This window comes from Telopea speciosissima, chromosome 8 (genome assembly GCF_018873765.1).
Source record: "Telopea speciosissima isolate NSW1024214 ecotype Mountain lineage chromosome 8, Tspe_v1, whole genome shotgun sequence".
Taxonomy (NCBI): Eukaryota; Viridiplantae; Streptophyta; class Magnoliopsida; order Proteales; family Proteaceae; genus Telopea; species Telopea speciosissima.
In genome coordinates, this window is record NC_057923.1 from 42567643 (window position 1) to 42711821 (window position 144179).

The following is a 144179-nucleotide window of genomic DNA, read 5'->3' on the forward strand; positions in this document are numbered from 1 at the left end:
ATAATTAATCAAGTACACCTAGCAACACAACTAAGTCACTAGGTATATGCTACTTGCAATGACTCGGGCAACAACCTCTTCGGCTTCACTTTCTCCCTTTGGTTGCAGCCTCAATCATTGTGAATGGAACCCGAGCTGGGATTAGGAGCACCAACTCCCTCCCTTGGCAGACCCCAAGATAATAATGACAACCTATCCCGGATTCTATAACTCCTCGACTTTCAGGAGGCCATGATCACCCAACACATGCACCCCTATTGGTAAGGGCTGTAGCATAAGGATATGTTCAACCTAACCATATGATCTACAATAAAGAACCACAAGCTACATTGGTCGAGTACAGCTCATTAGCCAACAATTCTCTGGGTTACATTCATGACATTATCTATGCTTTACATCAGAGTTATAAAGTAAACAAAAGATGAATCTATAAGCTTTACAAAAAGAAATGCCATCAGGCTATCCACAAAAAGAATGCTTCAAGGAACATCAAAATAAGGACAACCCTCCATCAGATCTCCACTCCCAGCTCAACTCTATGCACCCGCATCAGAGGGATCACCCTTGTTAAGGTCCAGACCAAGAAGGTCACAACCACCATCACCATCTTGTCCAAAATAATTCTCCCATTCAGGGAGACATCCACCTACAAAATCATCTAAAATAAAATATTTCCCGAGGGATGAGCTCCACCGAGCCTAGCAAGTAAATAATAAATCATGCATGCAGATGCAACACAACATCATGAATTTATATGCTTGGATTCAATTTTATTACTCTAGTCCACCCAGCAACACAACTAAGTCACTAGTTATATGCTACTTGCAATGACTCGGGCAACAACCACTGCGGCTTCACTTTCTCACTTTTGTTGTGGCCTCAATCATTGTGAATGAAACCAGCACTGAGATTAGGAGCACCGACTCCCTTCCTTGGTAGACCCCACGATAACCATGACAACCTATCCCGGATTCTATAACTCATCGGTTTCAAGAGACCATGATCACCGAACACATGCACCCCTATTGGTAAGGGTTGTAGCATAAAGGTATGTTCAACCTAACCATATGATCTACATGGTAAGTATGACTTTAGTGTTGTCAACCGTATCCCATTCTATGGGCTACCACACTCCCCATTGCCAAGTATGAAGTGTATAGTGCTCCTGTAGCCTATACTACGGCTCACCATACCATTCATTTCCAAGCCGACTACGGCATCGAGTCTAGCAATTAAACATCATACAATTCATCGTAATACAGCATTTCATGCATAACATAATCATTTCCATATTTACAACATTGATTTCATAATTTCAAAGCAATCTAAAATGATGAAAAGCATTTAATCATCTTTACAGTGTTTAGCTGCATTACACCTACAAGAATGATTCATATCCACTCACCTTGGCTATAATCCACCTGCTCGAAGGACTGTCGGTCCTCAAAAGCACTTCGATACGCATCATCGGAAAATTTGTTATAGCCTAAGGAAATAGTTATGGAGTCTAGGGATACCCTGGGTTTAGGTTTTAAACCAAGGCCAGACTCAATTCTAGAAAGACAGTAGCAGTGGTCGATTCCAAGTGGTCGATCCAATCGACCAGTAGGGCTGGCTACAGTAAAACTGAAAAGGATTTGTGGAATTGAGCATGGCTTCACACCATAGGGTCCTCAGGTGATAGGCCAATGGTTCCTAAAAGGTTTGGGTTAAGATCTTATCCACAATTTGTATTGGTTGATGTAAACACCTCCCGGGAGTCAAACTGTCACCAAGAGGTAGCAACAAGGCAAAAATTGGTATGGGTTCCTGTTTGGTTCATCCAAAAGGCCACACACATGATGTCTCAAGCCATGGGGATGATCAGGTTTAAATCTGGTTTAAGTTTCTGGTAGTGGTCGATTGGTACTGGTCTGTCCAATCGACCAGTAACTGTACTACTCAAGAATTTCAAAAGATTTCACTGTTTAGGCTTAGTTCTATTGATCGATGGCTAATAAAAATGATCAGGGAGCACAAGTACGTTACTTCTATGGTAAACATCATACTTCAAAGGAAAAATCAAACATGCATGGGGGTTTTGGGATCTATGGCCCACATGGCCAACATGCTTAGGGTTAAACACATGAATCTGTAAAAATCAGTTAGAGAGGAGTTTGATTAACTCAAAAATAGTACTGTTATGTACATGAGGCCATGGAATTGTCATGTAATCAAGGAAAGGACATGTCCTACACTATAAAATACATTCAAAGCTTACTATGGGCATGAGGATCGATCATTAACGGTTGGAAATATTAGTTACAGAATATATATACCAAGAGGAAGGTAGATGAAGGATAAAAAATGATAGATCTCAGCATGTATTCATGGATCCTAGTCTCCTACACCAAGAACTCATAGCATAATCGCAAGCCAACATGATAGATCATAGGCATATATATCATAGGAATTGGAAGATGATCAGGTTTAGAGCCTAGGAGTAGCTAAGAACAAAGGTAAATGGGGTTGGGGAGTGGTTACCTGAACAGTTCTAGTACAAGGAGTAAGCCCCAAGCTTCCTCCACTTCTTCTCTTCACTTTCTCTCCTTGTTTCTCTTCTCCTTCTCTCTTTCTCCTCTCAACGAAATGAACAGGGGTGTATTTTGATATAGGATGGGCTTTATATAGGGACTGACTTAGGTCACGTTTGGCTAGGGGCCACTTGGGCTAGAAACACATTCTAAAATCTATTATAATTGCACATAGGCTTATAGGTGGGTCCCACATGGTCACATTGTCAAAAAAAGATTCCCACAAGCCAATTTAGGTGCGGGGAGATGATTTGGGGTGTGAGACACTGGGCCCCACACACCAGGAGTGGAATTTACATATGACAGCAGCACTGGTCGATTGAAGTGGTCGATCCAATTGACCAGTGGGAATGGACCAGTAGGTGAATTCCTGCTGTTTTTGCACTTAGACACAACAGAGGCTTATATCCTTGTTTGGACACTTTCCAAACATGATTATCAGGCTACTAATAGTGTTCAATCATTTAGAATCCTAATTCAATTAAAGTAAAGGATTTACCTTACATTAACTGATGCACAGAACCGCTACATGGGGTTGGTGTTTGCCTCTGGATTGGTAAGTAAGATGTTACCACTGGACTTCCTTCCTCTTAAATGATTGCCCGATCAATGCACCACGGTTTGCTAGTGGGCATGACCTTGAATTCTCTGAGGTTCGGACCTACATTCAAAGTTCGGGTTAGGGTTCGGGTACAGATATAACAATAAGAGCCTTAAGTACTTCTTCACGTAGAAGGAGCTTAACATGAGATACCAGCGATGGTTGGAATTGATGAAAGACTATAACTACACCATCCATTACCACCCTAGTAAAGCTAACATCGTGGTAGACACATTGAGTTAGAAGTCACAGACATTGTCACTTGCATCACTAGCCGTCAGTGAACAACTTATTGAAGAAGCAAGAAGAATGGACCTAGAGTTGCTGATAGAGGGTACTACTTTATCATTGGTAGCCCCGTCAATGCAACCATCTCTGGTGGGAAAAATCCAGTTAGCTCAGGCTTTCGATAAAGTATTCCAAAAGATCATGGAAGCATTTTGGGAGGACACATAGGGAGAGTTAGACTTCACTCTGATGGACGGCAGTGTCCTCATGTTTAGAGATCGATTATGTGTTCCTAACTATACACAGTTGAGAAAGGAAATGTTGACAGAAGCCCACGACTCCCCTTATTAAATCCATCTTGGCAGTACAAAGATGTATAAAGATTTGAAAAGGCACTACTGGTGGAGTGGAATGAAGAGGGACGTGGTTGAACATGTGGCAAGGTGCCTTACTTGCCAACAAGTGAAAGCAGATAAGCAACAACCACACAGCCTACGATAATCACTATCGATTCATGAGTGGAAGTGGGAACACGTCACCATGGACTTTATCACTGGTTTGCCTCGTACACTGAGGAGTGTCGATGTTATACGGGTTATTGTGGATCAGTTGACAAAAATAGGTCACTTCATTCCTATGAAGATCACGTATCCGATGGGCAAACTGGCCCGTTTATACATTGATAGCATGGTTCACTTGCACAGAGTCCCTACTAGCATCATCTCCGACAGAGATCCCAGATTTACTTCAAAGTTCTAAAGTGGCTTCTAGAAGGCCATGACCACATTGTTGAGTTTTAATACAGCCTTCCCTCCTCAAACGGACGGACAATCGGAGAAGACCATATAGACATTGGAAGATATGCTCTGGTATTATGCCATTGACATGAAAGGTAGCTGAGATGAGCATTTCTTGCTCATCGAGTTTGCATACAACAACAGTTACCAAGCCGCCATTAGCATGGCACCGTTCGAGGCTCAATATGGGAAAAAATGTAGAATGTCGTTGTACTTGGATGAAGTTGGTGAGCGTCGTCTTCTGGGACATGAGCTAATCTAGGCGACTTATGAGAAGGCGGATCTAATTAGAGAGCAGATCAAGGTGGCCCAGTCTAGATAGAAGGGTTATGCAGACATGAGACGAAAGGACTTAGAATTTTCTATCGGGGACAAAGTGTTTCTCAAAGTATCACCAGCCAAAGGGGTGATGCGATTCAACAAGAAAAGGAAACTGAACCCGAGGTTCATCGGACCATATGAGATTCTTGCTAGAATTGGATCGGTAGTGTATCGGTAGGCACTTCCTCCTTCCTGGGCAGGTGTGCATAATGTATTCTATGTATCCATGTTACGAAAATACCTTCATGATCTGGGCCATATCTTATCATAAGTACCACCGGAACTCGCAACCAATATGACTTACCAAGAATAGCTGGAGAGGACACTTGATCGTAAGAAACTTCAGCTCCATAATAGTCCTATCTCTTATGTGAAGGTGAAGTGGTACAATCACCCGGAAGAAGAGGCGTCTTAGGAGTCTAAAGTTGAGATGCGGGCAGATCATCCTTCCCTTTTTTATTTACAAGCTCGGTACGTCAAATTTCGAGGATGAAATTTCTTGTAAGGTTGGGGGAATGTTACACCTACACCCGAGAGCCTAATATTTTAATCTATTTCATGTTGTGTAGACGAGGCAGCAAACTACGCCCATGAGCTGTTTGCGATGGTTGTCAAGCCAACTGATAAGATCATCGATCGGCAACCAGGACTAGTGGTCGAGGATAGATTTCTCAATCGGGATTGGGTAAAGTTCGTCGATGGTGATTTTGTGAACTACCCTCCTAGCACCAGCTCTCAAAGTGAAGAATGCCGAAAGGAGAACCCGGTGTCTTGTAACATCAACAAATGGTGCCTTTGTGAAGTATGCATTGAGAAGAGGCTATTGTTTGGGGTTCAAGAGCTAAGCCTTGTCAAGGACTAAGACCAAAATTTTGGTAAGGTTCTAGCCCTGATTTCTATGTGTACATGTTCCCTTATAAGACCTTGATATGCGGGCCAAAGCCCGAAGCCAAACGTAGACTGAAAATCTATTTCTCAAAGGGTGGTTGAAAGGGTGGATGCAAGATTGTTGTTACATCTGGCCTTGCATCTGCCAGTACTGTTCAACCTTATAATGGATGGATTTTGTGTGGAGCCTACTTGCCCCATGTCTTGGATACTGCTGGTAACCCCGTGCATGATTGAATCCTATCCTAACCTCCCCTTAACTTTGTAGCCTAATGAGTGGGCCCTTAAAGCCCAGTCTAAAGTCTAAAATGGGTTAAATGGTTGTGGACACTAGGGGACCCTAGCCAAACAAGCCTTAAGTGGGACCTTATTATAAATAGAGTGGGTGGGAATATTCATTAGCCATTACCCCACTCACCTACCAAAATCGTGGAAAGGAGCAGAGAATCAAGAAGAGAGAGAAGGAGCAAGGGAGAAGAAGGGAGAGAAAGAAGGGGATTGGAGGAGAGCTTGGACCCACAAGGAACGGCATCCTTTGGGCAAGGTAGGCCCTTGAGCACTCCCTCCTCATCTCCTCTCTTTTCCTTTCTTGTTTTTGGGTTTGGGTTTCCTCTTGGGGGGCAGTTTTGACCTAGGGTTCCACTTGGAACCCAAGGTATGAGCTTGGTTGTGTGTTGAACCTCATTAATGAGGCCTTGCCCTCTAAATACAACCTTAAGACCCTTCCTTGCAACCTTTGTTACTGGCCTAGGGTTTCATTTACCCAAAACCCTAGAACTTTGTCTTTGGGGATTCAATCCTTTGAGTCCCCTAAAACCATTGGATTGAATATGGTAATCAAGCCCTAGTGGACCCTAGGACACCCTCCCCTAGCCCTTGAGGCTTGAAGACCCAAGTGGAATGGGTTAGGGAGGTAAAACCCTTCAAATTTTGGGTTTTACCTCGATTAGATGCAAGGGCGGATGCAAGGTTGCAGATGGAACTGCCCTTGAAACTGCACCCACCCAGAAAGGCATAATTCAGTGGATGCAAGGGCAGATGCAAGTCCTGCTTGAAACCACCTGCGTATCCATTCCTGTTTTGAAGGCCTGTTAGGTAACCTAAGGGGCTTTCCTTGGGATTTTCCCTACTACTTCTAACACTCATGTATACCTCCCTAGGCATCAGCACGCATACGGGAAAGTGACCTAAACAGGAATCAAACCGCGAATACAAATCTGGATAAACAATCAATCGGTGAGTGGGTTTGGGTTGATTTTTAGGAATGTATATATATATTATTACATGAATATACATCATTAATCAAGCATGTTGCATTCTTGCATTTATAAACTATGATTGGTTGAATTGTTGATGATTATGAATGTGGGTAAGTTTTATTGCTTATGTCAGGTTATAGTGTCGGGGAGTGCCAGCACCAGAACCCTATGAGGTAAATTTCTATTGCATGTCATATTGGCCTGTATGTGCCGTGTTGTGTTGGTACCCGGGTGCTAGATGGAATGGGACATTGATGCACTTGGAATACCTCTCTACAAGATAGTATCATATAGTATAATTGCAGTTAGGATTACATTCCCTATGCTATGACCCTTGCCAACAGGGGTTTTGGTATTGGGTAATCAAGGCTCCCTGTATACTTGAGGAGTGATACAAGGCCAAGTCAGGGATGATCACTGGTTAGCAGGGTTTACCTCTGGGTGGCCTGGGGCTTCTACCGGCAGGGCCCCAAGGTAACAATTGGGGTTTCACTGTGGGGATAAGAGAAGAGAACCAAAGTGTCTCCCAAGTTGTTACAGTAGCGTATGCCTAGTGACCTAGATTGTGTGTTAGGTGGGCATTGATTAATAATTACATGCATCATAGATTATTTAAAATTATTGTATGTGCATCCCCATCCCCTCATTGGGCTCAGTGGAGCTTATCCCCTTGTGTACACTCTTTATAGATGTTATTGCAGATGACGGTCTCGTGGCGAACCTCGAGGTTCGTCCCTCAGACTATGATTCTATTGGTGCTAAGGACGGGTGTGCTTGCGATGATTACCTCTTGGGGCGTACTAATGGGGATTTGATCCTCTTTTGATTATTTTAGGGATTCTACCCATTGTATAAATATTTACTGTTATACACATGTTTTGAGTTGTTATGTCACGGTCAGTCGAGGTAAACTGTTATTACCCTATTATGTATCACATAGTCAATTGAACGTGTTGTAACTGCTATTTATATGCTTCTGCAACTCTTGAGCTTAAATTTGAAATGTAAAGTTACTTTTGCTTCCGCACTCTGATATTGTGATGATTATATTAGTTTAACTGTGATTTGGACCACTACATTCAAGATCCTAGAGGTGATGTGGGATGACACGTGTCATCCTAGTCATACCCCGGTTAATGTATTATTTTATCCCTATATTGGGATGGGAGTATGACACCCAAACTTAGATTGGATTGTTAGGTGGAAAATCAATTAAGACATTCATGCATCATATGTAGTGAGCATCATATATATACTTGTACTTTCTTGTGTGATCTAATTGTTCATTGGACTTAGTGAAGCTCATCCCTTGAGGGTCTTCTCTTTTTAGATGTGGATGCAGACTTGGTGGATTCAGTTGAGGCTGACCCAGCGTATCAGTATGGCGATGGTTTGGATGTTTGGGGTGTTCCTAGCGAGGAGGAGCACGAACCTGATTGTACTTGTGAGGCTTATGCCTATGGGGCACAGTAGTGTTGGGGCTTAAGGCCTATTTACATTTTGAATTTTATTTCGATGAACGGTTGTAATTAAGGATAATTTTGTTCCTTGATTATGATATGCTTGTATATACTTAGTATGGTTTTGATAAACAATGTGATGATGGGATAAGATGCAACCTACTTATATGATATTATCTATTTTGTTTCCGCACTCTGATAATTTGTATATGTTATATAGCTTCTGCACACACTCTCATAGTAATTGTTAAATGGAGTCAGTTATCATGGTTCTGCAATAGTAGATCCTGGTGTTGGTGTGGGATACAGAGGCGTATCCTAGTCACTCTGCCTAGTCTTAGGGAGTGGGGTGTGATAGAGTAGTATCAGTGACATTTTTGCTCTACCATTTACATCGACTGATCCGACTCACAATTGATTTACTCAAGGTTAGAAAATGCCTAATAAAAGCATTTACAACACACAATAAATAAGTGAAGACATTTAATTAATAAGTATTAAATCCATTAATTTAGAACTATCCTTACATAATAGGCCCCCGTCCAAGGGCGACATAACTCAATAAAAGAAAATTAGATCTTAATTCCTCCATATTCCTTGATATCCTATCAAATAGAAATGAACCTAATGCTTGACAAAAAGTATTAGAACATAAACTACTAAGAACTAAAAAATAGAATCCTAGATTTACCCCTTTTCTTTTCTCTTTCCCTTGCCCTTCTCTAATGTCTGAGGTGGTGACCTTTGAATCCTCTCTATGTTTAGACGACCCTCTATGCCATCCAACCTCTCCCCAACCTCATCAAATTTAGTACCAATGACGTTCTATAGGTTTAAGAAGTTCTCATCCATCTATTGCTCCATGGCTATGAAGCGCTACATCATTAAACCCCAACCTGGTGGGCCAGACTAAGGATCCTCTCGTGGTAGTGGTAGAGGAGGAATATCTGGCCATGGTTAGGAAGTCTCGGCTGCATGTGAGGAGGAAGCCCTGGATGCCTATGAAGTCAATGAGGGCAAAGGTCCTCTGTGTAGGGACAACAATACGTGGACAATAGTGGAACCTACTAGGATACCTCCACCATCTCTCCCATCTCCATAAGCACTGTCATCGTCCGAGCCATCATGACCACCATCACCAGATCCACCTCTCATTTGTTCTTTTGTCTCCTCCTCTGCAGCATCTCTGGCTACTTGCACTCTGTCGAGTGGGAGCTCTGTACTACCCTCTCGCCCAGTCAACCTCATCTTTCTCAATGTGGTTCTGTCGAAGAGAGTATCACGTGGCCCTCTCTACTCCTCATCAAAAGGAACCCTAAACTACGTAAGGATCCTTGTGATCAGTTTGGCATAGGGCAGATTCCCCTCCTCAAGGTGATACACCCGGTGTGCCAAAGATCCTCATGTTCCGCGAAATGAAGCCAATGTGCATCAAAGACCCGCACTTGTGATTGGTTCCTAGCACCTCTTCTTGGGAGCATGGTTCAATCTAAGCACATGTAAGATCCAAGTAAACACACGAGGCATGAGCACATAAACAAAACAATCAATATGGTGTCGTGTGGTGGTGTTTTGCAAAGGTGTTAAGCATTCAAAGGTGAAGATACAACAAAATAGGGGAATTGTAGGTTTTCAAGCCTTGGATGAATGGGTCTTCCCAAAATCAGGATGGATATGTGGATTCATGGTTGGGGCAACCTACCAAACTCCATTGGAACCCTAAAATCCAACCAAATTGCAGAAACATCAAATTTGGGGCAAAACTCATAAAAGCCCTAATTTTCTAGTTGGAAAAATCCAAAATTTAAGCAATGAGGTTATGGAGATGCAATTTTGCATGAATAATTGATGCACCACCCTGCATTCGATGTTAAAGCACTCAAACCATCATCACATCGAATCAATTTTCCCTAACACCTACCTACATTGTGAATTTGGGAAAATCCCTAAAATCCTAATTGGAATTGGGAAAATGGGATTGAGCATCAATGGAACATAAAACTAGTTCTATATGCTTACACACATCATATCTTCATGGAGTGATTGAGCAATAGTGCAAGAAGAAGACAAGGCATTACAAAAACAAATCACGATTTTAATCTAAGGTGAAGAATTTGGAGAAGAAATCACCAAAAGAGGTTTTAAATGGATAGAACTCACCTTTGATGTCGATTTCACGATGAATAATCAATGGAGAAGTTTGAGTTTGAGTCGTTTTGAGTAGGGAGACCTCTCTTTGAGTGCTTGAATTCCTCCTCTAGCGGCAAGGGCAAAAAGAAAATTCCCAAATGTGGTTGCAGACTGTTTTAAAAATAGAATTTACAACTTGCAGTCGATGTTTTCGAGCCCAGGCATCGTCCGCAAACAACATCCGCAGACACAATCTGCAGGAAAATTGAATTTAGGAAAAATTTTGCATGCATCGTCGGCTGACCTGTGGACGATGTAAAACATGATCCATAAGCATTGTTCGCTTAGTGCAACTTTTGCCTTATAATGGAATCCTTTAAGATTTTGAATTCCATGCACATATTTATACATTGTGACTCACCTAAACATGATCCTACCCCACTCATGCATACTTTTAAAAATTTTAATGATAAAATTCATGGAGTTTAAATGTGAGTTTCACTTGGTTCCTCCTCCTAGGAATCAATTATGGTCCACAACCACAACCAGGCCACTAGAGAACCAACTTCTCCGGGTCAAGAATCTACCGAAGCATCTGATCCAGTAGTTCCTGTCGCGCTACCCGTGTTTTCAACACAGGACGTTACTACTACCTTGGGAGATATAATGCAATAATTTCTAGAGCACCAGCAACTGTTCCAGGACAATGCATTTGCTACAATGCGGCAATAGCAGTAGCAGTTCATAGCTGACGTGAATGCTCGGTTCCAATTTGCACATCAAGTGCAAGCCATGCCAAAAATTTCTTCAGTAACTACTGCACCATCTGCACCCAACACACCTAAACTAAGCCTTGGATGCTACAACTGCAACAAGTGCAGATACAAGTTCAGAACTTGCACATATCATAGGCGTAGGCTCAAGTACGTACCATATCTACAGGCCATCAGTCCCATGCAACCACAATAGGACAGCAAACCCCACGGGAGAATATCCACCATGACTACTGAAAATGCTAGGTCATCTTCGGGCATAGTGACAGGTACCTCTCCTAACTCACCAATGCTTGTGCAAGCTTTGTTTTCCCTACATAACTAGCATGACATCAACTTCATTCCCTATGTATTGGATACCTTGGGTATACACCGACCAGCCGTGCATGCATTTTCAACCCTTGAGTTTAACACTCAATTAAGTCGCCCACCGCTGTTAGTATGAATTTTTATTTTATGTAATCTTGTCGTCAGTGTGAGACTCTCTATTTTGTTTGACCTCGATAGTTGTCTCAGGCTTTCCTCGAGAGCCATCTGGAGATTCTGTGGAGTAGTCCTAAGTACTCTTGAGTGAGCCTATGGCCCCACACGTCACTCGGGAGTACCATCCTTGGAACTCATTCGTAACCTTAGCGGAAGTACTGGGAGTGGTCCCAAGTACCCTTAGGTGAGCCTATGGTCCCACGCATCTCTGGGGAGTGCCATTCTTGGAACTCGTAGTAACCATGTCAAAAGTGCTGAGAGTAGTCCCGAGTACCCTTGGGAGAGCCTATGGCCCCACATGTCTCACGGGATAGCTATTCTTAGAACTTGTTGGTAACCCTACCGAAAATGTTAGGATTAATTTGGTGTATAGGTCAGCCCATGGACCGTGTCATGTAGAGAGTCCCAGTTTTGTATCAGATTTTGGGAGTTGGTTAAAGGCTATTAAGCATGTAGTTGAATCCTGGTATGGCAATGCACTACAGATGGTTGAATAGTTGGTATTGAGTAGAGGATATGGAGACTTATTTGGGTACTGTTTATATCGGGTATTAATGTAGCCAAGTTCAGCCGAAAATAAGGTGTAACTGAAACTGAAGGATTTGATAAAACTTTGCTCAACAATAGGTATGAATGGAGTAATGGGTCACCGAATGTACCCTATGTCATTGGAAGTGAACAATAGGGATTCCATAAATATTCCAATTCATTCTAAAGTTGAGCTGGGCAGTGGATAACCGGATGTAGAGGTTATCATTGAACAACCACGTAAGCTAAATGTAATACATACTCATGGTGTGCAACCCAAGACTCATGGGTACAAGTACTGGTCCATGCACGCAGAAATGTCTAGACTTTTTGAATCCTTACGGTGAACATTCGTAGCTTGAACTTCCCCGGGTCCGTATATATATCGAACTTCAGACTAATTTGGGGCCAGAATTGATTCAGGCTGTTTGTATAAGTGTGGATACCATTGAGGATGATTCAAGCCAGTTCAGCCCAAATTGAGGAGAAATACAGACTTGTAAGGATTGCAAATCTTCACAACCGCACTATTTTCCCTTAAGGTACTACGAAAGAAAATTCTTTGGAGGCAAGAAACATCTTGGGATTGCATATGCGGGATACTGTTAAAGGACCCGCAACTAATCTGACTATCAGGAACGTCAAATTTCGAGGATGAAGTTCTTATAAAGTGGGGGGAATGTTACACCCATGCCCAAATTCTGGGTCTAATTTAAACTTTGTATGTAGAACCGGCATCAAAGTAACGGGACATGGTACCGAAGCTATTTTTGGAAGTCTAAGGAGTAAATCTGCCCATGGCCTATTTGAATGAAGTATACTTTAAAACACATGTATTTAGGTCATATTAATGTACGGACACCCCGGAGAAAACCCAATGCCATTCGAAGCCACATTCGACAAGTTATGGCCTTTGCGGATCATGCATGATGACCTTGCGGATGATCGAATACATCATCCACAAAGGATAATTTTCCCCATAAAATGAATCTTGTATGTGAACCTCACATGCTCGGACCTGGGGCTTAACCCTTCTATTCCTAAGTAGCTTTTGACCTAATTGACTTATCCTAACCCTTAGGACATTTAGACTAATGATCAAATAAACCTTAGTGGAGTCTTAACCCATTTAAGGCATTTTAAGCAACCCAACCAAACATCCCTTAGTGCTCCCATCCTTATATTGGTAAATCCCTTTCATTTCGCTCATTTCCCAACCCTAGAGAAGAGAGAGAACGTGGAGAGCAAGAAAGGATGGAAGAAGAAGGAAGGAGACTCACCTTGCTGTCCCATTCCCATTTCTACACATTCCTTGAGCTCTACCACCATTACTGCACTCTTGGAAGCTTAGCCCAAACTTGAAGAATGTGGGAAGGAAGAGGATAGAGCTGATCCAAGCTCAGGAACCCTCCCCCTTGCTGACTCAATCAATTCCCTTTATGAGCTCTCTCAATCCCTCTCTATCTCCATTGTTATCTCTTAGGTTTAAATGGTAGATTTGTTAATCTGATCTAGGACCATAGGGCTTTTCAATTCTAATGATTGGATATCTCAAATTGTTGCTGGAGGCAGCTATTGTCATCCCCAATTGATTAATTCTCAGCCCCATGACCAAAAACCACCATTGTTTCACCCAAAATTTGAGGATTTTTGGGTTTGAAACCCAATGTAGGTGAAGGACCATGTTTGGGATTGATTCCCAAGGTTCTAAGTGACCATAAGAGTGTAGGAAAACCTCCCATACAACCCCCCTTGAGTCCCTCTGAGGTTGGACCACCAACAGCTCAAGCCAGTAATTCAAAGAAAAAAGCATGGAGACAACTTGGTCTGCACCAAGATTAATATTTCATGATCAATATGTTGTGGTAAATTAATTGGGAATAGAGAGAGAGAGATGGGAATGCTAGTGTAGGACACATTCTCGGATAGAAAATTGCTTCTATATATATATATATATATATATATATATATATATATATATATATATATATATATATATATATATATATATATATATATATCATAATATTATATAAAAGCACGAATGAATGCTTTGTGGCAAAACTTTTCCTTGACTATTTTACCCTTCTTGTTTATGTAAGTACCCTTTCTCTCTTACTATACATTTTCTCTTTCCAGCTTTCTATTTTTTAGTGATTCTTGGTACCCTTACTCTTAACTTTTTATAGTAAGTTTTCCTTTCAATTTAAGGAAGCTCTACACTTTTTCTTCCCATTCCACATCTCTCTCCTAAAGATCTCTCTTCTCTTCCCATTTAATGGGTGATGTGTCGGATTGTTCTCTCTCTCCCTCTACTCCACTTTCCTTTTGCCTCAAAAAATCTTTCCCTCCCCTATCTCTCACAAAAAAATTAGTTCCTTATACCTCTAGGTCTGTTCTTCCACTCTCTACCCCACTTTCCTTTTTTTTCTCCAGAAAATCTTTCCTACGCCTTTCTCTCACGTTCCTCCCCTACCAATAGGAAACCTCATTCGATTCTTTCCTATCTACCCTCCCCCTCTCTCCTTCTAAATAGATTCCTCACTCTCTCTAATACATCCCTATCTTCCTTACCATTTGGAAACCTACTCTCTCTTTCCATCTCCTCATATCTATCCAATAGGAAATCTTCCTTCTTGTTGAGAATAATTGTCATCCTTGATTATCTCTCTACAAGGTGTAGAGTTATATACGTACAAGCAACATCACATGTGAGATCTTTACAACTTGTGAGATGCTTTATGGATCCACTTAGAAATGGAAACTATCCTATGTGATCTTTGGTTAAGATGGAAGGTTACATCATATCACATGTGATAATAATCAAATTAGGAAATGGTTAAGCCATATCACATGTGATCATAACAGAATGGGAAATTGTTAGAATAGGTAACTGCAATGTAATCCTCAAGATCCTGTAGAGTACTGATATGGTAGATTTGATCTATGATCCTTCACGATTCCATCTTGGTTGCATGGCTAGCTCATGCTTGGGAGAAAAGATATGATTTTTTATATTCTCTTGGTTGATACACCCCCTCAAGATGGGGATTTTGGCCCGCAAATCTGCAGCTTTTCTCTAAGAAAGTTGAATCGAGCTGTGCTGAGACCTTTTGTGAGAATATTAGTAATTTGATCCTTAGTTGAAATAAATTGAACTTGGAGCTCATGAGAGGCCACCTTGTCACACACAAAGTGGAAGTCGATTTCTACATGCTTTGTGCGTGCATGGAAGACAGGGTTGGTAGATAGATAGGTAGCTCTAATATTGTCATACCATAGAACCGGTAGAGCCTGATTTGGAATCTTGAGTTCACCAAACAAAGATCGAAGCTAGGTCAGTTCAGCGTAGGCATCAGCAACAGCCTTGTACTCAGATTCAGTGGAGGATCTCACAATAGCTTTCTATTTCTTGGAGGCCCATGAGATAAGATTGGGACCCATATAGATTGCATAGCCCCTGGTAGATTTGTGATCAAGACTGTTGCCAGCCCAATCCGCATCCGAAAAGGCCTGAAGTTGAAGAGAGTCGGATTTGGAGAAAAAAAGGCCAAGATTGCTGGTGGCCTTTAGATAATGAAGAATGCGTTTGACTATAGACCAGTGATCTTCTGTTGGTGCATGCATAAACTAGCAGGCACGGTTGACTGAGTAAGCAACATCCGGTATGGTGAGAGTAATGTATTGTAAGGCACCAACAATCGAATGATACTTGGTGGGGTCAGTGAGTGGCACACCCCTGCAGGTGATGATGAGATCGTGGTGGCAATGGGTGTTGTAACTGGTTTACAATTAGTCATGCCGGCCCGTAGCAGGAGATCAGAGATATATCTGGACTGAGATAGAAGAATTCCAGATGACTTATATATGGCCTCAATGCCAAGAAAGAAATTGAGTGGGCCAAGATCCTTTATTGAAAATTCAGTTGCAAGTTGCTAAAGAAGAGCAGTAATGTAAGACCCTTGATTGCCTATCACCAAAATATCATCAACATAGACCAGAACATAAGTAGTAATTGTGTCCTTAACAAAAATGAATAATGATGAGTCAGTTTGGGAGGACCAAAAACTGGAGCAAACCAAAAATTCAGAGAGGCGATGAAACCAGGCCCGTGGGGCCTGCTTGAAGCCATAGAGGGACTTATGAAGTCGACAAACATGATTAGGATATTGTGGGTCAGTGAAACCCTGTGGTTGGGCCATATAAACCTCTTCATTTAGGATCCAAGAAGGAATGCATTGTGGACATCTAGTTGTCTGATGGACCAACCATTGGAGATGGCTAGGGATAGTACGGTCTTGATTGTGGCTGGTTTAATGACAGGGCTGAAGGTTTCATTATAATCTAGGACTTATTGTTGATGAAAGCCTTTTGCAACAAGGCAAGCTTTATACCGCTCGATAGAGCCATCTATCTTTCTCTTGATTCTGTGCATCCATTTACAACCCACAATATTCATAGCAGCACTATGGGGAACAAGGGACCAAGTCCCATTGGGTAGCAAGGCATTAAATTCATCGGCCATGGCGGAACGCCATAGGACATCCTTATTAGCTTGAGAGAAGCAAGTGGGTTCATCAGAGAGATGTTCGGGTATGGGGGTAGGCTGAACAGAGTGGGCTTGGGGAAGGGAGTTAGGGTCCGCATGGATGGCGGTGATGGATTTGGTGCGAGGTGGTGGAGGTGCGGAAGATGGTGGGGTGGGTAAGGCCAAATGGGTGGGTAAAGGCACGGGTGAGGGAGGCGGGGTTTCCACAAGGGGTTGAGGCTGGGGTGTGTTTGGGACGGCCACGAGTGGTGGAGGTGGCAGGTTTGGAGGTGGTAAAGGGGCTGGGGGCGCCACATTGGATTGTGCATATGGGGTTGGGCATAATGGAGGAGGGGGGGGAGGGAGAGTTACCCTTTGAAAGGGAAAGACTGATTCGTCGAAGCGAATGTGTCTAGATATGTAAATGCGGTGAGTTGTGAGATCCATACACCGATAACTAGAATGGGTTGGACTATATCCCAAGAAGACATAAGGGGAGGACTGGGGATCGGTTTTATGGGAGTTATATGGACGAAGCGAAGGGAAACATAAACACCCAAAATTTTTTAGAAAATAGTAGTCAGGGGCTTGTTGTGTCACTAGTTGGTACGGTGAAACATTCCCAGTAACAGAGGACAGCATTCTATTGATAAGAAACACCGCCGTTTCAAAAGCATAGTCCCAATAGAACGAAGGAACAGAGCTATGGGATAAAAGAGTGATTCCCATTTCAGCAATATGTCGATTACGACGTTCAACCATCCCTTGTTGCTCATGAGTGTGAGGATAAGAGAAACGGTGTTGAATCCCAATATTTGCAAAAAAGGAGGACAAGGACCAAAATTCACCCCCCAGTTAGTTTGCACAGATTTTATTTGATGGGAAAATTGCCGTTCTACAAAGGATTGAAAGCACTTAAAAACGGAAAACACATCAGATTTTTATTTGAGGGGATAAAACCAAATGTACCTACTAAAATCATCAACAAAAATTACAAAGTACCTACTGCCTTCAGAAGAGGCAGTGGGGTAAGGACCCCAAACATAACTAAAAATTAGATCTGAAGGAAAAGAACTTCTAGAAGACGACTCATGAAGGGACAGACGATGCGCTTTGCCCATCTGGCAAGCAAGGCAGAGATGAGATGACGGCGAAACTTGTGTGTAGGAAGCATCAGGCGAAGAACTCGATTATGTGGATGTCCTAGGCGACTGTGCTAATGATCATAAGAAATTTGGGCAACATGGTTGGCACTTATTAATGATGATGATGGCAAGGAGTAGAGGCCATTTTTACGCGGTCCGGAAAGTAGTATTTGGTTGGTCACCAGATCCTTCACAAAAAAATGAGAGGAATGAAATTCGAAATAAACATTATTTTCAGAACAAAACTTTTGAACGAATAAAAGAGAGTTGGTAAGGGATGGAACATGTAGGACATTGCTTAAATTAAATGAACGGGAATGAGAAGGGATGGATACAGTATCGGTATTAGAGATAGAGAGTCCCATACCGTTTCCAACTTGCAACTGGTTGTTTCCTGAATATGGATCATAAGTGGAGAAAGCTTGGAGATCTAGAGTGGCATGGTGTGTGCCGCCCATGTTAGGTATCCAATGGGGGACGGTGGTGGGTAGGTGGTTGTTGAGTGGATGGATTATAAGGTGGTGGATTGGATGGATGGTAATAGGGTTGGGGATTGGCAGTAAAATAGGCGATGGGAGGGTTTGAGGGGCGAGGGAATGGGTGAGCAGGTGGGGTGGGTAAAAGTGGCGGTTTGGGGTTATTGGTGGTACCCGGTGCCTGATGACGATAATAGCAAGAAGCCGCCTAATGATTCATTCTGCCACAAACAGTACAAGGGTTGTGAGCAAAGGCATTCGAACGACCAAAGCCACGGCCACTCCCACGGCCACGGCTCCAAATGGTGCCACGAGCAAGGTTGGAAGAACCAGAACCCCGACCATGAGTGAAGTTGGCAAGAGGAGTGGCAGAAGTGTCAATAGTGGCACGACGAGACTGCATAAGTGATTCATGGCTCATCAGAAGGCCATGGAGTTCGGTGATAGAGAGTCCTTGAGGCCCAATAGGGGAGAGACCATTGGCTGAAAATCTTCACGGAGAGATCTAAATATATGTATGTTAAAGTCCTCAGATGGGAGAGGTTTCCCGGCAGCAGCAAGTTCGTCGGCAAGAGACTTGGCACGGTGGAGGAACTGGGTGACCGTCTCATCATGCTTATGAACAAGGTTCTGAAGCGCAACATTGAGAGAGAGAATGCGCGTAGTATTGGGAGAGCTATACTCAGCATGGATATCCCAAATTTCCTTTCTGGTTTCATAACTAACGGCGATTGTAAGAGTATCATCGGAGAAAGAGGCAATCAATAAGCTCATAATAAATGCATCCTGTTCACGCCAACTAGAAGAGGCAGTTGGATCTTGAGGGCGAGGTTCGTCTCCAGTGACATAGTCATAAAGGCGATGACCAATGAGATACGGCTGAATCTGAGACTTCCAATACACAAAGTTTGTGGAAGATAGCTTGATGGAAAGAAAGTGATGAGCTCCACTAGGGAGGGATGGGGTAGGAGTGGTGATGGTGGATCCCACGGCTGAATCTGGTCCAACCATAATGGAGGGGAGAATAAGGAAACAAAAAAAAAAAAAAGAAGGAATAGTGCTCGTTGGAGCTATGGGCTCTGAGATACCATGTTGAAAATAATTATCATCCTTGATTATCTCTCTACAAGGTGTAGAGTTATATACATACAAACAATATCACATGTGAGATCTTTACAACTTGTGAGATCCTTTATGGATCCACTTAGAAATGGAAACTATCCTATGTGATCTTTGGTTAAGATGGAAGGTTACATCATATCACATGTGATGATAATCAAATTAGGAAATGGTTAAGCCATATCACAGGTGATCATAACAGAATGGGAAATTGTTAGAATAGATAACTGCAATGTAATCCTCAAGATCCTGTAGAGCACTGCTATGGTAGATTTGATCTATGATCCTTCACGATTCCATCTTGGATGTATGGCCAGCTCATGCTTGGGAGTAAAGATATGATCTCTAATATTCTCTTGGTTGATACTTCTAAATAGATTCCCTCTCTCTAATGCATCTCTCCCTCTTTCCCTCCAATATCTCATCCTCTACAATTTGGTTGGAAGAAGATACACAACCAAATCACATTATTCTTCAACGTGATTCTCTCCCTCATTATTCTTTATAGATAGCTTTATGGCTTTCCAATTACGTGTTGGAGGAGATCACCATCTTTTCTCTCCGGCCAGAACCTTCTTACCTACTTCTTCTCCGCACCATGTAATTTAACCCTCACAGACACTCACCATGGCCTTGCCACGAATGAAGAGCAGAACACTCAAATGACAGACGTCAAAGATGATGACAAGGAATTGATAAATTTTATTGTTGTTGATGCTCATGCATTGAAGCTGCAGCTGCTCTGAAATCCCCAAGGCACTTGTTGTAGAGGTTCAAAGTTTCCGGCGTCCCAAAGAAACCATACTCTTTTATCCACGGTAGGTGACTTTCAATAGCAAAGGTTCTTCTTTGGGTAGACTGAAAGGTTGACATAAAGTCGGCATTACCATTGGTGTCATCACCTGCGCCTCTCTCAGTCATATAAGTGAAGTTTAATGCTAAAAAGTAGCGATATTATTCCTTTTGATTTTGAATTCTTTTTCTTTTTTTTTAGATTCCACAAGTTATTTCTTTTAATATTCTCAAGGAAATTATCAATTACTTTGTGGATGATTTGATAATGGAGGATAGTGTTGAAACTTCCATCTCAGTAAATCCATTCTCTCCCAACTTCCATTATGTGAGGTCTTTGTACCAACCTGATCGATGCCCACATCAATAAAGTCTTATGTACAAACCTCCGTAATGGAGGTAGTCTCTCCTCAACCATTGTTTATTAGTGAGGTCTATTTTAGATTCTATTATGCCTCTTACATAATCATTAGTTTCTCTTTGCATTTTGGTTAAATGTATCAAATTCATGTCAAATACAAGGCTTGCTTTTAATCTGGTGGTGATAGCTAGATATATTGTGTGCACTTTGAAAATGTCTTAATTTGGTCCAACTTTTTATATTCTGTTAAAGAAGCCTACAAAATTTAATTAGGAAAAAGGGAACAAAGGGAGTACTTGGATTTTGGCTCTATACCATGAGTGATAAATCCCCAACCTCCTATTATCTTCATCAATTCATCTACGGAGTCATGCTTCTCGCAATCAGTCAGTCTTCATCAGATTTCATCCTATGACCTCCTTCTTTGTCCACCTCTGTGATAGAGACGTAGAGGGATAAATCCCCAACTCCCATCCCCACTCCCACCAACAAAATACCTTCATAATATCATCAAAAATCAATTCGATTATGATATATGTCACATAGTGCACAGGTGAAGCGATTGAAGATCTCTGCTATGGCCAACACAAGACCTCACTGACTAAGCTACCCGGTAACTTCTCTTCCTCTCTCAAGTTCCTAAGGTTTATGTTTCATGGATGCCATCCTATAGAGCATGGAAGTTTAGATTTGCTCATCTTTGTTGATTTTTTTTTTAAATATTCTTAAACGGTGTGCCATATTAGATACACAATTCTTCTCTTTTTATCTTTCCCTCACACCTTCAAAAGAAAAATTCTGGAATCATCATGTTTCTTCTGCTGATCTGCAGCCAAATGTTCCTTTGGGATATTGCATCATGCCTCTGCACCTATATTTTCTATGATCATATATTAAAATGAAAATTTCTTGGTAAAATTTGCATTAATTTAATCAACTCAACTCAACTCTACTAAGCCTTATACCAACTAAATGGGCTCAACTTCACAAATCATGTTTCGATATTCAACTCTATTCCGAGATATTGATAAAATCTGCCTAGAAATGGTTTATCTGAAATTTTTCAATTTGTCATTTTACTTGGAAACAAATGGAGCCTAAAAGGCAAAATACAAACCGGTTAATTGGTTTAGAGGAAGTAAAGGATAGGATAAGCAAAATAAGGATTAAATTCTCAATATACAAAATAGCTGGGTAAGTTGCTTGACTGCTAATTCTGAGGTGGTACTTAGATTCTTTTGATGGCTTTGACTGGCATGGATCAAAGTCTTGGTTCTCTTCCCTATTTGCTAAGATGGTCATCTTTTGATTGTATTTTGGCTTTTTGTTGTGCAGGTCGGAGTATATTGTAATTCTATCCACATGATGGAGATTTACTTACTCCTAAAAAAAATTTAGCTAAAGATGCTTAGACTCCTCTTTTTATGTGGATTTCAGTTCTTACATGCATGTAAACCTTTTAGGTGCAAGGAGTGAAAGAGAGGCTGCATGAAAAATGGATTGAGATGGACAGGTCAATCAATCTAAAGATTGTTGGTATTCACAGTCTAAGTTCTTCATTGGGTTTGGGAACTGGGAACTGACAATGGTAGAGTCAAGTCTATTGGAACAGAAGATGCTCTATTCTTGCTTGGAGAAAGTGAAACAGATTTGATAATTTTTGTTCAACATTTGATACTTGGTTGGTCAAGCATGACACTATGCTTGTATAAATTTTTCTTGGCAATGGGCTTTGATTAACAAATCACTTTAGTTGCCATTTCTTCATCTCACTGATTGCCCCTAATTGGTTCTACTGGTAAATTTCAGTGGAAGCATTACTTTACTTTTTTATTCTCCTTTTCAGTTTGCTATTCATCCTTTACAATATCTATATTTCAGCTAAGTTCATGTTATAACTTATCCCTATTTTATGCTTCTTAAATGCAACACTGGGCAAACAAAGGCCACGGCCCACGGGGACATAACTTGTTGAAGCCAATAGAGAAAGAAAGCGATCAGACTTACAAGCTTGTTTCTCTTACTGGCTCTATATATCAATCTTTTATTTGATAACAAAGAAACTACCTGACATATCCAAACAGATCTGTGTGGCAGTTGGTAAATTGTTTCATTGACATACCCAACGAGGATGCAACAAAACTTATTGATGAATAGTAATATAAATATTCCTTTAATAAATTTCAAGATTTCCTTATTAAGTACTCCTCACTTCCCTCTTACTCTCTTGCCTTTTGATTAATAACTTGAATTTGTAGTTTTTTTGGAATTATGATTACATTGGTATGCATCTATGCTGTTGTAAACACATAGGTAACTCTTCTTCTTTTTTTGTTTTTTTTTTTTTGTTAACCTCCGAATATTATCTGGGACCCGGGGAAACCCCTAAAATTTTATTACTGATGAAAGAAAATCAAAGTACAATTGGTGGAACATAACCCGCCTTACTCCAGCCCAAGGAACATAGAACACTCACAAACCAACCGAAACAAAAGGCAAAACCCACCATACAAAGAAAGAAATAATTATAATCTGATAACTGGTGAGCCAGCTGAATCTTCTTGCAAAATCCGCCCCCAATATTGCTACTCCATCATTTTGTTGTTTAGGTTTCATGCCCAACTACAATAATTTTTTCTATCGAATAGGCCAAAAATAAAAATAATTTGTCAACTCCACAAGCTCCAAGCTTCCCTCCCTATCTAATCCCTCTCTCCCCTATCCTCATCCTCTTCCCCTTCACCCACCCACTCTCTCTCTCTCTCTCTCTCTCTCTCTCTATATATATATATATATATATATATATCAATCAGAATTGGCCAAGACTGATCCCGATCCGGATCCCAATTCCAAATTTTTAAACCTTGGTCAGAAAGGAGGGATTTTGTCTTCTCCATCATAGAGTTCGCCAACAGTTGCAACTGCAGGGTTTGGTGGAAAAAGAAAACAAGTTGCATTTTTTAAATTTGAGGGTCCATATAAGAGTACTAAGGGTGCAAATCGCTTAAGTTTCGGTTCAGTCAACAATTCGTCTCTATTAGGGCTACAACAGAGTTGGGTTGGGCTACGCTTTTCAAAACCCCAGCCCAACCCTGAGTTCCCTTAGCTGGGTCTAAGCACAGCCCGGCCTTGCCCGGCTGTGACTCAGAGCCTAAAAAATCCAACCCTGACACACCCTCAAGCCAGGCCGGGCTGACCTGATTGACCCTAACCATGGGGAAGGGGGAAGGGAGATGCATGGTTTGGATTCTTTTTTTATTCCATTATTCCCCTCTTCCACGTTTTTATTCTTACCCAGTTTTTTGTTTTTTTTTGTTTTTTTTTTTATAGAAATGATTAAGAAATATATTAAAGCAAGGATAAGTCTGAAACATACATCCTAGATCTATTACATCTGGCTTTTATAGCCGTATCATTTGCATACTGAACAAAAGTCCTATCTTTTTTACAAATACAAAAATGCAATCTAGAGTCCAAAATAGATTTAATGTCCCATAGATCTGTGAAGAGAGCCCAAGAGACCAGTGTTTGGTGGGTTGAGTGAACCAGGTAACCAGATCAAGAGAGTCAATCCAAATGTTTAGAAACACGCCTTGCAAGGAACCTATTTGTTGCAGTCCGAGTAGATGCCCTTTTGGTTCTGCTTCCTGCGCGGTTCCTATATAACCAAAATCCGAATGTTATAATGTTCTTTTCTAATTTCTTTAATACTGTTGATAATTCCCAATGTGGCATCACCATTCCAATTAGCTAAGATACACCCAATAATAATTGGATAACCATCAAACTTTGATGATCATGGTTATTCTTTTACTAGGAGAACAATTAGCTATGACCAATTGATGTTGATATTTTCTGAAGTGTTATACATATAAGGCAAAATGGGTATAAAAACTAAATTCTTTAGTGAACGCAACTGCGTTTTGTCATGTCTTGATTGATTGAAGTAATCTAGTAATGAAATCTTGAAAGAAGAAGAAAGGTCCGGCTCAGCCCAAGCCTCAACATTTGCTTGGCCTGGCCTTGACTTAGGACCAAAAATTCCCAGCCCTAACCGTCTAGACCAAGGTATCTCATCCCAGGTCCTGTTCGGATTCAAGGCAGGCTCGGTCCAACAAGAACCAAAACCAAAACGATTATTAAGGCTTCCAAATTCCGAAGCCATAATCAGTTTGTTTTCAATTAATCAGTAATCAATTATTCGATTTAGGGAAAAGGCTGGGCATGCCACCAGGGTGCCCAGCATATGTCTTCCTCTCTCCTCCCCTGATGGAAAAGACCCCTTTGCTCTCTTGTGTCCAGGCCTATGATTCATGTAAACTGCTAACTTACCAAAAACTGACAACATACCCAGCACACACCCTTCTGTTATCGCCTTATCGGTTTATTGTTCAAAAACTAAATTGAAGTGACAAAAAATTTCTACACTAGCCTAACAAACCAAATCCGAATATAATTACTAATCAGTTAGATTCAGTCTAGTTTCATTGGCCTGTTCTCAGTTCGCTTTTCATTTTTGGTTCAAAATCGACACCCTTGGGTACAAATGGGTAGCCTATGAATACTACCACTGTAAGAGTTTTTTGGGTAGAATTCCAACTCGGAGAAGTTCCAAGGGACGTTTCATTTCGTACATGGTAATCCTCTTCCTCTTTTCTTTTTTATTACTTCGGCAAGAAAGAAAGACATAAAAACAGTGGGGAACGGGGCAGGAGATTTTTCAAAAATAACATTACAGCAGTGTTCCCCAAGGCTAATAATAATTATATATGAAATCACAAAATTACAAGGTGACTGCATCAGCATTCACCAAGAACTGCAGCCGACTCCTGCACGTTTACCGGATCAACCACAGAGAGTAGAACAGAAGAAACAACCTATGGCATTTTACCCAAATTTCATCTTTCTAAGAACCTGTTCAGTACTGTTTTACTCGATTCTTCCTCTCCAGCATCTTTCTCTGGCATAACTACTGTCTTCAGAGCACAGCGGATCACAGAGTTGACCTGTTTCCTTAACCTGGCATTGTCAATGAAGATATCTGTCAGCATCTTCTTCACCTGATCATCTGTTGTTAAATCATTCCCAATCATAGTGTGATCTATACTTGCAGAAGAGACAGCATTTTCATCGTCTTGTGCTAGAAGTTGTGCCTGATTAAATTTTGTATAAACAAGTTAGAGGCAGAAAAAAACAATGAAAATATTAGAGGCCACAAATGGAGAAAGGAAAAAAAAAAACCTCTTAAACATACCTAAGAGGGAATGATGTTAAACCAAAATGAGAGCTAAGATATGATTGATATGAATGATACCTCTGCAACTAAGAGGCCAATTCTGTTGTCGGATGTTGCCAAGAGATCCAAAGCATCTGACAGTGAAGAGGAATCCACAGTGAATTTATCTTCCTCTTCCACAAGGAAGTTAACACTGCATTCTTGAAGCCGATTACGAAGAATTCCACATTCATTTAGCAGCTTTGCACTAGCGGTTTGCGCATTTTCCTTCCTTTGTTTTTCCCTTCCAAGAACTTTCTGATAATATCAATAACAAAACACAGTCAGGATTATCCAGTTCAAGGACACACCCATTCTTGAAGAAACCAAGCGTATACACAGAAATGGAACAAAATGCAGCTTATTATTTCTTTCTTTCTGTTTGCACAAATAATATAAAAATACAATCAAAGATTTTTTGGTTGGATTTCAATTTCACATTCAGGGGATGATTTCAAAATTTTTTGGGTATTTGATATGATTTTTACACACTATTTATTGGAAATAGAAATCGTCAGAATCTGAAATTTGGAATTAGCTGGAAAGCTATTCCAAATCTCTCTCTCTCTCTCTTATTTTCATCCACCCCAACCCTACTCCTGCTCCCTCCCCAACCCCACCCCTAGCTCCCGGTGCAACACCCCCTCCCCCTCCCTGCCCTGCCCTCTCCCCCACCTCCAACCCTGCCCCTGCTCAACCCCCTCTCCCCCACCCCCACTCTGTGATACGAAGAGAGAACTGGGAAGGAAAAGGGCTAATGCCACTTCGAGGGGGCAGCCTCCTAGAATGGGGGATTGAGAGAGGAGAGAGCTATTAACTAATTTCTTCATTCATACCCAACGAATACAGTGAAACTCCCTTTTATAGGGCAATACAACCCAACCCTAGCTAACTACTTAACAAACTACTTAATTAATTACCCAACAATCTAGCTAATCTAATCCCAATCTCTAACTACTATTCTTCTAATTATACTGATCATAACATTGCCAACCCCTTCAGAGAACCTTGTCCTCAAGGTTCAGCTGCATACAACTGGCACACCAAGCAATCCATAACCGAGAAGAGCCACCCAAATTAAGCCGAGTTGACACCAAAAAGTTGCGCCATCCGCAACTGAAAGAACGGCATGAGGGTCCAGACCCAACTCAGCCCTGTGCCAGCGGCTGATAAAACTGATTCAAGGCTCGAGGGCTTAAAACCCCAGCAATACTGGTTATGGATTGTTTGGTGTGCCGGTTGTATGCAGCAGAACCTTGAGGACAAGGTTCTCTGAAGGGGTTGGCAATGTTATGATCAGTATAATTAGAAGAATAGTAGTTAGAGATTGGGATTAGATGAGCTAGATTGTTTGGTAATTAATTAAGTGGTTCGTTAAGTAGTTGGCTAGGGTTGGGTTGTATTGCCCTATAAAAGGGAGTTTCACTGTATTCGTTGGGTATGAATGAAGAAATTAGTTAATACCTCCCTCCTCTCTCTTACTTTCCTCTCTTTCTTTTCTCTCCACTCTTCCTTAATTTTCTCTCTTACTTTCCTCTCCCCATCAATGCTGCAATCGTTGATGGCCAGAACGGTGGAGTCGAGAACGGCAATTCCCCCCTCCCCACCAATGCTGCAACTCGGCCCAACCTTCGCTTCTCTCAAACCTTCCACGAACTCCTGTGTCTCCCGCACTGATACATCTTATCTGTTTCTCCGGTGCCGGAATCGTACTGTGAGACATCCGTCGCTTTCCTCTGGTTTGGCAGGAACGAAATCGAATCATCGACCCTGTCTTGGAATGCAATCGAACTCGATCCACGGTATCAGCGTCGGTGAGTCCGGCTGAGGTAATGGAGCAGTCACCCGTGAAAATGAACACTTAAGGTTATGACGATTGTTGATGTCGATTTAGGGGATCGAAGTCCCAACCAAATCCCTTGGTTTCATCAGGATCCTCATCGAGGACCCACTTTTTGGTATAGGGCTTCGAGGGCTTCTTGTCTCGGGAAGACACAACTGCATCGCCCAGAACCCGATGGCGCTTAGGTAGAAGCCCAAAGGTGGTGCCGGCTCTGGTGGTGGCCGAGGGTTCCATTCTCCAGCGCTCCCAGTCGCACGCGTATGGTGGTGGAGAGTGCCAATAAGGGATGCTAAGTGGGAAAGCCGTTGTGAGACGGTGTTGCAAACGATTCCTAGAGCCGTCGGCAATGGCCATGGTGGATTGGAAAGAAAACCCAAGAAGCCTGCAACATCACCCATTGAAATCAACACGCCTTTAAGCGTGATGCGATTGGGTTCTGCAACAGCAACCGTTGAAACATCTGTTGCTCCAACGAAGCTTGAAATGATTGAATGTTGCAGCATGAAATCTTGCAACGAAGCTGAGACCTCGGGTATCGGCGGCGGGGAAGCGACTGCCAGCGGTGATGGTAGAACAGAGGACGAAGAAGGAAGCTCCATTGTTGCATCTGGAAAATCGTTTCCAGATTCCTGCTGATCTGGAATCTGGTCCATGACGGTAGGGATCGTAGTTGTTGAGTCATCCATTTCAACCAACACAGTGATGGAATCATCGCCTTGCTCCATGGAAAATTCGTCAAGCACCGAAGGACCAGAACGGAGCTCCAATGCCCTTGTGAACGCCGGCCAAGTGCTGAACTGGCTGGTGCGGTGCATTGACTGGAACCATTGGAAGGCCCTGCCATGCATGTGAACAGAAGAAACCAGCAGGCGCAGATCGTCCAGAGTGTTGTGGCACTCAAAGAATTGTTCTGCTGTAAAAATTCATTCCAATGGATCTATGCTATCAAATCTGGGAAAATCGAAGAGGACGGTCCCAGGTTGAGTGGTATTGATTGGAAAAACGTTTGCAGAACGAAAGATAATACCCATGCGCCTTTCTGGTGATTGAGAAGGGCAGGGAAGAACAGTGGTTTGAGGTGGAGAAGATGCAAGGATGCGTAGCGCTTGTTCCGGTGGTGGTGGAGGAATGGGCGTGAAACGAAGAAGAAGATTGGATATCGCTTGTTGCACAATGGATGGAGGTGGTGAAACAGAGGTGGAGGATGGGGTGAGGCGGAGTCCGTCGGCCATGGGGGTTGCCGAGTCTCTCAGTGAAAGCATAAATGATACAAAGAGAGAACTGGGAAAGAAATTAAGTTGAAGAAAGAGAAGGGATAATGCCACTTCGAGGGGGCAGCCTCCTAGAATGGGGGATTGAGAAAGGAGAGAGCTATTTACTAATTTCTTCATTCATACCCAACTAATACAGTGAAGCTCCCTTTTATAGGGCAATACAACCCAACCCTAGCTAACTACTTAACAAACCACTTAAGTAATTACCCAACAATCTAGCTAATCTAATCCCAATCTCTAACTACTATTCTTCTAATTATACTGATCATAACACTCTGCCCCTACACAATGCCCTCTCCCCCGCCCTGCCGGCCTGCCCTAAGGCTCGAGTTGTTCGAAATTTGGTACAACCTCACCCTATCAGTCTGTAACCAGTACCTTCTCTCTTGACTCCGATTTTTTGAAGAAGATAAAAAATCTAACGGGCTTAATTTATTGGAAATAAGCTTTGGGTTGGGTTATGCATGTATTAGGCCTTTGATCCCATGTGTTTTCATTATAATGGAACTAAAATATGGGTAGCAAGTAGGCGTATGGGATTAGGGTTAGTTAGTTCTTTTTAATTATAAGTTGTTTAATAGGCTTTGAACTCCTTCACCTTTCGTGAGAAGGATTCCTTTCATTAGTATGCTTCTTATTTTTGTTGGTTAGCAATAGGATTTGCTTTTTCTAGTTAGATTATGATTCTGTTTTAGTTGGCTATATAAAGCTTGTAAAAGCCAAGGCTCAGAGACAATTTATGATTAATGAAGTTTGAAGTTTCTTCACGAATGCTGTGCGATTCAGTCACGGTGAGATGCTGATCTTGTTTGGTCTGAAGCCTTGGACAGTGGGATTCTAACCCAATTGGTGGGAAGTTATTGTTATTGTTATTCTTTTTCTCTGTACTCTGTTTTACTGCAACAAGGTACTGATTTGGATCTTCCATCAGTTGAGCCTGCTGTGTTTTGTTTGATCCTCTAGTTTCGGTCTTAATATTCATCTGTTATTCCTGGGTATACTGTTCTGGTTGGATTTCATCCGAAAGTACTTGATTTTATGACTTGCAGTTCCCCTGTTTTACCCTTACTTTCAGTCAGATTTATTTAATCACCTGAAACAGATTACTCATCAAATTAAGGTGAGATTTGGGGGCATTCAAGGCAACCCTAGGACTCATCTTCAACCAGCGTATCTCCCTGATTTGAGCTTTGGTTTTGCTGATTTTAGAAATCTCCTATTTTTCTGTTTTATGTTTTATTTCGATCTGAATTTTCAAATTACTTTTAATCCGGCTGTTGGATTTACTTAATATTTCCAGGAGGGAAACTCAATCTGAGTTCAGGGGTTTTCTGATTCTCAGATTTGATTTTATTTAAAATCTCTGGTTTGCTGAAATTCAACTTCAGATTTGTCTCTTCTAATTACTCTTAATCCGACCATAAGATTATTGTCATCTTTTGAAGAGTGTCTATTCTATTTCTATGTGATTGACTGTCAGAGTTTGACCTTCATTTGAGAAGGTTGACTTTTCTAGTTTGGGTTACTTGGTATCCTGTCTGAGGGGTGTTTAGCCTGAACCTAGGGTTCATCCTACCTACCCTCCACCAAATTGTTATCAGAGCTATGGCTACTCCAACTACTAACCCTAGAGGAGATCAAGGATCAATGCAACAACTGATTGATATGATCCAAAGCTTTATCTGTTGAGGTAGTATTTATGAACAATGATCTGAACCAGGTGTTGACAACTTGTCACCACAACAGCCCACTCCAGAGGATCAAAGAGGTGAGTATTACCCTACACCAGCTACATCTCAGAACACCAATCGACACCAGGGAAGGCTGCCACAAAGAAATTTTACACCACAGGCACCTCAGGGTACATTTGAGGATCACATGAGGACATACTTCGGCCACAACTAGGTTTTCCATCTAGGTGGCATGATTATTCATAGAAGGTAAAGCTGGAGTGGGAGTATAATGGAATGCTCAATACACAGGTATTCCTTGACCGGGTCAATACGATTGATGATTACTTTGACTTGTACGACATTGCAGAAGCTAGAAAATCAAGTTAGTCAAGACTAAACTTGTTGGACCAACCAGACAGTGGTGGAGAATACAGGGCAGGGACATTCGGAGAGGGGCACACTTATCGCAACTTGGGGAGACGTGAAAGCTGATATCAAGAGCAAGTACCTTCCACAGTCTTTTGTGCTTTGTCTACATGATCAGCTGAACACACTCTGGCAGAGTGCATTGCATGTGTCTGAATACACAAATAAATTGATAGTATGTGTTGTCATGGCTAGGAGTGGAAGAAGATATGCATCTGATAGTTTGGTACAAACTTGGGCTGTGACCAGAAGTAAGAAAGGCAATGGGAACAGCTGTTGTTTATGATCTTCACGACTGTTAGGACAGGGCATTAGAGGCAGAAGATATGCTGAAGATTTCCATCATATGGAAATCAAGCCGGGGAGTACAGGAGACCACCAGCTACCACTCGACCACCTCCATTCACGGGTAGACCGAACAACACTCCCTTATATTTTGATAAAAAGAAGGCTCCAATGAATGTAAACAGCCACACAAAGTGCTACCACTATAAGTATGGACACTTCGCCAAATTCTGTCCAGAGAAAGAACAGACTACAAATGCTGTTGTTGCTGCCCGACATATTGGGGAAGATGTTGAAATCAATGATGGACTTCATCCTGAAGACCAACTATCGGATGAGTATGACAGTGGGATGCCAATTTATAAGGTTAATGTGGTTGCTAGTATTTTGGGTGCTGAATCAAAGAAGAAAATAAAGGAAGCAGTCAAAGAAAATGAAGTTGAAGACAAAGCTGGAGTGATCAAAATTAACTGTGATGATCACGAAGAGGTAGAGTTTGTGCCTCAATTCTTCAATGAGAAGGCTCCCAAAGTTGAGGACTTTATGGATATGACATTCAAGATTGATGCTGATTCAGAGATTGAGCACGTAGAGTTTGTCATGGCACCAGAGTTCTTTGAGGAGAAAGCTCCACGCCTTGAAGACTTTATTCGTAACATCCACGAGCTGCGAGAGTACTGTTATGGTTTGAAGATGTTCACCATACAAAGTTGATTCCTCCATTTTGCAAAACTCAAGATCAAGTTTTTTTTCAACCATAGGAGAATTGATGCAGAGAAGCCATCTCTTATTTTATTGGACATAAGCTTTGGGTTGGGTTACATATGTATTGGGCCTTTGATCCCATGTGTTTTCATTGTAATGGACCACTTTAATGGGCCTAAAATATGGATAGAAGGTAACCATATGGGATTAGGCTTAGTTAATTAGTTCTTTTTAATTCTATGTTGTTTAATTGGCTTTGAATTCCCTCACCTTGCGTCAGAAGTAATTGGTGGAGGGCCGGATAGGAGAAGAGAATAGTTGCAGGGGAAGGGGAAAGAGGTCACACAATCACACACTCTCAAAGAGTAAACTCAACAAACTTCTATTCAATTCACTATCCCCATTGTAGGGTTATGTGCAAGTATTTAAAGAAAGAAATAACAAGACTCCTAGTTAGACTATGAAACTAAAATAACTTGCAAACTCAAACTCTAACTCTATCTAACTCCTATGTAGTCAACCCAAAACAAATAAAAGACTTAAATAAATAACCTACTAAATAACTAATTCCAACCCTTGTCGGACCAAAACCCATTGGACCTATATTCTGTTTGGGTTTCGTTCTCCAAATCCTATCATGATGGTCCAACTAGCCAAATGATACTACATCAATTCTCCTCCTCTAAAAAGAACTCGACTCCGTCGAGTTTGGAAAAGGAACAAGGAGGCCGTCTAAAGCAACACACTGGAGGAGGAACGATCCCGCTACTTTCTGGAGTTTAATGTCAGGGAGATCCTTAACGGGGAGAAACTTCATGGTTTTGTTGTCGTGCTTGAAGGAGTAGGTATTCGCATACCCGCAATGTTGTTCCTTCTTATCAAACAACCACGGTCGACCAAGAAGAATATGACAAACCTTCATAGATAGGAAGTCACACTGTACTGTATCCACGGATTCTCCAATAGAGTAGGTGAGTAAACACGTATCTGTAACCTTGAAATTAGTGTTGTTCACCCATGCAACTTTGTAAGGAGTTGGATGTGGCTCTGTCTGCAATCCCAACTTACAAACAACTTTTTCAAAGAAGACATTAGTTCAACTACCTCCATCAATCACCAGACTACATAAATGGCCATTGCACTTTACACAGGTCTGAAAGATACTACAACGGCGCCAATATTCATCCTCAGTGACTTTGTGGGTGGTCAGAATATGATGAAGAACATAACAAGGATGTAGCTCCTCATCATTGTCAATTGACTTCACCTGGGCCAAGCTCCGACAATAAATCAACTTTCTCAACACCAAGGTGCTCTTTTGGAACAATAGGGATAAAAGAATCCTTATCAATATAGGCCACCAAACGGTTGAGACACTGAGTAGTTACATGTCTATATCCTTTGCATGCAAAACACTAAATGGACTCAGTTTGGAATCATAAAAGATTTATCGAAACCACGCCAAGGTAGAGAATACGGTTTGCTAGGGCGTGAAGATACCATGTCAAAATCATGACGAGGTGGAGGATATGGTCGGATAGGCTGTGAGGATGCCATAGATGAACTAGTAGCTTGTGGCTTGCTGAATGACTTTTCTTGGGGGGGAAGATTGCTGCTAACGGTAACTGTTACTCCTAGGAAAAGTGTCTAGAAAATTCCTTCGAATATAAGTCCGTTTCAGACATTCTTCAACCTAATATGCAACCTGTACTGCAGCTTCCATTGTAGGCAGTCGACTGGATGCTAGAGCAGCACTAATTTGAGGGTGCAAACCATTGCGGAATTGTGCCACTAATACTTCTTCATCCCACTCAAAATCAGATCGAATGGCATAATAACGCCCATTCTCTCCCTACGGTCGAGCTGCTTGTAGACCACTCTCTCCCAGTGATCGAGCTGATCATAGAGCACCGTTTTGCGTTAGCATACTTTGACGGCCACAAGCTCCTCAACTGTTAGGTTGTGCTGTTTCAACTGTCCAAACCTAAGGTGCATGCGCTGCTTGTAGTCGGTAAGCAAGAATCTCTTATTCAGGACTTCATGCATTTCAACCCAAGTAGTAACTAAACCAATGACTCGGGTTCGATTTCGTTGTTGTTGCTTGATTCACCAGACTCGAGCTGTGCCTTTCAATTTAGCTTTTGCAAATAATACTTTTTTGACCTCAATCAAACCATACCATCGAAAAAAATCTCTAAACTGTGAATCCAGTCAGGGTACTGCTCTAGATTCTTATCCCCATAAAAATCAAGGACGTCCAGCTTTGCTGCTTTTTCAGCTCCATAATCATCATAACGGCCAACTCCATAACGTGGGGGTGGTGGTGTGCCATGAGGAGGGAAGAATCACCTACTAGCATGGGACTATACCATTATTTGAAGTTACTAGTCGGTCAATAGAAGCTTGCGTAGATTCCATCATTGCCTGAATGGAATTGATGGTTGCGGTAAGGGTATTGATACGTCCAATGAGGGTGTCAGATTTTGTATCAGTTTCACCTTTGTATGAGTTAAGCTGTTGAACAATCTCACTGTTGGCTACCATGGTTGATAAGCAAGAGAACACTCAAAGGATAATGGCAAAACAGTAAATAAGTAGAAATTTATACGGTGATGACATAGTTGTAAAATAATGGAAGTTCAAACTAAAAGGAAAAGAACACAAGAGTGTACTGTGGAGTATATCATGTATTAAGGAAAAGGGAAAAAGTTGGAAAAAAGTGAAAGTATGGGGTGAATCAAAATTAGACTAAAAGGGGAGGGCAGTTTAGGGAATTAAAAAAAAGGAAAAGACACAAATAAAAAGAGGAATCATGGGGTTTTAAAAGAGAAGTTGTGGGCTTTTGGGTGTTACCGAGTGTAGTCTCCTAATTGGGTTCTGCTACTCCAAAACAGTCAAGGCTTTGACGTGGGGAAGACAACGTGAAGAAAATGGAAGACTTTTGTGACTTCGATGGAGGTTTTGACACAAGGAAGGGAGGCTTCCACTCCAGAAAGCCGATTCGTGGCGGAAAGGCGAAAACCAGGTATGACTTCTTGTATCTTTCTACTCTAAAATCTTCTAGTCTCTCGATTCTCCTTTTTTTTTTTTTTTTTTTCTGTTTTCCTGCTCTCTCTCTCTCTGGTTGCTGCTGGCAGAACCCTAAGGGCTGGGAATCGAAACGATGGGGTTAGGGAGATGGATTTTTACGGGAGGAGGACGGTCGGGGAGATATTGAAGGGATGAGGTTTTCTTATTTTCTTTTCATTTTTTGGTTCGCTGTTACAGAGAGGTTGAAAGGAGACAATGGTTAACACTGGAGTCGGAAGAATGGCTGTCACAGGGGTTCTGTGTTTTTTTTTTCCCCCACTGCTGGTAGCGCACAACAGAAAGGTAACAGAGAAAAGAGATCAGGGAAGAGGGGGAATGAAATGAAAGAGATTGACAGGGAAGGATAATGGATCCTTCGGCTCTGATACCAAATTGGAGGAGGGCCCGATAGGAGAAGAGAATAGTTGCAAGGGAAGGGGAAAGAGATCACATAATCACACACTCTCAAAAAGTAAACTCAACAAACTTCTATTCAATTCCCTATCCCATTGTTGGGTTACATGCAAGTATTTAAAGAAAGAAATAACAAGACTCCTAGTTAGACTATGAAACTAAATTAACTTGCACTCAAACTCTAACTCTATCTAACTCCTACATAGTCAACCCAAAACAAATAAAAGACTTCAATAAATAACCTACTAAATAACTAATTCCTACCCTCGTTGGACCAAAAACCATTAGACCGGCTTTGTTTGGGTTTGGGTCTCCAAATCCTATCATGCTAGTCCAACCAGCCAAGTGATACTGCATCTGGATTCCTTGCATTAGTGTGCTTCTTATTTTTGTGTGTTAGCAACAGGATATGCTTTTCCTAGTTAGATTATGATTTTGTTTTAGTTGGCTATATGAAACTTGTAAGAGCCAAGGCTTAAAAACAATTTATGATTAATGAAGTTTGAATTTTCTTCAAGAATGCTATGTGATTTAGTCATGGTGAGATGCTGATCCAGTTTGGTGTGATGCATTGGACAGTGGGATTCTGATCCAATCGGTGGGAAGGCATTGTTATACTTATTCTCTTCTCTATACTCTGTTTTACTGCAACAAGGTACTGATTTGAATCTTCCATCGGTTGAGCCTGCTGTGTTTTGTTTTGATCCTCTGATCCAAGTGGTTTTCATCTCAGTATTCATCTGATATTCCTGGGTATAATGTTCTGGTTGAATTTTGTCAGAAAGTATTTGATTTTATGACCTGTGGTTCCCCTGTTTTAGCCTTACTTTCAGTCAGATTTATTTAATCACCTGAAACAGATTAACTCATCAGTTTAAGGTGAGACTTGGGGGCATTCAAGGCCACCCTAGGACTGACCTATGACCAGGGTATCTCCCTGATCTGAGCTTTGGATCTGCTGATTTCAGAAATCTCCTATTTTTCTTCTTTATGTTCTATTTCAGATCTGAATTTTCAAATTACTTTTAGGACCAAGTTTCCCTCCACCCACGGTGAATGGGATCCCATTCACTGAGGGGCAGGATAGGGCGGGAATGGGTATCAGGAGGGTATTTTTGGAACATACAAAAACCTTAGGAGGGGTTTGTGAACCCTAGGATGGTGGGTGATCCATCCTCTATGGGTGAAGAGAAACTTAGTCCTTACTTTTAATCCTGCCCATAGTTATCAAGGCGTTGCCTTGGCGACGCCATGGCGTCCAGGCGGAAATTGTGGAGTCAAGGCAATCGGCGCCTTGGTGTCAAGGCGTTGTATTATTTTTTATTATTATTTTAAATCTTTTATTCTATTTGTTATGTTCCTATTGGGTTGTGTACGTTATTAGTGTACACTGCTTCACACCGAATCACCTAAAAGGCAAACATAAGTCAAATTAACCCTCGATGATGCCTTGGCTCACAGGAAGATGAAACCATTGATTCCTGCTCCAACTCTCGCCTCCAGTGACCATGAACTTGGCTCCGATTATCCGGTAATTTCTCCTTTTCTCTTCTTCTTCTTCCCCTCCTCCAACCTCAGCTCTTCTTTTTTTTTTTTTTTTCTTTTCATTATTCTGATTGTTTCAGTTATTTTTCTGCTCAAGCTCCAACTCCTGCGACTCTGGCGAAGATGAAGTCGAAGAGAAAGAAGTACTTGAAGGGGGAACTCGATGGAGCTCGACGCTGCTCCAACTGACGAAGATAACGCAGATGCCGCTGTCGAGTAGATTCTTTGTATGTTTCTTCCTCCACCTCCTTTTTTTTTTCCTTCTTCATCTGCTTCTCCTTCTCCTCCTCTGTTTCTAGCTTCTATTTTTTTGTTTCTTTTTTTCTTCTTCTTCTTCCGGCCTCCTCCTTGTATTTAGTTGTTCCCTTTTTTTCTTCTTCCGGTGTCCTCTTCTTCTCCTTCTAGTTCCTGGTTTCTTTTTTTCCTTCTAATGCTTCTTCGGATACTTGAGTGGGTCCATCTGATGGCACCGTGGCATTCCTCCTTGAAACCCTCTCTTCGTCTTTTCTTTTTCTTCGGACAAGAAAACCCTCTCTTTGTTTGAAACCCTCTTTCTGCCTGAACGTCTGAAGCTTCTTCTCCTCTATCTTCTTCTTCTAGCTTTGGCTGCTGCTGTAATTTCTGTGATTCAATGTAAATTGTGCATTTCTAAGTATAATTTATGAAATGCATCTGTTATTATAAGTTACGCACTCTGTGAATCTGTGATTAAGTAAATATTTATTCTGTGATTATGTGAGTCTGTAATTCTGTCATTATGTAAGTAATTATGTGATTCATTGATTTTGTAATTATGTGATTCACTGATTTTGTAATTCTGTGATTATGCTATTTTGCAATTCCTTGATTATGTACTTCAATTTTTTCATATTTATTAAGTATATAAGTAGCATTATATAAAAATTAATATGCTATTTGTGCCTAATAAAATGGTTATATAAAAAAAATAACACTAGAACGCCTTGTTCGCCAAGGCAACGCCTTGCGGCCGCCCTATCGCCAAGGCTCTTAGGAAGACCCTCAAACACCATGGTCGCCTTGCCGCCTTGATAACTATGATCCTGCCGATGGGTTTACTTTATATTTTGAGATTTGATTGAACCTACCTAGAGGGAAACTCTATCAGAGTTTGGGGGTTTTCTGATTCTCGTACTTGATTTAATTTGAAATCCCTGGTTTGCTGAAAATCAACTTCAGATTTGTGTCTTTTCTAATTACTCTAAATCCGACTGTTAGATCATTGCCATCTTCTGACGAGCGTTATTCTATTTATTTGTGATAAATTGTCAGAGTATGACCTTCATCTAAGAAGGTTGACTTTTATTGACTTTTATAGTTTGGGTTACTTAGATCCTGTCCAAGGGGGGTGTTTAGCCTGCACCTAGGGTTCATCCTACCTACCCCCAACCAAATCTTGCAGGGAAGGTGTTTAGCCTGAACCCAGGGTTCATCTTAAACCCCCCCTCCCAACCCAACCATTTTTCTTACCAGTAACTTAGTTTAGTGGGAGCGGTACTTATCCATGTCGGGCAAGCCTTCAATGGAAATCTCTAAACTCTGAAACCCACAGTTTCAGACTTTTTCTTCGAGCTCCATGCTTTTTCCTCTATAGTTTTTGTTCAATGAGAGCTCTATATTTAAGCCCTTACCCGAATGTCTATTCCGCCTTGTTTAGTTATTTATTGGTTTCAGTACTCATACTTGTCGCAGAGAATCTTCTGGTGCAATTGAAGGATGGAATTGCAGAATTCGAACTTGTTTCTTCATTTGTCACTCTGATTTCGAGTACAAAATTGGTTAGATCTTCTTCAGGTTCCTTGGAGGTGGCAATCATTAGTTCTTCACTAGAATAGAATCAATTTCTTGAACGAACCGCACTCCTTCGTATACATCAAGAGTCCATTGATGAGAAGGGGCTGGGAAAAGCTTGAACCCAATTCCTACACATCTCTGTAAGTTTTTCCTTGGGCTGCTCTGATTTTCATCTTTCTCCCTCTGCATCTTGATTCCGGAAAAAACTACAAAAATGGATTTCTTATGCAACCAAACAATTTCTATTTCTTGACCAAAAACTATTTGTTGACTTATTTTAAGAAATCAATCTGAAATGGAAAATCGAAATCCAGCCAAACATAGCCCAAGTACAGGAAAGAAAAGTAAAATGGAAAACCAAAAAATGAAAACTATTAACATCATCTATTAAAAGAAAACTAGTTAAACACAAAACTGCGAGGACTTGCATACAAATTTCAAGATAATTGAAGTATATTACGACAAAGAAATGCCTCTTAGAATGCTTCTCCAATGCAGTCTTTTGTTAATCCCTTTCTCATGTGTGAAAACAGGTGAGAACAGAGGCTAGGAATGCATGCTTTTCTCATAGGAAAACTGATTTTCCACATCTATGTTAAGCTTTACAATTTTATAAGAGCCGTAAATAATCTTATGGCCCAAAAAAATAGATGTGAAAAAAATAGAAAATTGAAGCATATTACAACAAAGAAATGCCTCTTTTAATTGCTCTGGCAGTAGTGGTGTCCAAGAGCATTAGCATGATAGCTTGCAAGGAGGTAGCTCACATTCAAGTAAATAACCATGCATGGGCATAGCATAAATACAAGCAAGAGCAGAGTCATGTATATTTTCAGTCATGTTACCCTTCCTCATCATGATCTAACTCAAGCACCTATATTTGGCACATTATGATACTGTTCACTTTTATTCAAAGGTGTCAGTTATAAACTACATTCAAAGAGGCATAAATTGAAGAAGAGAAACTGAATAAACTAATAAAAACCTTGACCTTCCTAGACATGAAAAGTTTTGAGAAGCATGAAGTTACCTCTAACTCGGATTTTTCCTTCAGCGATTGACTAAGCTCCTGCTTTAGATCTGATTGAGAACTTCTAAGAGATTTAACCTCTTTAGCGAGAACTTTAACATCTGCTTTTGATTTCAGCTCTAGCTCTTCATGACGTTTTTGCAAATTTCGAACCAGTTCTCTAGTTAAGTCCAACTCCTGCATCAACAATTCCTTCTCCTGAACAGCAGATACTTTTGTTGACTCTGCATGAACCTTTTCATCCTGCAATATTCTCATTGTCATTTATAGAATCACCAGTCATCAATTCAAGTGATTAGCAATGAATGGGTTGCCAAGAGCATAAAAAGAACCTGTTCAGACTTCAATTTTGACTCCATCTCCAGACACTTCCTCCGAAGTTCTACCATATCCCACTGCATTTGGGTAAATCTTTCCCTTTCAATTAAAATGGCTTGCTGCAGATTTTCTTTACCTTTCTCTTTTGTGCTTTCAAGTTCCACATCCAAGTCCTTGACCTGAGAAGGTGCAATCACAATAAAACTGGTCAGGCCCACGATATTAAAATCAAAATGAGAATATCACATGGCAATTACAAGTATTCTACATTTTTCAAGCTCAATGGACTTGGTTATAATAGAAACATAACTAACAGAAAAGTCCATGGTTAGGTCAGAAGGAAACTGCAGAGGTTTGAGCCCTTAATCAATTCAGTCAGCAACCTCTTCTCACATTTCTGACCAAATATTTCACAGGTCCGGAAAAATATAATATTAGCTCTCTGCTAGCAAATTGAAGTGTAAAAATATCAAACATATCTAATGTTGCAAATCAGAATTAAACTAATCACATCAGGGTTGAAGGAAGAAAGATGACAGAAGAAGAAAGAGAGGGAGAAGAAGTTGCTGCAAGAGAGAAGGAGAGCAGCCTGCAATAGGTAATTAGAATACCTTCATGCAGGCAGTCTCTCAAAATATAATTAATTTAGACAAAATAGAAAGTAAGGTAGTCAGGGACAGGGATATATGAAATTACCCCTAACCCCTTATTTATTACAACCTTACAAACTAAGGACAGAACTGATGTAAAATAACAGAAAACCCCAAAAATCCAAAATATAAGACTAAAATACCCCTAGTTTTCAACACTCCCCCTCAAGCTGGAGCATAGAGGTCTCCCATGCTCAGCTTGTTACAATAGGTGCGAAACTAGGAGCAAAAAGTGACTTGGTGAACATATCTGCTAGCTGATTTGAGGATGAAACAAATGGGGTCTCAGCAAGTTTTTTTAATACAGCATCTCGAACAAAGTGACAGTCCACTTCAATACATTTGGTCCGTTCATGATAGACCGGATTGCTCGCAATGTATATGGCTGTCTGGTTATCACAATACATCTTCATAGGCATCGACACAGATAAACCTATCTCAAGAAGAAGAGACCTGAGCCACATCAACTCTGCAATAGTATGAGCCATAGCTCTGTATTCCGCTTCAGCACTTGACCTAACAATTGTAGTTTGTTTTTTACTACGCCACATAACCAGATTACCCCCCAACAAAAGTACAATACCCTGTAGTCAAACGACGATCAGTGGCAGAACCAGCCCAGTCAACATCTGAAAAACAACAAGATCCATATGCCTATGAGGACGATAAATCAACCCTTTACTAGGAGCACCCTTCAAATAGTGAAGAACACGAACAACTCCATCCCAATGAGCCTTCCGAGGAGACTGCATAAACTGTCTAAGGACACCCACTGCAAAGGAAATGTTTGGTCTGTTAATTGTAAGATAGATTAGCTTCCCAACCAAACTTCTGTACTGGTGCACGTCTTTAAGGAGATCACCATAATCTACCCCAAACTTCAAATGAAGATCCATGGGACATCCACTGGCTTTGAAGCAAGCACGCCAGTGTCAGACAAAAGGTCCAACACATATTTCCTTTACGATAAACTGACACCTTTCCTACTTCTCACAACTTCAATGCCAAGAAAATAGTAAAGATCACCTAGATCCTTGGTCTGTAAATGCTACTGTAAATATGTTTCTACCTCTGCAATACCAGCCTCATCATCACCAGAAATAATAATATCGTCTACATAGACGACCAAGACAACCACCTTACCATCTCGACAGCGGACAAACATCGAGTGGTAGGAATACTGTGAAAAGCCACAAGACATCACCGTAGCATTGAATTTCTCAAACCACGAAGCGATTGTTTGAGACCATAGATAGCCTTCCGTAGCTTACAAACCCGTGTATAATCCTCCCCCTGAGCAACATATCCTGGAGGTTGCCCTATATAAACTTCCTCTTGCAAGACACCATACAAAAAAGGCATTTTTAATGTCAAACTGATATAATGGCCAATCAAAATTCACCGCCAAAGAAAGAAGTAAACGCACCGAATTCAGCTGGGCAACAAGAGAGGACGTCTCAAAATAATCAACTCCATAAGTCTGGGTATATCCCTTGGCAACCAGACAGGCTTTGAGCCGCTCAACAGAACCATCAGGAAGATACTTAATAGTGTAAACCCAGTGACACTTGATAAGGTCCTTAGCAGGTGGCAAATCAACAAGAGTCCAGGTGTTATGGGTCAAGAGGGCATCCATTTCAGCATCCATGGCATCCTTCCAGCCAGGAAGACGAAGGGCCTCAGTGTGACTTTTAGGCATAGTAGAAGCGGATAACGACAAGGCAAAATGATGGACCAAAGGCAGCAGATGAGATAAGGACACAAACTTGCCAATGGGGTACACAACATTAGACTTCTGTGTACAGGAACGTGTACCTTTTCACAAAGCAACTCGTCAGTTATCAGATGAGGAAGTAGACGGAGCTTCACCAGAGGAGGACGCAAGTGGAGGGGGTGAAACCACTTGAACAATAGGAATCTCATGCAGGGCTGCTGTCTTGTTCGACGCTGATACACCTACAAAGGAGGGGAAAACGATACTAAGGTAGGAATAGGAGGTGGCATCAGCACTCACAAAATATCTGGAAGAGATAGGGTCATAACACTTGTACCCTTTCTGGGTACGAGAGTAACCTAGGAAAATATACTTGGTAGACCTAGGAGCAAATTTGTCGGTGGAGACATGTAAGTTATGCACAAAGCACACACATCCAAAAACAAATGGGGGTAAAGCAAAAGCGGGAGTACCAGGAAAAATAATGGAAAAAGGGGACCTATCAGCAAGAATAGAAGAGGGCATGCGATTAATCAAATAACAAGCAATCAACACACTTTCACACCAAAAAAGCTTTGGAAATGCATATGGACCATGATAGCACGAGCTACCTCAAGAAGATGCCTATTTTTACGTTCAGCCACTCCATTTTGTTGTGGAGTGTAGGAACAACTAGTCTGATGAATCATGCCACGGGCCACACAAAAATTAGAAATTTCATTTTGTACATAGTCCAATGCATTATCAGAACGAAAAACTTTATGACACACCAAACTGAGTATTTATTTCATTATAAAATTCTTGAAATACAGATAAAAACTCGGAACGATCCTTCAGGAGATACAACCAGGTAAGACGGGAATGATCGTCCATGAATGTGACAAAATACATAAAACCACGTTTATTCTTGACACAACAAGGACCCCAGATGTCTGAATGGACTAAAGAAAATAAAGACAAACTACGAGCCACACCACCAACAGACGCAGTAGCAATGGAGGAAGTAGTAGCACCAAAAGTACGATAGTACAGGCCATCCTTTTCATGCCCTCCACCAATCGTTTTCCTAGTGTGAAGATCCTGAAAAAAAAATGAGTTGGAAAAAATGTCATAGAACATTGTAAAGCTTTAGTAAGCTGACTAACAGAAAGAAGACTCAATGGAAACTGAGGAACATGCAACACGAAGGAAAGACTAATGGAAGAGGTGGGAGTGACTGTACCAGATCTAGTAACAGGAGCAACAGATCCATTTGTTAATATGACAGATGAAGAATCCGAGTTATTCAAAAAGGCTGTAAACAAGGTAGACTCACTAGTCATATAAGCAGAAGTCCCAGAGTCAATAATCCAGGGAGAAGTAGTGGAGAAGAAGGCAGATGTACTTGCATGAGCAACGGTAGCAGAGAAAGAGAAAGGTATGGAGGATCCGCTACTGGATGCCTCCAGAGTTTGCGACCTCCACAGTATCTGAGATAGCTCATCACAATGAGTAGTGCTAGACGAACTGCCACCTCTAGTGGAATCCGATCGAGAATCACCAGTGGTCACAATATCAGCATTCCCATCAGATACTGCATGATTGGCTGATTGGGTTGCCCAATCCGGTTTGCCATGCTTATCTCAACAATAGTCAGCAGTATGACCAGATTTACCACAATGACTGCACCGTCGATTAGAGCGATCACCTGACGGACCACCAGTACTACGACCACCACCACCACGACCTCCCCCTGTGCCACGGCCTCTTCCACGATCATGACCACAACCAGCAGTAAAAGCAGAGTTATCCTTGGGGGAGGAATCAGCTTTAGTAGGAGGAGCAATACGCTGGAGACGAGAGAAGGTATCAGCCAGTGGAGGGACTGTCTCACTAACCAATAAATGGCCCTTCACAACCTTCAGATCAGAATTTAACCCAGCCAGAAATTTGGAGACAAAGAACTCATTACGTTGGGCTTTTAACTTGTCAATATCAGTAGTAAGAGGCTGAAATACATTCAACTCCTCAACCAGGCCCTTAAGAACAATAGTACTCTTGAAGAGACTTACAAGATTGCTGGAGCTGGAACAGTTTTTTATACAAATCGTATACACGGTTCATACTTTTCTCTTGAGAATAGGTATCTTGCAAATCATCCCAAACACCTATGGCTGTAGTGTGAAACATAACGTTGACAGCTATATCTGATTCCATGCTATTCCATACCCAGATGAGAGTGATGGCATTCTCCTTTTGCCATTCACTGTACTTGCTGTTACTGAATAAAGGTGGATCAAATGTAATATATTGAAGCTTGTCCTTGGCCATGATATACACTTTCACGGCCTGTGCCCATAACAAATAATTCGAGCTCCCCTTGAGCTTGATGGAGGTAATTGTCACATTCACATTATCAGAAGGTGGAACAACAGAGGTAGTAGTAGCAGACTTAGAGTCACCCATAACACACAAATAAGATGGACAGAAGCAGGAACCAACAGCAACAATAATAAATCAAGTGCAAAAAAAAAACGCAGGAATGATGATCCAGCAGTAGGTGAGCATCAACCACACAAATAATATGGACAGGAGCAATGAAGATTGCAGCAAAAGTCAAATAATAACCATACAGAGCAAGCCAGCAAGTGCAGTAAATAACTAAACAGAGTTGGGGAAGAACATCACCAAGAGAGCAGGTCCTAGAAGAACAACAGAAGGAGGTCACTAGATCAGAAGAGTGGCAACCACAGTAGAAGAATCCTCCAGTCACACAGCCAGCAGCAACCATTGATTCTCACAAAAAAAAAACAAAATCGATATGGAGAGCAGAAAACCAGTTGAGATCGATTTCTCGAATATGAAGAACTGAGAGAGAAGTTGATAAAATCTTCAAACCAGCATGAAAACCACCTCAAAGAAGATCATTAAGAACCAGATTGGCATAGGAACCACACGCCATTAGCACCCAGTGATAATAGGAACCATCACCATCGAGAGAAAAAAAAAAATGTAGCAGGAATGATATCTGATCGATTCTTCAAGGTTGTCTTCCATCAGCAACCAAACTCCATCGAGAGAGATCAAAAACAGCCCTCCATTCATTAATAAGGAGGCTTTAATCCATAGCAAACCAGAACAGCAATCGGTGGCTGCACAACCAAAAAAAAAGTGAAAAAAAAAACTGGAAACCGAAGGAGAAACCAGAAGAAAGGGATTGAAGAACCCTTGATTGATTAGCATAGCTCTGATACCATGTTGCAAATCAGAATTAAACTAATCACATCAGGGGTGAAGGAAGAAAGATGAAAGAAGAAGAAGAAAGAGAGGGAGAAGAAGTTGCCGCAAGAGAGAAGGAGAGCAGCCTGCGATAGGTAATTAGAATACCTTCACGCAGGCAGTCTCTCAATATATAATTAATTTAGACAAAATAGAAAGTAAAGTAGTTAGGGATATATGAAATCACCCCTAACCCCTTATTACAACCTTACAAACTAAGGACAGAACTGATGTAAAATAACAGAAAACCCCAAAAACCCAAAATATAAGACTAAAATACCCCTAGTTTTCAACATCAAACTCTGCAAAGTCCCCCCACCAAAGAAAAAGTACATATAGTAAAAATACAGTGGTTAAGTTGTGCTATTGCAACCTGTTGGTTGCAGGTTCAAAACTTGGAAACAGCCTCTCCTGCGAATCAGGGGGTAAGGCTGCGTACATTTGCCCCTCCCAGACCCTGCAGTAGTGGGAGTCTCGTGCACTGAGATACTCTTTTTAGTAAAATACATTCAGGCTTTTGTCTAAACATCATAGGCTATCAACTGATGGGGCCCCACCTATGCATTAGGAGTTCCCCTTTCTATTGTAATTTCCCCTCTATTATAAATAGAGGGGCTTACCTATCAATTAAATAATTCAAGCATTACAATCAATTCTTCAAAAAAAAAAAACTCCATAATAATGCTAACAACATCCTAGATCCATATGCTTGGCAAATAGTGATAGGACAGGAGCACGCACTTAAAACGTCGGTATCCTGGGGAAACAAAAACATCATAAAGTGCCTACTTAACCCTTCACAAATCAACATGTATAGCTGAAAAGTGAAATAAAAAAAAAAATTGGAATACTATGAAGAGAGATCTAAAAGAAAGTGAGGAACACTTTCAGATACTCCCAAAGTGTGATTCTAGAGACAGTTCAAAAGGTAAGCTTTTTATCATTTTCATTAGTATAACTCGAAACTCCCCTCCCCCCACACACACAAAAAAAAACACACATACAAAATCCCAAAATAAAGGGAAAATGGAAAAAATAAAACAAAGAAGAATATTGAAAAAACTCAATATCAACCACAGAAAATAATTAGAGAAATATAACACCAGATGAAACGGGAAGACTTGACTAAAACTCATGGTCCAAACAAGTTAAAAATATAAATAATGCCACAGAATGCATGGGATGTTCTGGCATTCACCTTTGTTGTAAGGTAATCTTTCACAGCCATTTCTTGATTTAGTCTTGCAATAAGATCCTCCATGTCTGTTTTTACTGTAGCTAGTCTCTGCTGCATGGTCATAAGGACTCTATTCATTTTATTGCGCTGATTCAATGGAAGAACTATCTGTACATCGTCTGGATACTGTCGATCTGTGGTTCCAAGAATTTCAGAAGAAGTTCGATCTTCAGCACCTCCAGGAAAGTCAAGGGATCCATCACCATATGAAGTAGCAGCACCAGAATTTGATATTTCGCTACCTCTTACAGAACTTATGTCACTTCCAACACTCTCAGCTGAGAGCTTCCGAGTATGACTGGCTACTTTACCATGGTACGGTTCAGATAAGAGCTCCATTCCTTCTCTGGAAAGAAATACACCCTTTGAAGCATCTCCATTAAATGTATCCCGATTCTTAACACTTTTTTCTCTTCTGGTATGAATTTTGTGCCTAGGAAATCCTTCTGGCTGCTGTAGAATGGAATCAACCGCAGAAAGACCATTATCACCAGGTATGCCAAAATTTACTAATTCTCTGACAGAATTGGCCACTTCTTGATCCAATGGTAGATCTTCAGGACCAATTTCAGAGCTATTATCCCTTCCTTGCCTTGGTGTTCCAATCTCAGATGTCTCATAAGCATTATCACTACCATAATCTGATGCAATTGATGAACTACCAGCGAGAAACGGAACACCTGAACTGGGTTGAGCTTGGAGTGAAGAAATCATGGTGTTCCCAGACGCATTTGCTTCTACACTCTGCTGATTTGCATCATAAAATGCTGAAAAGAAAAATAATATTTGACCAAATATTAAAACATTTATACAGGAAAAAATGCTATATTATAAAAAACTTTCCAAGCCATTCTAAATTTTGTCAACTGAGAAGCCTCTAAAGTTTGAAAACATAAGATAATGCAAGTTAATGCATTAAAAAACACATCTAAAATCCTAGGTGGGGAATAAAAAGGAGCCACCTACAAGACCTAGCAGCCGCTTCTAGCTCAAGAAAGGATGCCACTGGAACACTTCTAGATATATCAATGTCAGACAGAAGCTTTCCCATCCACTCCTCCAATGAACACCTTCGCTGTGACAAAACTAACCATGTTGAGAATATTAATCAATCATATAGTCAGTAGATAGCTGGTTTCCAATTTCAGGGTAAGTTAGGTTTGTTCACGTTCCCTTAATGTAAGAAAGTACTTCACCATGTACATATGTACAGTATTTTAAGGGAAAATGAATAACAAAATAAAGTTTCAACTAGATTGGAATTTAATATCAGATAAGTACTTTATGACTCTGTCAAAACAAATGACCAGAATCGGAGAATACCCCATGCAAGCCCTCTCAGAACAAAATTTAGATCTCTCAATCCCAAGTAAACCAATTGGATCTCTATGAGCGATGTAAATCATCAAACCCATTGGAGCTGAGTTTCTTAATTCCAGAAGAATGGATAAGACTGACCAAGCACCTACCATCATAGAGTTATATATATATATATATATATATATATATATATGTGTGTGTGTGTGTGTGTGTGTAGGATAGGTGGGCAGGTGGTGACACACAATAAACAAAAAATCATATGAGGGAACCAAGAGAACAATGGGAACTAAACCATATGAGGAAACCAAGAGAAAAATGGGAACCCAGATATATTAGCATAGGGATGGGGGTAATAAATCATAAGTACTCCTCAAGTTTCTCATCTTTGAAAAAGCATTCCCTTCCATCTTGCAGTTCCAAGGGTTTGGGGATTTGAACTTACTAGTTGATGATGAATAAACCTTGAGATTAGATAGCTTGACTGTAGAACAGTAATATGTTCAATTTAAGGGTATTTTGCCTTTCTAAGATTTTCGGTTCTATTGTCCAGCCTTATGTAGAGTTATGGGGTACAGGGGTAGTATTGTCTTTTGTACCTTGTTTATTTCATGATTCATTAATATATATATGAGGGAGCAGTCCTGCGGTAAGGTATTCTATTCTTGCCACAGGCTGTCCTCTCCTCTTTGGACAGACCTGTTTCTTCTTCTTCTTCTCTCTTTCTTTTCTCTTCTCTCTCTCTCTCTAATCTGGCTACAAGGTTTTGATATTGTAACATGGTATCAGAGCACATTTGTAATCAGATTTGAGAATTTTCCAATCATTCTCTGCTGGTTTCTCTTGTTCGATTCTCAACCTGTGGTGTGCAGCCACTTAATGCTGTATCTCTTATGAATTAATCACTCCTTCATTCATATAAGGACTGTATTGTACCTGGTATTACTCGAAGATACTGCTGCTGACTGCAACCTACATCGAACTCTGCTCTAACCTTGATGGATCGATTTCTAGCAAAACCCTGATAAAGTCGATCTCTCCTTTGGCTGCTGGTTTTGGTAATTTTTATGAAGCTGATGGATTCATGGCTCCTTGTTGCTGATTGTTGCTGACTCTACTCTGGTCTTCTTGGCTCTGCAATTTTATCTCATCGTTTTTGGCTACTTCATCAAAACCCTGACAAGTCAATTTCTTCTTGGTTGGTTTTCTGGCATTCCTTTATAGTGGTGAAGCCTTTCCTATTGCTGGTTTTGTCTTCCAGCCTACTTTTTTGGTGTGTTTGGACTGCTCCTATTGCCCCTTTTAATCCAAATCGATTTTTTGGATTTGTCATCACACTATTAGCTATCGATTTTTTGGAGTTGCCATTTTTTTGACATGGCTGAGAACAAGAATACTACGGACAATGTTAATGTCCAGATTACTTCTATCAAGCTCCGTTATATTACTTCAAGTCCTCCTGCATCTGATTCTAAATATTATAATGAATGGGTCAAGGACAATTCGATTATTCTTATTTGGTTATGGAATAGTATGGAGCCCGATATTGCTACCAATGTAATGTTTCACACTACTGCAAACTGTAAAGGGAGTGTGGGATGATTTGAAAGAGACATATTCACACGAGAAGAGTATGACTCGAATCTATGACTTGTATGAGAAGTTGTTCCAGTTTCAACAATCTAACAAGTCTCTACAGGAATACTACAGTACTTTCAAAGGTATGGTTGAAGAGTTGAATGTGTTTCAGCCACTTACAATAGACATTAAGAAGCTTAAAGCTCAACGGAATGAGTATTTTGTGTCAAAATTTCTTGCTGGTCTGAATTCTAATCTAAAGGCCATAAAGGGTCACTTCCTTGCCGGTGAATCAGTTCCTACTCTCAATGACACCTATTCCAGACTTCAGGGCATTGCTTCCCCTTCCAAGTTTGATTCCAACACAAGAGAAAATTCTGCATTCAGTGCTGGTCAAGACCTTGGCTCAGGGGGTGGTCGTAGTTCTTGTGGGCTGCATATCGATCATGCTAATAGACAGTGCTCTTATTGTGGGAAACCTAATCATACTGTTGAAACTTGCTGGGCCAATGATGAAAAGCCAGAATGGGCCCAACACATGGCCAATCATACAGCTCCTAATGATGGTTCTGATGTTGTAACCTCAAGTGACACTAAATCTGGTCCCTCTTCAGGAGATATTTCCTCCATCCTTCATGATGAGGTTCATCAATTGATGTGCCGAATACAGAGTCTTGAGACATCTACTTCTACATCCTTGGGGGTTTCCACTTCCGTTGCTACTTAAGCTCATGCAGGTACACCTGCTTTCTTTACAACCACTTCTACACCCTAAATTATTGATTCAGAGGCTTACGTCCATATGACTAGTAAGTCATCTTTTTTTAATTCATTTTCTTCTAGTTCACATTCACCACCTGTAATTCTTGCGAATGGTACTTGTACACCAATTACTGGTCCTGGTACAGTTTCTCTTAGTCCTGACATCTCTCTCTCCTTCGTGTTGCATGTTCCTAAATTACCATTAAGTCTTCTTTTTGTTAGTCAGTTAACTAAAGCTCTTAATTGCTCAGTAACCTTTTTTTTCTTCTCATTGTGATGTTCAAGATCTTCACACGAGGTAGACAATTGGTGGAAAGTGTGAGAAAGATGGAATGTACTACCTCTACTATGTTGGCCCTTCTGCTTTTGCTACTGCTACCACTGTTAGTGGAGTTTCTCATTTCCAATGGCATTGTCGGTTAGGACATTTGTCCTTGTCTAGGCTCAAAATTTTGTATCACCAGTTTAAGTCTTTAGACAGGTTAGAGTGTGAGGGCTGCGAGTTGGGAAAGCATCACTGTGCTTCTTTTCCCTCTCGACCCGTGGCCGGTAGTCAGTCTTTATTTTCTTTAGTTCATTCAGATATTCAGGGTCCTTGTCGGGCAAGTAATAGACATGGTTTTCGGTATTTGTTACTTTTGTACACGGCCACTCTCGTCTTACTTGGTTGTACCTCTTGAAGGACCGTTCAGAGTTTTTATCTGTAATTCAAAATTTTTATAATGAAATAAAGACTCAATTTGGTGTGCTTATCAAAATTTTTCATCCTGATAATGCTTTGAAATTTGATCAAAATGAGATCTCTTCTTTTTGTGCTACTCATGGGTTGATTCATTAAACTAGTTGTTCCTATACTCCACAAAAAAATGGAGTAGCAGAACAGAAAAATAGACATTTACTTGAGGTAGCTTGTGCAATTATGTTTCATATGCAAGTTCCTAAGCATGTTAGGTGTGATGCAATCCTCACTGCTTGTTTCTTGATTAATTGTATGCCATCCTCTATGCTTGCCGATAAATCTCCTTTTTCAGTTTTGTTTCCTGGTTTGACACCTTTCCACTTACCTCCTCGGGTTTTTGGTTGTGTTTATTTTGTTCACAATCTTCATCCCCCGGGTGGTAAGTTGGAACCTCGGTTTACTAAGTGTGTTTTTCTAGGTTACTCTTGTACTCAGAAAGGGTACCGGTGTTATGATCCAATTACCCAGAAACAGTTTGTCAGTACTGAGGTGACCATCTTTGAGCGCACCACCTATTTTTATACTCCGCCCATCTTGTCTGGGGGCATGTGGGCTGATCCTGAACCTCCACCCATTCCTTCCATTGTTCCTAACCCTATACCACCATTGCAAGTTTATCGACGCAAGAAGACATTGGGGCAGCCTAGTACAAATGTCACTGCTCCATCTCCATCACTACATGTACCATCGTCCACCTCTTGTCACACCCCACTCCCAAACATCGGGAAGTGTGACGGATGGGACACCTACATCCCTACACCAACCAGGATCGCAGATGCAGTGGCTAACTCTCACAATCCAATAATCAAATTAATATCAAATCAGAGCAGCGAAAGACATAATAAATATAGAATCAACAAGAAGGGAATCTACTGTTATAAATTATAAATAACTGTGTGTTGCTTATCTCCAGAGTTACACCCAAGTGTAAACCAAGACATATACAGTAATCCCTCAAAAAAATGTATATATACGTCAATGGCAAAAGATTACATATAAATACCAATGTATTAAAAGAATAGGGCCTCGCCCTCGATCAATCATGCCCCGTAGGCACAATCCTCGCACGTACAACCCGGACCATGCTCCTCCTCCACACGAGCACTCCAAACATCACTACCATTAAGATAAGGGTAAGGGGGATCTGAGCTCTCCGGCTGCTATACACCTGCATCACCATCTAAAAGGGGGGAACCACGTGGTATGAACTTCACAAAGCCTAATGAGCGGTTAGAACAAGGAAGCACACGCATATGTATATGAATGCAATCACATGTATGCATGGTTTCATTTTATTAATATCCACCAATCAACAATGCCTAAGTCTAGGTGAAGTTCTACTGCAACACCCTAAGTAGCATCCCTAGTCCCGATAACGGCGGAGCCCAACGATGGTAACCCAAGTTGCGGTTAGAAGCCTACAGTACCGGACTCGCCATGAGATTGTCCGCAAACCCCCGATATAACCCTAGCTCTCCCTCAGTACCGGAGCTCTCCCATAGCATTTTCTGAGTTCGAGAATGGTATTCCAGTACGTCGGACATAACCATCGGTTATTCAACACCTTACCCCCTGTTGGCAAAGGGTGTAGCACTGGGGAAGGTATTAACCTAACCATATGCATCTAAATGACTGAAGGTGCATGCGTATGCATATACCAAAGGCCGGGGCCATAATACCGGATTTCCATTCGGCCACACTATCCACCTGTCTCCTCTAACATACACACCCATATACTAAATAGTACGGCGATACATTACCGGCTTTCCCTTCGGTTAAACTGCACTCCGTTTCCCATCCTAGTACAACCATCATAGTAGTGCAACAGTTATAATCCAATAAAAATACAGCAACTAATACGGCGATCAAACAATGTAACCCCGGCCACTCCGCACCCCGTTTCCAACACCTACTCTATATGCATGAGTACAACAAAATAAACGGATGGCGATCCCGAGTCCAGTATCCCCTTCGGTACTCAGATCCCATAATCACAATCTCATCTCATTCACCTCAATACACATGAATCAAGAAAGACCTAATCATCTAACAATCATATAACATAATTACAATCAAACCTAATTAATATAACTAACCAAGGCTATCAAGCATAGTGAGGGTTATGGAAAGATAAATATACCAATCACATTCAAACATAAATGCTTCGATGAGTATGCATGAATGCTCATTCGTAATACAAGACCAAACACTCATAAATTAAGTCGAGGATCAAACCCACTCACCTTCGGCACGTAGGTGATTTGATGCACTCGAATGTACATCTCCAATACGGCCTCACCGGGACTTTGTCCTTAACCTATTTGGCATGCGGAATATAGTTTAATTAGGGTTTAGCAAATTGGTCTAAGATCCCACAATTATATTGAGAAGCACAGCAAAGTTGCACTCACAGGTCGATTGGGAGGTTGATGGATTCTGATCATCCGCTCGATCGAGCTCAAACATTAAAGGAGCCGCCTTAGGGCCTCAGGTCGATGGGGCGGTTGATGGTGTCTGACCGACCGCCCGACCAACCGTCAAGCATCCGAAGCTGTGCTTCATCAGCCCATGGTCAATCTTGGGTCTTAGTTGATGGGGCCTTCAAGAGGGCTTGTGTACAGAACAAATACATGATTTTGATCATGGAAATGTCAAGGGTTCACCCCAATTCATGGGGAATGGTCTCAACTTGTTTCCATACATAGAAACCCTAGTTTAGGTCTCAAATCCCAAATGGGGTTAATGGGACGATGGACAGCATGTACACTGCCATAGGGAGACCTTAATTACACTAAAGATAACCCCCAAATGCATGGGAGCATGAGGAGATCTCGGGTAGAGCATGTACACATAGGTTTGAGGTTATTCTCACCCACGGTTGGCGAAAAACATAGGGTTTGGGAATGGGGAAGATGCATAATAGCATACGTAATAAGGGGGATGTTTGGGGAAGGTCATGACATCGACCCTAGGTCTTAAATCCCCAAATATTAATAAGTAAAACTCAAAACCCTAAGTTACAAGTGAGAGGAAATGGAAGGAATTACACTAGGCATGAAGGGCTTACCTTGTTTGGAGCTTGGACTCAAGGTAGGACTGTAGGAGGTAACCCTAGCCTTCTTCTTTCTCCTTTTCTCTTCTTTTCCCTCTCCCACATTTTGGTTGGAGGGAAATGAAATGAGCCAATGGGAGCTCATGTGGTTTTATAACTTAAGTGGCCCTTAGGGCTTGTTTGGCTGGCAACCCTAAACCCCTACTTTAAATCACATTAAACCCCAAGGTTGGGCAAGGGGACCCATAACAAAGCACACAAAGTGTCACACCCCCATCCCGACAAGTGATAAAGTACAATAAAAGGGTATGACTGGGATGACACGCGTCATCCCACATCACCGCCAGGATCACAAATGCAATGTCCCGAATCACAGTCACAACTAATAGAATCAGCATAATAATATCAGAGTGCGGAAGCAAGGGAATATTACCTTTTCCAAAGGATCAATTGTAGCGGAAGCGTATACAATAACATAAGTGTTCGAAGTCTAAGTGATAGATAATTAAATACGTTACATTCTATCCCAAAAGTTTAACTGAAAGCTAAAACAATAGTAGTGATGCCAGGTTTATACAATGCAAATGATAAACAAAATAACAAAAGATACAAATTGAGCTCCAATGGCACAATCCATGAGTGTACACCATCATCTGGGTTCTAAGTCATCGGCTCCACTCGGTTCACATCAAAAGGAGGAACACGATCGAAACATTACCTGTATACAACTAAAAAGGGTTGCCCAACGGGGGTAAGCTCCAGTGAGCCAGTGAGGGTATGGGGAATGCACATACAAACAATTTACACATAGTCCATGATGCATGTAAATGTTAATATATTTTTGCACCTAATACACAAACTAAGTCAAGGTATATGCTACTACAATAACTCGGGAAAACACTGTGGATCCTTCCATGTTCACCACAATGCAACCTCAATTATTACCATAGAGCCTGCGCCGGCCGTAGTCATCACCACCCAGAGGCAGACCCCGATAACCATTACTATCCTTGACCTAGCCTATTTAACTCTCCACAGATGGCAGGTGCTCTGGTTACCCAACACCTAAACCCCTGTTAGTAAGGGTCGTAGCATAAGGAACTGAATCCTAACCACAGATATAATATATGCAATTTCCTATCGTCTCGAGAGGTATTCCGGGTGTATCAACGTCCCATTCCATCTAACACCCAGATACCAGCACGACACAATGCATACAGGCCAATATAACAAGAAAATAGCAATTTATATCATAGGGCCCCGATGCCGGTATAACCCGACACCGAACCCAACATACATAATTATCTTCAAGATCACATCACGTAGTCATCAACAATTTCACAAGTAACAGCTATAAGATGCAAGGTGCAATATGCTTCGTAGATGGTGCAACTAAGATAAATGTCATATATGTATATATACAAACCCAAACAATCACCCAAACCCACTCACCAATAGTTCGAATATCGTTCGATGTGTTTGGTATGGATTGCCTTGATACACGCTCTCCCTCACAAGTTAGGTAACGTAGGGATACTTGAAACATAGTGTTAGAAGGTGAGGACGGGTCCCAAAAGGAGCCCCAAGCATTAATGTTGAGCTTGGCAAAATACAACATGAACAAACGCATGGATGGAAGCACCAACCTGGTTCCGTTCCTAGTTCCGTTCAGGCACGGACGGAACCTACTCAATGGATCTGTTCGTGCATCCGATCGATACCCTGAGAAATACCGAAGGGTTCAGAACTACGGATGGAAGCAATCAAGGTGGTTCCGTTTGTGGTTCTGCCTGGGCCTGAACATGAAATCCTTAAGTCAGTCTGATTCCCAGCCTTCTTCCTTGAGGTCCAACAACCTCAAGGGCTAGGGGAGGGTGTCCTAAACCTTCCTAAGGGCATAATGTCACATAGCATTCATTGGTCTTGGGAGATTCCATGGATTGGTCTCACCTTAGGGTTTTCAGTTTCTTGGTTGAGGTCATAAGTCCCTTAGGACAGCAAGGGGGGTTGTAATAAAGGCCTTTCAAGGGTTGTAGGTAGGAGGTAGAACCCTTTTTGTGACGCTTATTACATAGCTAGGCTCAAACCTTGGGTCCCAAGTAGAACCCTAGGTCAATGTCAAATTTCCAAGATTCCCAACTCAAACCAATAAGGAGAAGGGGGGTTTAAGGGCATCAAGGGTAGACCTTGACACCACAAGAAGTCACTTAATTAGTGTACTTAAGGGGGCACTTTAGGTGGTAATTAACCCCCATTAAAATTTGGCAAGCCCAACACAAACAGCCACGACGAGGGCTAGGTCAACGGATTAAAATTATGTTCTAGAGTTGCTGCTGTCAAAACATAACCTCAGTGTTTGGGCCCACTTTATAGGGTCTTACATTCGGATTGGGTCTAAGGTTCCTTCATAAAAATTATAGCCCTTTGAGTCTAGTTTACAACGCAACTTGAATCGTGTCGATACTATATGTATAGACAAAGTTATGGCCAAAATACTGAGCAGCGGTCAAGCTGTCAGTACGGACGGAGGCACCTATGTGAATCCATTCGTGGTTCCGTTCTCAATGACCAAAAACCCGAGAGGAACGGATTAACGGACGGAGACAATAGGGTGAGTCCGTTCCTTAGTCCGTTGGGTTATAATGCTCTGAAAGTAGGGAAAGGAACTACGAACGGAGGCACGATGGTGGTTCCGTTTGTTAGTCCGTTCGCAGCAGAACACGGCTTTTCAACCCAAAACTCCTCCAATTTGATTCCCAAGGCCATTAATGGCTTCAAGGTCTTGTAGGGATGGTTCCTAAAGTTCATTAGGGTCCTAATAACCCTAATGGCACAATGAATCAAGGCATCTATGGTCCATACCCAATTACTCAACCCAAACTTGGGTTTTTTTGGGTGAAAACCCTAGGTTTTCATGGCTTGGGTTGTATGGTACATCATTGGGAGGATTAAGGGTGTGCAATGGCACCCAAAGGGACTAAGACCATGCCCCAACACAAGAGCATTAAGTCCCAAGTGGAACCCAAGCAATTCTCAACCCCAAAAACCAAAACCCTAAACTACCAAATAAAGAAATGGAGAGGGAAAATTGGAAAGATTACTTACCACCATTGGAGGAAGCAAGAACAAGGCTAGGTGAGCCCTCTTTACTCTTTCCTTCTCCTCCTTCCCTTTTCTTCTTCTCCTTCTTCCTTCTTTCCTTCCTTTTCTTCTTTCCTTGTCCAGACAGCAAGAGGGGAGAGAGAGTGTATGGGTGAGGGAGTTGTTTTCCCCTTCCCCCTCTCTTCTTCTTCTTCTTCTTCTTCTTCTTCTTTCCCCTCCTCACGATTTGGCTTTTGGAGAAATGAGGAAGGGCTTAAGAGCTCCCTCCTTTTATGATTAAAATGGACTTTAGGGTCCGTTTGCCTAAGTCCTTAAACCCCAAGATCTATTTTAACTCAAGTTGGGCCTTAGGGCCTGTTTGGCTAAGGTTCCCAAATGTCCAAAATGCTTTAAATTTTAATTTAAACATGGTTTGGGTCTTGGTTCATTTAAAGATCAAGCGGGCCTTGTGGGCTATGGCCTTTAAGTCATAAAACACATTTTAACTCGTTAAGCTTTGTGGGTCCATTAACATGGTTCAACAATGTGAGGAAAGGACAGAAGTAGGGGTGGGGTCCACCATGTCTGGGGACGTAGCCACGGTGTCTGAAACCCGGTTACGTGGATCCCACGCAAGAAAACACACAAAAGACATAAAACAGCACGAAAGGATTATCGAACGGATTCACCAACAGTGGATCCGTTCGTGAATCCGTTCTAGCTGAATTGGCTGAAAACAGAAATAAAGGTTGTCGGGCTTTGGTTCGCACTTCAAGGACTTTGAGGAGGGTATGTATACCTAACATCTAGGGTTAAAAGCTTACCCATTGTGTGGTCCAATCGCCCATTAAGGTGTGAATCCCATCCTTGTGTTCGAGCTTTCCCTTTGACTGTTACGGTCCAAGGTCACAGGTGTTGACCGTTGGCAGCGTCGTGACACTCGTCAGTAAAAATTCAATTTGGCCCGAGAAATTAGGGTGTATTTTGGGCACGGGTGTAACACAAATGGTATAGCTGGAATGGTGGACATACCTATATTGCAATGCCATGAGGGATTGGGATATACCCCAAGGCCTAGTGGGGCCCACAGCATACAAAATGCATTATTTAGCACCTGCAGTCGATGGGGCTGTTGATGATGCTTGCCCGACCACTTGATTGGCCGCAACAACTTAGACAGCAATTTTGAAGGTCTAAGTGTTGTTGTCCAGGGCCAACCGTAAGGGAACTTGTACGGGGGCCTAGGTATGGTGTTGGCGTCATATATAAATGCTAGGAAGGTATGTGCATGATAGTTTGGGAAATGTACCTTCAATCATCTAAAAAAGGAGGTTTTGGGTATTTTCTATGATGTGCTTCACTTCTTTCACTTGTATCCGGAGGGAGGTCACATATTCTCCAACCATCAACGAATCTTCCTCGATCTATATCAAGGAACCTCTCTTCCACAGGTTTACCCATTGATCGGAGTTCACCAGCATACTCAGCCTCCACACCTACACACAAGTTCAAATTAGTACTGGTTTGGGCATGGTTGTAACACCTCTGGTGCGGATCCTAGTCCTCTTGTTCTTGTTGACTTACCTGTTGTTATTGATACCTGTTGCACTTTGTAAAGGTATACGCTCTTGCACTAAAAAATCATTAGTTGTATACTCTATTGACAAATTTGTCTCTTTGTCCCATCTTCCATCTTTGTATCATCGTTTTGCTCTATCCTTGTCCTCTTATACTATTCCTCGGAGTCATACTGAGGCTCTTACTATTCCTAAGTGGAAACGTGCCATGGATGTGGAAATGGATGCTCTTTTGACCTATAATACTTGGAGTTTGGTGGATTTACCTCCTAATAAGGACCCAGTGAAGTATAGGTGGGTTTACACTATTAAGTACCACTCTGATGGTTCTGTTGAGCGGCTGAAAGCCTGTCTGGTTGCCAAAAGGGTAATACCCAGACCTATGGAGTTGATTACTTTGAGATCTTTTCTCTGATTGCCCAATTGAATTTCATACGTCTTCCTATCTCCTTGGTTGAGGAGGTTTACATGGAGCAACCTCCAGGTATGTTGATCAAGGGGAGAATGTTGAACGTATATGTAGGTTGCGTAAGGTAATTTATAGGCTGAAACAGTCCCTCGGGCCTGGTTCAAGAAGTTTAATGCAACTGTGACCAAATATGGCTTCTCTCAGTGTTTTTCAGATCATTTAGTGTTTGTTTGTTGAAAGGACAGAAGTTAGTTGTCTTTGTTGTTTACGTAGATGATATTATTCTCTTGTAATGATGAGAATGGTACAGCTGAGGTGAAAAGGTATTTCCAACAGCATTTTCAAACCAGAGATATAGGTCAACTCCATTAGTGGGATTGAAGTTATTAGAAGTAAAAGGGAATCAGTCTATCTCAAAGGAAATATGTTTTGGATCTTTCGTCTGACACTGACATGCTTGCATCAAAGCCAGTAGATATTCCTATGTACCCTCGTCAAAAGTTTGAGGTTAATGATGGTGAACTTCTCAAAGATGTGCATTCTTACAGAAGTTTGGTTGGGAAGTTGATATATCTGATTGTCACAATACCGGACATATCCTTTGTTGTTAGTGTTCTTAGTCAATTCATGCAGTCCTCTTGTAAGGCTCATTGGGATGTTGCTATTCGGATCCTTTAATACTTGAAGAGTGCTCCTGATAAAGGACTTGTTTATCGTCCCAATAGGCATATGGAGTTGGTGGCATACTCTGATGCAAATTAAGCAGGTTCGGCTAGTGACCATCGCTCTACTACGGGGTATTGTACCTTTGTTGGAGGTAACCTGGTTACATGGCATAGCAAGAAACAAACCACAATTGCCAGGACCAACGCTGAGACAGAGTACAGAGCCATGGCTCATACCACTGCTGAATTGATGTGGATTTGGTCTTTACTTCTTGAGATGGGTTTTCCTGTGCCAACCATGGTTCAAAATTTCGCGATCTATCGCCAAAATTTCGGTAATTTCGATACTACCGAGACGAGATGGGCTTCCGAAATGAAAAAAGTTCAAATTTCATAGAAATTTCGGTATATTTCGTAGAAATACTTGTGTATTGAGTAGTATATTTCGGTAAATTTCGTAGAAATACTTTGTGTATTGAGTATTGAACTATTGACTATTATGGAGTTTATGAGTTATGACTTATAAACTTATGCACTTATGACTTTATTTAAGTTTAAACTAAAGGCTACATTTGACTTTATTTTTGTTTCATTACTTTTTTTAAATTTCTTATTATGTCTTTTAGTACTAAAACCGTATACTATTTATACATCAAGGTCCGACCGTATACTGTCAATCAAGGGTGCAAACCCAAAACACCACTTTGAGTTCATTTTTTTTGCAATATGAAGGTTTAAATGTGTTTATTTAGCTTAACTAAGGGTGTACATGAAGTATCAGGCCTTAATATAACCAAAACCCCATCGAGATGAAATGCCGAAATATAGCAGAAAAAATACCATATTTCGGCAAAATTTTGGAATATTTTGGATATTTCGGAAATCCCGACCAGCTCGAAATGGTGAGACGAGACGAGATTTCGAACTATGGTGCCAACACCTATTAAGATGTATTGTGACAACCAAGCAGCCGTCTACATAGCTAGTAACACTGTCTTTCACGAGAGGACCAAGCATATTGAAGTGGATTGTCACTTTGTTCGAAGTGCAGTATTGAAGAAATTGATCGAGATTCCCTTTGATTCTTCATCATATCAGCTCGTTGATGTGTTCACTAAGTCCTTGTTTGCTTCTAATTTTCGTCAGCGTTGTAACAAGTTGAGCATGGGTGATATATATGCTCCAGCTTGAGGGGGAGGGTTGAATTTAAGGGTATTTTTGTCTTTCTACAATTTTTGGATCTATTGTCCAGCCTTAATGTATAGTCATGGGGTACAGGGGTATTATTGTCTTTTGTATCTTGTTTATTTCATGATTCATTAATATATATATGAGGGAGCAGTCCTACGGCAAGGTATTCTATTCTTGCCACAGGCTGTCCTCTCCTCTTTGGACAGATCTGTTTCTTCTTCTCTTCTTTTTTTTTAGATAAGTAAATTATATTAAAAAAAAAAAAAAAGGAAAAAATAAATATACAAAAAAAAAAAGGAAGCCACCTAGAACCTCTTTAAAATATGCTTAAAGAGGGAAATGGGAGGCCCCTAACTAAAACAGGACAGGCCCCGTATCAACCAAAGTGCCAAAAACAAGGAAGTTACAACCGATATTAGATACAGAAATCAGCATCCCCTTAACCAATTTACAAAGTTCCTCCGGGAAGTCAACCTGTTGGAGAATAGTCTCCACATCACCCCGTAGGTAAGGAGGCAATGTAATTTGCTGGTTGATTCACCTCCCTCCACACATGCTTATATTCCACTGAAGAAAGAGAGGCACTCAAATGGTGGATTTTGCTCTTCAACCACTGTAATGCCCAAGGACCTTTAATCTTTCCATTTAGCAAGTCCACAGCCAATTTGGAATCTGACCGAATGGACATGCCATAGAAACCTTTTTCAATACATAAAGTCATACCCCGGAAAATAGCGTACAACTCCATAGAAAGGACTGATCTATCTACACCCACACCTGCAAAAGCAATAATGGGGAGACCCATAGCATCACGAATCAGCCCTCCATAAGTTGCCCTCTTCTTCTCTTCTTCTCTTCTTCTCTTCTTTTCTTCTTCTTTCTCTTTCTCTTCTCTCTCTCTCTAATCTGGTTACAAGGTTTTGATATTGTAACAGAGAAAACTCCTAAAAATCACTTAAATTGAATCATTGGTTGAACCGGTTCAATTTAAGAACAAAAACACCAAAATAAAATTAAGTATGGAACTAAAACAGCTAATCTCATATACAACCAAATTACCCATATTTTAGGCCCATAAAAGTGGCATATTACATAGAAAACCCATGGGATCAAAGGCCCAACATGTATATAACCCAACCTAGACTTATTCCTAAGCAAAGAAGCCCATTTTGGTGATAAATCTACATCAAGAAGACTCTAAATAACATAAACTACTAACAAGACAAAATATTTAACGAAAAAAGGACTCTTTCTAGACTAAACTAACTGATTTAACAACACATGGGACCCATACAATATATACTTAATCCCGTATATAGAACTAAACCCTAAATACAGGATAATTGAAGAGGCACAATATATCAATAAATCCAAAATAAGAAGCTCAAGGCCCATGAAACCCATCCATGGGCCAAAATAAAGTCTTTACAGGCCCATTGTACAATCTTAACTGCATCAGTGGGCCATCTAGCAGTCCTAAGAGAGTGTTGATTATAATGAGCATGATGCAGCATCAAGTAGGAAGAAGAAGAAGAAGAAGAAGTAGTCCTGACATTAAGGCTTAATTAGGGAGCCATAGTTTAGGTTTACATTCTAGTATTTCTATTCTATACATAGTTTATTTTCTGCTATTTAAATTGAACTGATTTAAAATTGGTTGCATCCAATTGGTTCAATTGGATCAATTTAAGTTATTTAGCTAAGTGTTTTTTAACTTAAGTTAATAGGGGTAGTTAGGAGATTTTACTGCTTTAAGTTAATAGCTTTAGATTATAACCACACCCTTCCACGATTTGTGAGGGAGGAGTGATTAGATTGTACTAGGATTTGGCATTAGCCTCTATTATAAAATTAGAAATTGTGGGAGGCTCCCCGACAGATTATTTGATAAAATTTCGTGTGTTGGCTGTCATTGCTGCTGCTCCATTGCTCCTTTGTGAGTGTGTGCATCCTTGTGGACATCAAGGTGGAAAGGGACTGGTGGAATCCGGTTGACTCCTTACGCCGTGACGGCTAGGAGGACTTCCTTCAGCTGGGAGGTGGTTTTATCCTCCTATCACATAGCTACTGCCTCCATTGAAGATCACCTTCAACAAGTAATTTAATTAATTTCATTCATTCCATTCTTCTTCTCCTCCTCCAACCCTAGCCTCCATTATCCCATCAATCCCTTTAAACCCTAGATCATCTAAGTTACATTAAACCTTCATCCATTATCAGAATTCAATCAGATTCAGACCACAGCCCCTTCATACCACTACCTATACTCGACCCCAAGCTGCTGCCTTATTTGTCTCTCAAACCCTAAAATCCCCCAACTCCATTAAACCCCAAAAACCCTAAAATTCTAGAATCAGTACTTCCAACCATCAAAAACCTCTCATACTTGGATCGAACCTTCCCCTCCCTACTTGGAAAATTTGATCCTAACCCTAGCCCTAAACTCCCATTAAAACCCTAATTTCAACCTAAGTTCTAAATCCCAAAACCCGAAACTCTAACCCTAGAATTTCAGAATTTTAATTTTTTGTTTAAACCTATTCAAATCCTATACCATTAGCTTCCTTTAAACCTGCCCATCATTATCATATATCACATTCACTCATTCCTCTTACCTAACCCTAATTTTGAGTCAAATCAGCCTACTTTGTCCCAATCGGCTGATCAATTTCAGAATCATTGTTCACCTGGCCTCTAATAGGAGTGCCTCCTATTTAGAGCTACATTAGAGCATGTTCCAATCTAATATCTCTTAGGTTCTTGGTTCAGAATTGGATGGTAGTCCATATACCTATTAGAAACCTCCCATAGTTCCCACTTGTTATTAGTTTAAAATCTCAAGCTTAATAAATTTGTTTTCAAGTTACTTTTCAGTTTTAATTAGTATGTGTTTTTTTTTTGGTAAAGGGTTTTAATTAGTATTAGAGCATTAACAGGAGTCCCTTGAATTTTCATTATTTGCCAAATCAAAATCCAGCAGGCGCGTTCTTGTCCAACCATCAGAAAATTGTATGAGGATAAAACTTTATAATTGAGATGGCTAAAAATATAGTGACTTCCTGTTTAACTTCTGGCTTTTCTTTGATAAGTATATAACTTCTGGCTTTATTTGTGCAGGTGTACACAAGACATTATTTGGTATAGGTTATGTATGTATTGGGCCTTTGATTCTCAGTGTTTATTTTGTAATTGGCCAATTTAATAAGCCTAAAATATGGGTAGAAAATAGGAAAACGGGATTTACTTAATCAGTTTAGTTAGAGTCCTATTTGAACCTGTTTTCTTTATTATTTCACTTTCCCAGTCAATTTAGGATACCTTATTAGTTAAGGATTGAGTTAGGCCTTTCCATTTTAGTGTTTGAGTCTTCTATGTAAGTTTATAAGGGGCTACAGTCTTATACACGAATTTGGTTAATGAGATTGTGAAAAAAAAAAAAAGCATAGCTTTGTGCTTTGCTCTGTGAGAGAGTATTGTGAGATGCCATTAGTGAGAGACCAAAATACGGTGAGAGACCCAGGAGAGAGTGGGATACTCGATCCAATCCAATCCAATCCTTCTTTTCTATTTTCTATTTTCTTCTTTGTTTCTATTTCAGTGTGTGATCTGCTACAAGTTCTTCAATTATTGCCTAGTATTTTGAAGATCCAATCAGCATTCAACTTTATTCAAGAAGATTCTGGTCCTTTGTGATCCAGCCTTACATTACTCATGCTATACAATTGGACCCAACATACATATACTTGGTGTTTTATCGGATGTCTCCGAAGAGACTACATATACTTAGTGTTGACACTCCATTAAAGCCATTCTCAAAGATTTGCTGGATCTAGTGAAGAAGAGAGAAGTAAAGCTTCAATGGGTAAGTTCGTTGATTTTCTTTTGTTATCTCTGGTTCTTGCACTGACTTCTGTCTCTATTTATGAATCTGTATTTTTAGTCACAAATCCTAGTTCTTGATCTCAGTTCAAATTTCATGACATTTTCACTTCCGGAGTTACGCTGATTCCCACTACCTGTACCCTATTCAGCCAAACCTGCAAGATTTCCAAAAGCACAATTCCCAACCAGACCTAATCAACCTACGATGATGCTATCAATCCCAAACCTGAATGCATAACCCCAAGGAACCCAAAATAGCCCAAGTGAAATCTCCGTTTTCCCTAAGTCCCAAGGTCATGAATTTTCTGAAACAATAAGGCTCCAGTTGGTCGCATGTAAAGGGAAGTGAAGGGAAGTGAAATCACTTTTGAAAAGAAAAAGGAAAGTTTTTGTGATCATGATTGTGAAACCTACCTAAACTCTTACCATATTTGGAAACGTACTTTTTAATGTAAAATTTATTTTACTTTTCAAACCAAAGGAATTTGATTGCAAAGTAGAGTGAAATTTTATACCAAATTTGGTATGTTTAAGAGTTAGTTACACCATTGAGTGAGGTAATAATTACAAAAACTTCCACTTTAGCATTGATTTGATATCACTTCCCTTTCTTTTATTTTCCTTGCAACCAAACGGAGCTTAAGACTGTGTATGGCGACGTTTCTGTTTCAAATTAGTATTTCTGAGTCGGAAATAGTTTTTTGTGTTTCTGTTAACTTGGAATACTCCTGTACCAACAAATGTTGTATGGTAAAGTAGAAAAAAAGTATTTATGCCACTAGAAAAGAATAGAAACACGTATGGAATGCATATTAACAGAAGTATATCTTCTGTTCTGTGGTAGTGGTGGCAGTGGTGGTGGTGGTGACGGTGGTGAAGGTGGCGGCGACAGTGGTGGTGGTGGGAGTGGTAGAGGTGGTGGGGTGGTGGTGATGGTGATGGCGGTCGATAGTCGAGATTCGTATAAGTTGGGTCTTTTTTGTTGCACAATTTTGTTTACGTTTTTTGGTCATTCCAAAATAGCAAAAAAATAGACCAGACGTCACATGCATGTTCTATTCCAAATATATTCCAACAAAGCACAAAAACACCAGATTTTTTTTTTTTTTATCATTGCCTTACACACCCTAACTGTCCATGTTAGAACAAAATTATCAAAAACCTACACTTCATTGTGAAATGCTCTTTTCTTTGGTTGCCCAATATCATTAACTTATGCTTGCTTCCGCTTAATGCAAATATTAATTATCAAGTGAAGGCAGGGTAGAACCATAGTTCAAAACCTCGACGAGGTGAAATTTCAAATATTTCGGTAATTTTGAACCTCCCGCCCCCGAGATGAAAATTCATATGAAACGTCGAAACCCAAAACAGACAATGTTTCTTAAATTTCGGAAATTTCGTTTCAAAATCTTGTTCATTTCGGTCTAAAAAAAATGGCATTGTTTCGTCAAAATTTCGGTTATTTCAGTAATTTCGGCCTTTTGCACCCCAAAATGGCCAAGCAAAACTCATAGAAAAAAATAAAATGTTTCAGGGCGAAATTCGAGTTTTTCACCAAAACAAGACGCGTTTTCGAACTATGGGTAGAACTAGTTTTAGATGGTAGAAGAATGACCTGAAGCAGGAATTGTTTTTCAGTTCTAGAAATGACACCCATTGAGCATATCATCTCAAAGACTTATAAATCATAAGCATAGCAAATAAGAAATACAAACACAAGTTTCCTACCTCTTCCAAAAGTGTCCGGCTTTTTAGTCTCAGAAGACCCTTTGGAGGAGCTGAGGGAAGATTTTTCTTGGGGAACTCCTTTTTAAGCTACAAAAAGAAAGCCATTCGTGTAAAAAACCCTGAAAATACTTGAATATAAATAAAAGTAAAAACAATATTTTCCTGAACAAGCCAGGGCCAAACCAAATGCCCACAATGAAGCCAATTTTGCTATAAGGGATCACAAAAAAGGAGATATCTTTACACTAAAATCTCAAAGAAAATTATTAGACTTACTCCAGTAAATAGCTTTAGGAAATCATTGAATCTACGCAATATTGCTTGGGTAGTAGTAATCCCTTCTGGTGATTGTATACCAACTTGAACCCTGTAAAACTGTAACCTAGGGAAGTCAAAACAGAAAATGCCTCAAGCAGGAAGGAAATTAAAAATATTGTTTGAAATTTATACACATAAAACAAATGTACAAATTGGATAAACCATGTAGGCAAGATGATAACTCTTGCATCTATCACAGAAACAATGTTACTACTTGATTAAGTCAGGAATTCCATGTCTTAATTTATGGTCCTTCTGACCAGGATGATCATTTTGATTGTGAAGCAAATTTCAGCAATATCAATGCAATTTTTCAAGTTTAATAAAATTCAAGATTGAAAAGGACCAAAAATTTTAAAAAAAATGGAGAAAAAAGATTTATTAAAATAAAAAAGAAACTAGCATTTGTTTCCATTTAAAAAAATGAAGCTATGTGTCAATAAACCAATGCAGTCATAACAACAATGATAAGACAACCGTGTCTGCACTCTGCACATGAGCTTTGAACAAAGAAAGAGAGTGAGAAAACAAGAGAGGTTAAAATCAAAAGCAGTACAGACAGGTACCAGAACATGTATGTGTGTGTGCCTCCCAATACCTTTCCATTAATTGAACAGACTTGCATAAAGCTTTGAATGTTATTATAACATCATGGCTGGCAAAGCGGAATTCATCATTTTCTCACATACGATTATAGGAATATGGGGAACAAGATAAGATCGATTTAACTCCCCAAAAGCAACATAAACACTATAAAGGATCACATACAAAAGCTTAATTTAAAATTCCAAATACATTTCTTATGTTGATGTGCCAAAATTAGTAACAATATAAAGTAAGTTACTTTCCATGGCTAAAGGCCAAAAACTCATTTAAGTTGGGGAGAAGATGATAATTCTCACCACCACAGGATCGGAATCTCTAGACTTGGGTAGGAGGATCCATGAGGGAATTGTGATGCAGTAACTCCATCCTGTATGAGGGTCATGTGGCCAAACAGTGTCTCGTCCATCCTATAAAAAAGTAGGAAGAATACGAAGAATTGTAATTGCCTCAAACATAATTTGATAATTATCTGATTGCTTTTCATTACAAAAAATAATTTTAAATCTTAAAGAAAATGTAAATCATAAATAATTTCTTTTGCCATAAAAAAATATGAACAATACATAATACATACAGATATCAGAATATAATAATACATAAATACTAATTATAACCACCTATCTGATCAACTACACCAATATCTAAATCATGGTTCGAATTCAGGATGGAGCCAAATTTCACCTCTTCATTCACACCCCAACTTAATACCTAGATACTTAACTACGGAACCACAATATTTCAAGCACATCTATAAAGATCTCTGCACATTTTTACTTTAATTTCCAATCAAACCATATTCAGCAGGAAAGCATGTACTATCTTCATGGTTTACTCTAGCTTACTATGCATACATACATAACTTGTAATCAAGTGGAAGATCCTAAATAAATCTTTTCAGAACAAACATCTAGAATATATTTTGAATCCCAAATGTATGATTTAATTAGGATCTGAGAAGGATAACTGATATATGAATATATATAGTCAGATATTAAACTAGGTAGGAATTCCAATTACATGGGAAAGTAATATAGAAGGTACGAGGATATTTAGGCAACAGGTGGATAAGAGCCCACATTGTAAACCAGCTTGAATCTATTAAGCAGAATCTTCTATCCAATTTGTTTAGGAGGTCCCCCACCCCAAAAGGTAGGCTTTTCCCTATTTTTCCCTTTGTTTGGTTTGCAATTGACAGGAACCTCTGCTCTGATCATTGAGAAGACTGTAAAATGTGACTGCTTTTTGGTTTCCACAGAAGTTTACCTCAAGTAAAAGATCCTAATATATTTTGACAAAAGCTTCAGTGCTCTATTGAAGTTTCCGTGGCCTCCCTCCCCTCACCCCTCACTCCACGGCCCCACCCCCACAAAAAAAGGACAAAATTTCTTATGGGAATCATGGACAAAAATTCAAAGATGCACTTTTCCATTAGATTTTTCCTTTGTTTATATTTCAAGACCTCCATGATAGTTTCAGAAGTTAAATGTATTCGTGAGATATGCTCTTTTCTTTCCTCATGCTTAGCTTAAAGATGGCAACCGAGGTAGAGTTTTTATCCTTGTGTAGTAGGTGTTATGAACAAATGGGTAATGCAAGTCAGAGGTAAAGAAGACAATAAAATGATAGCCCAACATAGGATTACCAAAATTAACTAGTTACATGAAGTAGTCTCAAAATAAAATGCAACCTATGAAAATTAAGGATCAAGTTCATTAAAAAACATCCAATATTTAATGGCCTTTTAGCTTGTCATTTGGACATATTCAGTTGCTGGGAAATTTTCTGTGGAAAGCACATAACTGCTCCATGATTTTAATGGCGTAGATCAATTTCAAATGAGCCTCGCTCACAGATTGGACATAGCATGCCACAGGATGTCCGAACTTTATCAAAGCTAATACTCCCCCCCAACCCAACCCCAAAAATACCTCAACCAAAATATGCCCGATGAAGAAGACCACTTAAATGGCTGCACAGCTAGGCTTTTCCATCCAGAATTCAATCCTTTATAATTTAGTAGTTATCACATGTTTAAGTCCAACTTTTTCGCAAGGAACAGTTCCCCGTAAAACTGATAATAGGTTTTCAACGAGACAAAAATAATTAGGACTAAGCCCTATATCTCAGACACATTCTGAATCCGGTGAAACCATGAAAAAATAAATTTTAAGCAGGTCAATGGATCTGCAGAGACTAACTAGAAAAAATTTAGCTACAAAAGAAGTAAGAGGTTTATGAACTCGAACACCCAAATAATGCCCCTATAGACCCTAAGCTAATCAAGACCATCCAATTAAAAATTAAAAACCACTAATGGAATTCATCGTAAATATCAATGCCAAGTTGTCAACTAATCAAACCAACCAAGCAAAATCATCAATTCATAAATCCAACACGCCCAATAAAGTAATAAACAATCACCTCAATTATTCAACGAACAGAACAATCCAAAAACCAAGATCAAAATCGGAAAGCTCACCCATTTCTTAGGCGGGGGGCTCCAATCCATCCCCAACGGCAGAGGCGAGTTACCATCGTGGCGGTGCTTAGGAGGACTCCGGCCCAGCATCACTCTGTCGGTGGTTGGTCTCTTCCTCAAATTCCTCTCTGCTCCCCTCAATTCAAGACAAAATTTAGAGCTAGGGTTCAGTCGATTTGATTGGCGAAACACAGATGAAGAAGATTAAAAGCAAAGGAAGAAGCGAATGGCGACCGTACAATATCATTCTCTGGCTGGCAGTACTTAGACTGAAACATGCGGGAAAGAGGGGTCATCGACTGTGAAGGTGAGGAGAAGGGCGCGTGTGTTGCAAACTGAGAAACAAAATTACAAAGAAGAGAGAATGGGAGACGTGGCTAGAAGAAGCCGGAGTGTCCGATCAACCCACCACCTGCGTTCGTCTTGTCTTGCTTGTTTGAGTTGTCCACTCCTGGTTCGACTCTGAACACAGTTTCCAATAATACGTATCTCTCTCTCGCGTTGGAATTCTGAAAGCAGCTTTTTAACGAGACAAGGGAATCTCACCTACCTGTTTTCATTCCTTGCCATCGGTCTTACGCCATTGACGAGGCGAGGTGCTTCCATGGTTCCATGACATGACACTTTTTGCGCTCATCAAGATCAGATTTCAGCCTAGAGTGGCAATAGCTGGGTCGGGGCCTGGCCCTACTTCTCCATGCTTGGGGTTCATGTTTGACTGGCCTTGTATGTATTTACCCCGTTTATATATTTATAGGAAAAAGAACGTTGCTTCATCCCGTGGCTCTTGCGTGGAGCGCACGAAATTACCTCTTCACATTTATGTTGATGCCCCTGTAGACACTCTAATTAGCCCTGTACTGATCTATGGGTTTGTAGAGCACCCCATTTTGTCACCCTAAACTTTGGGAGTGGTCCGGACAATGCTGAGTTCAAGATCTTTTTAAAATGTGATCGAAGTGATTCCCTAGTTATACTTGATACTGTTTCCCCTTGTCTTGGGCAGTGTTCTTAGTTCCCGTGATAGTATAGGTAGTTAAAATTTGATAAAATGATTTTTCAAAATAATAGTTAATAGTTTTGACATGTTTAGACAGACCCAAACCAACCCCTAAGACCAAGATCATAGTCGGAATAGGGTTAAACCCTGACTAAAACCCTTCCCATGATGTTGTTTCAGACCAAATTCAAAATGACCACAAACGACACCAATTGCATGAGAAAGCGCCACCTACATATGACAAACGACATTGTTTTTTTTTCCCTCTCTATGTCGTTTTGGCAACATTTTAGGGATTTGTCAATCCCAGCTCGGGATTTGATTTGGCTTCATGCCTTGCGACCTTAGTTCCCTTAGACATATTTTAAAACTTAAAAATACATCCAAAAAGACCCTAGAAACTTTTTGTAGACATCTCATTTTGTCTTCTTCCTCGGAGATTTTTCGTGACGATGATGAGCACCCTCCAAAGCGTAGAGCCGTTATATCTATGGATGTAGCATTAATGTGCGCTGCCTGAATTCGTTTACTGATTGTCGATCCCCTCGTCAGAGCCAAAATCAGAGCCTCCAAGCCCTCCAAGACCCCCTAGAAAGGCTAATCCTGACCCAAACCCCTTGGAACCAGCCTGGCCCAGCATAGAAACTAGCCGAAGTAGCCCAATCCCTTTTTGTCGACACTAGAATCCAGATCGACACTCAGAGACCCCGAGTTGACATCCACCCCACCTTCCATTGACATCGGGCCATCCCCACTCAATGTTGAGCAGAGCATTCCTACTGTCTAGTTTAGCTCGACATTCAGAACATTCGCACCAACACCCAAAAATATCTTCCTCGATATCGAATACTGTTCATCGACAATCACTCAATGTCGACCTTACCCCTCCTCGATGTCAACTCGACCCCAGCTCACTGTCGAATCTGTGCAAATCCAAGAAACCTAAACTTGTCATGTTTAGCTCCAATTTTGATTCTTTTCACGATTAAGCCCAATTTTGGCAACTTGGATACGTATATTGGCTTCCTTAGGCCCCAAGAAACATCCCTTAAGGTAACTAAACACTTACCCATACCCCATTGGCCTTTACCTTAACCAAACACCCATCGTCAATGCAAAGATAAGCCTTACCAATAATCCGGATCTAACCCAACATCCTTACACGAATTTGGGAATACACACACCCCTCTACATTTATAAATACACCCTCTCTCATGTTGAGGAAGGTCCTCAGTTCCTCTACTACTCAATTGGCCATCCCCCTCAATGGTCTTTGGTCCTCCACTTGGCCTTAGCCTATTGCCTCACAGCCTTTTGAATATTCATACTTGAGAGTTCAAGATCACACCTTAGAGTCATCATCGTGGTGATTTTAGTGTTTGACAACGAAGTGTCGCTTACAAGGAAACAAGAAAAGTCATCATGATAAACCCAAAATTACACGGGCCAATCGTGAGTTGCCATGTGTCCTGGCCCAAGTGGGAAGACCATCCCAAGCCCGGCCGCCTTACGTCTCATTTGATTAGCTCGAAAGACAAAGAACCAACAATGAAGTCCAAGAACCAAGACCAAGTACTACACACAAGCTACAACCATCATCAACAAAATATGCATTATCTCATCAGTTGAGGGTACCACCTACCAAAGGTACAATTCCAAATGGACTCATGTACCAAGGACCTTATCCACTATACAAAGGCACATGAATGTCTATCTACCAAGAACATCCTCCCTACTGGGACTCTACCTCCCATGGGAGAGCAACCAACTAAGAGATGAGTCCTACCAACTAGGAACGTCTATCTATTACTAGGACCACTTGTTACCAACTGGGACTCTCTACATTGCCACACTCCACTATAAACTCCAAGGTACTCTACCCCATTAACCCATCTTGAATTCTAACTATGCATCTATTTTCTCAGAGAGATATAACTTAGGCATCGAAGAGTCCTAGGCCGGAACCACACTGGTTCTTCCTTGTCACCAAGGTCCTTTTGCAGGTTGCGGCACTCGAAGGGACCACCAAGCGATTTCTTGATGCAACAAATTGGCCCGCCTGTGGGAACGACGCTAGCTAACCGCATCTACTAGCTCGATCCTCAACTACTCAATGGCACCACCGAGTAAGAAGACAGCTCCCTCCACCAATAATGCTGTGAGGGAGAGGAATGGGTTATCTCCACTAGAGAGCTCGTGTCACAGAGTCAATGACCATGTCTCTCAAGAGAGAGAGATCCCAGAGAACGACCATGTTGAGGTAGTCGACCTCAACAACGAAGTAGCCGTGGAGCTAGTACCTGACCCTAATGCACTAGTGACTGTGGGTCAGGTCAATGACTTGCAGCGATAAATCCTCAATGACCAATGACTCTTTCGAGACTACCTGAGGCAGCGGGCGACGTCCCACTGTCGCAGGGCGTTGCCACCACCAAGGATAGAACCCATCCCTCGACAAGAGCTAAACCCTAGGAGGTCACCTCCTAGGGGTGAAAGATTAGAGAGACTCATAAGGCGTGCAAGTCCCACTCACCAGCAGGGAGATCCATCACATCATCCCAGGAGAACGACGGACCTGCCAATTCGTTTGGGACGTGGGGTGTCATCGACACACAGGTCGGTGGTACCTAGTCTAGACGGTTTGATTAGAAGGTCAGTGTTCCAAGGGCGACTAGGAGGAAGTCACACACCAAGGCGGAGTTGGACCTACCGAGAAGAAAGTCCCTCATGTTCGCGCCAAGGGTCATCGCATCGTGACCACTCACCATCCAGTCAAAACTCACAGCAGGAGGGAACTTCAAGGAGAGGCCGAGAGCGAGGTCGCAGTGAACGTCCTGCCAGGCGTGACGGACAATCATGGGAAGAGGAGTTAGACAACAGACTCTGAGATTTGGACGAGAAGCTGGAAGGGCTAAAGAAGCAGACAAAGGGTGAAACATACTCGGTACTAGGACAACACCCATTCTCGGTGGAGATCATGGCAGCCACACTCCCCTCCCGGTTCAGGCTATCCACCTTTAAACTCTACAGTGGTACTACGGACCCTAATGACCATATCAACTACTTCAATGGGATGATGACCCTCTATGGGGGATTGGACGTGATCTCCTGCCATGTATTCCCTGCATCCCTCAAGGGTGCAGCCACTTCATGATTTTCTAGGCTACATGTTACACCCGCACCCGAAATATACCCAAATACCTCGGGGCAAATTAGCCTTTTACCTACGGATAATGCCACGGTGGCAATGGTCAACATCTATGGCCTTGGACTTAAATTACCATTATAACTATCCCCTCGAAGTCCTGGAAATATGGGTCAAAGCCCCGCAACTTTCCTTGAAGTTTGGGCTGTGACAGCAGCAACGGAGTCACGAATGGACTCACTTAGCTAGTTTCACTCGTGGATTCGCCCGTGCTGTTACTTGCCCTTTTGATTTATTTTCCTATGGGACCCACATCCCCAAGTCCCGGACACCATGACCAAATCCCCGGACTAGATGGACCCCCACCCTTACTATTAATTGGTTAATTGGGCCATGAAAGTGGGCCCATAAGACTTAACTTGAATAGTTAATGAGTTCTTCTATTCTACCTTAAACCCAAACAGACCTTAAGGACTAATATGTCTTATAAGACTTAGGGCTAACCCAAACATGTCCTAACTAGATGGACCTAATGGTTTATGACATGGTCCAAACAAGCCCTAAGGCCTAATTAAACCTAAGAGACTATTTTGTGTTTTAGGGGCATCTAAACAAACAAGACCTAAGGCCCCTTTGGTCTTAAAAGAAGACATAAGCCTCTTATTCCCTTATCTCTCCCCCTCCCAAGCAAACCATGGAGGAGAAGAGACAAGGAAGAAGAAGAAGTGGAAGTAGGAGAGGAATGAGAGGGGAAGAGAAGAAGATGGAGGCCATGCCAAGATGGTTGGCTGCCCCACATCTCCTCCTCTTGCTGTCTGGACAAGGCTTGAAGAGAAGAAGAAAAAGAAGAGATGGAAAGGAAGGGAGGAAGGAAAAGGAGGTGGATATGCAAGGCTGGCTAGGGCTGGAATTGGAGCTCCTCTTACCAAGGTATGACCTAAACACTTGGTACATCCCTCTTTCCATTTTCATTTTGATAGATTCCTTGAGCTTGAGCTAACCTAGGGTTCCATTTGGGACTCAAGGTGATGCTCAGCCCTTAATGGGAGCTCTAATGGTGAAGACTAAACCCTAGTTCAAGCTCCTATAAGCTGCCTTACAGCCATTGTTGCTAGCCCCTTAGTTTTAAACCTTGAAACTCTACCCTTGGACCCAATGGAGCTAAAGCCCTTGTGTGATCTTGGATCCATGAGGTAAGCCTAGGTTCTAATGACCCTAGGGAGACCTAAGACACCCCCTCCATGACCCTGAGTGCAAGGTGAACTCCAGGCTTCAAGCTGGAGGAAAAACCCCAAAAAATCTCAGAAAGGAACTCTGACGGACGCACGAACAGATTCACCATCATGGTTCTGTCCACCAATCCATCCAATGTAATCCTAGTGACAGGACCTGAACGGACGAAGGAACGGATTTACTCTATTGCCTCTACTCGTGGGTCTGTATCCTCTCGGGTATGTCTCAGGGATCGAACAGATGCATGGGCGGATTAAGATGGCGCATCCGTCCGTGGATCAGCTCGCTCTCGAGTGTGTCTCAAAAATCGAATGGATGCACGAACGGATCCAAGTAGAAGTTCCGTCCGTGGATTAGCTCCTTGTGTTTTGACCTTTTGGCCTGAACGGAGTCAGGGACAGACTCACCTTGTTGCTTCCGTACGTGAGTCCGCTCGTGCTGTCTTGGTTGAAACTTGATCTTAACCTTGGGGGCATAACATGGGACCCCTCTATACATCTATTGATGATTGCTTTTGTATTTTTAGGCTACCCAACTCGATGGATAGCTGGTGCACCGGTGAGATTTATGTCAACCATGCCGGGTGACACCCGAGTTCGGTGAGTGGGTTCTGGGTGACTTTGTTGGGTTTGAATATATATATTAAGCAACCTTGATCATGCTATTATATAAAATATAAGTATTGTGTGCATTGCATTATTTATTTCAATGTGAACTGTTATGAATGTGATATTGTTCTAACCATTATAGCTGGCGACGGTGCTAGGTGTGCCAGTACCGGAACCCCAATTTTAATTATGAAATTGATTGATTGTCTTCCTGAACTGTATGCACCGTGCCGTGCTGGTACCCGGGTACTAGATGGAATGGGACGTTGATACACTCGAAATACCTCTCGGGATGATAGGACTTGCATATAGTATATCTATGGCTAGGATTCTTGTTCCCTTATGCTACGACCCTTGCCAACAGGGGTTTATGTGTTGGATAGTCTGAGCACCTGTTGCCTGTGGAGGTGGGAGAGGCCAAGTCAAGCGTAGTGATGGCTATCGGGGTCTGCCACTGGGTCGTCTGATGGCTTCTACCAACGTAGGCTCCCATGTGATAATTGAGGTTTCCCTGGGGCGATAAGTCAAGTGACCCTCAATGCCTCCCGAGTTATCACAATAGTATACACTTGACTTATAGAATTGTGTGCTAGGTGAAAAATGAATCTAACATTAGCATGCATCATATTGCTTAAAATTGCGTGTTTATGTGTATGTGCATTCTCCTTTGCTCTCTCACTAGCTAGTGTAGCTAACCCCGTTGCGCAACCCCCTTTTAGTTGATATGCAGGTAATCTCTTGATGAGCACCATTGGATGCGAATCAAGTGGAGCCGGTGGCTGTAACTTGGATGCCGGTGTACACCCAAGAATGGTGCCCTAGTGGCATGATTATTATTTAATTTCTATACTCATCCAATCATGTATAAACTCTATGTTTAAATATTAAGGAGAGAAACGAATGGTTACAAGACATTGAAATTGTACTATGTGTTATCATTAGAGAACCGATGCTCTACAATTCATATGATTTAATTTAATTTTGCTTCTGCTAACTCTGTAATTGGAACGATTTATTCCACGGGGTACGTTCCTTGCTATTATCATGATTTGATGATAGGGTGGACTATGGCTCGGGACACTGTATCTGTGATTCTGGTAGGTATTGGGATGACACGTATTGTCCTAGTCACCCCATTTATTGTAAAATATCTTTCATCGGGATGGAGGCATGACAGAGTGGTATCAGAGCAATGGTGCTCTGCACCGACCATAGTTTGGCATAACCTCTCGATTTACTCTCCACAATTAGGTTCTAAATTAAAAACCTCAAGAGCATAAATGATTATATGCAGACATAGGAAGAAGACTGATTGTGGTGAAATGAGAACCTAGAAGATAATAGGCAAACGTGGAACTTAGGACTTGAAACATAGGCTGTTAGGTGATTACCATGTTAATGTTTTATTGGGTTTTGAGCAAGTAATAGATGGGTAATTATATATGATGATTCATAACAATCAATGATAAACCCAATATAACCAACCCACAATTATGAACAATGACTCAAATAAGAGGAGTTAGGTAAATATATAAACATACACATATATAGAAAACTAAGTTTAACCTCCAACTTGATCCAAATTCCTGCTTGGGAGTGATTATGATTCTCCCAACTCAAAATACATGATTCCATCCATCCCAACTCAAAACATGTGATTCTGTTCTTTCCAGCCAAAAGATACATCCACTATACTCTAAAGTTTCCAAATTAACTGATCAAAAAAAGAAAAGAAAGGAGAAGAAAAGCAAGAGAACTAAAAGAAAATAGTTCCACAAACATCCATCCAAAGACAAGAAAACAAAAGATTGATCAAAGCAACTTCAAATTGCTTGGAGAGAGAACTGGGCTAATCATCCGCGCCATTGCCACCGCGACCAAGGAAGGTGTTGATGTCGCTCACTCCTCTCTCTATGTCCTCAAGACGCCGAGCCTGACTGAAGAACTGTTTCTTGACATCATCAAAGCCCTTCAACATCCTCAGGTTTAATCGTCTGATAGCTAGTAAAATGTCACTTCCACCTCCTCCTGGAGCACCAGAAGTCCCTGCAGTAAATGGACCGGATCCCATAAACTCGATGTCATCATTATCATCATCATCATCTATATCTCTGGGTCCTCCACCCTCCCCATATCTAGCTTGCTCCCCGAAACTATCATAATCACAGTACAATCCCATCCTTTGTATGGCATTGAACCCAAAAGGCCCCTCGGTACTTGTTTCCTTGGGCTAATGGTCGAGGTCAATCCCAAAGTATAGAAAGACCCGGGTAAGCAGTCTACCATATGGCAAAGTATTCTTGTGGGTAGGATTTAACACCGCATGAGCCATATGCTGGATGATCACATGTGATAGACAAATATGCTGGCCAGTGTGTAGGGAGTATGCTAGTACTGCTGACATCAAAGGAGGTTGAGTGTTGTGTGCCTTGGAAGGAGCCAAATTGGTCTTGGCTATGAATGTGAGAACCCGCTGCGAAGGAGGAAACCTGGAAAGATCTTCATTTTCATCTGACTTGTTGTTGGTGAGTGTCTTGAACAATTTTTTATTATCTGTTGGAGACCAACACCTATTGGGATCACTGCCAGGGGGATGATAGACACTGTCTCCCTCTGCAGAAACATTCAGAAGAATCCCCAACTCAACCTCATTAAAAGCAATGGTGACCCCCCTTCACGAAAGAAGTCAACTTGAAGCCATCATTGTCCTTTTTGACTAACACCAGATTGGAGTAGAACTCTTTGACCAGTGTAGGATAATAGAAGTCCGGGTGAGTCAGCATGCTGCTCCATTTCAGCTTGCTGAATCTAGCACCCACCTTGTAAGCTAGTACCTCTTCCACCACCATATCCCTCTCCACTAAGGTTTTCCTGTCGTGGAGGTGTTCCTGGAATATCCCCTCGGTCTTTACCGAGATAAACCTCCCTACATTGTATGCTGTGGGAATCGCCATCACAATGGCTAGGTCCCTCTTTCTTTTGGGAGCCATAAGCAAAATCCTACACACAAGACACCACCCAAGAAAACAACAATGGTGAGTCAAATTGAATCAATTGAGATGTGAATGGCAAATAAGATTACAGAAGCAAAATGCCTGTGCGATGTGGAAATTGTTAGATGAGAAGATTATACAATGAGGAAATAGGACATGGATACCATTGGAGATATGATTAAATTAAGGGCAAAGAGACAAGGTTATATATGTATACAAAATCCATATTAAATCCCTAGGGCATGGATGTGAAGGGATGAGATCAATATGAACAACATGTGCTTTTGGCTACTTTACACCCCCAATCAATGCCAAACAAGCAAATGATTGAACGAAAGACCCCAACAAGAGACAAGGAATTATTTATTATAGAGAAAAAGGGGATAGATTCCAAGGATTGTACCAATAACCACATGAATAAGAGAATATGCTTGAGGATAGATCAAAGGAATGATTTTCTATGCAAACTTAGGGCATATAAAAAGATAGACATGCTTTTGAGAGTTTCCCCAAAGTATTGAGAATTTGAGGATTGTGTCCCAACAAATACCTAGAAACAATAGGTGTGAATCAACTAGACATGGCAAACATGACAAACAATCTCTAAAATTCTTGTAAAAACTTTATGTCCAATAAAAGATACAATATTCATACAAGAAACCACTAGCATAGTGCCATTGATCGAATAGGGCTTGATTCAACCCCAAAAACCCTAGTCTCAAATCGATTTTGGCATAGTCTTGGTGTACATGGCCATGAAAATACAACTTGAATAAAAAACACAATCACAACATGAGATGTTTATACCAATCTAAGAAAAAGGAAAGGAGAAATGGGGAGGAAACCTTACCTTGAGAAAGTGAGAGATCGACCCTAGGGCTTGAGATTGCCAAAAACCACCAAGGGAGAGCAAGGGAGGCTTGAACGGGAGTTCCTTGGAGAAGTTTTTCTCCTACGGGTGTGTCCCTCTCTTTTGTAGCCAAAATGAGTTTTGAAACTCGTGGCTCTATTTTATTAAAATTCTAGGAAATAACGCATGAACAGATCCACTTATCGTGATTCCGCTCGTGAATCCGGTCAGCACAAAATTGTAAAATTTTGTTCTTAAAACTGTGCGGAACAACGAACGGATCCACTTCCATGAGTCCATCCGAAGATTCAATCACCTCAGTATTTTTGGTAAAATCTAGTCTTCTGAGAATAGACGAACGAACGGATTCACATTCCACATCCACCCATTAGTCTGTCCTACCTATCTTGCAGAGGAGCCACTAACGGACTCATAGCACTGATCTGTCTGTGAGTCCGTCCGATATCTTTTGGGATTTTAAGCCTAGATTTGTGAGACCTTTTAGCCACACCTATATGTGTTGATTTTGTGCCTATACCCTAGATTTAACACCCCTGTTGTTTGACCCATTCGTGAAGATCACTTAAGTCTAATTTTATGCCTTGTAACTGAAAGGTTAGGGTCTGCACCAATTGGCCAAGCCGGTAAGAGATGATAGGCATTAGTACCCGCTGTGACTCCCCTCTTACATAGAAGGAGGAGAGTTACCCTTGAGCATGAAAATCCTTAGACTCCGTGAATTTAATGAACCAAAACTTATGGATAGGAAGCCTAAACCTATACGGTGTAGAAACCTTAGAGGAGATAAATGGAATCCAGACTCGTAGCTAGATAATAAGAAAGAAAATTCATAGGCTGGTTTCAAATGGTTTAATTTGAATGATCAATAGAGACCCTGTAGAAGCGAAGGTCATTCATGACACCTCGCAGGTTAATGACAACCCTGTGTGGAACCTTACTTGGTCCATCCAAACCTTGTTTAGACTCATAAATGGAGCCTAAAGTCATGAATTAGACTTTCGAAATAACCTAGTATACCCTACCTAAGACTTGCCTACCTTTGAAAATTTACCTAGGTGGCTGAGGTACTGCAAGCTAGAAAGAAAGTGATCGAGGCCAAGCCCCAGGACAATAAGAGATTGGCGCCGGATGACCGTAAGGAAAGCAAGAGATCAAGGACCGAGCGCCGACAGAAGAAGGGCGATCGCCAATTAGGAAGGATGGACTGTCACCCAAAGAGGAGTGACTGAGCAAGCAGCCCCGAGTTCACACCCCTAAATACTACCAGGTCCCAGATCCTCATGCAGATCCAAGACCGTGACCTACTCCATTGGCCACTACCCATGCTAGCATGACCTGAGAAGCACAACCCCAACAAGTACTGTCTCTTCCATAAGGACATTGGGCATGACACAGAAGACTACATCCAACTAAAAAGGGAGATAGAGTAACTTATAAAGGTGGGGAGCTTGAACAAGTACGTGAAAGGAGGACGTGATGGCCATTCAGGGCAAGGAGGCAGAGGCCGTGACCAAGAAAGAGAAGAGCCGCGATGCAAAGAAAGAAGAACAGACCGAGATAGGGAGAGAGACCGCCCATAAGAGAGGAAAGATGGAGCAGAACCAAGCGGCACCAAGGGAGCCCCCATCCTCACCATACTGGGAAGACCTGGGTAGGAATCTACCAGGAAGGCCAAAGCCCATGCCAGGTTCGTGGGAGTAGCAGAGAAGCCAAGCAAGGTACCCAAGACCGAGACGGTAATCTCCTTCTCGGATGCAGACTTGGAAGGACTGAGCTTTCCACATGAGGATACCCTAGTGGTATAGGTGGAAGTAGCCAACCGACCCATGCATAGGATGTTGGTAGACACTGGGGCATCCGTGGACGTGCTCTCACTAGAAGCTTACAGGAAGTTTGGGTTCAGTGACGACCAACTCAAACCAAAGCTCATCTACATCCACGGGTTCTCGGGCGCTATCGCCTCCATCAGAGGAATAATAAAGTTGCCTGTCACCTTTGGAGAGCACCCTCGGCAGATCATAATCATGGTGAACTTCATTGTTGTCAAGTCCGTGGTATCCTTCAATGGCCTCCTGGGGCGACCATCTCTAATGGCCCTTAGGGGAGTTGTGTCACCCATCTACCTGAAGATGAAGTTCCCCATAGAGAATGGGGTGGGCGAGGTCCGGGGAGACCAAAAGAAAGCCATTGATTGTTATGCGACCTTCGTTAAGAAGAATAAAGGCAACACCTATGGAATGGCACTGTGCGTGGAGAGCCTTGTCAGTGACCAGAGAGACGAACTAACAGAGAGAAGAGGAAGGCCAGTGGAGGACCTCGTCCCATGTCCCCTTAGCAAGGACGATCCCTCCAAGGTAGTGTAGGTTGGGTCACTGTTGAGCAAGGAACAAAAAGACAAGCTTGGGCGTCTCCTCCAAGAGAACATGGATGTCTTTGCATGGTCGACCTCCAATATGCCAGGCATACCCTGGTGCATAGCCAAGCACAGGCTACATATAGACCCAACTACGAAGCCCGTCCAATAGAAGTAATAAAATTTTGCCCTTGACCGACAGGCAGCCAACAAGGAAGAGGTCAAGAAGTTGAGCCAGTCGGGGTTCATTAGAGAAGAAAAGTTCCCAACCTGGCTCGCGAACGTGGTCATGGCACCAAAATCAAATGGGAAGTGGAGGATGTCCATCGACTACACAGATCTAAACAAGGCATACCCGAAGGATGAATACCCTCTACCAAGGATCAACCTATTGATCTGTTACACCCATGCCCAAAATACACCCTAATATCCCGGGTAAAATTGAATTTTTACTGACAAGTGTCACCACGATGCCAACGGTCAACACATGTGACCTTGGACCATAATAGTCAAAGGGAAAGCTCGAACACAAGGATTGTATTCACACCTTGATGGACGGTTGGACCACACAATGGGTAAGCTTTGAACCCTAAATGTGTGATATCCATACCCCCTAGAAGTCCTTGATATGTGGGCCAAAGCCCCACATTCCCTACTGTTGATTTTGGCCTTGACAGTAGGAACAAACCCTCGAACGGATCCACTGCTGGCAAATCTGTCCGATAATCTGTCTGTGCTATCATGCTAGTTTTATATGTTTTCTCATGTGGGGCCCACGTGCTTGTGACACCGTGGCTAGGCCCCCGGACATGGTGGACCCCCACCTTTACCCTCTTTAGTATAGTTGGACCTTGTATGTGGCCCACAAGGCCCAAATCTGGTTTTAATGAGTTTTGTGTTAAAGGCCTAAACCAAACAAGTCTTAAGACCTTAGCACTTGAGGTTTAAATGAGAAACCAAATGGACCTTAATACTTGGGGTCTTAAAGGAGAAACCAAACTGGCCCTAAGGCCCAACTTGAGTTATAATAGATTTTGGGGTTTAAAGACCTAGGCAAATAGACCCTAAGGCCCATTTCATTTTATAAAAAGAGGGCTTAGCTTAAGATCCCATTTCATTCTCATCTAGCCAAACCGTAGAAGAGAGAAAGGAAGGAAGAAGAAGAAGAAGAAGAAGAAGAAGAAGAAGAAGAAGAAGAAGAAGGAGAAAAGGGGGAAAGGGAACTCCCTCACTCACACTCTCCTCCCTCCCCTTTTGCTGTCCAGGCAAGGAAAGAAGAAAAGGAAGGAAAAGAAGGAAGAGGAGAAGAAGAAGGAGAAGGAATGAGGTCAAGGGGGCTTACCTAGCCTTGGGGTTTTGCTTCTCCATTGGAGGTGAGTGAATCTTCTAACTCTCCCTCTCCATTTCTCTATTTAGTAGCTTAGGGTTTTCGACTTTGGAAATTGGGTTTCGCTTGGGTTCCACTTCAGACCCAATGTTCTTGTTGGGGACATGATTCTAGTCCCTTGGGATGCTTTTGCACACCCTTGCACCTCTCTTTAAGGGCCATTCAACCAAACCATGCAAACCTAGGTTTTTCACCCAAAAACCCAAGTTTGGGTTGGGTAATTGGGTATGGACCATAGATGACTTAATGCATTGTGCCATTAGGGTTATTATTAGGACCCTAATTAACTTTAGGAACCATCCCTACAAGCCCTTGAAGCCATTGGGGGCCTTGGGGATCAATTTGGATGAAGTTCGGAGTTGAAAAACTCATTCCTGTTGCGAACGGACTCAGCGGCGGACTCACAATCATGCATCTGCCCGTGGATCCACCCCCCTTGGGTGTGTCTCAGGGTTCGAACGGATGCATGGGCGGATTCACACAAATGGATCCGTTCGTGAATCTGTCTGCAGTTGATAGCATAACCACTGTTCAGTGGTTTGGCCATAACTTTGTCTATACATATTGTATCGATGTGATCAAGTTGCTTTGTAAAATAGACTCAAAGGGCTACATTTTCTATGACGGAAAAGTGGACCTAATCCAGATAAAAGACCCTTAAAAGTGGGTCCAAACCTAGCTGATATGTTTGGACAGCAACTTAGGAACATGATTGTAATCCGGTGACTTCGCCACGTTGTGGGTACTTGTGTAAGACTTGATAAATCTTATTTGGAGGTTAATTACCACCTAAAGTGCCCCCTAAATACATGTCAATTAAGTGACCTATTTTGGTGCCAAGGACTACCCTACCCTGATTCCTTAAGCCTCTCTTCCGCTTTGGTTTTAGGGATTAGAATCCTTGAAATTGGAAGTTTGACCCAGGGTTTCATTTAGAACCCAAAGGTATGGACCTGATCTACTATGAGACTTCTTGTTTGAAGCCTTGCCCTTTAATTTCACCCAACATTGTGCCTATTCCTAAAACCTCCTTTTTCATCCTTGGGTTTCAACACCATAGAGCAACCCTAGACCTTGGATTCTTGATGTTTGATCTATTGAATCTCCCAACCCTTGAGGGGCCTCTATTGCAACTTCCTTGCTGTCCTAAGGGACTTGTGACCTCAACTTAGAAATGGAAAAGCCCTAAGGTGATTCCAAACCCTTGAATCCCCAAGACTAATGTCTAGGTTAAGCCATGGTAGCCTTGTTGGACCTTGAAGTGATCCTTTTGGATTCTATGGTCCCAATACCTTTAATGATGAAGATTGGAAGAGAGAGACCTAAGAATTTCTTATTGTGTCTTGCTATACACAATATTTATACTTGGGGACTCCTAATGGGATCCCTCCACACATATTTTAACACTTGCTCTCGCACCTTTAGGCTGTCAAGCTTGTACGGGAGAGCGGATACCAAAGCAAACACTAATAGACACCCCAAACATTACATGAATCATTGGTGAGTGGGGGTTAGACTTTTTTTGATTATTGTGTGGTTCTATGTTTAAATGCTATGTTTTGTTGCAATCAAGTTACTTGTCATACTTCATGCATAACCCATATTTGCATTATTTACCTATGATTATGTTCATGTATATGTTGATTGATGGATATACGTTGTCATTGTGTTGAAAATGGATGAAATGATAATGTGGTTGTTTAATGTTCTTATCATATGTTATATTTGGCCTATCATGTGCCGTGTCGTGCTGGTACCCGGGTGATAGATGGAATGGGACATTGATGCACCCGGAATACCTCTCGATACGATAGATTCATATAGCATTTTGCATATTGCATTTGTAATTTGTATTAAAAGGGACACGGGAGGTAGATGTGTAAGTTCCTACACCATGACCGCCTTATTGATAATCCAGCCCGGGGATCAAGGGTGTGTTCCGGTACTGTGGTTGGGATTATCGGAGGTTTGCTGGGAGACCGATGGTGTGTTCCAGGATCGGTAGGCTTCCACTGACGTAGTTAGGGTTATATCATTGGGGATTGAGGGTAAGTTCTGGTACCAGGGATATGACTCTACTATGTCGTAGATTAATGGTGTTCTATCATTGGGGATCGAGGGTAAGTTCCGGTATCAGGGATACCATTCCATTACTCTACACTGCATAGCATTCATGCATACATTACATCTCATCATCGTCGTCATCATCATCAACATCATTATTCATGTTACATATCATACTATTGTGTATGTTGCATGACTGTAAATCGGATCTGATGTACGAGTCATCATTGGTGGTATAGGGCATCAAGGATGTTCGATCATCAGGTTCGGCTTACAGTCTCATATTTGTTGTGTGTGTGGGGTTCAATTTCCTGCTCATTAGGCTAGTGGAAGCTCACCCCTTGAAAAATCCTTCTTTTTAGATTGTGATGCAGGTTGTACAGTGCCGGTGGATGATAAAGGACCCGATACAGGATATGGATGCGATAGTTGGTCTATAACCATTAATACTTCTTTTCTTCTTTTTGCTTTTAATATTGTATTTCCTTGATATATGTTTCCTTCATTTCTCTGTACTATCAAACAACTTCTATTGTAATAACTTTTAATTTCAAGGATAATCCACTTTATGTATTTATTATCATCGTAGTTATTTCCCTAAATGCGAATTAGCGGTATTTATTACAAGTCTTCCGCAATTCTGATATTAGTTCTGATTCTTGTTTGTGGGACTGTGAGGTAAGCCATTGCATCGAGATCCTTGAAATGGTTAGGATGTTGGAAAAGCATCCTAGTCATACCCCATTTATAGTATTTATCCCTTATAGGGAAGGGGGTGTGACAAACATGGTATCAGAGCATTAATGCTCTCGCTTAACTCACAGTCCGGCTGAACCTTAGGTGCACTAGTTTATAGTAAAAGTCTTAACAACAAACTTAAACAATAGTAAAGACAATAGGAACAATATGTATAAAACTACACCTTGCTTGCAGTGATGTCCTCGCTTATATTATAGCAACAAACATAGGTTTTACTACTTTGAGTGCAAACTTACAATAAGGACAACAAGAAAAGTACAACTAAGACCTTGTTAGAAACAAAGAATTACATAAATAAAAGAGCATAAGACATTAGTGCAAACTAAAACCCCGAGTGACACCACCACTCCGTTGCATAGGTACTTCTTCTATGCATGTTATAACCTGTGATATATGTTATACTTATTTATTGGTACAAGTCTTTTGACAGGATTTTCGCTATGGCTCATACCTATTCAAGTAGGAGTCCTTCTCCTCCGAGCGAGCATGATGCTGACCCTTCAGACACAACTCGACTGGATGTCCGTATTGCCCAAGCCAATCCAGACGGGGCAACAATATTGAGAGATTTACTGAATCAGACATTCATGCAGGCCTGGGGTACTCAGTTATTGACTGTTGTGCAAGAGAGAGAAAGACAGTCAGTACCTCCAGCACTCGAGTGGGTTGATGCCTCAAAGTTGACTGGAATGTTCCAGAAACTTAACCCCTCCACTTTTACAAGGATGATCACTGAGCTCCTCTATCCGGCACGATGGATAAGGGATATGGAGAGAATCTTTGAGGTACTTCGATGTGCAGATGAAGATAAGATCAGGTGTGCCGCCTTCCAATTTAGAGGCGAGGTTGATTCTTGGTGGCAGTCCACTAAAGACAACTTTAGGCAACTGTATCCCAACCCTACATGGGGTTAGTTCACGGAGACCTTCCTGGGAAACTACTTTCCTCAGAGCTTTCGCGATTAGAAGGAGGTTGAGTTCATGAGCTTGACCCAGGGACCCAAGTCAGTCCTTGAGTACTAGCAGATTTTTGAAGAGCTCTTCTATTTTGCTCCCATGCATATGAAGCCTGATGCCGTCAAGGCCAGAAAATTTGAAAAGGGGCTGAGACCTAGTATTATCACATCTATGGCATTGCACAATCTCCCCTCTTATGCAGAAGTGGTCCAGGCCGCCAAAGTAATTGAGGACAAACAGCGAGAGAACTACCGTGCCCTCCAGATGGCACGTCAGAGGCCAGTGGCATCCCCAGATTCTAGGGGACCAAGCGAGGCACAAGAGAGGCAATACCTCGGCTCAACTTCAATATAGAGCAACACACCAGAAGTGGACCCAACATTTCAGTCACCCCCACCCATGGTGACACCGTCGCTGTATGGACCAAACATCCGTTGGTACACCTGTCACGAGTTAGGGCACATGTCTAGGAGTTGTCCGCAAGGCGAGTCTGTGATTACACCACACGTGCGATCCCGACCGACCATTCACTGCCACAACTATAATCAACTGGGTCATAAGTCCAGGAGCTGCCCACAAGGATAAACCCAGTCATGATGGCAGGTATATCACATGACTCACCATACCTGTTCATGCTTGTATTTGTGCTCCCTCACCTGCTTAGCACGAGGTTTAATTAATTATGTGTTAGTTGGCTTATTTGCTTGTATGTTATTATTATTATTATTATTATTGTTATTTCTTTCTACACATGTTTTGCTAATGTTGCGAGTGAGTAGTGTAGTTGGTGTTTTACGTTGGTGAGTGTTTTGTTTAATGTATTGGCATAGTTAGTTCTTTCGAGGTTGAAAATGGAAATAGGAACTGAAGGATTTGACAAAACTTTACTCAATAATAGGTATGAGTGGAGTAATGGGTCACCGAATATCCCCTCCGTTATTGGGAGCGAACAACATGGGATCCATCAATATTTCAATTCAATCTAAAGTTGAGTTAGGTATTGGAGAACCGGAAGTGAAAGTCTTCAGAATAAAAGCCTTGCAAGAAAGTAGTACAAATCTAACCCTACAACCCAAATAATGGAAGTACGACATTGGGCATGATCTAGAGGGTTAGTTGGACCTTTTATTTCCTTATGGTTTGTGTTCAAAGATTGAACCTCTTGGGCTCTTATGTACATTGACCTATAACCCACAGGTCCCAGGATCATCTTAAACTACATCGTTAGAGGTGAATGTTGATAGAAACTTGAGTCCAAGCAGCTCAAATCAGACAAAAGAGTTATATCACTACAGAAGGAGAGGACCTGGAGTTGCTGGTAGAGGGTGTTACTTTGTCTATAGCAGCCTTATCAGTACAGTCGACATAAGTGGAAAAGGTCAAGTCGGCCTAGATTTCTGTTGAGGAGTTTCAAAGGATAAGTAAGGCAATCAAAGAAGACGCGCAGTGAGAAAAGGACTTCACTTTGACTAAGAATGGTGTTCTTATGTTTAGAGATCGGCTGTGCATACCTAGTGATGCTCAGTTGAGGAAAGGAGTATTATCTGAAGCCCATGATTCTCCTTATCCAATTCACCCAGGTAGTTACCGAGACTTGAAAGAGCGCTATTGGTGGAGCAGGATGAAGAGAGAGGTAGCTGAATTTGTGGCGAGATGTCTTACATGTCAGCAAGTGAAGGCGGATAGGCAGCGACCTCATGGCCTTTTACAGTCGTTACCCATTCCAGAGTGGAAGTGGGAGCATGTTACCATGGGCTTCATCACTGGGTTACCCCGTACACCTAGAGGCGTCGATGCCATATGGATGGTAGTTGACAGATTGATGAAGACAACTTATTTCATCCCTATGAGGATCACTTACTTGATGGACAAGCTAGCTTGCTTGTATATTGATAATGTGGTTTGACTGCATGGAGTACCAGTTAGTATCATCTCTGACCGTGATCCCAGATTTACATTAAAGTTCTGGAGTGGGTTTCAGAAGGCAATGGGTACCTTGTTGAGTTTTAGTACGGTCTTCCACCCTCAGACAAATGGACAGTTGGAGAGAACCATTCAGACTTTGGAAGATATGCTTCGGGCCTGCGCTATTGACATGCGAGGTAGTTGGGATGAGCACATCTCGCTCATTGAGTTTGCTTATAACAACAGCTACCAATCCACTATTGGGATGAGGTGGGTGAATATCGCATCCTTGATCCCGAGTTGATCCAGTCAATAAGTGAGAAGGTGGATTTGACTCATGAGCGAATCAAGGCAGCCTAATCTAGACAAAAGGGTTATGTGGATCAGTGTCCAGAGGATCTGGAGCTTATTGTCGGTGATAAGGTATTTCTTAAGTGTCACCTACCAAAGGGATGATGCGGTTTAGCACGAAGGGCAAGTAGAGCCCGAGAATTATTGGGCCATAGGGGATCCTTGAAAGGAATCGAGCCAGTGGCTTGCTGGTTGGCACTCCCGCCATCCTTGGACGGTGTGCATGACGTCTTCCACACGTTCATGTTGTGGAAGTACGTCCATGGCCCAAGCCATGTTCTATCTCAGGAACCGTCAGAGCTCGTAGAAGACATGTCCTATAAGGAACTGCCCGGGAAGATTTTGGATGGTAAGATTTTACATCTTCGTAACCACCCATCCACTATGCAAAGGTGAAGTGGTGCAACCATTCGAAGGAAGGAGCGTCTGGGTGATAAGAAGTTGAAAGGCGGTCGAAATATCCTCATCCATTCGGATCGCCACACACGTCAAATTTCGAGGACGAAATTTCTTATAAGGTTGGGGGAATGTTACACCCGCGCTCAAAATACACCCTAATATCCCGGGTCAAATTGAATTTTTACTGACAAGTGTTGCCACAACGCCAACGGTCAACATATGTGACCTTGGACCGTAACAGTTAAAGGAAAGCTCGAACACAAGGATTGTATTCACACCTTGATGGACGGTTGGACCACACAATGGGTAAGCTTTGAACCCTAAATGTTTGATATACATATCCCCTTGAAGTCCTTGATATGTGGGCCAAAGCCCCACATTCCCTACTGTTAATTTCAGCCTTGATAGCAGGAACGGACCCACGAACGGATCCACTTCTGGCGAATCCGTTCGATAATCCGTCTGTGCTGTCATGCTGGTTTTATATGTTTTCTCGTGTGGGGCCCACGTGCTTGTGCTCCGGACACCGTGGCTAGGCCCCCGGACATGGTGGACCCCCACCTTTACCTTTTTTTGTATTGTTGGACCTTATATGTAGGCCCACAAGGCCCAAATATGATTTTAATGAGTTTTATGTTAAAGGCCTAAACCAAACAAGACTTAAGACCTTAGCACTTGAGGTTTAAATGAGAAACCAAACGGACCTTAATACTTGGGGTCTTAAAGGAGAAACCAAACTGGCCCTAAGGCCCAACTTGAGTTAAAATAGATTTTGGGGTTTAAAGACCTAGGGAAACAGGCCCTAAGGCCCATTTCATTTTATAAAAAGAGGGTTTAGCTTAAGATCCCATTTCATTCTCATCTAGCCAAACCGTAGAAGAGAGAAAGGAAGGACGAAGAAGAAGGAGAAGAAGAAGAAGAAGAAGAAGAAGAAGAAGAAGAAGAAGAAGAAGGAGAAAAGGGGGAAAGGGGGAAAGGGAACTCCCTCACTCACACTCTCCTCCCTCCCCTCTTGCTGTTCGGGCAAGGAAAGAAGAAAAGGAAGGAAAAGAAGGAAGAGGAGAAGAAGAAGGAATGAGGTCAAGGGGGCTCACCTAGCCTTGGGGTTTTGCTTCTCCATTGGAGGTGAGTGAATCTTCTAACTCTCCCTCTCCATTTCTCTATTTAGTAGCTTAGGGTTTTGGACTTTGGAAATTGGGTTTGGCTTGGGTTCCACTTGGGACCCAATTTTCTTGTTGGGGACATGATTCTAGTCCCTTGGGATGCTTTTGCACACCCTTGCACCTCTCTTTGAGGGACCATTTAACCAAACCTCGTAAACCTAGGTTTTTCACCCAAAAACCCAAGTTTGGGTTGGGTAATTGGGTATGGACCATAGATGACTTAATGCATTGTGCCATTAGGGTTATTAGGACCCTAATTATTTTTAGGAACCATGCCTACAAGCCCTTGAAGCCATTGGGGGCCTTGGGGATCAATTTGGATGAAGTTCGGAGTTGAAAAACTCATTCCTGCTGCGAACGGACTTAGCAGCGGATTCACAATCGTGCATCTGTCCGTGGATCCACCCCCCTTGGGTGTGTCTTGGGTGTGTCTCAAGGTTTGAATGGATGCATGGGCGGATTCACACAAGTGGATCCATTCGTGAATCCGTCCACAATTGACAGCATGGCCACAGTTCAGTGTTTTGGCCATAACTTTGTCTATACATATCGTATCGATGTGATTCAAGTTGTATTATAAAATAGACTCAAAGGGATACATTTTCTATGAAGGAAAAGTGGACCCAATCCAAATAAAAGACCCTTAAAAGTGGGCCAAAACCTATCTGATATGTTTGGGTAGTAACTTAGGAACATGATTGTAATCCGGTGACTTCGCTACGTTGTGGGTGCTTGTGTAAGACTTGATAAATCTTATTTGGGGGGTTAATTACCACCTAAAGTGTCCCCTAAATATATGTTAATTAAGTGATCTATTTTGGTGCCAAGGACTACTCTACCCTTGATGCCTTAAGCCCCTCTTCCTCTTTGGTTTTAAGGATTAGAATCCTTGAAATTGGAAGTTTTACCCATGGTTTCATTTAGAACCCAAAGGTATGGACCTAATCTACTATGAGACTTCTTATTTGAAGCCTTGCCCTTTAATTTCTCCCAACATTGTGCCTATTCCTAACACCTCCTTTTTCATCCTTGGGCTTCAACACCATAGAGCAACCCTAGACCTTGGATTCTTGATGTTTGATCTATTGAATCTCCTAACTCTTGAGGGGCCTCTATTGCAACTTCCTTACTGTTCTAAGGGATTTGTGATCTCAACATAGAAATGGAAAAGCCCTAAGGTGATTCCAAACCCTTGAATCCCCAAGACTAATGTCTAGGTTAAGCCATGGTAGCCTTGTTGGACCTTGAAGTGATCCTTTTGGATCCTGTGGTCCCAATACCTTTAATGATGAAGATTGGAGGAGAGAGACTTAAGAATTTCGTATTGTGTCTTTCTATACACAATAGTAACACTTGGGGACTCCTAATGGGATCCCTCCACACATATTCTAACACTTGCTCTTGTACCTATAGGCTGTCAAGCTTGTATGGGAGATCAGGTACCAAAGCAAATACTAACAGACACCCTGAACATTACACAAATCATTGGTGAGTAGGGGTTGGATTTTTTTTTATCATTGTCTGGTTTTATGTTTAAATGCTATGTTTTGTTGCAATCAAGTTATTTGTCATACTTCATGCATAACACATATTTGCATTATTTACCTATGATTATGTTCATGTATATGTTGATTGATGGATATACGTTTTGATTGTGTTGAAAAAGGATGAAATGATAATGGGGTTGTTTAATGTTCTTATCATATGTTATATTTGGCCTGTCATATGCCATGTCGTGCTGGTACATGGGCAATAGATAGAATGGGACGTTGATGCACCCAGAATACCTCTCGATACGATAGATTCATATAGCATTTTGCATATTGCATTTGTAATTTGTATTAAAAGGGACACGGGAGGTAGATGTGTAAGTTCCTACACCGTGATCGCCTTATAGATAATCTAGCCCAAGGATCGAGGGTGTGTTCTAGTACCGTGGTTAAGATTATCAGAGGTTTGCAGGGAGACCGATGGTATATTTCGGGACCAGCAGGCTTCCATTAATGTAGTTAGGGTTATATCGATGGGGATCGAGGGTAAGTTCCGGTACCAGGGATATGACTCTACTATGTCATAGATTATTGGTGTTGTATCGTTGGGGATCGAGGGTAAGTTATGTTACCAAGGATACCATTCCATTACTCTACACAGCATAGCATTCATGCCTACATTACATCTCATCATCATCATCATCATCAACATCATTATTCATATTACATATCATACTGTTGTGTATGTTGCATGACTGTAAATCGGATTTGATGTGCGAGTCATCATTGGTGGTATGGGACGTCAAGGATGTTCGCTCATCAGGTTCGGTTTGTAGTCTCATATTTATTGTGTGTGTGTGGTTCAATTTCCTGCTCATTAGGCTAGTGGAAGCTTACCCCTCAGGAAACCCTTCTTTTTAGATTGTGATGCAGGTTGTATAGTGTCGGTGGATGATAAAGGACCCGATACAGGATATGGATGTGATAGGTGGTCTATGACCATTGATACTTCTTTTCTTCTTGTTTCTTTTAATATTGTATTTCCTTGATATATGTTTCCTTCCTTTCTCTGTACTATCAAACAACTTCTATTGTAATAACTTTTAAATTCAAGGATAATCCACTTTATGTATTTATTATCATCGTAGTTATTTCCCTAAATGAGAATTAGCGGTATTTATTACAAGTCTTCTGCAATTCTGATATTAGTTCTGATTCTCGTTTGTGGGACTGTGAGGTAAGCCATTGCTTCGAGATCCTGGAAGTGGTTAGGATGTTGGAAAAGCATCCTAGTCATACCCTGTTTATAGTATTTATCCCTTATAAGGAAGGGGGTGTGACATGATCGACGCTACTGCCGGCCATAAGATGTTAAGTTTCATGGACACGTACTCTGGGTACAACCAGATCCTCATGAATGAGGATGACAAGTCCTATACCGCATTTCGGATAGACAAGGAGAACTACTGCTATCGCGCCATGTCGTTCGGGCTAAAGAATGCAGGAGCCACCTACCAGAGGATGGTTAATAAAATGTTTGAGGAATAGATCGGACGCAACATGGAGGTGTACGTGGACGACATGCTCGTGAAAAGCGTCCAAGCCCAACAACACCTGATCGACTTGAAAGAAGCGTTCGGAGTACTGAGAAAGAACCAGATGAGGCTAAGCCCTGCAAAGTGCGCCTTTGGCGTGACATCAGGAAAGCTCCTGGGCTTCATGGTGTCAGTACGTGGCATAGAGGCCAACCCATCAAATATCAAGGCCATCCAGGAGATGGCACCATCCCGAACAGTCAGGGAAGTACAGAGACTAAATGGAAGGGTCGTGGCTATTTCAAGGTTCGTGTCACGGGCGGGAGACAAGTGCCTACCATTCTTCAAGACATTGAAGAACCTCCGAAGTCCTAAAGACTTTACATGGACAGAGGAATGCCAAAGAGCATTCGAGGAGCTGAAGAAGTACCTAGAGAGTCCATCATTGCTTGGGTGACCAGAGCCTACTGAAGGGTTGCAATGCTACTTGGCCGCCACCTCGGTTGCGGTAAGCGCAGTTGTCAAACCCTGCTCTTGATTGGCTAGAATTTTGATTGAAGGACAGGAACCCCTGATCAGGCAACCAAGAACACTGTGGAGTATCACTCCAGTGATTTGGATTGATGAAGAAACTCTGTGTGGATCATCCTACATGCCTGTTAGTAGGTGGATCACTGACCATTGCAACTGTACAGCTCACAGCATGATGTATGGCCTGGACACCAGGTAATCTCTCTCCTCTTAATAAATGTGGGACCCACCTCTGGAAAAGTGTGTAAAAATTTCCAAATGGCATGTGGGGACAATGCCCTGACCAAGGGTCAAACCACTGTGCAAGCCCCATTGAGATTCAGCTTTGTTGCAATCTCTGGGCGATGGCACTGGGCGATGCAGACAAGGCCCAGAGACATCGCCCAGTGAGTGAAACAACATATTTTAATGGATTTTAATTATGGGGACCACCCAACATGGACATCGGAACCCTCCATAGATAGAGGGGAGTCTGAGGGACCACCTCATACCCTTGGTTCACTGTGGACCCCACCAGTGTGCCCAAAATCACTCAGAATCAGTTTAAAAACTCATTTTACAAAATGGGCCTTAACAGCCAAACAAGCCTCAGTGTGGGCTGGGCCTATAAATAGGAATGCCTTAGGCTCATTTAGAGCCCTTAGCACTGTTCAATTCATGGGAGAGAAGAGAGGAAAGAAAGGAGAGAAAGAAGAGAGAAAGAAGAGAAAGAAGAAGAAGGAAGAGGAAGAAGGTGAGGCTGCCACCCCCATCCAAGGCTGGATCGAGCTTCTCAGACCTAGGCAGGTATAACCAACACTGTTCCTACCTACTATTGCCTTTAGATGCATATTTTTAGTTGTGTTTCTGCTCTCTGGGCAGTCCAAAATAGCTAGAATTTGCCCTGGACGCTCTCAAATCTGCCATGCAAGCATAGGGCATGGGAGATCTGAGATTTTTGTTAAAATTTATAAGTCTGGTTCGCTGTTTATGAGAGTCTGCACTTCCCAGATCCACTGTTGGCTTGTTGTTTGGAACCCTGAATGCAGACCATGGCTACACAGACCTAGCCCTAGGTAATTTCAGCTATGAATCCCTATATTACATCTGTTTCCAGCCTTGTATGTGGCTGAAACTAAGATTCATGCCTGGAGAAAACCCTGTGACACTATTCACTAGGCTGTTTGGGCAGCTTCTGGCAGCCAAATGGTGGACCCGATGGAGAATCCATTTGGACCAAAATGAAGATCATCCCTAGGGCTACCTGACCCCCCTAACATGCATGGGATGATGTTGAGAACACTGCCTATAAAGCCCAACCTTGGAATCTCAGCCCTTTGTCGATTTGTAGACTTTGGGTGATGCACTGGGCGATGCACCCAATGCCCAGAGCCATCGCCCAGTGAAGGATTTATAGTAGTTTTTACAATCTGACCTTGGGGACCTCACCCATTGACCATGTGATAGCGTGGGAAGATGGGAAATGACCAAAATGCCCTTTTTCACATATGTTCTTAAAAAGGATTGGCTTTGGAACCCAAGTGGGCCCCGTAGGTGAAGGAAACCCTGCTGTGCTTGGTCCTACAGCACAGATAAGCTGTGGACAACACTGTGAACCTAATGTGACCTAGGGTCAGGTACAATTACTGAGAATGACCATTTTACCCCTAGACCACCACCTCTGGATGATGCACCGGGACATAGACCTAAGGCCAGTGCTAGTCCTAGAGGATTCCAGGTGAGAACCAACTGAACAACTGGGTTAACCCAGTAAGCTTAGGTTAACCCTAGGACTACCAGAGATAGGTTGAAAATTGAGGCGAACCCCGATGTATTGACAGGTAAGTTTGCTAAAAACTACTAAATTATAGGGAATAAATGGCTTACTTCATGTAACCTAAATTACCTACAAACCCTAGGTACCCTAAATGTCTCAACCATACCCGCATGAATATTATTCGACTCGTGCGTAACCCACTCTTTCGTCTCTTTAACCTTTGCGAGTAGGATGAAAGATCAACTCAGAGACATCGGGCATGAGCTAGTAGTCAGCATATCGACAGGAAGTGTCGTGGGCTTGAAGGAGGTCTATGACCCTTGCCAGATAGAAATTTGTGGGAAGAATCTAACCGCATGGTTGATAAAGATGGAAATAAAGGATTTTGACGTGATACTAAGCATGGATTGGTTATCCGCCTATGGTGCAAACGTCCTGTGTGCGGAAAAGAAGATAAGGGTCAAGCTGAAAAATGGGTCAAGCTGAAAAATGGGTCAACCTTCACCTATCAAAGTGAACCCAAAAAGAAACCCAGGAGAATAATTTTGTCAGCCCTCTAGGCGCGAAAGTTGCTTGACGATGGATGTCAAAGCTTTTTGGCCACTGTGATAAACACGGAGGTGAAGATAAAACCCTTGGAGGAACTAGAAATTGTCAGAGAATTTCCTGATGTTTTTTTAGAAGATCTGACGCAGCTACTGCCTGACCGCGATATAGAGTTTGCAATTGATCTGATCCCTGGTGCAGCACCGGTATCTAAGGCACCATATCGAATGGCACCTATCGAATTGAAGGAATTGCAGGTCCAACTTCAAGACCTGATGAAGAAGGGATTTAGATGACCCAGCGTGTCGCCCTGGGGAGCACCCGTGCTGTTCGTTAAGAAGAAGGATGGTAGTATGCGGCTGTGTATCAACTACCGTGAGCTAAACAAACCGACCATTAAGAATTGGTACCCGTTGCCGCGCATCGACGACCTATTCGATCTGCTACAAGGAGCAAGAGTTTTCTCCAAGATTGATCTTAGGTCAGGATACCATCAATTGAAGATCAAGAGTGGTGATATTCACAAAATGGCATTCCGAACTTGATACGGACATTATGAATTCCTGGTTTTGTCGTTCGAATTAACCAATGCTCTGGCAGCATTCATGGACATGATGAACAGAGTATTCCATGACATCTTGGATAAGTTTGTCATTGTGTTTATTGACAACATCTTGGTATACTCCAAGAGTGAGGAAGAACACGCTCAACACCTTACTTTCGTGTTGCAGCGGCTGCGGAAACACCAGCTTTACGCCAAGTTCAGTAAATGTGAATTTTGGCTTCACCAAATTGTATTCCTGGGACACATTATTACCAAAGATGGCATCAAAGTAGACCCAAGCAAGTGAAAACGGTTCTCGAATGGGAAACTCCGAAGAGTGCCACTGAGATCCGAACTTTCTTGGGTTTGGCCGGTTATTATCGACGGTTTATTGAAAATTTCTCACAGATTTTGGCACCCATGACAAAACTTACAAAGAAGGGAGCCAAGTTTGAATGGAATAAAGCATGCGAGAAAAGTTTTCAGGAGTTGAAAAACCGAGCCCCAGTCTTAACCATTTCGGATGGCACCAGAGGAATGGTAGTATATACTGACGCATCTAGGACAGGATTAGGTGGCGTACTGATGCAGTGAGGTAAAGTAGTTGCCTACGCCTCTGGATAATTAAAGGAACACGAGAAGAACTACCCCACACAAGACTTAGAGTTGGCGGCGGTAGTTTTTGTGTTGAAAATATGGCGGCATTACCTATATGGTGAAAAGAGTGAAATTTTCAGTGATCATAAAAGTCTAAAGTATTTCTTCACCCAGAAGGAGCTGAACACGAGACAAAGGTGGTGGTTAGAACTGGTAAAAGATTATGATTGTGAAATTCATTACCACCCTACTAAGGCCAACATTGTAGCTAATGCGTTAAGCAAAAAATCTCAGACTGCATCTCTCGCTTCCTTGGTTGTAAGCGAACAATTGTATGAAGAAGCTCAGAAGTTTGATCTGGAACTCGTGATCGAAGGAACGGCTATGCAATTAGCAGCTATGGATCTGTAGCCATCGATACGAGAGGAGATAGTTGTGAAGCAACCATCGGACCCCAAACTGGCCAAGATCATATGGGAAGTACAACAAGGTGTCCATAAGAACCCAGATTTTTCCTTAGCCTATGACGATGCATTGAAGTTTCGAGACAGATTGTGAGTGCCTGATGATTTTGATGTCCAAGACCAAATTCTTAAAGAGGCACACAACTCACCTTATACAATCCACCTCGGAAGTACAAAAATGTACAAGGATTTGAAGAAGTATTACTGGTGGATGGGAATGAAGGAAACCATAGCAAGATACGTGTCCAAGTGCCTCACCTGTCAACAAATAAAGGCAAAGAGACACCAACCGTATGGTTTATTGCAGCCACTTCCCATACCTGAATGGAAGTGGGAAAGAATCACTATGAACTTCGTGATAAATCTGCCCAACACCAGGAAGGGGCATGAATGCAATTTGGGTGATTGTAGATGGACTAACGAAGGCGGCACACTTCATACCAATCAAGATAAGTTACCCAATGGAGAAGCTTGCCCAGATATACATTGAAAACATAGTCCGCTTACACGGCGTGCTTGTCAGTATTATGTCTGAAAGAGATCCTCGGTTCACCTCAAGGTTTTGGAGAAGTTTGCAGAAGGCATTGGGATCTCAACTAAATCTTAGCAAAACTTTCAATCCGCAGACGGACGGACGGTCAGAAAGAACTATTCAGACTCTGGAGGACATGCTCTAAGCCTGTGTTTTGGAGATGAATGATAGTTGGGTTGCTCACATACCCCTGGTGGAATTTGCATACAATAATAGCTATCACTCCACCATCGGCATGGCACCATTCGAAGCATTGTATGGACAGAAATGTAGAACTCCGTTATATTGGGATGAAGTTGGCGAACGGAGTATCTCGGGCCTGAAATGATACAAGCGACTTGTGATAAGGTGGATGTCATAAGATAGAAGATCAAAGCAGCCCAGTCAAGACAGAAAAGTTATGCGGATAATCGTAGGAAGGACATTGAGTTTGAAATCGGAGAAAAAGTATTCCTTCGAGTGTCTCCAACTAAAGGATTGCTACGTTTTAACAAGAAAGGCAAGTTGAGCCCAAGATTCATCGGTCCTTATGAAATACTCAACAGAGTGGGACCCGTAGCATACCGAATGGCACTACCACCATCTTTGTCAGGCGTCGACAATGTTTTTCATGTGTCAATGCTGAGGAAATACATTAACAATCTGACGCATGTACTATCAACTGAACCTGAATAGTTGGATGTGGATATGACCTATGAAGAGCAACCTACGGTGATATTGGACAGAAAGGAGCATAACCTCTGTAACCGCACTGTCGCTTTTGTAAAGGTTCATTGGGGAAATAACCTAGTGGAAGAAGCTTCATGGGAACGAGAAGAAGAAATGAAGGAGAAATATCCCCAGCTCTTCGAATTGCAAGGTAAGCAAATTTCGAGGACGAAATTTTTGTAAGATGGGGAGAAATGTCAAACCCTGCTCCTGACTGGCTGGAATTTTGATTAAAGGATAGGAACCCCTGATCAGGCAACCAAGAACACTGTGGAGTATCAGTCCAGTGATTTGGATTGATGAAGAAAACCTGTGTGGATCATCCTACATGCCTATCAGTAGGTGGATCACTGACCCTTGCGGCTATACAGCTCACAGCATGATGTATGCCCTGGACACCAGGTAAAATCTCTCCTCTCAATAAATGTGGGACCCATCTCTGGAAAAGTGTGTAAAAATCTCCAAATGATTTGTGGGGACAATGCCCTGACCAAGGGTCAAACCCCTATGCAAGCCCCACTTAGATTCAGCTTTGCTGCAATCTCTGGGCGATGGCATTGGGCAATGCAGACAAGGCCCAGAGACATCGCCCAGTGAGTGAAACAACATATTTTAATGGATTTTAATTATGGGGACCACCCAACATGGACATGGGTACCCTCTATAGATAGAGGGGAGTCTGAGGGACCGCCTCTACCCTTGGTTCACTGTGGACCCCACCAGTGCGCCCAAAATCACTCAGAATCAGTTTAAAAACTCATTTTACAAATGGGCCTTAACAGCCAAACAGGCCTCAGTGTGGGCTGGGCCTATAAATAGGAATGCCTTGGGCTCATTTAGAGCCCTTAGCACTGTTCAATTTGTGGGAGAGAAGAGAGGAAAGAAAGGAGAGAAAGAAGAGAGAAAGAAGATAAAGAAGAAGAAGGAAGAGGAAGAAGGTGAGGCTGCTACCCCCATCCAAGGCTGGATCAAGCTTCTCAGACCTGGGCAGATATAACCAACACTGTTCCTACCTGTTGTTGCCTTTGGATGCATATTTTTAGTTGTGTTTCTACTCTTTGGGCAATCCAGAATAGCTAGAATTTGCCCTGGACAGCCTCAGATCTGCCATGGAAGCATAGAGCATGGGAGATCTGAGATTTTTGTTAAGATTTATAAGTCTGGTTTGCTGTTTATGAGAGCCGAATTTGGCTGTGCATGGTTGCACTACCCAGATCCACTATTGGCTTATTGTTTGGAACCCTGGATGCAAGCCATGGCTACACAGACCTAGCCTTGGGTAATTTCGACTATGAATCCGTAAATTACATCTGTTTCCAACCTTGCATATGGCTGAAACGGAGATTCAAGCCTGGAGAAAACCCTGTGACACTATTCATTGGGCTGTCTGGGCCGATTCTGGCAGCCAAATGGTGGGCCCGATGGAGAATCCATCTGGACCAAAATGGAGATCATCCCTAGGGCTACCTGACCCCCTTAACATTAATGGGATGATGTTGAGAAGACTGCCTATGAAGCCCAACCTTGGAATCTCAGCCCTTGGTCGATTTGCAGACTCTGGGCGATGCACCCAACGCCCAGAGCCATCGCCTAGTGAAGGATTTGCTATAGTTTTTGCAATTTGACCTTGGGGACCTCACCCATTGACCATGTGATAGTGTGGGAAGATGGGAAATGACCAAAATGCCCTTTTCCACATCTGTCCTTAAGAAGGATTGGCTTTGGAACCCAAGTGGGCCCCACAGGTGAAGGAAACCTTGCTGTGCTTGGTCCTACAGCACAGACAAGCTGTGGACAGCACTGTGAACCTAATGTGACCTAGGGTTAGGTACAATTACTAAGAATGACCATTTTACCCCTAGACCACCATCTCTGGATGATGCATCGGGACATAGACCTAAGGCCAGTGCTAGTCCCAGAGGTTTCCAGGTGAGAACCAACTGAACAACCTGGTCAACCCAGTAAGCTTAGGTTAACCCTAGGACTACCAGAGATAGGTTGAAAACTCAACATGTCAATTTTTTATTTAAATTTAGGATTTGATCCTGCGCTCGAGGTCAACAACCAGACTGCTATTGGAACTGAGTTTGCAACCGAGGTCTTAGAACCAAACTCAGGTGAGTGAAATATTATCATATATGTACATGTAATCTGTGATGCAGTGCCGGGAATTAAATTCAACTATTAATGTTGTGTTTATTAAATTCAATTCAATTATTCAAACTGTTACTCATTGACTGTCTATTGATCAACACTATGAATCTTATATGATGATTGTGATTGTTAGACTAGATGCCGTAGCTGGCTTGGAAATGAGGCCTGTTGTAGCCCGTAGAATGGGATGCGGTTGACACCACCTGACTCATACGATGCCATATAGACATGGGGTTCGAGTTTCATCATCCGTGCTACGCACCCTTGCCAATAGGTGTTAGGGTGTTGGATGCCTATGAGGGTGACCATATGTGTATATGAGAAAAGAAAAGAAATGAAATGAAAAGAAATGTGTTTACACCGGAATGGTGATTTTGAGCTATATGCCAGAAAAGAAAAGAAATGAGAAAATGTGATGGATTACCCTACAGGTTAATCACAGAGGGCTGGTCGGGCTGACCTTGGTGAACGAATGCGGGAGCTGACTGGTCCTCTCCGACAACTCAATGGGTGTATCGCGGGAAGGGGTTAGAAGCCCGCACCAGAGATACTTGTATTGGGGATTGTAGTAGCACATACCTGACTTAGTTGTATTGCTAGGTGGCTAATAATTAATCTGGACTTGCATATCATGTAGGATCATGTGGATTGTGGTTGCAAGTGCATGCATGATGATATTTTTGCTCACGAGCTCAGTGGGGCTCACACTCTGTTATATATGTTTTTCTTTAGATGATTTTGCAGATCGATGCCGCTGTGGCATGGAGGCTCTTTACGAGGAGGAGAGCCCTGGTTATTATGATGATCTTGGTATGGACCCCGACGGAGGTTGTGCCGATGATGCGTGCATTCTTGGTGGTCATTGATGAAGACCGTTGAAGAGCGCACTTGATGCTTTTTATCTTGGGGACTCCTTTTTGTTTTTGTTAGGAGTTTATCCCCGTTCTGACTGTGGTTCTATTGTAGTCTTCTTACTTTATTTTTTTGGGGTTGAGTTAGCTCACCCTGTATATATTTTCCTTGGTTTTGTTTCTTGTCAATCTTACTTTTCAATTTGTGGGTAGTTGGGAAATGTATAAGAACAAACTTATCTATGTATATATTATCATCGTTTCCCGTATCGCTACGCTTTCTATTTGTTATTGCAATTGTAGTTTATCTGCAGCACTTTGATCTTGCCTTTGGTAAAGTGAATGAATGTAGTTCCATGAATATATTAACTGCTTCTAGATCCGTGGGATTTGGCGGATTGCCGTTATGCAATTCGGGTCACCTATCTAATCCTCCCAGGGGGTGGTTTGGGGTGTGACAGTAGTACTACTAAAGGAAGAAGGTAAATTATAGAGACCCATCTACTATGTCAGCCATGTCCTGATGGACGCAGAGACCAGGTACATAAAAATTGAGAAGGTAGCCTATGCACTGGTGATCACGACAAGGAAGCTACGACCATACTTCCAGGCCCACACGGTCGTGGTACTCACCAACCTACCATTGAAGAAGGTACTACACAAACTAGACGTCTTTGGACGATTGATCGCCTGGGCGGTAGAGTTGAGTGAGCATGACATCAAATTCCAAGCTCGGACGACCATCAAAGGTCAGGTCCTGGCAGACTTTGTTGCCGAGTGCACCCTATCAGAGATCGAGCCAGAAGCAGAGGAACCAGAGGAGCATGATCGTGGGTCATGGGAGATGTTCGTGGACAATTCGAGTAACACGGCAGGAAGTGGGGCTGGCTTCATACTCACTAGCCCCAAGGGTTTTCAAATCCAATATGCTCTCCGATTCACCTTCCAGGCATCCAACAATGAAGCAGAGTCTGAGGCACTACTAGCTGAACTCTGAGTGACCAAAGCCATCCAAGTCACTCACCTAGCCATCCGGAGTGATTCCCAGCTCGTAGTAAATCAGGTGAATAGAGAGTACGAGGCAAAAGATGAGCGCATGGCAGCATACTTAGCGCATGCTCGAGAGATGATTGGGGAGTTCATGAAGTTCGAGATGGTTCAAGTACCAAGGGTCGAGAACACCGTAGTCGACACCCTATCCAGGCTAGCAAACGATGAGCTTCGCAACTTGGCCAATACCGTGTACGTTGAAATACTACTTAAGCCAACATACCAGGAGAAGTAGGTCAATGAAATTGAGGAGGGGCAAAGCTGGATGGACCCTATACTCAACTACCTACAGAATGATGTACTACCAGGGGACAAGGTCGAGGCAAGAAAGATAAGGATGTGAGCGAAAAAGTATATGGTCATTGATGGGGTACTATACAAGAGAGCGGTCACTGCACCATTACTCAGGTGCCTAGGACCCAAGGGAGCCAAGTATGCCCTGACAGAGGTCCATGAGGGGATATGTGAAAGCCACATGGGAGGGCGAGCACTAGCCTACAAAGTCCTCCGCCAAGGGTTACTTGCCACGGATGCAGGAAGAAGCCATACAATATGCCAAAACTTGCAAGCAATATCAATTGTTTGCCCCAGTACCCCATCTAGCCACCATAAAATTGACCTCCATCCTTAACCCCATACCATTTGCCATGTGGGGGATGGACATCTTGGGTGACTTCACGGCAGCATCTGGGAACCGAAAGTACCTTATAGTTGCTATCGATTACTTCACCAAACGGGTCAAGGCTAACCCATTGGCGAAGATAATAGAGAATGAAATGGAGAAGTTCATTCACGACGAGGTGATCTACAGGTTCGGGGTACCAAGAATCCTAGTCTTGGACAATGGGAAGCAGTTCAACAACCCAAAGTTCAAGGCTTTCTGCCAATCCTACAACATTGACTATCGACCTGTCTAAGTAGCCTACACACAGGCCAATGGTCAGGTGGAGGTGACTAACAGAACACTGCTCGAGGGGGTCAAGAAGAGGTTAGAGGGAGCCAAAGGAAAATGGGTTGAGGAACTTCCAAGTGTCCTATGGGCGTACCGAATTACAGTAAGGACGCCCAGAGGAGAGAGCCCATTCCGACTGGCGTATGGTACAAAGGCCTTGGCACTAGTAGAAGTCCTTACCATATCCCACAGAGTCCTGCACTTCAACGAGCACACGTATGACTATGGGCTCCGGGAAAATTTGGACTTTCTAGATGAGGTTCATGAGAAGGCACTGCTCAGGAACGTGGCATACCAATAGCGAATGGCTGGGTACTACAATGCAAAGGTCAGACAGAGGCTTTTTCACCAGAGAGACCTAGTTCTAAGGAGGGCTAGAGCAGCACAGCCAAGGAAGGAGGGGAAGTTGTCGGCCAACTGGGAAGGACCCTACATAATTTTCAAGCAAATACGCCCAGGGGCCTACCGCTTGAAAATTCTAGGGGATAAGAAGATAAACCATCTTAGAACTCAGAGCATCTGAAGAAGTACTATCAGTAGAGTAGAGTAGCAGTATTCGGCTTTCAGCCACAGTAGTTCGTAGTAGTTAGCAAGAAGATGGACCATGCCTAGAACTCAGAGCATCTAAAGAAGTACTATCAGTAGAGCAGAGTAACACTAGTCAACTTTTAGCCACAGTAGTTCGCAGTAGTTCACATTACAGTAGCAGTATTCCATTTTCAAGGATAATTTGAAATTTTTTGAAGTTTGAAGTAAATAGTTTGTTCTGGGCTACATCCGTCTATCTTTCAGCCATCGGTCGAACACTTTTAAACATCAAGGTCTAATGACCCACCAAGGCGCAAGGCCACCAAGGTCTAATGACCACTAAGGCTCAAAGCCACCAAGGTCCAATGACCACCGAGGTGTAAGGTCACCAAGGTCTAATGACCACCGAGGCGTAAGGCCACCAAGGTCCAAGGACCACAGAGGCGTAAGGCTACCGAGGTCTAATGACTACCAAGGCTTAAAGCCACCAAGGTCTAATGACCACCGAGGCATAAGGCCACCAAGGTCCAAGGACCACTGAGGTGTAAGGCCACCAAGGTCTAATGAAGACCAAGGCTTAAGGCCACCAAAGTCTAATGACCACCGAGGCGTAAGGCTACCAAGGTTTAACGGACACCAAGGTCTAATGACCACCGAGAAGTAAAGCCACCAAGGTCTGAGGACCACCGAGGTGTAAGGCTACCAAGGTCCAATGACCACCAAGGCGTAAAGCCCTAAGGTCCAAGGACCACTGAGGCGCAATGCCACCAAGGTCCAACGACCACCAAGGCTTGTCGGCCATATACACAAATGACGAGGAACAATACACAAGGGAGGCGAGAACTAAACCACAAATATCAATAGTAAATAATACAAAGGAAGCAACAATAATTACAAGCCAAGTTTGAAGTTCTAAGTTCAACATACACCAAAAAAAGTACAAGGTCAAGGAAGAGCTACACTCTCCCTTGGGGGAGTCACATCCTCCTTTGGAGGAGAAACTATATCAGCCTTCGACGGGTGAGCCACACTCTCCTCGGGTAGAGCAGTGCCCTCCTTAAGGGGAACAGTACCCTCCCCAGGAGGAACGTCGGCTACCCTGACAGCTACTGTGATCTGTGGCATATAACCCAAAAATTGAGAGAGGTCATAGTCGGGAGTCTCCCCAAGGACGTAGGCCGCTATGTCATAGATCTCCGTATCATACACCTCCTAGTTGTACTCGTAGAACAGATCCTTGATGGCTCGAGATGTCCGAAACTTTGCCACAGCTCGTTCACCAGCTTGGACTAACTCAGCCTCATAACCCTGCCTCACGGTCCGGAGCTCCTCCTCCAAAGCTCGGACCCTGGACCCTGGCAGTCAAACCTGAGCTTTGGGCCTCCAAAGCCACACTCTTGGAGGACAAGGTGTTGATCTCCTTAGCCATCCTCCTCTCCTGGGCGACGCCCTCCTCACGAGCGACCTTCTGCTCCAGAAGATCCCTCTCCAAATTCCACAACGTCTGAGCATGCTGAATCTCCTGGAAGACGAATCGCTCAAGGTGAAGTACTGCCTCAGTGGTGTGGTGCTGGACCTACAACCAAAGTCATTTTCAGTAAGCCTCCCATATGCTAGGTACCAAGTAGTAAAAAATCAGAAGGTACCAAGTAGCAAAAATCAGAAGGTACCAAGTAGCCAAAAATCAGAAGGTACCAAGTAGCAAAAATCAGAAGGTACCAAGTAGCAAAAATCAGAAGGTATCACTTACCGAAGCAATGTCCCCATAGAGGGACCGTAGCAACTCCGTATGGCTCCTCTCCTATAGAGCCAGACACTCAAAAGGAAGCCGGCCCTTATCCAACCACTCCCACAAAACACCACAACTGGACAAGGAAGCACCCTCCTGGATATCCCAGGGAAGAATCAGAGGAGATGGAGCCAGCGCTTTCGCAGCTGTACCCAAAGAAGAAACCACCCCCTTGCCTCTTGAGGAGGGTGGAACAGAAGCACTAGACGTAGTAGTAGCAGTAGGGGTCGGTCGTGGAAGCCTGACCCTCAGAGAAGTCCTCCCAATGCCAGGAGGGTTGGGACGCCCACGGCCACAACCACGGTAGGAGGAGTAGGGACCGAAGGAGTGCCAGCATCCCCTACCCCAGCAGAAGAGCCATCCGTAGGAAGTGCAGCCTGGACAGCATCCCTCTGAGGCGCCCTCCTCCGTGAACTGGCACAAAAAATGGTAGGGTTCGGTCGCAGATCCACTGAACAACAACAACAGACAAGAAAACGAGTCAGCATCAGATAAACAAAACGAAAATTCCAGGCACAAGTACCAAGTACAGGCAAGAGGACAAAGATCTTACCAGGACTCGACTTCCAAAGGAATAGGAAGGCCTCCGAGTTTGACTCTCGAATGTCGAACCGGCTATGTCCCAGACACCGCTTGAGGGAGTCGCTCTTGAAGTCATTCAGCTCAAGAGAATGGTTCACACTCTTAAGGTCAATAACCTCCTAGGTGGTCCGCAATAGGCATTGGGGGACCGTAGCATAGAAAAATCGATCTCTCCAATATTTCACTGAACTGGTGAGCCCTTTAAAGAAGTCGAAGTCGGCGAAGGGCCCCTTGAGGGAACGACAGACAAAATTGTACCACTCATCATCCCCCTTCCTCAGCGAATAGAAATGCGAGAATAGGGGAACAGTGGTAGCACGCCCCATCTGGGCGAAGAATATATAGAAACCTAAGAGGACTCTCTAGGAGTTGGGCAATATCTGCCTGGGGGTGAGGTGCCAATGGTTCAAGACCAACTCAACAAAATGAGGAATGGGGAAGCGAAGGCCATAAGCAAAGAAAACCCTATAGAGACAGATCTCATCCACCCGGTGGGAGAAGGCACGATCATCGCCCTCGGGGGCACGGAGGACAACCTCGAAAGGTATATGGTACTCCTGGCGTAGGGGTACCAAGTCCGAGGCAGTCAGGATGCTAGAAAACTACCCCATCCTACTAGCAGGGTCAACAACCGGGGGCGCCGCCCCAGAGACACCAGGATCCCCGCTGGGACCAGAGTCACCAGAGATCCCCTCCTCATCGCTAACTATGGCTCTAGGAGAAGGCAATGGGGAGAGGGTATCCACAGAAGAAAATGACCTAGACGAAGGCCCGTCCGTGGCATACCCCAACACAACAGTGGCAGAGTCAGAGTCACTGGACGTCATGGACAAAGATGTGGAAGACTACTTACTTGGATGGTACTCTCCAATGTTAAGTTGCCACCCAAGAGAGAAGGAGAACTGCCATATGCAACAAGTGAATCTATAAGGTACCATCCCACGAACAAAAATTTTTTTTTTTTTTGGCCGAGGCCATACCTAAAAGGCTGTAGGCAACAACCGCGAGGCGTGGGCGACGTGGTCCATGGGGCGATGGGCGTAAGACCAGGCGACGGCAAGAGGCAACGCAATATGGGTGAGACATGGGTGATACGGTCCGGGCGATGGGCGTAAGGTCAGGTGAGACACGGGTGACGCGGTCCTGGTGACGGGTAGGAGGCCAGGCGATGAGTGACGTGGTTCGGGCGTTGGGCGTGAGGCCAGGCGATGGGCGATGAGGTTCGGGCGATGGGCATGAGGCCAGGAGACGGGCGACAAGGTCTGGGCGACGGGTGTGAGGCCGAACGATGGGCGAGACATGAGTGAGGGGTACGAGGCAAGGGCGATGTGGTCTGGACGATGGGCGCAAGGTCGGGCGACAGGTGATCTGGTACGGGGCAAGCATGAGGTCAGGCGACTGGTGATGTGGTCCAGGAGATGGGTGACGAGGGAAGCAACATGGCATGGGCGACGGATGTGAGGCCAAGGATGGGCGAGAGGCTCAGGTGCAAGGGGCATGGGTGCGAGTGGGCGCCTGGCGCTGGTGCAGGTAACAAGCGATGAGCAACTACCACATGAATGGGCTAGCAAGGCCGAGGATTTTGGGCATGACCGCGTGATCGAGACCGTGGACGTGATCAAGATCGAGGATGGACAAGACCAAGTGGGTCAGCAAGTACGGGCTAGACCAAGGAGCTCATGACTAAGGGAAAGGCTTAGGGCAAGGGAGAGGCCATCCTGCTCATTGTGACCCAAGAGCAAACACTTGGGGGGCACATGGCATGGTGGGTGATTCCAAAGCAAGAGAGGAAAGCTTCAAAGCAAAAGGAAAAAAGAAAAAAGTAAGAGAGACACAAGAGGAATGAAAAAGTGAAGAATGGAAGGAGAGAAAGAAAGATATGGCCAAAAAGAAAAGAAAAAGCAAAAAGTGTGGTGGGAGGGATTGGAACCCTCCACCTCTCCCACTTCACTAGAAGTTTCACAGAAACATCCTCTGAGAGAACTTATTTACATTAAGCCCCTCACTACACAAAGATAAGAAAACTACTCTCTTGAACACTCCATTCCAAGAGAGAGGGGGCAAGTGATAAACCCAAAATTACACTAGCCAATTGTGAGTCGCCATGTGTCCTGGCCCAAGTGGGAAGATCATCCCAAGCTCGGCCACCTTACATCTCACTTGATTAGCCTGGAAGATAAAGAACCAAAAAGGAAGTCCAAGAACCAAGACCAAGTACTACATGCAAGCTACAACCATCATCGATAAGATATGCATTATCTCATCAGTTGAGGGTACTACCTACCAGAGGTACAATTTCAGATGGACTCATGTACCAAGGACCTTATCCACTATACAAAGGCGCATGAATGTCTATCTACCAGGAACATCCTCCCTACTGGGACTCTACCTCCCATGGGAGAGCAACCAACCAAGAGATGAGTCCTATCAACTAGGAACGTGTATCTACTACAAGAACCACTTGTTACCAACTGGGACTCTCCACACCGCCACACTCCACTATATATTCCAAGGTACTCTACCCCATTAACCCATCTTGAATTCTAACTATTCATCTGTTTGCTCAAAGAGATCTAACTTAGGCATCGGAGAGTCCTAGGCCAAAACCACATCGGTTCTCCCTTGCCACCAAGGTCCTTTTGTAGGTTACTACACTCAAAGGGACCACCAAGCAATTTTTTGACGCAACACATCACAAGCGGCGATACTTGCTCTACGTACAGATCTTCTGAGTCACAAAAGGAAAACCTCCACATCTCCTGTCTTTGATCTACTTCCTTAGGTGACTCTTCCTCTTTGTGCTTTAATCGAGTTTTGTCATTCTATTTATTTTGCATCTCCGATGGAGTGTGATCCCATCTCTCTAGATGGTGATCACAGGTTCCCCCTCTCTTGTTGTATTTCATTTGCATGCATGCATTAATCTATGATCCTTATTCCCTGTAATTAAAGACTCCCCCTTTGTTTTCACTTGTACAATGAATCTTTCTTGTGTTTATAAGTATTTTATCTCAATTTTCTTTCTCTTTTCATGTACTTCTTAGTTCAAGTCTTTCATGTTTGATTTCATGATGTTTCGATTTACTTCTCTTACATCCATGTTCATGTGCCATGCAATATCCTTGAGTTCCCTATATTTATAAGTCTTGATTTTCCTCCATCATATGCATGTAAATTAGGCCTTAATCTTTGTATTGAATTTCCATCACCTCTTTTATTCATCATTATTCCGGCATATCCATCTTAGCCTTTCTTTTGCCACCATTCATATGTATCACACACTGTTGCTCTTATTTTCTTTATATTATGTATACTAACCCTTACCATGCAGTCAAACTTCCAGGTATGTCCCCCTCCTTACTTTGTATTTTTACTATTTCCTGTATTTTACATTCCTACCCAAAAGTAATAGAAAGACCGACAAGTCCAGGTAGACTGGGGTGCCTAATACCTTCCCCGGACCATAACTTGACCCGTACCTAGACTAATGGACCATTTGTCCCCAGAAGGGCATTTCATATGAGTCATACATTTATAATTCCAAGTCCTAGACCTTCCTCTAGGTAGCGATTCCTACAAACATTCTTTCACCTCTCTCTCCCTCTCTCCCTTTCCCCCCAAAGAGGGATAAAGTGGAGGATACGTGGCGATCCCCCACCATGTCATTGTCCTCATAGTGACGACTCCACTGGGGACTACTATGTTTATTAGTATAGGTCAGACTTTTGATGTGCTTGGCATATATGTTGTACTATTACAACATGCTTTTTCTTTTATTGGGTGTTTTTGGATGCTAATTTTTATGCACTAACTTGCATTATGTATTGCATACACTATCACACACCGTTGGTCATGCCAACAACACATGGTTTAACCCCATTTCTTACACCTCGTGGTATAACCCTGGGCCTGATGTGTAGACACGCAGCTTACTTTTGGTGAAACTACAACTCTTAGCGCTATACCTTTTGGTATATTAAAGAGGCTTACACCGTCGTACTATTTGATCATCTTACTAGTAGAAGTGGTGGGAGGTATACAGGAGCACCTTGCTAAGAGAACCCTTTTATGTCTTATTATCCTCAAATCAGCATGCATCATGTAGGGATTTTGAGCCCAACGCTTAGGTGATGACACACTAACTGTAATATTGTTTGAGATCCAAACCGGCACTTTGTTGACCTTGTTCTTAACCGGCTTGATTATTCATCATCTCATCTGGGCCCGCTCCGCCAATATGCGGCCCTCGATGAATGGGCCAATCTAGAACTTGATCAACTTAGTGCCCACACTTACTAACCCATGTTTGGGATTGGCGTGCTTGTTGTGAAATTGTTTATGCATTATATTGCATATTACATTCCCCTTAGGGTGATGTATTATTATACCTGCACTCGAGATCCTAATTATTTATTATTATCCTCGTGATGTGTAGATGGTGTTGCCACTTATGCCGATGAGCTATTCACGATGGTTGTCAAGTCCAGCCATAAGATCATTGATTTTGACATGGGCTTACCCATCGAGGAAAGGTTCCTCAACCGGGAGTAGGGGAAATTCGTCGATGGTGACTTCATCGATTATCCTTCTAATACAAGCCCTAAGAATGAGGAGTACCAGAAGGAGCATCCCATGTTGTGCCATATCGACACTTCGTCTCTTAATGAGGTTAGCATCGAAGTAAGGAAGCTCTTCGGGATCATGGAGGACACACCATGATGGTCGAGGGGTAAGGGCCCACTTGATAACCTTCCCACAAACTATTTTTGGTGTTTTCCCATTCTGAGAAATGGAAAAACACCCTAAAAACCGCTTGATAAACCTGTTCCGTTTTTGTGTTTTTTGAATCATAAGTTGAAATTTATGGGCCATGGAACACAGATCTCCAAACTGTACACTAGGATCCACTGGATCACCCTCCTGCTCACCTAACTTTGTCCCCTCTGCTGCCTTATGCCCCTCCTCCATCTCCTCCTCAAACTCAGGATCGCTCTCTAGTTTCCCCTGCATCTTCATCTTTTGGATGGAGGTCTTGCTGATGGGCTTCGACCTGTCACCACCCTCATACTCGCCAGCAAGTGTAACCCCAAAGTACTGGAACACAAAACTCAGGAACTTCCCATAGGGCAGGTTCCCATCTGATGCATTCTGTGCATGGTAGAGCATCACTTGCATCAGTAAGTAAGGGAGGTTGATCACTGGACCCCCCTTGTCGGCCCCCAGTAAGTAGTAAGTAATGTATGCCCGAAGCATAGAAATACTACCCTGGTTCCCACCCTTGGGATAGATGTTGTAGGAGATGCATCTGCTGATAATCCTGGCAATAGGCTTGTAATCCGCCTCAGACTTCAAAATCCCCTCAACTCCAGTCAAAGCTTTGAAGACCGTCCTCCTGATCTCCAAAGAAAATATATCAGAAATGTCTACCTTAGGTTTGTAGTAACATCGATCGCCTATGTTGGGCAGTCCCAAAATCTCTGCTAGAATGGCAGTGGTGAACTTTTGTCTACCCCTTTCACCCTGCTCTCCAATCCAAACCCTTGTACCCCAGAAGCCGGTACAAGGTTGCAATAGAAATACTGAACTAAGTTCGGGTAGCATGGTAGCGTAGGAGACAACATCGGTGCCCAGCCTAGGGCATTGAATTTGGCATAGAGCCCATACTGGTGGAAGTCATCAACTTGCACCACCCTACCATTCACAATATTTTTAGACTTGAACTTCGCCCAATCTTGCGAATACTCGTACTTGGAGAACCAAGATTGGTCGAACTCCGGTTCCTCGAACGACGAATCATCTTCGGGCAATGGAGAAGGTACTGCCAAAGGTGAAGAAGGCACTGGGTCAGATCGTAGGCACTTGCAGGTCACTACCTTCCTCGTTGTGCTGTGTCTACCACTTGTGGATATGGTTGCTGAAAGCAAGAAGGGAAAGAAAAGAAGGAATTAGGGCATGAAAAATAGTAAATTAAACCAAGGGAAGGAAAAGCATGGACAGCAGTCCAATAACAGAGAAAATGCGAAGAAAACTTACCGAGATTCATGTAGATGAGTGGAAGACTTGCGAAAATGCTTGGATTTGGTGAGGAATTAGTCACAAAGTCCTATTGAGCACTGCCCTAGGGGTTTGGAGTTCTTAGAATAGAAAATGGAATGATAAAATGAGCTCTTAGACTATTTTAAATTGAGCCCATATTCTCTGGGCGATGCACTGGGCGATTGAGTGAAACGCCCAGTGAACGCCCAGAGAATGGAATTTCAACAGGAATTGAAATGTTGACATATGGGCTTATGATTCCTACAATGTAATGATATGAATAACACTATTAAGGCATTTGTATGATTTTGTAGATAAAAAAATAAAAAATAATAATAATAAATAATAATAAATAAATACATCAATATTTAGCAAAATTACATAAGTGTATACAAGATAGGGTGAGGAAGTAAGAAATTCAAGGAGATAAATTTTTCCTTTTGTATGGCCTAATTTGGGCATAACTATTATGTATAAAGTAATATATGTATACACTTGGATGTATGAACCTCTGTGTAATTGATGCGTGTGAAAAACCCAACATATATACATAGGATGTATGGAAGTCTTGGGAATTTGGACATTGCTTATAGCATTATGCTTGCAAGTAGGCCCTACCTTACCCATAGTCTAGCTCAACCAAAGTTAAACCCAATAGGCTATAGAGAAAAATAAGAAATTTATACATTGCACCTATCCCTACCTGAGTGGTGTGTTTGACCCCGTAGAACACTGTAACACTGTGTGCAACCTCGAGCTGATCCATTTAACTTCCTGTCTATGATTGCTTTATTTACCTATAGTACTAAACATAATTTTAAGATAAGTAGCCATAGAAACCGGATACTTAGGAATTCTCGTGGCAGGACTTGATTGTGTTGTTCGGGCTTGGAGACCCCAACAACATGCTCTACATTAGGCGATTAAGGAAGAGACTAGCTTGGATTTGAGAGATACAGTCCCGGGCTAAGAAGCGACTGATTATTTTCTTAGCACTCGCAGATATTAGCGGACCAGAAGATTGTGCCATCTACCTTGCCTTAGTAGACGAGGTTAGGAGTGATATAGGATACCTATACGTACAGGCTCTTATCACCAGGATGAAGTTGGAGAGACTTGCATGCTAGGTACAGGTATAAGACTACGTAACCACTACTTAACATAAATATTTAACATGACATCCTGCATAACATATTATGGCATAAAACATCTCACAGACATAAAACTCTTAGCAATGACAATTGGTGAATAACACATCTTACTGGAATGATAACATTATTACACTGAAACTGTGGAATTGATAATGTACATGTGATAGTTAAAAATTATAAACTATTCCCATTAAGGGTGTGGGAATATTGAACATAAAGCTTCTTTTAGAGAAACAATCATGGTCAATACTAGATCCAACCGAGGTGGTCGTCGTAGAAGACGCCCTCGATTTGTCCCAGAAGTTGAGCTACCAGACAGAGCCAAAGCTCAGAACTTTGAAGTATCGGTTACTTCGCTGAGGGTACCAATGGTTGCCCAAGCTACTGTCGCTACATCTCAGCCAGGTATGGAAGCTAGAGAGGTGAACACCATCATGACCACTATGATGTGGACCATGCAGCAACAATAGGAGCTGCTGGGCTAAATGTCTACACAATTTGTGGTTATGATGCAAGAGTGAGTAGTGCCACCACCACCACCCGACCGGCCGATACAATTCCCACTACCTGTGCCTCAACACGCAGTGGAAAACTCTACAGCTAAGGTGATGGAGAGATTCAAGAAGCTCCAGCCGCCTGCATTTTCCAAGATAAATTCTGAGGCAATGCAGCCAAAATGGTGGATTAGCGCCTTGGAAAAGGCATTTGATGTACTTGAATGTATGGATGCGCAATAATTGATATGTGCTGGATATCAGCTATAGAACAAGGCAGAAGCATGGTGGAAGGCAACCAAGCCTAATCTTGAAGCAGCTCATCCAAATCCCACCTAGGAGCAATTCAAAGAAGTTTTCTTTAAGAACTACTTCCCTGAGAGCTTTAGAGACAAAAAGGAAGTTGAGTGCTCTGCACTCGTGTAAGGAACCAAAATCGTGCTGGACTACTAGTAGCAGTTCAAAGATTTATTCCATTTTACGCTGGAACACCTGAAGGGGGAAGCTAGTAAGACAAAGAAATTCAAAAAAGGACTCAAGCCAGAGATCGGGTCTATTCTGTCGATTCTAGATATTCAGGACTATGCTCAAATGGTTGACAAGGCGAAGATTATGAAAGACAGATTGAAAGAGAAAGAGAAAGCTACAACATCGCCTGGCTTGGGCAATAGGCCAAGTAACTATCAGAATTTCAAATGGCCGAACAAGGTTTTCTGAGGAACTAGTTTGAGCCCCATCCCAACTCAGTATCGTCAACCAGATGTGGGCAAAACCTCTTTTCATCCCACTTACAGCCGGCCTGCCCAATCAACTGCAAATCAAGCAACAATTATAGCTTCGCCAGCCCGACCTGCAATGAGCCAAGTAAGTTGGGCCTCATCACCGACCGTGTTGTACAATAGATGTTACGTGTGCCACAAGGCAGGACATATGGCCAGGGAATGCATACACCATGAATACAATACTTACTCGCCAAACCAGTCCCATGCTCAACCCTTCCAACCATGGGACAATCGGACTCGAGGAAAAGTGATTGCGCTGACCAATGAAGAAGCGGAGGCAAATCCCGAAGTGATGACAGGTAAGTCCACTTAACACTACTAAATTGTAGGAAATAACCTGTGGATGTAAGAAACTTAATTGCATCCTTAATTTTATACAAACCCTAGGTACCCTGATTGTCTTGTCTACCCCCGCGCGAGTATTATTCGACTCGGGTGCATCCCACTCTTTTGTTTCTGCCACTTTTGTGAGTAGGATGACTGTTCGACCGAGGGACATTGGGCATGATTTAGTAGTCAGTACACTGACTGATAGTGTCGTGAGCCTGAAAGAAGTCTACGACCCCTGTCTGGTGGAAATTTGTGAGGAGAACTTAACCGCCCATTTGATTAAGTTCGGTATGAAGGACTTTGACATGATATTAGGTATGGATTGGCTATCTGCCTATGGAGCGAACGTCATGTGTGCGAAGAAGAAAATTGCATTCAAGTTGGATGATGGCTTAGTTTTCACCTACCAAAGTGAACCGATGTGAAAGCCCAAAAAAATAACTTTATCCGTCCTCCAGGTGCGGAAGTTGTTGGATGATGGATGCCAAGGCTATTTAGCCACGGTAATGGATACCGAGGCAAAGATAAAGCCATTAGAAGAGCTTGATGTTGTTAGAGAATTTCTCAACGTTTTTCCAGAAGATTTGACCCAGCTACATATTGATCGTGAGACAGAATTTGCAATTGATTTGATTCCTGGTGCAACATTGGTATCCAAGGCACCATATCGAATGATACCCATTGAATTAAAAGAATTGCAGGTCCAGTTACAAGATCTATTGAAGAAAGGATTCATACGACCTAGCGTGTCTCCGTGGGGAGCCCTCGTGATATTTGTGAAGAAGAAGGATGGTAGTATGCGACTGTGCATCGACTATCATAAACTGAATAAACTGACGATCAAGAATCGATACCTATTTTTTTTTTATCAACTGCAGGGAGCAAGATTTTTCTCTAAGATTGATCTTAGGTTCGGATACCACCAATTGAAGATCAAGAGCGGTGACATTCATAAGACGGTGTTTAGAACTCGATACGAACATTATGAATTTTTAATACTGTCGTTCGGGTTAACCAACGCCCCTGACAGCATTCATGGACATGATGAATAAGGTATTCCATGACGTGTTGGACAAGTTCGTCGTTGTATTCATTGATGACATTCTGGTATACTCTAAAAGTTAAAAGGAGCATGCTCAAGGCCTTACTTTCATGTTGCAGTGACTGCGGGAGCACCAACTATTCGCCAAGTTCAGCAAGTGCAAATTTTGGCTCCACCAGATTGGATTCTTGGGGCACAACATCACCAAAGATGGCATCAAGGTAGACCTAGACAAGGTGAAGGCGGTTCTCGAGTTGGAGACTCCGAAGAATGCCACTAAGATCCGAAGCTTCTTGGGTTTAGTCGGGTACTACCATCGATTTATCAAGAATTTCTCACGCATCTCGGCACCCATGACAAATATGACAAAGAAGGGTGCAAAGTTTAAGTGGAATGATGCTTGAAAGAAAAGTTTCTAAGAGTTAAGGAATCGATTAGTGACGGTGCCAGTATTGACTATTCCAGATGGCACCGGAGGAATGGTGGTATACACCAATGCATCCCGAACAGGATTGGGCAGTGTATTGATGCAGAAGGGTAAAGTGGTTGCCTATGCCTCAAGGTAATTGAAGGAACACGAAAAGAGCTACCCCACTCATGACTTAGAGTTGGCTGCGGTAGCCTTTGCATTGAAAATATGGCGACATTATCTCTATGGTGAAAAGAGTGAGATCTTCAGCGATCACAAGAGTCTAAAGTATTTCTTCACCCAGAAGGAGTTGAATATGAGATAGAGACAGTGGTTAGAATTGGTAAAGGATTATGACTATGAGTTTCAGTACCACCCTAGCAAGGCCAACGTAGTGACGGATGCATTCAGTAGGAAATCCCAAACTGCATCCCTTGCTTCCTTAGTTGTAAGCGAGCAACTAATAGAAGAAGCTCAGAAATTTGATCTGGAACTTATGATCGAAGGAACGGCTATGCAACTAGCAGCTATAGATATACAGCCGTCGATCCAGGAAGAAATAATTGAAAAGCAGCCTAAAGACCCCGATCTAGCCAAGATAATCTGGGAAGTGCAACATGGAGTTCACAGGGACCCACATTTCTCACTTGCCCACAACGGAGCATTAAAATTCAGAGATAGATTGTGCGTGCCTGACGACTATAATGTGTAGGATCAAATTCTTATGGAGGCACATAATTCACCCTACTCAATCCACCCTGGGAGCATAAAGATGTACAAGGATATGAAGAAGTACTATTGGTGGATTGGAATGAAGCAAACTGTAGCTATATACGTGTCCGAGTGCCTCACCTGTCAGCAAATAAAGGTAGAAAATCATAGGCTGTATGGGTTATGGCAGCCACTCCCTATCCCCGAATGGAAATGGGAAAGAATTACCATGGATTTCGTGACCAATTTACCCAACACTAGGAAAGAGATGAATGCAATCTGGATGATTGTGGACGGACTGAAGAAAGTGGCTCACTTTATTCCCATCAGAATAAACTATTTGATGAAAAAGCTCGCCCAACTATACATTGAGAATGTAGTCCACCCACATGGCATGCCTGTCAGCATCGTATCCGACAGGGACCCCCGATTCACCCCAAGATTTTAGAAGAGTCTACAATAGGCATTGGGATCTCAACTAAATCTCAGCACGACTTTCCATCCTTAGACGGACGGACAGTCTGAAAGAACTATTAACACTCTGGAGGACATGCTCAAAGCTTGTATATTAGAAATAAAGGATAGTTGGGATGCCCACATACCCTTGGTGAATTTGCATACAATAATAGCAACCACTCCACCATTGGCATGGCACCGTATGAAATTTTATATGGTCGGAAGTGCCGTACACCATTGTATTGGGATGAAGTCGGAGAACGGAAGTATCTTGGGCCCTAAATAATACAGGCAACTTGTGAGAAGGTGTATATAATCAGAGAAAAGTTTAAAGTGGCCCAATCCAGACAGAAAAGTTATGCCGACAATCGGAGGAAGAATATTGAATTTAGAGTTGGAGAGAAGGTATTCCTCTGAGTATCTCAAACGAAGGGGTTGCTACGCTTCAACAAGAAGGGCAAGCTAAGCCCAAGATATATTGATCCTTACAAAGTCCTCAACAGAGTAGGACCCATAGCGTATCGACTGACACTACCGCCATCCTTGCAAGGCATCCATGATGTTTTCCATGTGTCAATGCTAAGGAAGTACATCAACAACCCGGCACATGTACTCTTAGCTGAACTTGAACAACTGGTTGCGGTTAAGACCTATGAAGAATAGCCAACGAAGATGTTGGACAAAAAGGAGCATAACCTCTGTAACCACACGTTCGCATTCATCAAGGTTCGGTGGGGAAACTGTCCTATAGAGGAAGCATCGTGGGAACGCGAAGAGGAAATGCAAGAGAACTATCCCCAACTCTTTGAACTACAAGGTAAGCCAATTTTGAGGATGAAATTTTTGTAAGGTGGAGAGAAATGTCAAGCCTGGCCCTGACTGACTGGAATTATGGATGAAGGATAGGGACCTCTAACCAGTCACCCAAACACACTGTAGAGCATCACTCCAGTGGTTGAGTTCAGTGGAGAACCCCCGAGGATGTTCTTCTATATACCTGTTAGGAGATGGATTGCAAACCCATGCAGTTGCACTGCCCACAGCATGATGTACAGTATCAACCCCAAGTACTCTCTCTCCTATCCATAAATGTGGGGCCCACACCTGTTCAGATGTGTATCGGAACCTGGATGAGGTATTGGTGCAAAGCCCAAGCCCTGGGCCAAGCACCTGTGCAAGTACAAGGCCTATATAGCTATGCTGTATTCTTTGGGCGATGCACTGGGCGATTGGCCCAAACGCCCAGAGAATCGCCCAGAGTGGCTGAAATGTGTTTTTTGGACTCCAGACATGTAGGGACCACCCATGCAGACCATGAACACCCTCTAGGGGTAGATGGGAATTTTAGGAACCGTTACCCACCCTTGGAACCATGTGGACCCCACCTATGCAGCTAGAATGGCCCAGAATTAAGTTAAAAATGCATTCTGGAAGGGGGGAGCCCCAGGCCAAATAGACCCCAATGGGGCCAAATCTATAAATAGGAAGGGGGCAGTCCTCATTTCGTTTTACTGCCCCAGCTGAAAGAGAGAAAGAGCATAAGAGAAGGAAGAGGAAGAAGAGGAGAAGGAGAAGAAGAAGGGAAGAAGGACCTGAGCTGCCATTTTTGCACTCTATCTCAGCTGCGTATCATCCCCAGGTAATCAACCTTGCCTCTATGTGCTGTTGTCCTCTGTGTTTATGCCTTTTTGATCACTGCTCTGCTGATGGTGCTTCTGGCTAGTAATGCTCAGAACACCTTGGGGTTGCCTTGGGATGCATCAGATCTGACATGCAAAGCTATTGCATGTAAGATCTGATCATTATATACATGTTCTTGCTGCTGTTTTACTGCTGAGATTGAAACCAGTCTCTGTGCCTGACTACACAGCCCAGTTGCACCCAGAATAGGCAGTCTCGACATGGATCTTTGCATGTAAGCTGATCCTTGCTTAGTTTAGTGTAGGATCAGTGTCCTACCATGATAGGTCTTACATGCAGCCCAAACCGAATCCTTGAGCTTGAGTTCAGCCTGGACAGCTATTCTCTGTGCTGTCAGAACAACTCCTGGCTTCCAAATGGGTAAACTACCCAAAACCATTGGAACCATTGGATTATACACCAAATATGGTCCATGACCATCCCACATGCATCCATGATCGATGCCATGGCAGCCCATGCTGCAGAATCCAAGAAATCAGCCCAAAACTCGTCTTAAACAGGCTCTGGGCGATGCACCGAGCGATTGGCCCAATCACCCAATGAAACGCCCAGAGATATATTTTGGACTGAATTGATGTCCTTTCTTTTTGGGCCTTCACCAGTGACCTAAGGGCTGTGTGATGAGGTGGTAAATGACTAAAATACCGCTCTCCACATATGTTTGCTGACCTCCATACCTTGGGTACCCAAGTGGGCCCCATAGGGCTAGGTAACCATGCTCAGGAATGGTTTCAGCTGAACTGCTGACCTGGGTGCTGGTTTGTATGACTGTCTGGACCATGTACTAACTGACTAGACTATTGGATACCAAGTCAGAATTAATTCCATATCTCTGGATGATGCACCGGGAGATAGACCTAAAAGCCCAATGCAAGACCCGGAGAATTCCAAGTAATATCAGTATAAACACAGAGTCTGACTAGTAAGCCTAGACCAACTCTAGGATATTAATACAACTTTGAATATTAATTGACATACATTTATGATTCGATAAATTAGGATTTGATCCCGTGCTCGAGGTGCACAGCCAAACACCGGTTGGAATAAAACCAACAGCTGAACCAGTAGGACCAGAACAAGGTGCGTGAAATTACACTGTGTATGTAAATGCGACGGCTAATATGTCAACACAAATTATAATGATACTATTATACTGCTCACTTAATTCAATTACTGTGAATTCTATTGAATAAAGAATACTTGTCTGGTGAACTCTGTGATTGTACATTGAATGTTGCACATGAATTGCTAGACTAGATGCTGTAGCCGGCTTGGAAATGAGGCCTGTGGTAGCCTGTAGAATGGGATGCGGTGGGCACCACCTACCTCATATGATGCCATATAGATGCATTGGGCTAGAGTTTCATCATCCGTGCTACGCACCCTTGCCAACAGGGGTTAAAGTGTTGGATGCCTGTGAGAGTGACCATATGAAAGAGAAAAAGAAAAGGAAAGAAAAGAAAAGAAAAGAAAAGAAAAGAAAAGAAAGAAATTTTATTGCACCAAAAAGGTGATTATGGGCTATAAGCCAGAGAAAAGAAAAGTATTATAAAGGATGGATGCCTCACAGGTTAATCCCAGAGGGCTGGTCGGGTTGACCTTGGTAATTGATGTGGGAGCTGATCGGTCCTCTCTGACAACTCAATGGGTGTATCTTGGGAAGGGGTTAAAAGCCCGCACCAGGGATACATGTATTGGGGATTGTAGTAGTACTAACCCGCCTTAGTTGTGATATTAGGTGGCTAATAAATAAAATGAACTGCACCTCATGTAGGACTCATATGGTTATGATTGCATGTGCATGCATGGTGATGTTCACAGGCTCGGTGGAGCTCACACTCTATTATATATGTTTTTCTGTTAGATTATCTTACAGGTGGATGTTACTGTGACGGGGAGGCTTATCTCTCGGAGGTGAGCTATGGTGGTTATGACTGTATCGGTATGGACTCGGATGGAGGTCATACCGCTGGTGCGTGTGTTTTCAGTGATAGCTGAGGATGACCCGTGAAGGGTGCCGCTAACTTTATTTTGTTCTTGGGGCTCCTTTTGTTTTTGTTGGAGTCTCTCTTTTTATTTTACAGCTTTGTTTTTGGGGCTCGGCATACTTTGCCCTGTTTATATTCTTTTGTATAAAGCTGTATTTGGTAGAGTTAGGAGCTGTTGTTTCTTTGGTAGTGAGAGAGAGAATGAACAAATACTGTGCTATATATATTTTTCTTTTTTTGTTTTACTTTACTTTTAAATGTTTAATGTAAATTTAGCTTTTCATAGCACTCTGAGTTTTACACTATGTAATATGGTGGATGTGTGTGTCTGTGAATGGATTAACTGCTTCTAGATCCTTGGGATTTGGCGGATTGCTACAGTGCAATTCGGGTCATCTACCTAATCCTCCTAGGGGGTGGTTTGAGGTGTGACATCTAAGGTTGATAAAAATGATTAGGGACCTAAGTGATGCTCTTAGCATTACTAGCTAGAGACTCATCCTACTGATACATGAATCAGGTGCAATCTTAGATAAACAGCAGTGTTGTGTGTTAGATCATATACCTTTAAGCTTGTGGAGAGGGTCAATCCAACCCCAAGTCCAATCCCTTACTCTCTTCTTCCTTCCTTTCTTCTCTTCCCTTCTCTTCTTCTTCCTTCTCCTTCTATTTCTTTCTTTCTCTTTACTGTAGGAGTAGTTAAATGAAATAGAGAGGCTGGGCCCTCTAATTATAGTCCCTATGGACTTAGGGCCTGTTTGGCCATGCTGTCCCTCTTCCAAAAATGCATTTTTAAGTGCATTCTAGGTCATTTTAGCTACATAGGTGGGGTCCACTTGGTTCCAGAGGTGGGTAATGGTTTCTAAAATTCCCATCTACCGCTAGGGGGTGTCCACAGGCTGTATGCATGGTTCCCATTTGTTTGAAATAAAAAATAAGAGTTTTAGCCACTCTGGGCATTTCACTGGGCATTTGGGTCAATCGCCCAGTGCATCGCCCAGAGAATGGATCTCTACTGTATTTGCCTTGGCCTTGCACAGGGGTTGAGACTTCCACTTGAGCACTTCACCAATACCTTTTCCAAGAATAAATAAACATTTGAATGGGCTTGGTCCCCATGTATTTGTCAGAGAGAGAGATTACCTGGAGTTGGAGTTGTACATCAGGCTGTAGGCTGAGCAGCTGCATAGGTTTGCAACCCATCTTCTCACAGATATGATGGGTGACATCCTTGGAGGTTCTTCACTGAATTCAACCATAGGGGTGAGACACCACAGTGTTCTTGGGTGATTGGTCTCAGGCTCCTATCCTTCAAGCAAAGTTCCAGTCAGTTTGGGGCAGGTTTAACATTTCTCCTCACCTTACAAAAATTTCATCCTCGAAATTGGGTTACCCAGTAGCTCAAAGAGTTAAGGATATTATCTTGCATTTCTTCCTCGCATTCCCATGAGGCTTCCTTTGTTGGGAAGTTTCCCCATCGAACCTTAACGAATGCGATCATACGGTTTTGGAGATTATGCTCCCTTCTGTCTAGTATCTCTGTCGGCTATTCCTCATAGGTCATATCAGTATCCAACTACTCAGGTTCGGCCGAGAGTACATGTGTTGGGTTGTTGATATATTTCCTTAGCATCGACACAGAATACATCATGGACACCTTGAAGGATGGCGGTAGTGCCAGTCGGTACGCTATTGGTCCAATCCTCTTCAGGATTTCATATGGGCCGATTTATCTTGGGCTCAGTTTACCCTTCTTGTTGAAACACAGTAACCCCTTTGTTGGAGAAACTCAGAGAAATACCTTCTCACCGACTCCAAATTCGATGTCCTTCCTTCGATTGTCGGCATAACTATTATCTCTGGACTGAGCCGCTCTGATCTTTTCGTTGAACACATCTACTTTTTTGCAGGCTGCCTGTATCATTTTAGGTCCAAGATACTTCCGTTCTTCGACTTCATCCCAGTATTGTGCAGCACTTCTGGCCATATAAAGCTTCATACGGTGCAATGCCAATGGTGGAGTGGTAGCTGTTATTGTAAGAAAATTCCACCAAGGGAATGTGGGCATCTCAATTGTCCTTCATCTCTAATATGTAGGCCCTGAGCATGTCTTCTAGAATCTGAACGGTTCTTTCGAATTGTCCGTCCGTCTGGGGATGGAAAGCTGTGCTGAGATTTAGCTAGGATCCTAGTACCTATTGCCGACTCTTTCAAAATCTTAACATGAATTGAGGGTCCCTGTCTAACACGATGCTGACGGGCTCACCATGCAGGCGGATCACATTTTCAATGTATAGCTTGGTGAGCTTTTCCATTGAATAAGTTATCTTGATGGGAATAAAGTGAGCTGCCTTCATCAACCCGTCAACAATCACCCAAATCGCATTCATTCCTTTCCTGGTGTTGGGTAAATTGGTTATGAAGTCCATGGTAATCCTTTCCCATTTCCATTCTGGAATCGGAAGTGGTTGTAACAATCCATAATGTCTGTGTCTCTCCGCCTTTATCTACTAGCAGGTGAGGCATTCGGACATGTATAGTGCTACGGTCTGCTTCATTCTAATCTACCAATAGTACTTTTTTAGATGCTTGTACATTTTGGTGCTTCCAGGGTGTATTGAATAAGGTGAATTGTGCACCTCCCTAAGAATTCAGTTTTGCACATCATAATCACCAGGCACGCACAATCTATCTCTGAACTTTAGTGCCCCATCATGGTCCAATGAGAAGTATGGGTCCCCGTGAACTCCTTGTTTTATTTCCCAGATTATCTTTGATAGGTCGAGGTCTCTGAGCTGCTTCTCAATTATCTCTTCTTGGATCGATGGCTGTATGTCCATAGCTACCAATTGTATAGCTGTCCCTTCAATAATGAGTTCCAGATCAAACTTCTGAGCTTCTTCTATTAGCTGTTTGCTAACGACCAAGGAAGCGAGGGATGCGGTTTAGAAATTTTTGCTCAATGCATCCGCCACTATGTTGGCCTTGCCAGGGTGGTATCGAATATCACAGTCATAATCCTTTAACAATTTTAACCACCTCCTCTGCCTGATGTTTAACTCCTTCTGGGTGAAGAAATACTTCAGGCTCTCGTGGTTGTTGAAGGTCTCACTCTTTTCACCATAAAGATAGTGTCGCCAAACTTTTAACGCGAAAACCACCACAGCCAACTCTAGGTCCTGAATAGGGTAGTTCTTCTCGTGTTCCTTCAACTGCCTTGAGACATAGGTGACTATCTTTCCTCTCTGCATTAGCATGCCGCCCAATCCTGTTCGGGATGTGTCTGCGTATACCACCATGCCACCAGTGCTATCTGGAATGGTTAATACTGGTGCCATCACCAACCGGTTCCTTAGTTCTTGAAAACTTTTCTCGCAAGCGGCGGTCCATTCAAACTTTGCATCCTTCTTCGTTAGCTTTGTCATGGGTGCCGAGATGCGTGAGAAATTTTTGATGAATTGGTGGTAATATCCAGCTAATCCTAAGAAGCTACGGATCTCTGTGGCATTCTTTGGAGTATCCCACTCTAGAACCGCCTTCACCTTATCTGGGTCTACCTTGATGCCATCCTTGGTGAAGATATGTCCCAAGAATCTGATCTGATGGAGCCAAAGTTCACATTTTCTGAATTTGGCGAACAACTTGTGTTCCCTCAACCGTTGCAATACGAACCGAAGGTGTTGGGCATGCTCCTCTTCACTTTTGGAGTAGACTAGAATGTCGTCAATGAATACAATGACAAACTTGTCCAACACATCATGGAATACCCTATTCATCATGTCCATGAATGCAGCTGGGGCATTGGTTAACCCGAACGATAACACCAAGAATTCATAATGTTCATACCGGGTCCTGAACACCGTCTTATGAATGTCACTACTCTTGATCTTCAACTGATGGTACCTAGACCTAAGATCAATCTTAGAGAAAACTCTTGCAACTTGTAATTGATCGAACAGGTCATCAATGCGTGGCAGCGAGTATCAGTTCTTGGTTGTGAGTTTGTTCAACTCCTGATAATCGATGTACATTCGTATGCTTCCATCCTTCTTCTTTACGAACAACACGGGTGATCCCCAAGGAGACACGCTTGGTCGAATGAGTCCCTTCTTCAACAAATCTTGGTACTGAACCTACAGCTCTTTTAGCTCCATGGGTGCCATCAGATAGGGTGCCTTGGATTGTGAGTTTGTTCAACTCCCGATAATCGATGCACATTCGCATGCTTCCATCCTTCTTCTTTACGAACAACATGGGTGCTCCCCAAGGAGACACGCTTGGTCGAATGAGTCCCTTCTTCAATAAATCTTGGTACTGAACCTGCAGCTCTTTTAGCTCCATGGGTGCCATCCGATAGGGTGCCTTGGATATAGGTGCTGCACTGGGGATTAAATCGATCGTGAACTCTGTCTCTTGATCAGGCGATAACTGGGTCAGATCTTTCGAAAAGTCATCGGGAAATTCCCTAACAATATCAAGTTCCTCTAATGGCTTAATCTTCGCCTTGGTATCCATTACCGTGGCCAAATAACAACCTTCGTGCTTGAAGGGAGGATAAAGTTATCCTCTTGGACTTCTTCATCGGTTCACTTAGGTAGGTGAAAACTGAACTGTCATTCAACTTGAATATGATCTTCTTCTCCACGCACATGACATTTACCCCATAGGCGGATAACCAATCCATACCTAATATTACGTCAAAGCCTTTCATGTCGAACTTGATCAGTCGGGCGGTCAGGTTCTTCCCACAAATTTCTACTAGAGAGGGGTCGTAAACTTCCTTCAGGCTCATGACGCTTCCAGTTGGTGTGCTAACTACTAAATCGTGCACTATATCCCTCGGTTGAGTGGTCATCCTATCAGCGAAGGCAATAGAAACGAAAGAGTGGCATGCACCGAGTCAAATAATACTCACGCGGGGGCGGACAATATAGTCAAGGTACCTAGGGTTTGTATAATTAAGGATGCAATCAAATTCCCTGCACCCATTGATTTATTTCCTATAATTTAGGAGTATTAGACGGACTTACCCGTCATCACTTCTGGGTTTGCCTCCGCCTCTTCATTGGTCAGTGTGAACACTTCCCCTCGTATTCGGTTATCCCGTGGCTGATAGGGTTGAGCGGGGGACTAGATCGGTGGGTATGCATTGTATCTGTGGTTCACACAATCCCTAGCCATGTCCCCAACTTTATGGCATACAAAGCATTTGTTGGATAGTGCAGCTGGGGAAGAGGCATGGCTTGCTTGGCTCATTATAGGTCGAGATGGCGGAGTAGCAGTTGTCGCTTGGCTTGGAGTGGATTGTGCAGGCCGATTATAGGTGGGATGAAAAGGGGTTTGGCCCACGTCTTGCTATCGGTATTGTACCGGGCTGGGACTCGAGCTAGTTCCTCGAAATGCCTTGTTTGGCCACCCAAAGTTCTAATAGTAGCTTGGCCTTTTGCCCAATCCAGGCGATGCAGTAGCCTTCTCCTTCAGTCTATCCTCTATAGTCTTTGCTTTGTCGACCATTTGTGTGTAGTCCTGAATGTCTAGGACCAATAGAATAGACCCTATCTCCGACTTAAGTCCTTTCTCAAACTTCTTTGTTTTATTAGCTTCCCCCTTTATATGCTCCGGGGCAAAATAAAACAAATCTTCAAACTATTGTTGGTAATCCAGCACGGTCTTTGATCATTGTACTAGAGCAGAGAACTCAGCTTCCTTCTTGTCTCTAAAACTCTCAGGGAAATAATTCTTAAAGAAAACTTCTTTAAACTGATCCCAGGTAGGGTTGGGATGAACTGCCTCCAAGTAAGGCTTCGTTGCCTTCCACCATGCTTCTACCTCGTTTTGCAATTGATTCTTGGCGCATATCAATTTTTGTGTATCGGTACATTCGAGTACTTCGAATGCTTTCTCCAAGGCACTAATCCACCTTTTCGATTGCATTGCCTCAGAATTTAGTTTGGAGAATGCAGGTGGCTAGAGCTTTTTGAATCTCTCCATTACTTTAGTTGTGGAGCTTTTCACCGTGTGTTGAGGCACAGGTGGTGGGAATTGTAGGGGCCGGTTGGGTGGTGGTGGTGGCACTGCTCGTTGTTGCATCATGGCCACGAACTGTGTAGACATCTGGCCTAACAACTCCTGTTGTTGCTGCATGGTCCGCATTATGGTAGTCATGATGGTGTTCACCTCTCCAGCTGCCATACTTGGTTGGGGTGCAGCTGCAGCAGCTGGGGCGGGTACCGGTACTGGATTTGGGACGACTCGAGGTACCCTCGGCGAAGTAACTGATACTTCAAAGTTCTGAGCTTCGGCTCTATCTGATAGCTCAACTTCTAGAACAAATCGAGGGCCTCTTCCACGACGACCACCCTAGTTGGACCTTGTGTTGACCATGATTGATTTCTGAAAGAAACTTTGTGTTTAATATCTCCACACCTCTTGGCGAGGGAAAGTTATAGTTCAGCTGAAATATGTAGACTATCATTTCTATATTTCAGATGTAATTTCATTAGCATCAGAGCAAAGAATAATTACTGCCAAGAATACTTCCTACTAGGTCGTAGTTGTTGCCAATTTCAGGTACTGAATGAATTTTATGACATGGTGAATCATGTAAGATGGCAGAATAAGGTTTTATAATAGGAAAGACAGCTGTTTGGTCTATACCTGTACCTAGCAAGCGAGTCGCTCAAATCTCTTTCCTATTATATAGGCTTGTATGTGTTACACCCGCACTTGAAATATACCCAAGTGCCCTGGGGTAGTTTAGACCTTCACCAAAGGGTAATGCCTAGGTAGCAATGGTCAATATTAATGACCTTGAACTTAAAATATTATTATAAATATCCCCTCGAAGTCCTGGAAGTATAGGTTAAAGCCCCACAACTGTTCTTAAATTATGGGCCCTGACAGCAACATCGGAGTCACGAACGGACTCACTCGAACTGAATCAGCTCGAGGATCTGTCCGTGCTGTTACCTGCCCTTTTGGTAATTTTCTTATGGGACCCACATCCCCGTATCCTGGACACCCCAATTGGACCTTTGGACCATATGGACCCTCACCCTTACCATTGATTGGCTAAATGGACCATGAAAATGGGCCCACAAGGCCTAACTTAAAGAATTAATGGGTTTTATACCCTAAGCCAAAACCAAACAAGCCTTAGAGGACAATTAAGTCCTATGGACTTAGGGTTCACCTCAAATGACCCTAACTAACTAAATGGACCTAATGGTCTATGATTTGGGCCAAACATGACCTAAGGCCTAAACCAAAACCCATTTAAAGCCTAAGGGTTAACTACATTCTAAGGACCCCTAACCAAACACTACCTAAGGCCTCTTCTAACCCTTAAAAGGCTAAGAGAATCCTTATTCTCTTATCTCTCCCCCTCCCAAGCAAACCGTGGACGAAAAGAGACAAGAGAAGGAGGAGAAGGAGGAAGGAAGAAGAAGAAGTAGAAGTATGAGAGGAATGAGAGGGGAAGGGAAGAGGATGGAAGCCATGACAAGATGGCTGGCTGCCCCACATCTCCTTCTCTTGCTGACCGGACATAGGGAGAAGAAGAAGGTGAAGGAGAAGAGATGGAGAGGATGGTTGGAAGGAGGAAGCTCACCAAGGTAAGACCTTAAACTTGGTTCCCGTCCAGTTCCCTTTTCATTTTGTAGATTTCCTTAAGCTTGGGCCAACCTAAGGTTCCATTTGGGACTCAAGGTAATGCTTGGCCCTAATTTAGAGCTATAATGGTGCTGACCTAGCTCTAAGAATGATTCCCATGAGCTGCTTTGCAGCCAATGCTGCTTACATTTTGTTTTGGACTTTGAAACCCAACCATTGGACCAAATTGAGACCAAACCCTTATTGGATCTCGGATCCATGAGGTGAGCCTAGGTTCTAGTTACCCTAGGGAGGTTTAGACACCCCCTCCATAACCTTAAAGTGTTTGGGTACTCCAAGCTTCAAGCTGGAGAAGAAACCCTTTGAAATCTCGAAAGAGACTGTCGACGGACGCATGATTGGATCCACCAATCGTGGTACCGTCCGTCAGTCCGCCCAGTGTAATTCCTGTGAAATGACCTGAATGGATGAAGGAACGGACTCGAGCCTGTCGCATCCGCCTGGGGGTAGTTCACTCTCGGGTATGTCTCAGGGATCGGTTGGATGCAGGGGCAGACTAAGGAAGCACATCCGCCCGTGGGTCCGCTCGCTCTCGGGTGTGTCTCAGAACTTGAATGGATGCATGACCGGATCCAAGTAAGAAGTTTCGTCTGTGGATCCGCTCCCTCTATTTTTACCTTTTGGCCTGAACGGAGTCAAGGACGGACTCACCTCTGTTGCAACCGTCCGTGAGTCCGCTCGTGCTGTCTTGGTTGAAACTTGATTTTAACCTTGGGGGCCTAGCGTGGGACCCTTCTATACATACTTTAATGATTGCTTTTATATGTTTAGGCTACCCAACTTGATGGATAGCTGGTGCACTGGTGAGATTCATGTCAACCACGCCGGGTGATACCCGATGTTCAGTGAGTGGGTTTTGGGTGACCTTATTGGGTTTGTATCTATATATATATTTGGCAATCTTCAGCATGCTATTATATAATTATAAGTATTATGCGCATTACATTATTTATATCAAATGTGAACGGTTATGAATGTGATAGTATTCTCACCATTGTATTGGGTTACGGTGCCAGGTGTGCCGGTACCGGAACCCCAATTTATTTAATTATGAAAATTGTTATATGTCATCCTGTGAACTGTATGTGTCATGCCGTGCTGGTACCCGGGTACTAGATGGAATGGGATGTTGATGCACCCAAAATACCTCTCGGGACGATAGGACTTGCATATAGTATATCTGTGGCTAGAATGGTTGTTCCCTTATGCTACAACCCTTGCCAACAGGGGTTTAGGTGTTGGATAGTCTGAGCACCTGATGTCTGTGGAGGCGGGAGAGGCCATGTCAGGGGTAGTAAGGGCTATCGGGGTCTGCCACTAGGTGATCTGATGGCTTCTACCGACGTGGGTCCCCTCGTGATAATTGAGGTTTCATTGGGGCGATAGGTTAAGTAACCCTCAGTGTCTCCCGAGTTATCACAGTAGTATACACTTGACCGATAGAATTTGTGTGCTAGGTGGAAAATGAACCTAACATTAGCATGCATCATTCTACTTGATATTGATTGTATGTTGTATGTGCATTCCCCTTTGCTCCCTCACTAGCTAGTATAGCTAACCCCGTTGCACAACCCCTTTTTAGTTAATATGCAGGTAACCTCTCGACAAGCACCATTGGATGTGAATCAAGCGGAGTCAGTAGCTGTGACTTGGATGTAGATGTACACCCAAGAATGGTGCCCTTGTGGCAATTATTTACTATTTAATTTCTGTATTCATTCCACAATCATGTATAAACTGTATGTTTAATTATAGGAGAGATTGAATGGTTACATTTTTGGAAATTGTACTATGTGTTATTATTAGAGAACCAATGCTCTATAATTTCACATGATTTAATTAAATTTTGCTTCCGCTAACTCTATAATTGGAACATTTTTTTTTCCATTTTGGTATGTTCCTTTCTGTTATTATAATGTGATGACAGGGTGGACTGTGGCTCGGGACACTATATCTGTGATTCTGGTAGGTATTGGGATGATGTGTGTTGTCCCAGTCACCCCCTATGTGGTAAAATATCTTACATCGGGATGTGGGGGCGTGACAGAGTGGTATCAGAGCAATGATGCTGTGCATCGACCACAGTCTAGCGTAACCTCTTGATTTACTCTCCATAAAAAGGTTCTAAAATAAAAATCTCAAGAGCATAACTGATTGTGTGCAGACACAGGAGAAGACTGATTGGAGTGAAAAATAAGAACTTAGAAAATAATAGGCAACATGGAAATTAGTGCTTAAAACATAGGCTGTTAAATATAATTATGCAATTGCTTGTTGTGTTTAAATAGGTAATAGATGGGCATCTATATGTGAAGATACATAACAGACAATGAAGCAAATAAAGTCAACCCACAAATTACCAACAATAATCCAAATAAGAAGAAATAAGCAAATATAAGCATATATATATAAAATTAATTACAAATTCTAATTTGTCCTAGATCCTTTCTGAAGGTAGTAATATCCTTCCCGATTCAACATCCCTGATTCATCCATCTCAAACAAAGCATATGATTCTATCCTGTCCAAGCCAAAATATACAAATTCAACCATAATTGTTTCAATTCTTGCTTGGGCATGACTGTGCCCATTCCAACCCAAAACACAAGATTTCACCTATTCCAACTCAAAACCTGTGATGCTGTCCATCCCAAATCAAAGTACTTATATCCACCATATTCAAAAGTTCCTAAAAGTTCCCAAACTGTTGATCAAAAAGAAAGAAAAGCAAAGAGAAAGTGTAAGAAAACTAAAGGTAAAGCAAAAAGAAAATAGGTCCAAAGATCCACCAAAGACAAGAAAATATAGAACTTATCCGAATAATTTCAAATCTGCAGGAGAGAAAGCTGGACTAGTCATCTGCACCGCCACTACTGCGACCCAGGAAAGCATTAATATCATCCACTCCTCGCTCTATGCCCTCTAGACGCCGAGCCTGGTTGGAGAGTTGCTTTTTGACATCATCGAAGCCATCCGCCACCCTTAGGTTCAGTCGCCTAATATCCATCAAGATATCACTACCTCCCCCTGATGCACCTAAAGCTCCAGTTGCAGATGGTCCAGAACCCATAAACTGGAGGTCATCATCACTGTCATCCTCATCATCCTTGGTCCCTCTGCCATCTCCATACTTGACCTGCTGCCCTGCACCATCATAATCATAATACAAATTCATTTTCTATAGTGTATTGAACCCAATAGGCCCCTCAGTGCTTGATTCCCTAGGCTCACGGTCAAGGTCAACCCCAAGGTATAGGAAGATACGGGTAAGCTATCTACCGTAGGGCAAAGTGTTATTGCGGGCCGGATTCATTACTGCTCGAGCCATGTGCTGCATGACCACATGAGGCAGGCAAATAGGCTGGCCAGTGTACAAGGAATGAGCTAGAATTGCAGACATTAAAGGAGGCAGTGTGCTGTGAGCCTTAGAAGGAGCCAGATTAGTCTTGGCAATGAAGATAAGGACTCGCTGAGATGGAGGAAACTTGGAAAGATCAACGTTCTCCTCATACTTGTCATTTGTGAGAACCTTGAACAATTTTTTACTCTCCTCTGGATGCAAACACTTGTCTGGGTGACTGCCTGGATGATAGTAAACCCTCTCTCCCTTTGAAGAAACACTGAGAAGAATTCCCAACTCCACTGCAGTGAAACTAATGACAACTCCCTTCACAAAGGAAGTTAGCTTGTACTCATCATCTTCCTCCTTAACTAGTACCAGGTTAGAGTAAAATTCCCTGACCAAGGTGGGGTAGTAGAGCTCTGGTTGGACCAACATGCCATTCCAATTCAACCGGTCAAATCTAGCACCTACCTTGTATGCTAGAAGTTCCTCCACTATCACGTCTCTCTCTACTAAAATCTTTTTGTTGTAGAGGTGCTCTCTAAAGATCCCCTCAGTCTTTTCTGATGTGAACCGATTCACATTATAGGTAGTGGGGATGGAAGGCACAATAGATAGGTCCCTCTTTCTCTTGGGAGCCATGACAAGTTACCTACACACAAGGCACCATCCAAAGAAGGACAACAAATGTAAGCCAAATTGGAATAATGATAAGTGATTGGCAAATAAAATTTAGAGAAGAAAAATGCCTAAGTGATATGAAAATGATTTGAAGAGAAGACTATACATGATAAATATATATATATATATATATATATATATATATATATATATATATATATATATATATATAAGGTAGAACATGGATACTGTTGGAGATGTGTTGAGAAGAAAAAGACAAGATCAATTCACATATGAAGTCTACATGAGATCCCTAGTGCTTGAATGTGAAGAATGAGATCAATATAAATGATATATGAGCCCTTGGCCACCATACATCCCAATCAACACCAAACAAACCAATGATTGAGCGAAATACCCCAACAAGAGACAAGAATTATTTATTCGAAGAAAAAGGGGGACAAACACCAAGAATTATGTAAATAATCCCATAAATAAGAGATGCATTTGAGGATACATCAAGAGAATGATTTATTGAGGAAAAATGGGATAAATACTAAGGAATTATTAGCAACTATTTGGATGAAAGTGAGAAATGTACTTGAGGACATGTTAATGGGATAATATCTATGAAGTTTAGATGCATACAATGGATTAAACATGAACTTGAAAAGTTTTTCAAGTATTGAAGGTTTGAGGATTTTATTCTATCTAAAAACCTAGAAATAATCCAAGTAATCTAACTAGGCTTGACAAACAATCTTTAAAATGCATACAAAGACTATAAAATTAGTAAAAGACGCAATAAAAGATGCAATAATCAAGTAAGAAGCCATCCATATAGTGCCATTGATTGATTAGGGCTTAAACAAATCCAAAAACCCTAGCCTCAAATCGATTTTGGCATGGTCTTGGTATACATGGCCATGAAAATACAATCAAAATCAAGGCATGATCATGAATCCAAGGTGTTTATCTCAAATCCAAGTGAAAGAGAAAAAGAAGATGAAGAGACACCATTTCAAACTCTAAAAATGGAAAAGAAAGAGAATGGGAAAGAGAAATGGGGAGGGGAGAAAAGCATTACCTGGAGCATGTGAGAGATCGATTTTAGGCTTGGATTCACCAAGAAACCACCCAAAATGGAGCAAAGAGACTTGGGCAGAGATCCCTTGGAGTGGTTTCCCTCCCACGATTATGTCCCTCTCTTTGGATCCAAAAGTGAGTTTTAAAACTCGCGGCTCTGTTTTGTTAAAATTCTGTGAATGGACAAACGAACGGATCTACTTATCGTGATTCCGCCCGTTAACCCGCTCCGCATAAAATCGTAAAACTTCACTTTTAAAACTATGTGGATCAACGAATGGATCCACATCCATGAGTCCATCCGTAGATCCATTCGATTCAAATCCTCTCAACCATTTGACCTTCTGAGAATGGACGAACAAATGGATTCGCGTTCCGCATCCGCCTGTTAGTCCACTCTGCCTATTTTCGTAGAGGAGCCACGAACGGACCTAGAGTACTAGTACCGCTCGTGAGTCCGCCCGATTTCTTTTAGGATTTTAGCCCAGATTTTTGAGACCTTATGGCCACACCACTATATGATGATTTTGTGCCTATACCCTAGATTGGACACCCATGTTGCTTGGCCCATGCATAATTATTGCTTGCTTTGAATGTAAACCATGGTATCTACATTCTTGGGCCTATATCAGCCGAGCCTGCCAATGAGAAATGACTGGCATCAGTGTACACTATGACTTCCCTCCTACGTGAAAGAAGGAGAGTTACCTTTGAGAATGAAAATCCTTAGACCCTGTGAATTTACTGAGCCAAAGCCTATGGTTAGGAAGCCTAAACCTTGTGGTGTAAAAACTATCAAACCCTGCTCCTGACTGGTTGGATTTTTTATTGAAGGGCAGGAACCCCTGACCAGGCAACCAGGATCACTATGGAGCATCACTCCACTCAATGAGATCAATGAGAATACTTTGAACAGGTTTCCCTATATACCTTTCAGAAGATGGATAGCAGACCCCTACAACTGTGCAGCTCACAGCTTGATATATGGTTTGGATCCCAGGTAATCTCTCTCCTCTTTATAATGGTGGGACCCACCTCTAAAAAAGTGTGTAAAATCCCCTATGAGGCATGTGGGGACAAAGCCCTGACCAGGGGTCAAACCCTTGTGGAAGCCCCATTGAATTTCAGCTTGTTGAAATTCTCTGGGCGATGCAGCAAGGCCCAGTGACATCGCCCAGTGGCTGTTTCTATATATTTTATTGATTTTTAATTATGGCGACCACCCCATATGGGCATGGGTACCCTCCACTGATAGAGGGAAGTCTGAGGGACCACCTCATACCTCTCGTTCAGTGAGAACCCCACCATAGAGCTCAGAATGGCTGTAAATTAGGCTAAAAATGCATTTTTAAAAGAGGGCTCAGCTGGCCAAATAGACCTTAGTTTGCCTTGGTCTATAAATAGAGGGATCTTGAGCTCATTTAGAGTTCTTATTTCTGCTGGAACTGTGAGGAGAGAAAGAAGGGAGAAAGGAGAGAAAGAAGAGGAAGGAGAAGAAGGAAGAAGAGAGAGGAAGGAGGAAGAGCTGCTGCCACCCCCAACCAAGGCTGGTTCGAGCCTCCATCAGACCATTTCAGGTATAAAAAAAATACCTATGCACCTCTGCTGTCCCCATCTCTCCTTTGTATTTGATATGATTCTGCTCCCTGGGCAGCCCTGAACAGCTAGGGTTTGCCCAGATCTGCTCCAGATCTGCCATGCAAGCCTTAAGCATGGAAGATCTGTGATGTTTGAGAAAAAATATAATTCTATTGTGCTGTTCCTTGGGCCAAAATCTGGCTGTACACAGCTGCACTGCCAATTTACCCTATTGTTCTGTGATTTGGAGCCCTGGATGCAAGCCATGGCTGCAGAGATCAAACCCTAGGTGGTTGCAGCCTTGAACCACTGTCTTACATCCATTTCCAGCCTTGCATGTGGCTGGAATCAAATTCCAAGTTTAGAGAAAACCCTGTGACACTATTCACTGGGCTGTTTGGGCAGCCTCTGGCAGCCTGATGGTGGACCTGATGGATGATCCATTTGGATCAAGAGGTAGGTCACCCCAGGGGCTACCTGATTCCCCAAACATGCAGAGGATCAGGATTGGGCATAACTTGAAAAGCCCAGCCTTGGAATCTCAGTCCATTGTCGATTTGCAGCCTTTGGGCGATGCAGACATCACCCAAAGCCATCGCCCAGTGAATGGAAAGTTACTGTATTGCTGATCTGACTTTGGGGAATCTCACCCTTTGGCTTTTGGACACTGTGGGAGGTTGGGAAATGACCAAAAGGCCCTTCCCCACATCTATCCTTAATTAGAGAATGCTTGGGAACCCAAGTGGGCCCCGTAAGTGAAAGAAACCCTGCTGTGATTGGTCTTACAGCACAGGCAAGCTGTGGATAGCACTGTGGACTTGATCTGACCTAGGGTCAAGTACAACCATTGAAATGACTATTTTACCCTTTGTGCCACTGACACTGGTTGAGGCACCGGGACATGAGCCTAAGGCCCAGTGCAAGGCCCAGTGATCCCAGATGAGTACCAACCAAGTACCGGGTCAACCCAGTAAGTTTAGGGTAACCCTAGGAGTACCAGTGATAGACTGAAACCCTAATATAACAACTTTTGATTTATATCTAGGAATTGATCCTGCGCTCGAGGTCAACAACCAGACTGCTGTTGGAATTGAGTTTGCAACCGAATATCTAGAACCAAACCCAGGTGAGTGAATAATATTATGATTCGTGTATGTGTAATTATGATTTAATGTCGGCTAATATGAATTGAAATTATTAATGCTGTGTTATTTTCTTATATTTTAAGATACTCAAATCACTGCATAATGACTGTCTGTTGATCAACACTGTGAATTCTTGTATGATGATTGTGATTGTTAGACTAGATGCCGTAGTCGGCTTAAAAATGAGGTCCGTGGTAGCCCGTAGTATGGGATGCGGTTGACACCACCTGAATCATACGATGCCATATAGACATGGGGCTAGAGTTTCATCACCCGTGCTACGCACCCTTGCCAACAGGGGTTTAGGTGTTGGATGCCTATGGGGGCGACCATCAGAAAATGAGAAAAGAGAAGAAGAAATGAAAAGAACACCAGAATGGTGCATGAAATGAAAAGAACACCGGAATGGTGATATGAGCTATATGCTAGGCTATAACCCAGAAAAAAAAAGAAAGAAATGAAATGGATTGTCCCACGGGTTAATCACAGAGGGCTGGTCGGGCTGACCTTGGTGATTGATGCGGGAGCTGACTGGTCCTCTCCGATAATTCAATGGGTGCATCATGGGAAGGGGTTAGAAGCCCACACTAGGGATACATGTATTGGGGATTGTAGTAGCACAGACCTGACTTAGTTGTATTGTTAGGAGGCTAATAATAAACTGGACTTGCATTTCATGTAGGATCATTTGAATTGTGAATTGTGATTGTATGTGCATGCATGATTGCTATTATTTGCTCACGAGCTCAGTGGGGCTCACACTCTGTTATACATTGTTTTCTTAGATGATTTTGCAGATAGATGCCAGTGTGGCCTGGACGGTCATATCGAGGAGGAGAGTCCTGGTAGTTATGATGATGTTGGTGTGGACCCCGACGGAGGTCATACCGATCCTACGTACTTTCTCGGTGGCCGTGGATGAAGACCGTTGAGGAGTGCTTCTGATGTTTTGTTGTGAGGACTCCTTTTTGTTTTGCTAGGAGTTTTCCCCGTTTTGACTGTGGATCAGTTGTAGTTTCTTTTTACTTCTTTTTGGGGTTGAGTATGCTCACCTTGTATATGTTTATGTATGTAGTTCTGTACTTATCAGTTTGGTTTCTTTGTTTGTGGGTGGAGGGAAATGTACAAACTATCTTATGTATATATTATCACCATTTCCCCGTATCGCTATGCTTCCTTTATTATTGAATTGTAGTTTATTCTGCTGCACTCTGATCTTGCTTATGGTAAAGTGATGGTTGTGGTTCCATGATCGTAAGCACAGCTTCTGGATCCGTGGGATTTGGCGGATTGCCGTTATGCAATTCGGGTCACCTAGCTAATCCTCCTAGGGGGTGGTTTGGGGTGTGACAAAAACCCTTATGGGGGTACATAGGATCCAACTTTTAGCTAGACAAAAAGAAGGAAACACTAGGCTGGTTGGAATAACTTAGCTCCGGTGATCAATCGGGACTACGTGTACTTGGAAGTCAAATATAACACCTCAAGGTAGTGACGACTCTATTTGTACTTTACCTGGTTCATTCAAACCTATAGGGGGAGTCCTACACTGTGACTAGACTTCCGAAAGGACTTAGCAAACCGTACCTAAGGACTTCTTACTCCTATGGATTGACCTCGGTTACAGATATGTCCATAGGGATATGAATGTAATTATCAAACCGATACATGATTGGTATAAAAATAAAATATAAGTATTCCTTAAACCCTTGTGTGTGGCTAGATTAGTTCTTTTGGACCACAAGTGTGACTTTGGTTTGACCTTATCATGGTAGCTAGTTTAAGCCCCAACCTTGGTCAACCAGACCGTAAGTAAGTAGGAAATAAATCTGATAATGACCGGGTAGGTTAATTATGGGACCTACTTAAAGGAAAATTGACTTGAACCTAGACTAATAAATGATTGTTGGTTCTTGAATGAGGACTGATATGAACTCTCCCCTATGGAATAATTATGTATTAAATCTATAGGGTTGTGAAGGCTGAAACTAAAGGATGTAACAAGACATTCTCCAATGATAGATATGAATGGAGTAATGGGTCCCCAAATGCGTTTCCTCCGTCCCGGGAGTGAACAATAGGAGATTCCATTAATATTCTAAATCATTCTAAAGTTGGGTTAGGTAGTGAGATAACCTGAAGTGTGAGCACTCAGCATGTGAACCCTATGTTGGGGACTGGACAGGTTAGGTCCTGTAACCCAAAAATGACCATAGTGGTAGTGACTAAAGAGTGGTGTCACCTGATCTGGAAGATCTAGGGAACTTTTTGTTCCTGTTGGCTTAGTTTAGTATCTGAAGCCTTATGTTACCTACTGGTATATTATGACCACCGCTCTAAAATCAATTGGAGCGAGGGTTACTGTGAACCACACCTTCTATGGTAATGAGAGCCTATAAGGAAATAGAATTGTAGAACTTGACCTGTTGTGTCAAATAGGTATTGCCTCATCCGAACCCGACCTTTGACTTAGTCTAAGTAGTGGGTAATTGGAGGTGTTGCTATTCAACAAGTCAAGTTTCGGGGAAGAAATTTTTATAAGGTTGGGGGGATGTTACACCCGCACTTGAAATATACCCAAGTGCCCTAAAGTAGTTTAGACCTTTACCAAAGGGTAATGCCTAGGTGGCAATGGTCAACATTAATGACCTTGAACTTAAAATATTATTATAAATATCCCCTCGAAGTCCTGGAAGTGTGGGTTAAAGCCCTGCAACTTTCCATGAAGTTTGGGCCCTGACAGCAGCACCGGAGTCATGAACGAACTCACTCGAACTGAATCCGCTCGAGGATCCACCTGTGCTGTTACCTGCCCTTTTGGTAATTTTCTTATGGGACCCACATCCCCGTGTCCCGGACACCCCAATTGGGCCTTTGGACCATATGGACCCTTACCCTTACCATTGATTGGTTAAATGGACCATGAAAATGGGTCCACAAGGCCTAACTTAAAGAATTAATGGGTTTTATACCCTGAGCCTAAACCAAACAAGCCTTAGAGGACAATTAAGTCCTATGGAGTTAGGGTGCACCCCAAACAGACCCTAACTAACTAAATGGACCTAATGGTCTATGACTTGGACCAAACATAACCTAAGGCCTAAACCAAAACCCATTTAAAGCCTAAGGGTTAACTATATTCTAAGGACCCCTAACCAAACACTACCTAAGGCCTCTTCTAACCCTTAAAAGGATAAGAGAATCCTTATTCTCTTATCTCTCCCCCTCCCAAGCAAACCGTGGAGGAGAAGAGATAAGAGAAGGAGGAGAAGGAGGAAGGAAGAAGAAGAAGTAGAAGTAGGAGAGGAATGAGAGGGGAAGGGAAGAGGATGGAAGCCATGTCAAGATGGCTGGTTGCCCCACATCTCCTTCTCTTGCTAACCGGAAATAAGGAGAAGAAGAAGGTGAAGGAGAAGAGATGGAGAGGATGGTTGGAAGGAGGAAGCTCACCAAGGTAAGACCTCAAACTTGGTTCCCCTCCATTTCCCTTTTCATTTTGTAGATTTCCTTGAGCTTGGGCTAACCTAGGGTTCCATTTGGGACTCAAGGTGATACTTGGCCCTAATTGGGAGCTCCCATGAGCTGCTTTACACCCATTGCTGCTTACCTTTGGTTTTGGACTTTGAAACCTAACGCTTGGACCAAATTAAGACCAAACCCTTGTTGGATCTTGGATCCATGAGGTGAGACTAGGTTCTAGTGGCCCTAGGGAGGTTTAGACACCCCCTCTATGACCTTGAAGTGTTTGGGTGCTCCAAGCTTCAAGCTGGAGAAGAAACCCTTTGAAATCTCGGAAGAGACTGCCGACGGACGGATGATCGGATCCACCAATCGTGGTACCGCCCGTCAGTCCGCCCAGTGTAATTCTTGTGAAATGACCTAAATGGATGAAGGAACGGACTTGAGCCTGTTGCATCCGCTCAAGGGCAGTTCACTCAGGTATGTCTCAGGGATCGACTGGATGCAAGGGCGGACTAAGGAAGCACATCCGCCCGTGGGTCCGCTCGCTCTCGATTGTGTCTCAGAACTTGAATAGATGCACGATCGGATCCAAGTAAGAAGTTTCGTCCGTGGATCCGCTCCCTCTGTTTTTACCTTTCGGCCTGAACGGAGTTGGGGACAGAATCACCTCTGCTGCAACCGTCCGTGAGTCCGCTCGTGCTGTCTTAGTTGAAACTTGATTTTAACCTTGGGGGCCTAGTGTGGGACCCTTCTATACATGCTTTAATGATTGCTTTTGTATGTTTACCCTACCCAACTCGATAGATAGCTGGTGCACCGGTGAGATTCATGTCAACCACACCAGGTGACACTCGATGTTCGGTGTGTGGGTTTTGGGTGACACTCGATATATATATATATATGGCAATCTTAAGCATGCTTTTATATAATTATAAGCATTATGCGTATTGAATTATTTATCTCAAATGTGAACGGTTATGAATGTGATAGTATTCTCACCATTGTATTGGGCTACGGTGTCTGGTGTGCCGGTACCGGAACCCCAATTTATGTAATTATGAAAACTGCTATATGTCATCCTGAACTATATGTGTCGTGCCGTGCTGGTACCCAGGTACTAGATGGAATGGGACGTTGATACACCCGGAATACCTCTCGGGACAATAGGACTTGCATATAGTATATCTGTGGCTAAGATGGTTGTTCCCTTATGCTACGACCCTTGCCAACAGGGGTTTAGGTGTTGGATAGTCTGAGCACCTGATGTCTATGGAGGCGGGAGAGGCTAGGTCAGGGGTAGTGAGGGCTATCGGGGTCTACCACTGGGTGGTCTGATGGTTTCTACCAGCGTAGGTCCCCTAGTGATAATTGAGGTTTCACTGGGGCGATAGGTTAAGTGACCCTCAGTGTCTCCCGAGTTATCACAGTAGCATGCACTTGATCGATAGAATTTGTGTGCTAGGTGGAAAATGAATCTAACATTAGCATACATCATTCTGCTTGATATTGATTGTATGTTGTATGTGCATTCCCCTTTGTTCCCTCACTAGCTAGTGTAGCTAATCTCGTTGTGCAACCCCTTTTTAGTTGATATGCAGATAACCTCTTGACGAGCACCGTTGGATGCGAATCAAGCGGAGTCAGTGGCTGTGACTTGGATGTAGATGTACACCCAAGAATGGTGCCCTTGTGATAATTATTTACTATTTAATTTCTGTATTCATTCCACAATCATGTATAAATTGTATGTTTAATTATAGGAGAGATTGAATGGTTACATTTTTGGAAATTGTACTATGTGTTATCATTAGAGAACCGATGCTCTATAATTTCATATGATTTAATTAAGTTTCGCTTCCGCTAACTCTGTAATTGGAACATTTTATTCCATTTTGGTACGTTCCTTTCTATTATCATAATGTGATGACAGGGTGGACTATGGCTCAGGACACTGTATCTGTGATCCTGGTAGGTATTAGGATTATGTGTGTTGTCCCAGT

At 42.5% G+C, this 144179-nt stretch overlaps 1 protein-coding gene and 1 long non-coding RNA gene across 8 annotated transcripts; one reads left to right on the forward strand and one right to left on the reverse strand.

Moving 5' to 3' along the window:
• The first annotated feature begins 21181 nt into the window (after positions 1-21181).
• LOC122671682 lies at positions 21182-34104 on the forward strand. Its single transcript, XR_006334375.1, has 3 exons — positions 21182-21196; positions 29377-29379; positions 33903-34104. It is a non-coding gene; the product is annotated as an uncharacterized LOC122671682 (long non-coding RNA).
• Positions 25334-71087, reverse strand: LOC122671680 (PX domain-containing protein EREL1-like). Of its 7 annotated transcripts, none has more exons than XM_043869046.1 (10): positions 70378-71087; positions 68195-68305; positions 67251-67341; positions 66975-67061; positions 47957-48065; positions 46952-47757; positions 40146-40310; positions 39814-40056; positions 25777-25995; positions 25334-25615 (listed from the first exon to the last, which is right to left on the reverse strand). In XM_043869046.1, exons 1-10 carry the CDS (start codon positions 70431-70433, stop codon positions 25361-25363), a joined length of 2142 nt encoding a protein of 713 aa, XP_043724981.1. In that variant the 5' UTR covers positions 70434-71087; the 3' UTR covers positions 25334-25360. The 7 variants fall into 7 exon arrangements, with proteins under 7 accessions (XP_043724981.1, XP_043724979.1, XP_043724980.1 ...); XM_043869044.1 differs by having other exon boundaries at positions 67251-67349; XM_043869045.1 differs by having other exon boundaries at positions 67251-67356.
• Positions 71088-144179: the final 73092 nt, after the last annotated feature.

Coding starts and splice junctions, on each gene's coding strand:
- LOC122671680 (XM_043869044.1), bottom strand. CDS start 70,467: ATGCTGGGCCGGAGTCCTCCTAAGCACCGCCACGATGGTAACTCGCCT. Junction 47,758..47,956: donor AGAAGCGGCTGCTAGGTCTT/GTAGGTGGCTCC, acceptor TTTTCTTTTCAG/CATTTTATGATGCAAATCAG. Junction 40,311..46,951: donor AAGATTACCTTACAACAAAG/GTGAATGCCAGA, acceptor GCACCTTCTCAG/GTCAAGGACTTGGATGTGGA.